The sequence below is a fragment of the Carettochelys insculpta genome, chromosome 1, assembly GCF_033958435.1.
Source record: "Carettochelys insculpta isolate YL-2023 chromosome 1, ASM3395843v1, whole genome shotgun sequence".
Taxonomy (NCBI): domain Eukaryota; kingdom Metazoa; phylum Chordata; order Testudines; family Carettochelyidae; genus Carettochelys; species Carettochelys insculpta.
This window is the reverse complement of record NC_134137.1, coordinates 178,104,498-178,248,676: the sequence shown is the minus strand read 5'-3', so window position 1 is coordinate 178,248,676 and position 144,179 is coordinate 178,104,498. Positions and strand designations below refer to the sequence as shown.

The 144,179-nt window shown below is 42.8% G+C and overlaps 2 protein-coding genes across 2 annotated transcripts; both read left to right on the top strand.

The window, feature by feature from the left end:
• The first annotated feature begins 13,486 nt into the window (after window positions 1–13,486).
• Window positions 13,487–18,254, top strand: LOC142006921 (carbonyl reductase [NADPH] 1-like). Its single transcript, XM_074983430.1, has 4 exons — window positions 13,487–13,547; window positions 13,628–13,941; window positions 16,254–16,361; window positions 17,799–18,254. Exons 2-4 carry the CDS (start codon window positions 13,656–13,658, stop codon window positions 18,233–18,235), a joined length of 831 nt encoding a protein of 276 aa, XP_074839531.1. The 5' UTR covers window positions 13,487–13,547; window positions 13,628–13,655; the 3' UTR covers window positions 18,236–18,254.
• Window positions 18,255–31,766: 13,512 nt separating this feature from the next.
• Window positions 31,767–133,855, top strand: DOP1B (DOP1 leucine zipper like protein B). Its single transcript, XM_074983429.1, has 36 exons — window positions 31,767–31,904; window positions 51,697–51,878; window positions 51,968–52,138; window positions 56,938–57,127; window positions 59,959–60,057; window positions 61,488–61,611; window positions 65,502–65,602; window positions 66,053–66,161; window positions 68,185–68,305; window positions 68,859–68,978; window positions 70,335–70,440; window positions 71,454–71,645; window positions 74,052–74,745; window positions 75,960–76,228; window positions 77,966–78,118; window positions 81,039–81,139; window positions 81,853–82,043; window positions 83,168–84,785; window positions 85,057–85,168; window positions 87,471–87,659; window positions 90,784–90,909; window positions 92,885–93,019; window positions 95,100–95,155; window positions 96,232–96,336; window positions 96,425–96,491; window positions 99,536–99,680; window positions 108,632–108,714; window positions 111,080–111,189; window positions 112,130–112,276; window positions 114,930–114,991; window positions 127,497–127,625; window positions 128,010–128,146; window positions 129,120–129,175; window positions 129,605–129,769; window positions 130,276–130,405; window positions 133,441–133,855. Exons 1-36 carry the CDS (start codon window positions 31,767–31,769, stop codon window positions 133,696–133,698), a joined length of 6,891 nt encoding a protein of 2,296 aa, XP_074839530.1. The 3' UTR covers window positions 133,699–133,855.
• The last annotated feature ends 10,324 nt before the right edge of the window (window positions 133,856–144,179 follow it).

Here is a 144,179-nt window from a genome sequence, read left to right as displayed (position 1 = left end):
TAGTTCTCACTGTTATGCACATTATAAAACTAACAACAGCCTATCTACACAGCAAGTTGCAGCAAGCCAGGATGCAAATCTACTGCGCAGCAAAGTGGTTACACGGTAATGTCCCATGTAGAGGCTGCTACAACACAGTGAATAACCACAAGTGTAGCTTAATGTTGGAGTAGCTTCTGAGACATAATCAAGAGTATATTGGCTTGACTTCAGAGACTTTATCAACTTGCTTTCCTAGAACTTCACTCTACTCCAAACTCATTACTAAGGTTTCTTTATTGGCATACAATCAAACTAGACTGGAGTTGATCAAGCTCAAGGATGAGGAATTCCACCTGTCCAAACCTCCTTCCTTTATGTACATTTACACTTCACCCTGCATTCACTATGCATGTGGGATTCTTTCTTCCAAAATGACCAAGCCAGTCTCTGTACAGGTTGCTCTTTAGCCTATGTCCACATGCTATCCAAGTTCAACTTTACTCCTTACCTCATCTTTACCACTCCCGATTTCTCTTGTCCATTGATATCCTGTTCTTAGTAAATGGGTCCCTGGGTGTTCCCCTGCCTATATTAGCAAACTCACACATGCTATCTTTTAGCTTACTGACTCATTGACTTTCTTTAGCACAGTCATTCCATTCCCAGCCTGCTGATCTAGTTACTTCACTAACCCTGTCTTTCAAAAAATGAAATTTCCTCTATGTTCAGTGATTTGTGGCAAGTCAAGCCTATCTTCCACTGCTTTTCTTTCTTCATATTTTCTATGTAATTCATTTCATTTGCCTTATGTTTATCATCTTGCAACACGTTACCAATAGTTGTAGTTATATGCATTACCATAAATATTAAGCTTGGTGTATAAACCAGTTAAACAGAATTTTTGGATAGGATTTCAAGCTTGGAGGTTTTATTGTGGTTTCGAATGGTCACTGCATCATTTAGAAAAACTCTGTCATGCATAGTTAACAACTTGTGTGGCATTTTTGAACAGGATTTTGATGGTAGGGTTTCACTCCTTGTACGTCTTAATTTTTCAAGCTGTTAGGTTAGTTTCTACTTTTGTAGCACACAGCCACCAGAAGAAGACAACCTATTGTGGGCATTCTTTGGAATCCTTTTTTGATTTTAATTCAATACCATGTTCTGTTTATATGTCCTTTATTGATTTTACTGTACACACTGCATGTGTAATGGCAATGCACACTCCTTTCGTAACTTAATCTCCATTTTTCACTTGCTACAACATTGGGCATATCCTTTTAATTAAACACATATTAGAAGACCTAGCCAGTGTGGACTGGGGATGGAGGGGGAAGGGCTGAGCAGACCACCTAGGGCAGCAGGGGCTGAATAGCTCAGATGTCAGCTGCTTCCTGGGAGCAGCCCAAGACAGCAGGTCCGCACAGCACAGTGGCCCAGGTAGCAGCCAGGAGCTGGTCCACTTGCTGCCCTCTTGTGGTCAGTCATGAATATAACTGTCCCTGCTCTCTCACCCCTCCCTTACCGTTTGATACAAAACAGTCCTATTCCATGCACATCCCATTGTCCTGCCACAACCAAACCCTGACCTTGCTTTAAGTTATGATAAGAGGAACTTGCATACCACATTTGGTAAACCTCTTACTATTTAGGAGCAATTCTTGAACAAACAGACACAAACCATTTAAAATATATAGCAGATTATTTAGGTCTGTTAAGCAATTAAAAATTAATACTGTATTTACATGCTAGATGTACTGTCACACATCAACCACTATCCAGAGTACTTGTCTATGCTGATGATGGAGTCTTAACTATAACAATCCAAATCTCTGAGGACTGAAGCTTGTTTATTTTCATCACCTGATTCAGGTGCCACCAGCAGAACGTTGATTTTCTTTTTGGTGGTACAAGTTCTGAAGTTCCACATCAATGTGGTGTTCTGTTAAGACTTCTAAAAGCAAGTTGCACACCTCATTCCTCTTAGGTTTTGGATGGCATTTCAGATTCTTAAACCTTGCTTCAAGTGCTGCATCTGTATCTTTAGAAATATCACATTGATAACTTTGTGTTTTATCAAATCTGCAGTGAAAGTATTCTTAACATAAACGTGCTGGGTCATCATCTGAGACTGCTATAACATGAAATATATGGCAAAATTTGGGTAAAACGTGGCGCAGGGGATGTACAGTTCTCTGCCAAGTAGTTCAGTCCCAAATTAGTGCCGCCTTTTTTAAAATGAGCATGTGGTGGCCAAAAGGTCATATGGACGTTTAGCACATCCGGCACGTAAGAAGCTTACTATGCCTACTATAGAAGGGGCCTGTGAATGCCTGTCCTCACTTTCAGGTGACATTTTAACTAAGAAGCTGGCAGCATTATCTCCTGCAAATGTTAAAAAAATTGTATCTCTTAGCAACTGGCTGAACAACAAGTAAGTCTGAGTAGACTTGCACGGGCTAAAGTTTTATATCGTTTTGTTATATAACAATCTACATTTGTGCAATGCACTTTCATGATGAAAGAGATCCCACCCAAGTACTTGTATGAGGTAAAATGAAAAATACTATTTCTTTTATCACTCTCACAGTTCAAATATTTGTAATAAAAATATATATAGTGAGCACTGTACACTTTATATTGTGTTTTAATTGAAATCCATATATATGAAAATATAGGAAAACATTCAAAATAGCTATAACACATTTAAATTGGTACGGTGTTCTTCTTTAACAATGTGATTAAAACTAACTAATAGCAACGATATTTTTAATCTCACATTTGTGATTCATTTAATCATTTGACAGCCCTATTTTTGGCGTCAACTTTGGTAACAGCTGTATACTAGCAATGTTTTGTTTTACTGCTGTTTTCATTCTCTTATTTTACTTCTATATCTCAGCTGAGATTTTAGTAAGCTCACTGTTCCACACATTTTTCTGACAGGCAGTTTTAGCTGCTGCTTCATTTATTTTTTCCTTTAACTTAGCAGTACAATTTATTACGTCCCTTTTCTGTGCCCATATTGCATTCCTACTAATACATCTGGAAGCAGTTAAGCCTTTAGTGATTTCAGCTCAATCATCCACAGTAAGCCAATTTCAATCATATTGTCTCTATACCTGCTGCAGCCAACACAAATGATCAAATGATCAGGCACATTCATTGTGAAGGGTGCATTTCCTTCAACATGGGTTTCAAGGCTTCTTGGGTGGGGAGGAGAGAAAGCATGTAGTCACCATGACCTCCCCTTTGCACAGGCTGTGTCTAGACTGCAGGGAACTGTCAGCAAAAGATATGCAAATTGCAGTGTACAATTTGCATATCTTTTGCTGACAGTTCTGTCAGAAAAAGCCCCTCTGTCAAGTTACTGCTTCTTCCTCACGGAACAAGGTGTACAGGGATGTCAACTGACAGCTCCTGACTGGCAGATCTCTTCTGAGAGATCTGCCATCTGTCAACAGAAGCCTGCAGTATAATGAATTCACCAGACATGACTGTATCAGGTTACACTGTCATAATTGGGTTTCTTTCTCAAACCAAGCTAACATTGCCCCAACCCATACTGTTCAATTCCCTTGGAATTCTATGCTGTTAATTTGTGCAAAAGCTCCTTTTAAGTCCTCAGCCTTTTCTCTTAAGTCACTTACTTACTTCCGTAAGGCTGTGTCTACATTACAAAATAACTTTGAAGTTGCTTACTTTGAAGTTGTACTTTGAAGTAAGCAACTTAGACATAGAGCATCTACACACAAAATGCACCCTCCCTTACTTCGAAGTAGGCTTCACACTTCGAAGTTAAACATCTACACACAATTAGCCCCTACTTCAAAGTAAGGGGTCAGGAAATGATGCCGGCGGGGGATCCCATGGCCAACAAGCCCGTCTGGGCTCACAGCCAGCTGACCCCTTAAAGGGCCCCTCCCAAACCCCGACTCTGCACATGCTCAAGTCTGCCAGGCTGCTGACAGCAACAGAGCACATGCTGGGGAGAACAGCTGAGCAACATCGCTGGCACCCTCCCCAGGGGCGAGGTCCTTTCCAGCCTGCCGGCCATGCTGGTCACCCTGATCTTTCAGCGGCATGGCTGAGCCACCTGCATGGGACCCAGCCTGCACGCCCTGGCCACAGCACAGCTGCCCCTCCCCTGAGACCCCCCGATCTAGCGCTGATGGGGCTTTGCCACCACCAGCAAGTGGTGGGACCGGCTGGTGCTGAAGGACTGGGACAATGAGCAGTGGCTGAGGACTTCAGAATGACCCACCAGACATTCAAAGACCTCTGCCACGGGCTCACCCCAGTCCTCCAGCAGCGGGACACATAGATGTGGCCCCCGGTGCGGAAGAGGGTGGCCATCGCCCTGTGGAGGCTAGCCACCCCTGACAGCCTCCGGTCCATCAGCCACCAATTTGACAATGGCAAGGCCACCGTCAGAGTGGTGATAACTGAGGTAAGTCTGGCCCCCACCAAGGACCTACCCTGGGAAGAGGGCTACTGGGCAAGGGGCGGCGGGCCCCTGGTGGGCAGGGAGAAGGATGTCGCTGCCAGGGAGAGAGCAGGGGGAAGGGGACCCTGTTGGGGAGGGGGCCTCCCGGTCATGCATTCATGGACTTGTCTTCCTTCCCCCAACCCCCGCAGGTCATCCAAGCCATCAATAGGGTGCTCCTGCCACAAGTTGTGACCCTGGGGGACCTGGACGCCACCCTCACCAGGTTTGCAGACCTGGGCTTCCCCAATTGTTTTGGAGTTCTGGATGGGGGACACAAGGCAATCCGGGCTCTGGACAACAGCAGGGGCACCTACATTAACGGGAGTGGGTACCACTCAGTGGTACTCCAGGCTCCGGTGTACATGAGGGGCCATTTCCTGGACGTTTGCATCTGTGGCTGGGACGCCAGATGCAGCTGGGGCCTCCCATCTGGGGACATCACAATGCCCCCCTGCATCGTCGCCAACGCTGTGTACCTGCTGCACCCGTGTCTCATACAGCCCCATGCTGGCCCAGGACACCTTTAATGGTTACCTCAGCCGTGCCAGGGGCACAGTCAAGCAGACATTTTAGAGGCTGAAGGGGAGATTTTGCAGCTTCCTCACCAGGCTGGACGTCAGACTTCCAAACATCCCTGCAGTAATCACTGCCTGCTGCGCCCTCCACAACCTTGTGCAGGGATGGTGGGAGCCCTTTACCCAGGGCTGGGCTGCTGACCCGGGGGCTGGCTATGAACAGCCACCCACTGCCCCATGCCACAAGACCCAGAGGGATGGGGTCAGGATCCGGGACGCCATGTACCAGGCCTTCACCCAGGGCCTGCCCTGACCCTCCCAGCTACACTCTGCACCAGGGCTCCCCATTCCTCACGCCCCCCACCACCACCACTCTCCCACCAAGCACCAGGGACATAGGGTTAAGGTGGGAACAAGAAACTTTACTATTGGGGGAATAAACATGTTTGGAAAAACAAAACAGAACAACATGTGAAACTATTTACCATGCACAGGGGGAATGGTCCACAGGACAGAGGCGGGAGGCTATGTGGAGGGACTGAACTGGGAAGCAAGGCTAGGTGGGGGAAGGCTCAGTCACCCAGGGATGTCGGGAGCTGGGTGCCACGGCTGCCCCTACTGCCCTGGATCTGGGGTCCCCTGCCGGGGGGGCAGCTATGAGGGCACTTGCCTCAGCCAGCTCCAGGCAAGCGAACAATGATAGGTCTGCTGGGAGGTCGGCGGCTGCCAGCGGGGAGGCTGTTGGGGGGACAGCTGTGGACAGACTGGCAGCTGGGTGAGGTGGGTGGCTGCCAGAGGGGCACCTATGGGGTGGCTGCTGTAGGCAGGCTGGCAAGGGGGCAGGCAGAAGGGCGTGGTGGGTGGCCAAGGCCTGGGCCACAGCATCCAGGCTGCCGGCCAGCCGCGCCCACATATACTGCTCCATCACCAGCCAGTCCCAGAGCATCCCAGTCATCTCCTGCACGACCACCCGGTTGGCGGCTGCCTCCTCATCCCTCCAACATCATCTGCAGGAGGCCCTGCCACGGCCATGAAGGGATGCAGGCTGAGGTGATGAGGTAGCCTCACAGCCCCCTGTGGCTACAGCCCACTCTGGTGGGCTACGGCGTCTTCCTGATGATGGACCTGTGGAGACAGAAGGGGACAGGGGGATGGCCCGTTAGCAATAGGTCCCAAACCTGGGGAGTCTGGGGCCTCCGCTCTGCTGGCTCCCACACCGCTCCCCTGCTGTCCGATGGCCTGTGAGCCCTATGGGATCCTGTGTGCCCAAAGGTTCCGCTTGTCAAGGGTCAGCCCCTGTTCCCTCCCCCTCCCCCGGCGTGTGGGCTGTGGGGCTGTCCCTGGAGGGGCCCCGTCCCTGTCCCTGACAACATCCTGATCATTCCATACGTACTGGCTGCGACCAGTGAGACTCCAGGGGCTTGGGTGAGACTCAGCTGGAGGAGGTTCAGCTGGGTGTCCCAGAGGGGAGGGCGATGATGAGGGTCCCATTGCTGGAGCCTTTGTCATCATCCTCGGTCTTGGCCAGCCACTCCCCACACAAAGGGCTCGTTGTGCCAGAGGGGCCCGCCTTGTTCTTGCTGTCCACAGCAGGAGGAGCAGCAGTGTCAACCAGATGCTTTGGGGGCTGGGGGGCGGCTTCCTTGGCCCCAGGCATCCGTGCAGCTCCTGGTAGTGAGGGCAGTGAATGGGCCATGCCCCCGACCGGCTGGCAGCATCACGGGCCTTGATGTAAATCTGGCAGAGTGCCTCAACTTTTATCTGCATGCTGCGGACAGGTCGTCTAGGCTGCTGGCCCGCTGGTCAAAGGCCTCTGCATTCGTCTGCCAGGCACCGGTTTGCTGAAGGGCCTCCTCCTCCCACCACAGAACGAGGAGGTCCTTCAGCTCACTTTCTGTCCACCAGGATCCCTTCCTGCCACAGTTCTTCCCCGGGCACTGTGAGCCCTCGGACTCCTCGTCCGGGACTCCCAGGAGGCCAAGAGGGTCCTGGCATGCTGCCATGGTGGCCAGGGGTATGGAAACAGCCTGGTGCTTACCTCCTGGGCTGGCCAGAGTGTCTACGTCCTCTGGGGGGGGCCCCTTCCTTGGTGGACTGCAGAGCGTCTGCACATACTTAACTTAGAAGTTAAACTTTAAAGTGAGCCGCTACTCCATTCCTGGGAATGGAGTGGTGACTTCGAAGTAAGGGAAAGTGTTAGTAGATGCTCTGCATGCTACTTCAACAGAGCAGCTTCCTTTGAAGTTAACTTTGAAGTAAGTTTGTTATGTAGATGCAGCCTAAGTATCATATTTTTCAGCCAAATTCTTTCCCAGGTTCTAAACCTATTGTTTATATTTTGCACTTATTTCTTAATTTACTACACTTTGCCGGCAAAGCTGTACTTACTAAATACAATCTGGAAGGATGGCTGCTTGTTACTTTGAATTTATGCAAATATATAAATTTAAAGTAGCTGCCAGCACCCAAATGAGAAATCCCCTCTTCAGAACCCGGGCAGACACACTTGGGATGTCTCCCTGTGCGGTAACCCCAAGCTCTTAACCCTTCCTTAGGGGACAGCTTGAAAACAAGAGGAAGAAATCTTTTCCATAGGTCTCTGGTTCCTCCTTTACATCTTTCATTTGTTCTTTAGGCTTGTTACATTCATTCCACAAGGTGGCACATTTGGTTTGTAATGGGTTAGCCACCAAAAATAATCATTGTGAAACTACTAATTCAATTTGGGCTTTCTTGACCTTATGATAAAAAATGGATACCATTTTTTTCCATGGCTGCCAATGTGTCCTATTTTTTGAAAATTTCAGTGGCATTCAACAGACCTTTGTTGTGTTCTATCAAGCATTTTTTTTCTCTCTCTCTAATACCACACTCCGGAGTTCCTTTTTCAACCAGTCCCTGTCTCCCCCAACAATTCTCTGAGCAGGATATAGCATTTCTCCAGCAGGGTATTTGAACTCTTAAACCCTTCCAATTTTCCAAACCATTTCTATTAATGCTGGTTACAACCTCATCATGAATGAATGCCTGTAAAAAGAGTTAAACACATAAAGAGTGGGTTCTCCAATGGCAAGCAGTCAGGCAAGCCCATGGGAAGAAAGGGAGATTTTTTTTAAATTGAAGCAGTTACCTGCTTGGGAATATTTCCTTTGGTGTGGTCGGCGGGGAGAGAGACAGAGATCTTTAATCGTGAGCAGACTTAAGGAATTAATTTAATATCCAGGCCTCAAGGAGATCTGGGCATACAGGTATGTAAGTAGAAAGGAAATGTTTAGTCAGACACGATCAACATATTTTTAATTTTGGGTTTGGTGTGGGACGTCTTAGGCTGGCTGATGTTCTCCTCTGTACATTGTGACTTTTAAACTCAGTCCCAGGCAAGTAACTCTCTGTACTTTAATCTACCTTTTTTTTAAGTTGTTCTGTAACACCTACCAAGCAGGTACGCATTGTCACATAAATTTTTTGTTAAGAAATCACCTTTCTTTAAAAAGTGATTGTTTGATTCCAGTGTCCTGGAGAAGGGTCTGTATATGTGCATGCCTAAAACTGAAAGCACAGCTATCAGATTACAGCTTAATTTCTTCCTCTTGTTTTCAAGCTGTCCCCTAAGAAAGGGTTAAGAGCCTGGGGTTACCATACAGGCAGACATCCCAAGTGTGCCTGCCTGGGTTCTAAAGAGTGGATTTCTCATTTGGGTGCTGGCAGCTACTTTCCACCGTCAGGGAATCTGACCTTGGGAAGATTTTAAACAGAAACCTAATGATGCAAGGTATTTTTAAGGGCTCTTGAAGGCCTTGGGCACTCTGAGTGTCAGAGTGAGGAGCAGCCTTGGTAGACCTCCATATGTTACCTGCCTCAGACAGGCAGATCTGAGTTGCTGCACCTGTATGCTGGAGTAGCCACTCTGACTTTATCCACTCAAGAATATTTTTGGGGTAGCTTCTGAGGCCTTATCCACCCCATTCCCAAGAGCTCAGCTCCCCTCCAAACTCATCACTAAGCTTCCTTTACTAGCATTCAGTAAAATTACACTTGAGTTGATCAGGCTCAAGATTAGGGGATGGGTACAGGGTATACCACACATCCAGAATTACATAGAAAACCCCTTCCTTACATACATTTACTCTCACTATACATCACATCCCATGTTTTGAGATTAGCTTGGTTACTATGCAGGACCCAATCACTGTCCACCATGGTTTGGTCCATGCTCATTGGTATCTTGTTCCTAGTAAATGGCTCCATGTGTATTCTCCTCTTATCTTAGTAAACTCAGATGTTCTCTCTTTTAGCTTGCTACTGACCCACTAACGTATCTTAGTACAAACATTGCATTTTCAGCCTGCTGATCTAGTTACTTCCTACGCCTGTCTTCCAAGAAACAAGGTACCCTCTGTTTAATTACTCCTGTCAAACCCGACCTGCAAGCATAGTACACTTTCAAGCGATAGTATGCCAACCTATCCAGCCCTCTCAGAGGCTTTTGAAGACCGTAGATACAATAAAAATAAAATGATGACACATGAAAACTAAATAAGGCACCAAAAAAAAAGTGAGACAGAATTTGAACTTTTTTACTTAACAAATGTGTCTTTTAGCCTTGCTGTGCAACTGCACTAATTGAGGAAAAATCAGATCTCTTATTTGTATAAATGTGCAGCTCTAAGTTGAGAGAGTGCCTCACATTTTGGTCTAATAGGAATGGGCATAAAAACAAGTTGCGAAACTTATCAAATGCAAAAAAAAATTGAGTGACTAAATGTGAGACCCCTTTTAAACTTGAGGACAAGGCCAAACGACCCTCCCTCTCCCCCTACCCCCAGTAGGCCTGCAAACTACACATCAGGACCTTCACTGTGCTGTGCCAATGCCCACAGAGGACATTCCTGGACAGAAAGCTGGTTCCTTGTAGATTCATACCTGGGCTGACTGTGCAGTAATTTGCCACATAGCCAAACACTTCATGAGAGTGGAAAATCCTGTGGACAAGGACTGGGCCTGGCTACACTTTTTTACATTGCCTAGCACAATGGCATCCCACTGCTGATATGGGGCTTTGGTTGCAAATTAAAAATAGTAATTTAAATGTTATACCATCCATCTTTTCTGTTTCCTGGCAGAATTACTGGAATTTCCTCATTTTAATTCCCATTGTGAGCATTGTCCCAGAATATTTTGCAAAATCAGATTGGCCAAGTAGAAAGATGCAGACTACAGTTTATCTTAGTTTCGTAATCATGGCCCTCATTTTGCTTCCTTTGGAATCGATGCCAAAAATGCTCAGAAGCCCTCAGTCAGAACAGGTTTGGCACTTTAAAATGTGGCTTTTCAACCACAAATAAGACTCCGTGACCTCAAGGGAATAAATGACCACACTAAGATCTCCCAGTATCTTTTCCTCAAATCTTCCAAGCATGTTATAGGGTCTCAAGCTGAATTCCTTGTAACCCAAACCTTCCACTGTAGCTGGGCATGGAGAGAATGCAAGGACAGTCCTATGTCAATAAAATCTCTCAGTAAACATTTAACTCTCTCCACTATTTTATTTCTCAAAGGTACCACAATGATGGCATTCCAAAGTGTAATTTATTACAATTAATTCAACCTCTGCTTACAGTTTTTAGCTGACAGAAATGTATGCTGTGCCCTTGTGATTGGTGTAACTGTTTAACAACAATCATCAGAGAGGTAGCCGTGTTAGTCTGTAGCTTAGAGAACAACAAGAAGTCTTGTGGCACCTTATAGACTAACAGATATTTTGCAGCATAAGCTTTTGTGGGCAAAGACCCACTACATACCCACCTAAGGAAGTGAGGATACAGATTCACAGAGCCAGACGGGGACCCAGAAGCCACCTGCTACAAGACAGGCCTCGCAAGGAAAACAAAGAGAACACCACTGACCATCACATACAGCTCCCACGTAAGGCCTCTCCAGCGCCTCATCAGTGATCTGCAACCCATCCTGAACAATGATCTTTCACTCTCACAGACCTTGGGAGGCAGGCCTGTCCTCGCCTACAGACAGCCTGCCAACCTTAAACAAACCAGTGACTCTAGGCCTGGAAGCAGCCCTTGCAATGGTCCTCACTGCCAACTCTGCTCACATATCTGCACCAATGACATCATCACAGGACCTAACATCAACCATACCATCAGGGGCTCCTTTACCTGAACATCTAATATAATATATGCCATCATGTGCCAGCAATGCCCCACTGCAATTTACATTGGCCAAACTGGACAGTCTCTCCGTAAAAGAATAAATGGACATAAATCAGACATCAAGAATGGTAATGTACAGAATGTAACCCTTCTGCGGGAAGGAATTGGCAGCAACCAGGGCTGGGTTCAACATCTAGGGGTTCCTTTTCATCCATCTCACACAGAACCGGCTCAAGTCCCCACTCAGTAGCCTGGGAACATCACACACCCCTGGGCGCCTCGGAGAGGCAATGCTTCCCCACTCACAAGCACAGAGTCTGAGTGTAGAGAAGGACTTTTTTTAATAAAAGAGGCAGAAAAGTCAATTAGCATAAGCTTGGGAAAATTATCACACCCAGAGTTCATAACCAGTTCTCAAGTAACTGTCCCAGCTCAAATGCATTGAGCAATGTCCTTGGCCTCTCAGGCTCACCAGTCCAATACTGTGAACAGCCAATCCACACACCCAACCTTCTCCGCACCCCCCAATTCAAATGCCCCACTTACAACTTGGTCCAGTCCATGCGGGCACTGACACCTCACGCTGATGCATTCCCTCATGGAACCTGAGATAATGCCACCTTTGCACCTTTCTGGCATTGTGCTTGCTCCTACCAGCTGTCTGCTGGTCGTGCTGTCCATCCGTCTGCTGCTCCTCCTACCAGCCACCCACCAGTCGCACTGTCCGTCTGCTGCTCCTCCAACCGGCCGCCTTGTCTTTTCCTCTTTTGATACCTACTCTTGATACTGGGCCATTTCCACCTTGCTGAATAGACCTTGTCAGCTCTGACCCTCCCTTTTTCTGGGACCCCACTCTTTAAATACCCCGCTGAAACCACCACCACCCACTCATACATCCGATGAAGCAGGTCTTTGCCCACGAAAGCTTATGCTCCAAAATATCTGTTACGCTATAAGGTGCCACAAGACTTCTTGTTGTTCTCTGTTTCACAGTTGGCGGCAAGTTGAAGCTGCAAATCAGAACCAAGGCTGAAGTAACTAGATGACGAACAACCTGGAGGTTTGTTTTGCTAATGTAGCATATTTTATATGGGTGACTCTCAAAAAACTGCTTGAGAAAGAGGAACAATGCTGTGAATTTCTACTTCCTGTTGTCATGTCCTCCACATGCCCTTCCTGTTTTTCACCTAACCTTGGTACTGTAATGGTTACTGTAAAATGCTCACTCTTGTGGAATGAGGAAATGTAAGGCTTTATCAGGTTGTCTGAGGCTTATCACAGAGGCAAGGTAGGTGAGGTAATATCTTTTATTTGACCAACTGGTGGTGGTGAGAGAGACGAGATTTTGATGATACACAGAGCCCCTGAGGAAGAATGCTGTGTGAGCTCAAAAGCTGGTCTCTCTCACCAACAGCAGTTGGTTTAACGAAAGATACTACCTCACCCACCTTGTCTTACTGATATCCTGAGACTGACAGGGCTACCACTAGAACTTACCCTTGCTCTGCCCCGACTCCATCCCCATTCCACCTCTTCCCCAAAACATTCAAACCCTCCTTTCCTGAGCAATGCTGGGAGCTGGGGAGGCAGAACAGGGCTGGTCATGCTGCCACTGGTCCCCATGCTACCCAGGCCTTGCATTCCCAGAAGTGCAGGGGGCTCCCAAAATACAACTCCCCTACTCCCCCCAAAGCACAGGGCCCAGAGCAACCACCCCAAACTGTCCAATGAACAGCCAATATAGTGCTGGCTACCACAAAGCTGCATTCTTTCAAGACTCACTTATTTGGAATTCATTTTAACATCTCTCCCTGTGGCAAGGAAGTAAACACCTGGCATATGTTTTGCTGTTGGAAACAGCCCTGCATTTTTGTGCTGCCAGGCAAACCACAACCTATGTGTTAATTTTACTTTATACGTTGCCACTGCTTTGCCACGTTTGCTTGTTCACCTCTTGGTACGGCTTTCGAACACTCTAATCAAAAAATATGGGAGAAACCCAGAGGTGCAAGGGCCGTGGAGGCAAAATGGAGGGGTGCACCGTGAGCAGCGGTGCAATGCTGGGCACCCATCAAGTTGCCAACCAGCAGCATTACTGTGGTTGAAATATGTTATCAGCTAAATTGGTTGCTCCATCCCTAGATATAACCCCACTGTGTCTTGACTCTGTCTATTCCTTTACCCCCAGGGAGTTCTGGAAGGAAGCCAGGAAAAGTGCCTGGACCTGTATACTATGTCTGGCTGGATGCCAAGTAGGAGTTAGTTTCAAACCAGGGGCAGAGCTGGAACACATGACCCAAAGAGGAGGAGTTGGGGTGTGAATGAGAGCTTTGCTAACATCCAGAGTTTTTCTGTTGCTTTCAGCTCCTGGCACCTGTAGGGAGGAATTGCACGGTGAGCTTGGCAGAATGGCTGTATTAATGATCTAATGTGCCAAGTCCATTAATGCAGAACTGGTTTTTTGTCTTTTGCAGGAAATACTCCTGAGTTCCACTGTGGAAGATGTCCAGTACCCCAGTAGCTGTGGTGACTGGGGGCAACAAAGGAATCGGATTCGCTATTGTGCAGGCTCTGTGTAAGCAGTTCACTGGGGATGTGTACCTGACAGCCCGGGATTCAGGACAGGGTCAGGCTGCAGTGGCAAAGCTGCAGGAGGAGGGACTGAGCCCGCTTTTCCACCAGCTGGACATCACTGATCTGCAAAGTATCCGGACTCTGCGGGACTTCCTGAAGGAGAAATACGGAGGGCTGAATGTGCTGGTTAACAACGCAGGGATCGCTTTCAAAGGTAGAATGTTGGCTGCTGGGCAAAGCCTTGATCTGGCCAAAGTAGGGTTTTAAAATGGTTCCACAGACAAAATTAGATTATGTCTACTCCAGGTAGTGACTCGATTCGCTGACACAGCTATTGTTTTGGTGCAGACAGTATTTCGGTGTACATAACATTAGGACAGAAGCACAATATGTGGTTTCAGATGCATTGCTTTATGCTGGCACTTATAATTATTAATAATAATGATTGCTGTATTAACACCAGGGGGCCACAATCAGTATCAGGGCCTATTATAGTATGCAAATTTGTGCACCCACTTTATTAGTTGAATTTGGGCAGAGGCACAAAATGGTAACTTGGTTTGGTTTACTTAAATTTTCCATTTAAACTTCATTATAATTTTAAATTTAAATCACCATAATAACAAATAATATCAAAGAGGGAGCTCGCTGCCTCAATCCAGCTGGCTATTTTAGAAGAAAGTTTGTCTGCTGATAATGCAAAGGCATTAAGTAAAGGCACGTTGTTATGGTGCTGGAAAGCAGAGCTAACACATAGGCAGTGCTGTGGCCCCTACAGGAGATTGCTGGTGCATCTCTTGACCCCAAGATATGCCAGGGACGAAGACACATCCTTGTAAGCATTAAGTGTAATTCAGTGCTAACATTTAAAACATAGAAAAAGAAGTAAACACATATTGTTAAATCAATATTATGCTTTAAAAGTCAAATAATCAGGTTGTGGTTGTTAGGGTTTGGGGTTTTTTTGTTTTTGTTTTTTTTACTTCTGTGATGAAAGAAAAATTAGCAAAGGGACAAAGAGTTTTTTTTTCTTCAGTCATTAAGTAAAGGTACGTTGTTATGGTGCTAGAAAGCAGAGCTAACACATAGGCAGTGCTGTGGTGTAAGAAAAATTAGCAAAGGGACAAAGGGTTTTTTTTCTTCCATTTTTGAACTAAAAAAGAGCATGAAAACTTCTAAACTGTAGTCCTGATCCTGAAAGCTCTCATGACCATGGTTAACTTTATAATTATAGATAGTCCCAAATCAAAGTAAGCCTGTAAGCTGGTGTTTTGAGGAATCGCGTGCGTGGAGAATTCTCCAGAAAGTTCTGAGCACGTAGAAGCAGAGTCATGTGACGAACATGGCATTGCACAGTTAATTATACCGTTCCCTACACATAATACTTCAAGGTTTATTAACCAAGTATCACATTTCAGACTTCAGCTTCTTGCCCAATCAGCATCTGAGAAATTTGAATCAAATCTACCTGAGAAGTTTACTGCTCTGTGACTAAATTGATGCCAATCCCTCCTTTGATTGTCTTTCGTGCAGGTTGCCATCAATAGTCTAAGCTGTTTTGCCATCCTCCAACAGTATTAAGATCCCTATTACATTCTGCAGCGAGGCCAGGGGCATGGTTACAGTGCAACTAGGTCCTGTTTAATGTACGACTATTAGCTGTTTTAACTGGGTCAGTGTACTATCCTAACTGGTAGCTGAGTCACTCGGGGCTGACTTAATTACAACTCAAGAATAAATAATTTGCAGATTAAATACACTGTTGCCCCAAAGACCACTTTCCCTTTCTTTCGCTAAATAGGTCAGATGACTTCCCCAAATTTTTGGATCTGAATTTGCTCCACTGTAGGTGCTGTTCAAAATATGTGGGTTGAATTCTCATCAGCAAGAAGCACACAGCTGGGACAGCTGAGATGTTAAAAAAGTGTCTCTAACCTGCCTTTCCACTAACAGGAGCTTAAGACTGCTGCTGGCTAAAGTGGTCCAAAGGACTCCATGTCCTGCCCTCTCATGCCCCCAAAGGTTCCCTGCATAGGTGTGTGGACAATAGCGTATGGGTTTATGTAACTAACAACAGCATCTACACAGGAAGCCTTAGTTTTTGCACTTCTCAACTTTTGAGCAACTTTAATAATGTTCTTTTAGCTCAGTTTATTTATTTTTTCCTCTTTATGGAACATACTACTCATAATCAAAATTGCAATCCCACAATTCTTAAGTAGCCTTTTGAGACAAAAGAGGAGATACTAAAACTCCCTTCAGAAAGCGTGGGGCAGGGGAATAGAAATGCTTAGCTCCTGTTGTCTGCTACATTCATGTCTCTTAAGGCTAGAACTACTGCATCATGATTCACTGGGAACAGTCACATCCCTCTCCAGATAAATTCTCCTTTTCTAGATAGACAGGGATTAATATGCAGTGTATGTTCCTGTGTGTTAATTTTTACATATAATGGAATTCCATATGTGTTCAGATTTGTGGTTTGACTCTCATGCATTGTTTTGTTTGTTATTTCTGCATAAAAAGTTGATGATCCCACACCCTTTCACATTCAAGCAGAGGCAACAGTGAAAACCAACTTTTTTGGAACCCGAGATGTCTGCAACATGTTACTACCGCTCATAAAACCACACGGTAAATTCATCATACACTTGATATTGCCACAACTTCTTCCACAATTAGATGCTTTGAAGCAGAGGAAACTTAGTATTACAATATTACTATTATATTACTAATCCTATTTACTGCTATAAATATGCATGCTACACTGAAGAGCCCTCCTGGCTGCTGTAGCACTTCCAGTATAGATAGCCCCTTAAGGAGAGAGAAGGAACCATGTACCGTTTTGCTATTTTGTGCTATTTGGAGTGTAAGAACAGTGAAAATTGGACACTTGACCTGGGATGTTTGGATATAAAAATTGTTGGATGCGACAAAAGTGAAAGCTGCAAATCCACAGCACTGTAACAAAATCCCGGGCCTGAGGCACAGCTGCTGGAAGTGTTGTGTGAAGCTGATCCATTCCAACTCAGGATCTGGCCTGCTATATTTGTTACATACACTTGGTCTGAGAAATACGATTGGTTGAGAAAGGGTCAGGTGGCCCATAACAGTTTGAACTGTCCCCTTAGCTGGAAAATAGCTTTTTTAAAGATTCTGATCAGTAACTATCTGAGTCAGGCTCATATACATCCCAGAACCAAGTGAATTTCTCAAGCTCTGTGAGCTCCCTGCGTGAACCACAGGAGAGCAAGGGCAACAACACAGAGACCTTGTGCTGAGTCTGTGAAGGCTCTGGAGAGCTCCAGCCCCATCCTCCTTCACAGCATAGTTCCAGCTATCCTACCAACACTCCTTCTGCTGGTGGCTCCCCCCCCAGCACTCCCTTTAATAGTGCTAGTGGAAGGATGGTGCTTGCCTCACCTAGCCCTGTAGCCAGCTTGCTCCAGACTAACCGCAGTCTGCAATCCTCATCCCGTAGAAAGAGCCCCCGAAAAAGTGCTGGAGTGCTTGTCTCACTCAGGCTGGAACCAATACATATTGTTCCAGCATGACTGGGGACATGTCTCCTTCATTATCTCTCTGTGGTTAGACTGATGGCCCTTGACTAAACCTCATATACTGCGTCTATTCCTTCCTTGGGGGCACTGACAGCTGGAGTAATCTGGAGGTATCTATAGATCTGTAGGTTACTCTAAGTTACACCAGGAACCTGAAACCCAGCAAATACAGGATTGGGCAAAATCAATGGCCACTCTTCCACCCCTTCCAAGCTGAGTGCTCATTGGCCTTTGCTGATGTTCAGTGCCTCCGCCTTTAGCATCTGTAAGCAACTGTATGTACGCATTATGAATTGCTTTTAAACTCTTGTTTGTTATGCACTGTTTGTTTTCTTAGCATTTGTATTAACTATTAGTCCAGAACTCATGTATTTAGTTTTAGACAATGCTGCCTGACCATTTATTTTTAATAAATATTATATCTATTTTTAATAGAAACATTATTTTGCTATCAGTTACTTTCCGTTCTCCTTTGCTTTAATACTTCACTGTGGTATTGTCATGCTTATAGGCAGAGTGGTGAACGTATCCAGTTTCATGAGCGTTATGACACTCACAAAATGTAGCCAGGACCTGCAGCAGAAATTTCGCAGTGACACAATCACCGAGGAGGAGCTAGCAAAGCTCATGATGAAGTTTGTGGAAGACACCAAGAAGGGAGTGCATGAGAAGGAAGGCTGGCCCAACACTGCTTATGGTGTGTCCAAAATCGGAGTCACAGTCTTGTCCAGAATTCAGGCCCGGATGCTGAATGAGAAAAGGAAAGCTGATCGTATTCTTCTGAATGCCTGTTGCCCTGGATGGGTGAGAACCGACATGACAGGTCCCAATGCCACTAAAAGTCCAGATGAAGGAGCTGAGACTCCGGTTTACTTAGCCCTCTTAAGCCCTGATGCTGATGGGCCTCATGGGCAGTTTGTTAGTGAAAAGAAAGTGCAAAATTGGTAAAATAAAATAAAATAAAATAAAAAAGCTGTTCAGACTTGGTGAACAGAAGTTTTTGGGTGTGACTCTCCAAGTGATGAGATTCCGAGGTAGGTGGTGACTGACACTCCATAGATGTTCAAGGGTGAGCTTATAAAGAGTTATCTCCACCTCCTACAGTTGATATGGGGCAGTAACAATCACTGTGATGCTTACAAGCCCAGTACTAATCTGACCTCATCACTGGCACTAGGCATCCTTCACCAAAATGGTCAGTGGAGCTGAACCATATGTAGTATGCGGAGGGAGATACACATCTCATAGAGCTGGAAGGGACTTTGGGAGGTCATGGAGTCCCGTCCCCTGCACTCTTGGCAGGAACAAGCACCATCCCTGACAGATTTTTTTTTTTAATCTATTTGCCCCCAACCCCTAAATGGCCTCCTCAAGGATTGCGCTCACAACCCTGGGTTTTCAGGCTAATGCTCCAACCCCTGTGCTGTAGCCTTTCACAGATTAGTAGAGCTCTTCTGTAAAACTATGATCTTCTGTAAAACTATGTAATCTAGACATATCCTGAAGGAATAGAGCTAAAGGGGCCAACTCAGAGACAATGCACTGGAAGGGTATGTGGGGGTCAAGGGCCTCCTCCCACTTGGCTTACTAGGGAAGGAGTGGGGCTCTGTTCTTTTCAACCAGCATCACCCCCTTCCCTGACACTTTTGGTGTCTCCCCCGACAGCTGGTTGGGCAGAGGGATAAGCCACTTCCACCTGAGAGAGCCTGGCTGGGAGGCAGCGGAGATGCACTCCAGGGAAGGCTCCTGCTCACTCAGCTGAGGGCTTTGCACTTTGCTGGTGAGGCTGCTGCAGATTGGCTTGGTAAGGTCCACACCTGATAGGAAGAAGATGACCTGAATGTGTAGAATTTATTAAGGAGTCCTGAAGAAGAGGGGAATTGAGACAGACTGCTAGGGTGTGTCTACATGTACATCCCTCTTTCGAAAGAGGCATGCAAATGAGGTAAATAAAATGCAAATGAGATATAAATTTGCATATTCAGCACCTCATTTGAATATTGTGATTTTGAAAGAGCTTCTTTTGAAAGAAGAAAGCCAGTGTAGACACTACTCTTTCGAAAGTAAACCCATCTTTGAAAGAATCCTTCTTCCCTTTATTCAATGGGAAAAAGGAGTCTTTCAACGATGGGGTTTACCTTCAAAAGAGCAGCATCTTGACTGGCTTTCTTCTTTCGAAAGAAGCCTTTTGAAATTGGAATATGCAAATGAGGTGCTTAATACGCAAATTTATACCTCATTTGCATTTTTATTTACCTCATTTGCATGCCTCTTTCAAAAGAGGAATGCAAGTGTAGACACATGCCTAGTGTAAGGGGACTGTTAGCCCCTTACTAAAACTCAGCGGGGAGTTTTGGCTGGCTAGCCCCAGTACCAAAAGGAAGAGAGAAGTCCACGAGAAATAGGGACCCTGAGACTAATAATGCCCAGGAAGAACAGGAAGTGGCCAACACCCCAGGTCAGCCTGACTGACAGGGTGTGCAGGCTAATCAGGGAGCCAGGAGGTCAAGGGATTCCCATCCTCCAGGTGAGCTGGATCTGCCTGGATGAGAGTGACTGGGGCTGAGCTAAGGAGACAAGATGTGCTTGAGCTGAGCTGGGAACATGGCTATGCCAGCTACAGAGATTCTGAGATGCAGCCCAGCAGCACAGTCATGCTGGGGAGGAGAGCTGAAGCCAGAGTCCCTGAGCCACAGTGCAGAGGGCCAACCCATTCTGGGAGTGGGGTTGCACCGACAGAACCAGAGGGGTCAGAGAACTAGCCCAGGAGCTAGAGGCAGCGCAGCTGAGAATAGAGCTGGAGCAGAAGCGCACTGGAACTGGATGCAGTGAGAAGCAGGGGGAGCTGTGGGTAGAGCCCCAGCGCAAGGGGGCTCCCCCAGCCAAGAGGCCTTGCAAGACAGACGGGGGAGGGGCTGATGCTAGGGAGAAGGGTCCTGCCACCCAGAGCAAGTTTCTGATCTGCAGCACAGCCATGGCTGGAGAAGGAGGCCTGGGGCCTACAAGGAACAGACTGTGACCTGTCCTGGCATTCCAGAGACACTGTTTGTGAGGTCTCTGTGTCACAGAGCAGAGTCACGTGTTTTCCCTTTAACATTTTTTAACTTCATTTTTTCTGTTCTTTTATATTTAATTTTGCTTAATAAATTGTATTTGCTTTGAACTGTAGGTAGTCAGCAGTGGGTCAGGCAAGCGTTCAATGTGCAGAGAGGACCCCGAGTGGGGACATCCTAGCCTTGCCCTAGGTGACCACAACAAGGTTGGAGTTTTAGCCCCCAGGAATCCTGGTCCCAGCCTTGTTGGTGTTACATTGACTCAGCCACACAGGAGAGTGGGAGGGGAGACATCGTGAGCCAGCAGAGCGCATGGCATGGTGGGCGGATGGCAGGAAGCTGAGGGCCAATGACACATGTGGCAGGGCCAGCAGGTGGCAGGACTCCTAGGGGAGGGAGGTGGAGAACTCACACAGAGCCAACAGGATTCCAGGCAGGGGATGATGCATCCCACAGCAGGGTGTGCAGGACTCCAGGGACAGAAGCAGCAGAGCCCTGGACAGGGCTGGTGAGACCCTGGGAGCTGGTGGAGCCAGCTGTGAGACTAGCCTCCAGGTGCACCCCCATCACCTCTATTTTCTGTGCCTCTGCTGGGCAGAGATGGGCAAGCCTCTGCATCCTGGTGGGAGCAGAGCCAGGGCTGGGGTCATTTGGGCCTGGCAGCCCACCCAGCTCTCCCCTCTCCCCAGCCTCTGGCTACAGCCCTGCCTTCCACACCCAAACTCCCCGTACCAGCCTAGAGCCAGCAGTAGGGTGACTATATTTCCCTATGACGAATATGGGACACCCGGTAAAATTGCTCAAATTCAAGTGAGTTCAGTGGCAATCAATCAGAACTGTGCAGTACCCGCCCCCACCCAGGGCCAATCAGAGGAGGTGGGAGGGCAGAGTCTGGGCTTGCGGGGGGGACACTTCAGGTGACAAGTAGTATGACTTCTGTTCTGGGGCAGGGCCCGGCAGGCTCAAACCAGCTCCATATGGCAGGACCACGGAGGCAGAGCCATTTTCACCCCATTCATGCCAGCAGCCACCCAGCCTGTCTTGGATGTGGTGGGGGGAGGCTCAGCTGAAGAACTTTGAAAACATCTTAGGGTATAGGGCGGAGGAACTCAGGGTGGGGAAAGAGGAGTGGCCAGGGGCTGTGTGCAGGCAGCAACTAGCTAGGGGATGTGTGCAGTCAGCTCGGGGTTCAGGAAAGGATCGCAGGGGGCTGTGTATGTGTAGGCAACTAGCTCAGGGCGCAGGCAGGAGTAGCTTAGGATGCAGGCAGGAGATAGCTCAAGGGACAGGCAGAGGGTAGCTTGTGGCTATATGTGGCAAGGGAACAGAGATCAGGGTGCAGGGAAGGGTAGCTAGAAGCAGCGTGTGGACAAGGGGTAGCACATGGTGCAGAGAAGGGGTAGCTTGGGGCTGTATATAGGCAGGGGGTAGCTCAGAGTGCAGGCAGGAAGTAGCTAGGAGCTGAATGCGGGCGGATGTAGCTAGAGATTGTATGTGGGCAGGGGAATAGCTCAGGGGGCAGGGATGGGGTAACTAGAGTCTGTGTGCCAGGAGGGCTCCACTGCAGCCCCTGCTCTCTGAGGCCTCTATGAGCTATAGAGCCAGGTCCCCCACCCCTGCAGCTCTTCCTGGCTATGTGAGAAAAGAGGGCTGGGAGCTGGCCAAAGGCAGGGAGAGAGGATGAGTGGGTCTGTCCCATGGGACTGCCCTGCACTCTTCCTTAAGTTTGGGGGGCACACAGGGGTTGCCGGGGGTCAGGCATTCAATCCTACAGCTCCCGGCTTTACTGGCCAGAGAGAGGGGAAACAACAGGGATCCAGGCTTCAGCTAGTGGGAGGAGCCTGCTGGGGATTGGGGGTCCAGCCTGGTGGGGTGGGGAGGAATGGTGCACTGGGGAGAAGGTCTTCAGTATGTGGAGATGGGCACACCAGGGATCAGGGCCTCAGCCCTCAGTTCCTGTCCTCAGCCCTGTGGGGTCACCAACTTGGGCATTCAGCTCTGCAACTCCACGCTTCAATGGGAGGCAGGAGAGATGCCAAGGATCATGGCTTCAGCCCCACCACCTGAAAGGGCTGGCAGACTCCATCTCCCCATCAAGAAATGCTGCTTTAGGGTGCACATAGGGAGGCATGACACCCCCCACACACACCCTAACAGCACACGCCACCTCTCCTCCAGCTAGTTTCCTGTCTGTCTGCCTCTGGGCCTGAGAGCACCACCTGCTGGCTGCAGCATGGGTGGCATTTTCCTGGCAGCCACAGACAGGAGGCTGCCCAGCAGGGAAAGCGCTGGAGCAGAACATACAGGACAATTGCCTTTTTTTAATAAAAGGTCAGGACACTTGCCTTACATACAGGACAGTCCTGTTAAAACTGGGACAGATGGTCACCTTAGCCAGCAACCAATTCCCTCCCAGTGCCTGCACCACCCAAATGTTAGGTGGACCATGTCTGTGAGGAGCGGGTTACAAGCACATGTGGGCCAGGCCCAATGACTGTTTAGCACTGGGGTCCAGAATTGCTGTCAGCTGGCCTGAGGGCAGATCACCATCTCATGCTCCACAGCAAACTGTAGTAGTTTCTCACCTCATTCATTTCTTTCTCTGTATCCAAACCTTCCCATGACTCTCTCCCAACCTTTGTTATCTGATCTAACCTTCATGTTCCAATCTCCTCCGATGATCAATACATCTCTCTTCAGTATCTCCTCCAGTGTTCTTGTCAAGTCTATATCGAATAGCTCAATCTCTTCCTCCATGCTATGCAATGTGGGTGCATGCACCTGAACAACCGAGATGTTGAATGGTTTTGCTTTGAATCTCGTTATCATTGTTCTTGCACTTATCAGTTTGTATCCTAACAATGCTCCTCTAGCCCTTCTACTAAGAAGGAATCCAACTCCTGCCTCATGCTTTGTTTCATTCCCTGACCAATTACTTCACAAACACACATCTCCCCCGATGCCATCCAAAGCATCTCCACTAGTCCAAGTATATTTCATTGGTATCTCTCCATCTATAGCATGGAAAGAACGGAAGGCACCTAAGGAATGGACAAGATCCATGCCTAGTGATAACACACAAGAAAGGAAGTGCATTGGAGTGCAAGAACTACAGAATGATTGCCCTACTGAGTCATCTAGACAAGGTACTGATGATGATACTGATGGAGAGACTGAGATTGCAGATAAAAGAACATCTAGTGGATGAGCAAGCGGGATTCAGGAAAGATAGCAGTACCATACTGCAGATATTGGCACTAAGACTGATAGTGGAGAAAACTCGATGAAAGAACAAGAACATCTACAATTGCTTTGTTGATTTTCAGAAGGCATTTGACAGTACAGATCAGAAAATTACTTGGGTGGTGTTGTAGATGTATGGAGTATATAGCAGACTGATACAATTGTTGAAGGATATCAACGACAATGTGAAGGCAGCAGTGAGAACATATGGAGAGGTGAAAAGTTGGTTTAGAATGAGTAACAGCATGAGATGAGGAGATCGGATATCACCGAGTATCTTCATCACACACAGAGAGAGTGATGGACAAGATCAAAGAAGAGGTAGAAGGTACATCAGTGCATGGGATGAAAAGCAACAACTTGAGATACATGGATGATATAATTGTAGCAGATGAAGACAAGCTAGTGAGAACAGTGCAGGTGCTGAATGAGAAAGGGAAGCAGCACGGACTAATTACGAACACTGATAAAACGAAAACAATGGTATTTGGAGTTCAGGAAATAGGAAAGAAGATCAGTGTAGAGGGGATCGAACTGGAGAACATAGAGAAGTTCACGTATCTGGGGAGCAACATGACATATGATCTAGAGCGTAAGAAGCAAATAGCGAAATAGAATAGCGAAAGCTACAGCAACTTTGAAGACGATGGATAAGATCTGGAAAAGCAAAACTATTAGCTTAGGAATGAAGCTGAGCATCTTGAAAATGTGTGTATTCAGCAGCATGTTGTATGGATGTGAGACATGGGTGACAATGAAAGATTCGAAGAGAAGAATATTGGCATTTGAGAGGAGTTGCTATGGAAAGATCCTGAGAATTGGGTGGATGCAGAAGGTCACCAATGAGGAATTACATAGGAAAATACATCCAAAAGAGAACCTACTGCAGAAAGTTATACAATGGAAGTTACAGCTATTGAGGCATATCTGCAGAATGATGAGCAAAAAATCAAGACCCTAGTATTCGGCATAATGGACGATTCGAATAGGAGAGGCAGACCCCACAGAGAATGGGTAGAAGATATAGCAGATAGGTGCGGAGCTAGTCTACAGAAGCTAAGACACTCCGCACGGGACAGGGAAAGATGGAAGGAAATAGTGACAGAGGCATCAGACACCAATGGCCCTGAGCCCATGATTGTTGTTGTTGTTGTTGATGACAATGATGGCCCCAGGGCAGGTCTACGCTGCAGGGGAAGGTTGAATTAAGGTACACACTTTCAGTTACGTTAATTATGTAGAGTCAATGCACCTTAATTCGGGCTTCCATTCTGTCTCCACTAAGGGAGGTTGATGGGAATGCACTTTCCTTACTCTGAACAGGGAGGGCAGGAGTGCCATGGTCCACAAGGGTGCCCTGTAAGTTCGATTTAGCGCATCCCCACTAGACACTCTAAATCAAACTGTGGAAGATCGACCACAGCAGGGTCTATCTTCCCTGTAGTGTAGCTGTACCCAGTCAGTCTCAGTCTGAGTATCAGTGATTCAGAGCAGTGTCTCTCAATGTTCAGTACACGTACCTTTCGGGGTATGCGAGAGAAGTCCAGGGAGTACACACACTGGAGCCATATGCGACTCTTCCTAGCGCTTGGAGGGAGACGCACATGGCAGTGGCGATGGTGGCAGTGGCAGTTCTGGTGAGTCACCGTCATTGGATTACAGCAGGGGGTAGAGATGCCTGGCTCTGGAGGAGGGGGGAGTGGGTTAAAATGGGAGGGGGGGAGGGCTGGGACTGCCTGGCTCTGGAGGTGGGGAGGGGAATTGGGTTAAAGTGGGGAGCTGGAGTGCCTGGCTGGGGAGGTGGGGAGAGGGATTGGGCTGAAATGGGAGGCTAGCAGTGTCTGGCTCTGGAGGGGGGATTGGGTTAAAGTGGGGATCTGGGGTGCCTGGCTCTGGGGTGTTATGCTTGTTATCTGAAGTAAGTGATAAAATGGACCGATTCCTTGTGAAAAGAAAGAATAAAACTGCAGCTCTAGAAGAAGGTGGCACACAGGAAACCATGTCAGAAACACTGATTTAATTGTGGCCCTCAGCAGTTTGAAACCTAGGTTTGAACATCTGATTTCATCCAAACAAGCTCAAATTTCACATTAGTTATCATTTTTCTTGTAATTTCATTGATCACTGTTCATTGATGTTTGCATATGTGTGAACAAAAATTGGACTTATTTTATGTTAATCTGTTTTTTTATCTTCTTTGGACAGTTAAAAGTACAATAGCAAGTTTGTTGCCCATAGGCAATTTCTTCCAACCAACCAGTTACAACTGTTGAAACAAATATGTTGCAATTGTAGGAAAAGTATTGGATGTCTGAAAACTGGGAGTACATTTTTTTAAAGGGCACTACATTATATATATATATATATATATATATATATATATAACGGTTGTGCCTATATATATATATATAAAGGTTGACAAACACTGATTTAGAGGTTGTGCCTAGGGATTCATCCGTCTCCCTGCGCCCCGCTGTCTGGGCAGAAGGGAAGCTCTGGCTCAAACCCTTGCCAGCCCTGCAGGATATACCCGGCCCCTTGGCTTTGCTATGCTGAAGACAGAAGGAAGCAGTAGCGCTCAGGGTTGAAAATGCCCCTCCCGCCCGCCGTCCCGGAATCTACGGGTATCTGCGCCCAGCGATGACTCTTGCAAGGGCAGCCTGGCTGCGCAAGGTGCTGCCGCTCACTGCGTATCACAGGAGCAAAGGGCGGTCCGGGCGCTGCCCCGCCAGATGCATCCCCCATCCAGCGCGGAGAGGGCGGGCGTCGCACAGGCTGGGTCGCAGCCATCCCAACAGCAGGGCGGCTACGCAGCGCTTCTCCTCCCTGGTCGGCAGGTGGCGCTAGATACACACGCCTGGCTGCCGGTACGTACCACCTCACGCTGGCTCACGGGGAGGGGGAGGTAGACACCGCGCAACATAAGCTGCGGAATCCGGGACGTTCCCCACCCCGGACAGCGGGGATGGAGGGCGACGGAAATTGGACCCGACTTCCCCGTCATCGGCGGCTGGGCTGGGAGGCTGGGCCGGGAGGAGAGTCCCCGGGTGTAAGAGCCAGACACCGCCCCGCCCCGCCAGGTTACCATAGAAACCGCCAGACTACCCGCCTTGTTGGCCCCGCCCGGGTAGGGACACGTCACGGGGAAGCTGCAGCTGCGTCCGAGCGCGCTGGGAGCCGCTGCTAGGTGGGTTCCGGGGTCGCTCTGTGCGCGTGTCCCTCCCGTTCCCCGCCAGCCCGCGGGGCGCGCGCGTGCATAGGGTCTGGCGTGCACAGCGGGGGGGGGCATCTGGGTGTGCGCTTAGGAAGCGCTGACTGAGGACGGGGGGCGCCCCCACTCCCTGCGCCTCCAGCTGCTGCGACTGAGCAACAGGGGGTTAAGTTCCTCTGGGGCTCGTGGCGGTGGCCGCTGTGGGCAGCCAGGGGGTTTGAGAAACCTTGGGTATGACCGAGTGTGGCTATGCCTGTGTGTGTTTACCTATGTATGAGAGGGCGGGGGAGTGTGTGAAGGGGGAGGATCTGCATACAGGAGTCTGTGTGTGTCGGGGGGTGTATTTGTGTGTGTGGATATTCTAGTGTAGAAGTGCACACTGCGATGCTGCAGCTCACGCCCTTCCTTGCAGCATCAGCAGGCTCTTGTAACAGCTGTGGTGTTTGCCATCGTGCCTGGTTGTCAGCTCAGGCGGGGGAGGCTGCGTTTGCTGCAGAATTGCGGCAAGATTTCCTCCTTTCGCTGTACCTGCTGGATGTGGGTGAGCATCTACCCAAACTGTAGTATCCAGCGGTGACACCTGGGAGAAAGGATATGTTCCGTGAGCAAACCCACCCCACATCCTGCAGCGTTGCATGGTTGGCACTTGCACTGCATGGCCATGATTGATAGGGGAAATAGAAAGTAAATAAACTTAAATGAAGTTGTGGTGGATTTTAGACAAAAAGCTTATTGTTTATTAAGTAAACATTTATCTGTGGACATCAGCCACAAGTATTAAAGGTACATCTTAGGCAATATTTTAAAACCAAACATTTTCTTGTTTCTGTTTCATCTAAAATAAGCAAAAGTGAGGGGCATCTGAATTACTTTACGTAGTTTATTCTATGTACTTTTTTTCAGTTATCTTCTACAATGAAAACAGCCTAATCGATTTTTGCTTCTGTTCATCCCTGCTGGGACGTTTTTAAAAGCAAGGTTGTGTCATTTAAAGAAATCATGGTGAATTCCATTTGTAATATGATTTTTATTAAATTTAAGCTATTGTGTTGAAGCAGCAGATTATAGAGCAATACAGTGAGATAGTAAAAGAACAAAATTCATAAGGAACTAAAACTAAAGCCTCTGCCTCAGTTTATTACATTCTGAGAAGATAAACTTATTCTGAAAGTAATAAGTATAATAACTTGGATCATTTAATATATTTTCAACAATAGATATAAATGAAACATGGAATGAATGAATGAATGAATAAATATTAAATGAAATGTGCCTTCTTTGTTTTGTACCAAACATACAAGTAAAGTCATCCATTAACATGTTAGTCCAATGATGAACACATCAATGTAGTGATAAACACCACAGCCTATTGTGTCCTCGGGTTGAAGTATAATCCTAAAATGCATCATATTTAATTTTTAATGTTTTAAGGTATGATTTCTAGAGTAAATAGTAATGTATTACTATACAAATTGAAGTGTGGCTTTCTAGCAATGAAATTGTCTTCTGGACTTGGAAGGTGGGCTTTGAGGTCACCAATTAAAAAGTATTATTGAATTGATGCTGTCTGTATTTATGCAAGAAGGTATTCTATCTTGCCTTCATTAAATATTATTTGTCAGTTATTGACAATTGAATGTAAACTTTCAATGTTTGTTGACAGCTAGAGAAACAACTCCAGTTGACTTCAGAAATTCCAAGATGACTAAGAAAATAAGAATGGCCATACTGGGACCATTCCCTTTAGGGCCATTATAGGGTTCAAAAATGTGTCTTGGCTTTCACAACACCCTTAGGGAAAAAGTTCCACAGGTTGCATTGTGTGGAAAAATACTTTCTTTTGTTTAACAGAAAAGTTTTGAGCATGAGCTTTCGTGAGCACAGACTCACTTCATCAGAACATCTGATGAAGTGAGTCTGTGCTCACAAAAGCTCATGCTCAAAACTTTTCTGTCAGTCTATAAGGTGTCACAGGACCCTTCGTTGCTGTTACAGATCCAGACTGACACGGCTACCCCTCCGATAGTTTTCTTTTGTTTGGCAGAGCAATGCAGACACTGGTTAAGCACAGCTCTAGGAAGGTGCAACTATAGGGAACAGCACCTGGGAAATCAACCTCCAGAAGGGATCAAAACCCCCAAATAAATCTGTCTCTGTACAAAAGATTTGCACAGGGAGGGCTCATTAGGTAAGCCTCATTTTATCAGTGGAAGGGAGATATACAGTGGTAGCCCTTTCCAGGTAATAATAATTTCCACTGTGCTTGATTTTAAAAACAAAAGTTTTCATTAAGCATACAGTAGGATTTAAGTGGTTATAAATAACAGGCAGATCAAAGTGAGTTACTAATTTTAAAAAAAGGAAAAAAAATGTATAGCTAATTCTGTTTCACTAAGAATATAGTTACTTGTGAATTCTTACCATAAATAGCTGTCCTTTTATCAAGTGAGAGCTTCAGTTCAGAAAAGATCCTACCCTGACATGGGTCTCCAGAACTCTGTAAAGGTCTTCTAAAACAACAAGGAGTCCTGTGGCACTTTGTAGGCTAACAGATATTTTGGAGCATAAGCTCTTGTGGGCAAAGACCTGCTTTGTCAGATGCCTGAGGTCCTCTGTCTTTCCTTAATGGTTACATCTACACAAGAGAGTTTGTAGACAAAACTCACAGAGCATCTACACACAATGCATTTTGTCAGTAGAAACTGTTGGCAAAAAAAGATGTGTAGACACTCCGGGGGCCCTTTTGCCAACAGATTGGATCAAAAGATCAATCCACTTTTATGTGTAGACGTGATCTGTCAACAGAAGTGTTGTTGGAACATCTCTTCCAACAATAACTTCTGTAGACAGATGCTTCTAGGGTAGACGTAGTCAAGGTGTTTCAGGAAATTCCAAGGCAGGCTGAAAACAAAGAGAAACCCCAGGGCCCTCTTTATACCTTTCCATTGGAGGGGGAATTCCACTGTTCTCTTTGCCTATAAGTATACTTCAAGATGGAGATTGTCACGTGAGTGAATCACTTGTCCCTGTCCTTTTTTAGCTAATCAGCCTTTGCCTACTCGTTAGTTTGGTTATGGAGAACAAAGTTCTTCAGATGTGGATTGGCCCCTGTTTTCAGTTAAATACAGCTAGCCCATGACAAGTCATACCCTCACAATAGGGGTAGCCACACGTCCTGTTGAGATCCTCACAGAGGTAGACCTTTGGAATGTGAATGAGTAGGCCACACTTAATTTTAAACACAAAAATGATATGTACACAAAAATAGGATTCATAGATCCAACAGATTATACCATCAAAAAGAGAGTTTACAGGAGGCATTTTGTCCAAGGCATCTGAGTTATGCATATTTATATTCATAACCTGTTTTCAATAAAACCGGGGGCGTGTCTGGGTCCACGCGAAGAGTTAGTACACAGCACAATGAAGTGCTGTAGAGTCACATCCCAGCTTGCTGTGCAATAAGTATATGTGTGGACATGCCCTTACATACGCTTAGCGTGGATGGGTGGCAGATAATTTTGCTCTTAAACTTCTGAACCTATAGTGAGGTAACATCTTTATTCCCGTTTCCGTAATTGCTCTTTGGGCTTGGAAGATGAAATACAAGTAAGCTATGTGAGCTGAACAAGTATACTTGAAACTCTAATTTGTCACTTTCTAAGGCCATATCTTTGCTGGTGTCAGGAGAGGGGAAGAAAGGGTGTGTTCTTAATGCAAGCTAGCCAGTTCAACATGTAATCTTAGAGAAGACCAAGCAGTTTATCATTTTCATATGAGTTAACAGGTTGGGTTAAAGCTCAGCCAGCTGAGGTAGAGAAAAATCAAACAATCTATTATTTTCACAAAGCACTAATTAAGGGCATACTTTTTAAAAATGTATTGACTGCCAATAAAGTAAACTAACAGTCATGTGCACTTTGACTAACAAAATAATTTATTAGGTGATGAGCTTTTGTGGGGCAGACCCACTTCTTCACATTTAGAAATAAACTTCATTAATGCAGAACTCGGATCTACTGAATGTGCCTTATACCTTTTCAGACTGTTTAATGCACCTATACTTAAAGCTGTGAAAAACAGAAAACTGTTTCAGGCTGGTGGAGGAGCAAGATCTGGGCCTTGGGGGAGCGATGAATAGAACTTGTTCCTTAACTATCAAAATGTTAAAGAAAAAGTTGGTTAGAATTGTTTTCAGATACAGAATTAATTTGATTAAAATAGTAGCCTGTCACTGAACATTTTTCAGTTGATTTCTCAGTATTGCCAATCCCAGCTGTTTGAAATGTGAGTCAGAGGTGTCAAAACCATGAGATAGGTCTAAAAATCATAAGATTCTTGAAAGAAAACTTGCTTCTGCTGTGTAAGCCTTTGGTATGCACTTAGGTAATGTTTTAAGGCTTTGTTCTACAACTGTGATGACTTAAAACTGCTTTTAATAATAGACAACTGATATTCTCACCTTTGTACAATTCCAAGAGCTGGGATTTTAAGAGAAACGCTCAATATTGTGAGACTTGAAGTAAAATGAGAATTTGGACATTGTTAAATATTCATGCAGTTTTTTTATTTTGATTCAGGTAATGCCATAGACTGCTGAAAGAGCAGGAAAAATGTTGTCCTCTGCCTTATTCCTCTTCAGTTTATTTACCTTCCGTATAATGAGTTCTTCTATGTAATCACTCTCCCCTGCTGCTACTCTGTAAAAGACACATTCAGGTATAGGTGAGAGCATTTCTAAAAACAGGAAACTGTGACCAAAAAGCACAAATGCTGGCAATGGGGAATTAGTATGATGCCGTCAATTACTTAAACTCTTACAGTTCTTTTTCAAACCTGTCTGTATACTTACTCCATTTTAACAATCTTAAGAGGTGTAGCCTATGTCAATATTTAATTTTGATTAACTTCTCATAACCGTGTATATTCATTTTAGTTTGCCAGGCAGTTTGTCTTGCTATGAGAACCTACGATGGATCCTGAAGAGCAGGAGCTGTTCAGTGACTACAGATACAGAAACTATTCTTCTGTGATTGAAAAAGCTTTGAGGAACTTTGAATCTTCAAGTGAATGGGCAGATCTCATATCTTCACTTGGAAAACTCAATAAGGTATCGTATCTTGGAAATGTTTTGCCAGGGAGACAGCTTGGTTTTTTGTTTTGTTTTTGTTAAAGTTACCCTTTACTTGCTTTGATATTGGGGCACCTAAAGAATTCCTTAGTAATGAATCCTGGAGAACTATTGTAGGTTTATAGTGTGAAGTTTCTTTGTACGGTTAATACAATTGTTGCTCCTGAGGGGGCATTCTATGCCACTGCATGTGTGCAGTATTCCTGTGCATTGCAGAAATGACTTTCTGATGGGGAAGCAAAGGGAAGGTGCAGGGATGGTTATATGCCCCTGTCTAGCAGGAGGGCACGTCCCTTTGGGTTCCCAGAGCAGCCAATGGAGAGGTAAATCATGGGGAATGGGGGTGAGGGGGAGTGAGAGGACATGTCTGGGGTTGCAGACAGGTCAGATCTATCCCCCATCCACCCAGTCGCTGTACATTTAGGCACCCCCACCAACTCTCACCCTACCACAATTGGTATCTCTCCTCCTCCCCCTCCCCCTACCCCCCCTGCAGCTGAGCCTCTCTCATTCACCTAGCTCCACCTGGGGCTCCTGCACTGCACTGAGCTCAATGAGAGTTCCAGCTGGGCTGGGGGTTGGGGAAGGAATTCATTTTCCCTGCATGGAGCAGCTGGAGGCCAGGTGATACCCATCCCCAGAAATGTCTCCTGGCTCTGCAGCCCACCCACATTGCTTCTCAGCCACGCAGGGAAAAGTCTCTAAACAGGAAACTGCTCCCTTGTTTGCTTGACCCCTTTACCCTGCACCCAAACCCCAACCCTAAGGAGGCCCACCTCCCCTGCATCCAAATTACCCACCCACCCCCTTCGAGCCCCTGCATATAACCAGGTAAGCGTTCCTTCTAATTTTGTGTGTGCCAGTATGGAAAAGATGTGTGACACGTCAGTGCCATATTGGTGTACATGGCAAAATGCATTCTGCACATGGACGGTCTGTGGTGCCAAGGGGGTTGGGGTGTGGGAGCAGGACCTGGGTGGGACTCAGGGTGGAGAAGGGGACTCAGGATTGGGGTGTGGGGATCTAAGGGGGAGGTAGTGTGAAGGAGGGGCCTGGAGTAGGGCAGGGGATTGAGGTGCGGGTGCTTACGTGAGGTGGTTCTCATTTGATGTGGGAGGGAGAAAAAAATGTGGACTCCATGCTGCCTCCACTCACCTGCCTCACTGCCAAGTCTGTGTCCTTGGAGGCAGGCTGAAGAGTGATCTCCTACGCCGTGCAGACAGAGGTCTGTGCCCCTCACGGCTATGCCAGAGCCTCCTTGTTCATGTATTGAAAAAATAATAAAATTTGCAGCTTTTTACTTGGCGTGTGCAGAATCTCCTCAGGAGTGAATTATGGTAGTAATTTCTATATATAAAGGAGGAGGAGGATTTCCTCGGGGGGGTGGGGTGAGAGAGAGAGAGATATATAGGAGGAGAAAATGAGAAATCTGTGTAGCTTATTCCAAGGAATACAGTTAAAGAAGTTGTGAAAACTGCACATCTCCAAGTTCAGATATATCAATAAATGTTCTTAGCGTAGGTGCAGTAATATTAGCAGAACTGTGGGTTTGCCAGTCTAACCTGCTTTGGCTATATTCTATAAACTTTACTAACCGTTCCACAGCTGTGCAAAAGTGGAGACAGTAGGTTCATTAAGTACCTGTAGTGTGTACTTCGAGAACAACAAGAAGTCCTGTGGCACCTTATACACTAACATATTTTGGAGCATAAGCTTTCATGGGCAAAGACCTGCTTCATCAGATGCATGAGTGTGTGGGGGAGGGGGTGTTTCCAGAGGGGTATTTAAAGAGTAGGGTCCCAGTAAAAGGGAGGGCCAGAGCTGACAAGGCTTTTTCAGTCAGGGTGGAAATGGCCTATTATCAGTATAGAGCAGCACACAAGCTGACTTTCGTCAGCAATCAGAATGAGGGCTCAGTCCCACCCCTCCTCCCTCATGCAGCCGAGATTAACAAAAGGCCAGCTAATGCTACCAACCACCACCTAGGGTAAAGCTCTGAATCTTCATTCATTAATGAAGCTGTTGTAAGTAGGATTATTCATGACCTTAAAAAGTATCACCAGCATTCTGACCATAAGTAGAAGTCAAACGGTCAAATTCTGGCACTCCGCCTCAGTAAGGTTGCTGACCCCTGGGCTAGTCCATACAGGCTACATCTACACTAGCACAAATCTTCGAAATGGCCATTTCGAAGATTACTAAGGAGGAGTTAATGCATATTCAGTGCCTCATTAGCATGCCACCGGCCACAGCACTTTGAAATTGCCATGTTTCGCTGCTGCATGGCTTGTCCGGACAGGGGTCCTTTTCCAAACGATGCCGGGAACTTCAAAATCCCCTTATTCCTATCAGCAGATTGGCCGAAATTTGACCTTTTGACTTCTACATATGGTCAGAATGCTAGTGATACTTTTTAAGATCACTAATAATCCTGCTTACAGTGGCTTCATTAATGAGTGAAGATTCAGAGCTCTACCCTTTAGGTGGTGGTTGGTAGCATTAGCTGGCCTTTTGTTAATCCACAGGTAGCAAGGCTTTGAGCAAGCTCCTGGCTGCATGGGGGAGGCGGGGTGGGGCTGAGCTCTCATTCCAAGTGCTGATGAAAGTCGGCTTGTGTGCTGCTCCCTTCCAGACCCTGCAGATCAGCTGGTAGGAATAAGGGGATTTCGAAGTTGCTGGGGTCCTTTTGAAAAGGACCCCCATTTGGATGAGCTGCGCAGCAGTGAAACATAGCAATTTCAAAGAGCTGTGCCTTGCTAATGAGGCACTGAATATGCAGTTCAGCGCCTCATTAGTAATCTTTGAAATGGCCATTTCAAAGATTTGTGCTAGTGTAGATACGGCCACTGTGAGAGAGGTTGTGACTCGAACTTGGGACTTTCAGACTGTTCCACTGATTGAATGGAGGGGGATGATCTCTTATCTTCTGCCTTGTCTAGTCTTGCTCACTGGGGCCAGCTGACATCTACTGGCTGAAGACCCTTGCCCATATGCGTAACTGATGAAACATGGAGGTACTACAGCCATGTGCAGTAACTTTGAGGATTAAGTTGTACTTTGTGTTTTAATGCATGAAGGTGAAATAGCCATTCTATTAACATGGTCTAGACTAGTGTGGGCAGTAATTTTTGATGGGGTTGTCCAACACTGAGTTTTTGTAAGTGCCCAAGGGCTGCACTCTAATGTGATATTACCGGGGGAGGTGCAAGGTCTGGGGTGGAGGTTGAATGAAGAAGGAGCCTGGAGTAAAGGACTGGGGGCAGGCAGGAGTGCGGCGTGTCAGAGGGAGTTTTGGTGAAGAAGGCAGTGGTGACCTGGGATAGGGGCTTGGGGCACAGGAGTGGGTGCAGGGTCTGGGAGGAGGAGGTCTGAGTGCAGGAGAAGATTCTGACCTGGGGAAGGGCTGTAGGGTGGGGGGCAGGGGTACCTGGAGGGAGTGCAGTGGTTTGGGGTTATGGTTTGGGGCAGGGGAGCAGGAAAAGGTTCAGAGGGTTTGAGTTTTGACCATTGGTTCCCTGTAAGCTGTGTCTGTGGGTGGCTGCCAAGGATTTAGGTGCTGCCCAGCTGATTAGCAAAGCACCCATAGGTGCCCACAGTGGGAAGCATGTTTCCATTGGTGGTACTCATCCACATGTGCCTCGGTGCACATAACAACATTTATGCCACCCACGGATGGAAAAAAATAGAGGAAACACTAGTATTGACCTGGGACAGGATGTGGTTATGATCCGCGGCAGGGAATTGTGATACAGGAGAGGATGGAGTGCCAGGTGCAGGCTCTGGCTGGGAGGTGCTCATCTAAGGTGGCGCTCTGCCAGCAGGATCCACAAACAGACTCCCTGCCTCCCATGTCCTCCTCCCCACCACTCAGAGCGGTCAGCTGCTGGGGCCAGTTTGTGCATCTCTGCGCCTCACAGACCCTGGTGGAAGAGAGACTCTGCAAGCTGCTTGCACCTGCAGCCATGGCCCAGACACAGGACCCTGCCCAGAGAAGGGCAGGTGCTCCTGGCTAAAAGTGCAGTTGTGCTGAAATTGTGACAACCCATATTTTTGTAATCAACGCTTAAAGTCAGGGGATATTGGTGATTTATGACCCCATGATTGCCAGGAAAGATTTTTCATTTGTCAGTTTACAAGTGGATTTTTTCAAGCATTACTGTGGAAAATAATTTACCGTATTAAAGACTAATGTATTTCAAATACGTGTAAGTGGAGGGTAGAAATGTGTATCTGGAAGTGCACTGTGTTAATTAACAAAAACAAAGTATTTGCGCATTTTTCTGTGTGTTAAGTGTCTGCTTATGTTTCAAGAGAAACCTATGGAAAACATTTCAATGATTTATGTCCGCATGCAGTAAACTCTTTCATATCCAGCATTCTGTCATCTGTAACTCTCAAATAACCGGCATTTTAACCATAAATAAATGTTAGTTGTTTTAGATAAGTACAGTCTAGTGAAAGTAAATACAAATAAATACAGCAAAATACAGTATACATTTACAGTGTACAATATTGCTGTTGGTAAATAAAGTACTCTACATACTTTTTTTTTTTTAATATCTAATCTTGTTGTGCATTGCTAGGTATACTCTCTATTATCCAGAATGTATGGCAGGTATATGAAAGCGTCTTCAGTATGAAGTGGAATCTTTGTTGCTAAGAATTTCATGTGTTCTTTTTCCTTCTGTATAACTGAAAGACATAATCCTTGTTTGATGTAAGTGCATTTTATGGGATTTAAACAGCTTTACATCTGTTTCCTATACTGTGGATGTACAGTACGATCAGCCTTAAGAGTCAGATTAAATTTGAGAGTTATAAAAGTAAATCCTGTATCCTTATTCTCTTAACTTTGTCACGTTTTTGAAACATAAGCTTTCGTGGGCAAAGACGCGTTTCATCAGATGTAGAAGCGAGTCTTTGCTCACAAAAGCTTATGCTCCAAAATGTGTTAGGCTATATAAGGTGCCACAGGACTTCTTATTGTTTTTTGTAGATACAGACTAGCTCGGCTACCCCTCTGATATTTGTCAGATTTGTAATTTCAAGTGCTCATAGATTGTACAATCAAAATATATAAAGTCTTCTGGAAAGAGATTATTTTGCAGTAGTGATTTTTGGCAAACTGGTCATGTGACTCTTGAACCTTTTTAGTCCATTATATATTTTTTAAATAGTTACCCTTTTCTCATCCCTATTCTTGATTAGTGCTTTTTCCCCTCTACACACGTGTTAACTGCTAGAAAAAACATTGCTGCTAACTAAACAAATGCCAGTATTTAGAACTTTCAGTACAGATTTCATTGTGCAGGAATGGGTCATCTTTTTTTCAATAGTCCTGGTGCCAAAATGTAAGCGTACTATTGCAGATTTTGCCTTGTTTGCTAACAACAGAAGGGAGTGAGGCTCTGTAAAGAAACTGCTGATACAAACTAACAGTAGTTTTTGCCTGAGTGCTTGTAACTGACATGCATATTGTCAAAATACTTTGATAAAAGGATCTAAAACTTTGTTATGCACACTTAGGGTTGCGCAATGATGGCTTGTGTTTTTTCATAAGTGTCAAGTTCAGCCTTCTGAAGATCAGGAGATAAAATCAAGGTAAAATAGCCATGCAATCTTAACTGCCCCCTGGAGCGGGCAAGGGCCACTGGGAACTTATCTGCTTGGATTCCAGCTGTGTTCACTGTGTTAAGTATAGCTGTGCTGAAAGGGGATGGGTGAGGCAGGCTGGTAGAAAAGATTGACATTAAGACATCTGGGATTTACACTCATCCCTCGCTATACGAGCACAATTGGTTCCCCAATTTCTGCTCATAGGCAAAAACGCATAAGACCAATATTAAATTCCCATTAAAATACACGTAAAAGTCTCCAGTTCATTCCAAGTGCTTGTAACTTGACATAAACCAGTTGCATTTAGGTACTCTTCTGAGGTATTTGAATAATGTGGCACCAGAAATAGGATGTAGTGTATGTATGTAGAGCAGGGATTCCCATCCTATGGGTTGGGACCCAAACATGGGTCACCATTAGATTTGCTAAAGGTCGCCAGCTGGGCAGTTCCCAGCTGCATGTGGCTGTTAAAGAAACCAATTGCAGTTTCTTAACACTGCTGCCTCAGGCAGATATCTATCAATAGAGAGAGCTGCCATCTCCAGCAGCTGTTTCCATCACTAGGAATGGCAGTTACCTTATGCCTGGGTGCTGAAACCTTAACATTTGAGTTCATTGGTTTTACCAACTGTTACTTGCTGGGGGAGCTGCCCATCCTAGCAGCCCCAGCGAGGAGGCTCTGGGTGGAGGAGGAGGAATGTCTAAGGCTGGGGCCAGCTAGGGGTGGGGGGGGGTGTCTAAGACTGGGGGAAGTTTGGGGCTGCTGAGGGGCCCTAAGGCTGGGGGTGTTTTGGGACCTTGGGGGAGTGTTAAAGCCTGGCAGAGGGTGAGGTCTATGGGGTGAGTGGGCAGGGGGGATGACTAATACAGTAAACTCTGGAGTTACCCAGGGGTTGTTCCTGCAACCTCTGCATAACTCGAATTTTACTTCAAGGGGAGGGGAGCCAGGACCCACCAGTGCTGGTCAGTTTCCTGGCTCCCAAAGTGGCAGGAGCTGGGAACCAGGGGCAGGCTGGTTCCAGTCTCCCCATGGCTTGTGGGACCTCAAAACTGGTCAGCTCATGGCTGGTCAGTTTCACATTCCCACCAGCGCAGGGGAGGGAACCAGGCTGAGAGCCTTCTCCATCTCTTCCCCCAGCTGCAGGGCTGTCAGACAGCTGCATGTCTGATGGAAGGGAGGGAGAAGGCTCCAGCCACAGGGCTGCAATTCTCCCACCCAGGGACCCCGTGGCATGCTCATATAAGTGGGGGAAGTTCACTCATTTAGTGAACAAAGGTAGGCGTGCGTGTCCCTCATTGTAGCGAGTACTCATAAGCAAAGTACTCATTAAAGGAGGAATGAGTGTACTTTGAAGAGCTTAACAGAGCAGTCATTGACGTGATGTGAGGTGATCTTGGTCTGAACTCTTCCCCGCATGTTTGAGCAAAGGAAAAAGGTTCCAGTCTGCAACATTTCAATGTGGAATTGTGTAGGTTGTGTCAGGAGATGGGCAATGGTGTGATCTTGTTATGAGTATTGTTAGTAGTGATGGGATCTGAGAGCAGTCTATGGGTGTAATTACAGGTTTGGAAAAGCACAGGTCCTTGTGGTATCCTGTGTGCATATGTGAAAGTGGTTATAAATGACAATTTAACAAGTGTGGTATTTTGTCAGAGGATTGGGCTCAGTGTTTGTGTTTCAGGCAGGTGCAGAGAGCGGCTGAAAATGCAGAGTATGAGCATGAGTTAGGGGTATCTGGGGGCATCTCTCAAAGAGGACATTTTTTGTGGCTGTTTCCTTTAAGTCTGTATTTCCTGATTTTCAGAAGTTTGAGTTTTGCTGAACTCTGTGGTCCAAAATGACATGAAGTGTCAGCGAGGGCAACCTTAATTCTGTGTTGTTTTAAAGCTTTTTGCTATTCAGTTTACTAGCGTTTATATTAGCTTCTTTTTTTTAAAGACAAAGAAATATATATTGATATGTTAGTGGCCATTTACATGGTTGTAATTCTCAACTTGGTACACAGTTGATTATGTTTCAGTGCCTAGATAATATTCTAGACATAACTTTTGTACAGTGGTTTTTCATCAATAAATCTCAGAGAATCTCACGTCCATATTCCCAGTTTGTATGTGGAGGAAATAGGTGAAGTGACTTGAACAAAGTCACCCAGTAGGCCAGTGGCAGAGCCAACATTAGTCATCTCCATGTGTGATAGTCTCAGCTGAAGGAGAACACCCTCAAGAAATTAATACAACATGAAATAACCTCTCAGGGGGCTGTGAATTGTTCCACTGAGGTCACTGTGTATTGCTGTTCTGACACCCCTTGCTGGGGAGCCTCTGATGTGGCACACATACCCATTCACAATTTCTCACCCCAGCATTAGCAGTGTATTCTTGGTACATTCTCAAAGAAAGCCTTTTGTCACCTCCTGGTCCAGAAGGATGTTACTTCCCCATATGCTGGCTCCTGTAGGGTTAGAGATCCCCAGACCACATAGTTATAGGGCAGCAATGGGCAACCTAGGCTAATGAACGGGTGACGTGAGTGGCCCTCCTCCCTCTCGGTGTACCACAAGATTATTGAAACTAAGATGGTCTGTCGGGGGTAGGGTAGCTTTGCAAACTGTGCTTGATAGACTAACACTTACTGGAGCATAAGCTTTTGTGGGCAAAGACCCGCTTTGTCAGATGCATTTATCAACGCATCTGACAAAGTGGGTCTTTGCCCACCAAAGCTTATGCTCCAATAAATCTGTTAGTCTGTGAGATGCCACAGGACTTCTTGTTGGGTTTGCGGATAGAGACTAACACAGCTACCCTTCTGATACTAACCGTGCTTGTGTACATAGAATTTACAGGGTGTGCCAATTGAATCCTAGCAGCACTTTGATTGTGTGTAGAAGGAGCACATGGCTCTTGCCATCCGTTTGTATGTAATTCGCACACTTTTTAAGATTTTCTGCTTTTGGCGCATCTTCTTAAAATTGCCTGGTCTACAAATTTTAAATTTGTACCAAGTTGTCCTGAATGAGAGGCGTGGATTGGTGGTGATAAAGTTCAGTAGTAAATGTGCTCAAAGGCTCCATTTGAGGTTGTGCTCCATTATGCCAGATTCTGCACAACGATAATAAAAGAACCCTTGTGCTGAATGATTTGTGGAATTTGCCAAACTGTCTCTTATCCAGCTTGTTCTTCGATTCAATAACTTTTAATAGATCCATTAGGAAAAATGATTTTAGTCTTTGACTGACCTGATGGCTACTGAGTGTGATTGGTAAGGTAGCAGCAGAAACTTCGTAGGAGAGAGGTGACTTCTTGTTCATGTGCATGTTTGAATGAATAAATAAATGGAAATACACATCTCATAGATTTGGAAGGGACTTTGGGAGGTCATTGACTCCAGTCCCCTGCATTCTTGACAGGAACAAGCACCATCCCTGACAGACTGTTTGTTTGTTTGTTTTTTTATTTAATCTATTTGCCCCCAATCCCTAAATGGCCTTCTCAAGGTTTGCGCTGACAACCCTGGGTTTGGCAGGCTAATGCTCCAACCACTGAACTATCCCTTCCCCTGCCACCAGTGAGCTGAAAGCGGCAGACTCTTCAGTTACTGGTGGGAGGTGGAGTGGAGAATTGGGTGAGCACTTGCCCCATCCACCTTCTGGCAGTAGTGCTTTTTTCATTACCAGAGTCTGTGATGTTTGAGCTCTGTTACAAGTATCTCTACCCGTTGTGCAATGCTAGACTGACCTGGCGTTTAGAATGTGCTATCGTGCATAGAACTGATTAAGTTTGGAAGGCAGGGGAACTGTGGCCGCTGATGATGAGCTGTTGGGAGCTAGGCAGGCAGTAAGGCTAGCATAAAATGAGACAAAACATTGGCAAGATAGAAGGCAAACTCTTCAGAAACAAGCTCCTATTCTGTGGCCCTGCAGGATCCTCTCCCACAAGCTTATTCTCTGCACTTCCATGCTGCCCTTCCTTTATTTTTCCTGTAAGCATAACGCTGACTGCAGGCATAAATCTTCCACCCTCCCTGGTTGGATAACTTCTCGGTATGGAAGCACAGGCAAAGTCATCTTTCTCACTTGCTCCCCGGGGGCCTGAGTTTCAGTGTCAACACACTTGGCTCACCTCTTCCTGGTCACACTGTGCACCTTTACGTTCTTCCGTCCTGACTCGCTAAGTTTGCAGTGTTGGTGAGCTGCACCCGCGGCCCTTTTTTGTCCCATCAGGCACTGGGAGCTTAACCGACAGTGCAGCAGGAACTGTGGGATAGGTGGTCGCAGTGCATTGCTGACAAAGTCAAAGCTGCCCACCCTTACGGGAATGCACTCATGGACTCCATGTGCCGGTGGGGAAGTACTCCCTTGACTTTACACAGTCACATGCTACAGCATCGACCTTAGCAAATTCAACCCAATTTCCTGGTGTAGAGATACTCCTTGTCTGTTGATGCTTGGCCTAGGGAAGGGCAGGGAAGCCTATGGCCAGTTTGGCCCCCGGCTTCCCTCGATCAGGCCCTTGAGGCTCCCACCCCCCCAGTGGGGAACTGGTGCTGGTGCTCCAGCCATGCAGGCAGCACCATGGTTGGAGCACCAGCACCAGCTTCCCACAGCAGGGGCGAGTGGAACCCTGAGCCTCACAAGCTCAGTCCAGGCAGCGTGGGGCCAGCTCCGGCTCCCAGGCTCTGCCTGGCATGGCTGGAGGAAGTGACTCTGCATACCCCAGGGAAATGCTCCATGCAGGTGCTGCCCGCAGTTGCTTCCATCAGCTGGGAATTGCGGCCAGTGGGGGATGGTGTCTGCAGAAACCACTTGCCTGCAGAGCCAGGCCAGGACACCTGTGGACCCTCTCTGCCGCCAGCTTTGCCAGGAACACTTGGAACAATCAGCGTTTCTCTTTTTAATTAGATCATGAAACCTGGTGTATTTAAATAGAACATCAGTATTGCCAATCCATGAATGTGGTGTGCAGGGCCAGGTAATGGTGGCCGTAGATGTTTGTTCTGTGCAGCAATAGCCAATACACAGCTTTTGGAAGTGATCTTGAACTCCCATTCCTTGTTTACTCTTTCTCTCACCAGTATCTGGGAAAACCATAGAAACTCTTCTCCACTAAAGGGTCTTTAGTGCTTGTCTTCTCAGGCCACGTGTGGTCTACAGGTGCTACAGCTATGCAATTGGAGCACCACTGCAGTGTAGACCCTTCCTACATATAAGGAAAGGGCTTTTTCTATTAATTGTAGACAATCCACTTCCCCAAGAATTATTCCATGGATTTACCCACACCAATACCGGGGTTAGGCTTAACTCTGACTGTGCTTCCCCGCCACCCCAACACCCCCAAACGCCATAACTATCTCATCGTAATTTAAGAGTAGACTAAGCCTTAATATCCATTGGCAAATCATAAGTTCTTCAAGTTTTAAATTTAGTGCCTTTGTCTCAAACAAGTATGTTAATTGTTAATTGGAGCTAATGCTACAAATTAAAAAGTACGGTCTGTATTATAACAAGGATCCTGATGATCTCCTGCTTGGTTTTTAAATTTCAGCGAAAGCTGGTCACACTGACCTGTGGGAGTGTTGTTTAACAATAGCATGCTTTAGCTCATTGTTGGGTTCAGTACTGTGCAAGAAAGTAATTTGTCCTTCAGAAGAAACATTCTGTTTTGACGTCCTAGGGCAGGGTTCTGCAACCTGCAGCTCTGGAGCCACATGCAGCTCTTTAAGGACTTCATTGTGGCTCCCAACACTACAATTGCATAGTGGTTTTTTTTTTTTTTTTTTAAAGAAAAAGCTCTCTGATTATTTTCCATAAGCGTTGAATGTCTAAACCCCAAAATGAACAACTCACATCTAAATAGCAAATGGCATGTGATCTTGAAACGTTGGATAACACCCCGTAGTGTCCTCCAAAGAGAGAGAGAGAAGGTAGTGGTACAAACACACATGGGAAGTGTGAAGAAATAGAATACCTAAAAAGTTTGTGAGCATCCTGCAGTAAACATGTATCACGTTACAAATCTTTGTCTGCGTGCTGTTCTTAAAGCAGGTTACAAAGTGATGTTATTTATTAAGGTCCATGCCATATTCACATGTATTGTGGCTCTTGAATTATTGAGTTTTTTACTGAATTGGCAAAAATGACTCTTCTTGCTATTTTGATTGCTGACCCCTGTCCTAGAGGAATAAGAACTTTTTGCGTATATAACCTTCTCTGTCAGCTACAAAGGGAAGATGGAACACAGTGGGGATTTGTTTGCAAGAATCCAAACTCTGTATTAGCTAAGTAAATTTGTTTTTGGGAGCAGACTGTTCTCCAAATTAAATAATTGTCTAAGTGTGAAATATCATGATAATAAGGTAATTGTGTTATATTATTGAAGTAAAGGGAAGCCTGAAGACTAGTATAATATGTATTTTTATCTGAGCTGACTTTAAGTGAGTAATACTGATGAGGAAGCACATAGTTGTGTGTGTCGCATTATACAGAAGGAGTATTGAAGAATAGGGAGAGGTACAAAAGACTAAATATTCTCATGAGTTGATAGTACTGGGTAGGTTAAGAAAATGAGATTGAATATGATTAAAAGGTCCTGATTGATTAGGTGACCATCTGTCCTGTATTGGGCGGGATGGTCCCGTATTTGGGATGCCTTGTCTTATTTTTTAAAAGGGGCTTGTTGTTCCATATTTGGGCCCTCTCCACATTTTCTGTCAGCAGCTGCGCAGGCACAGCTGCTGGCGGAAGTCACTTCCCCAAGCCTCGGGGCAGCATGGACAGCTGCCGCTTCCCTGGGGCTCCCAGGGAGCACCGACGGCTGCTGCTTCCTTCCTGGCACTTAACGGAGCTGCGCCTCCCCTCATATCTCCCTGTCCTGTATTTGGGGCATGGAGACATGGTCCCCCTGTGACTGATGTGTATAAAATCTGAGGTAGAAAACTAGTGCTTCTGTGACATCATTTGAGATTTCCTGCCATCAGACTTTAAAATAGGAAAGTGTTAATCCTATCCCTCTGTTTTGAAAGCTTTTAGAACAGGGTTTTGTTCATTGCTGCTGTGTGACGTATGTACTGCTGCAGTTTCTTTACCTTTTATAAATATTGAGAATATCATCTTGTCTGGAGATCCTAAAGGAATGGGAGATCAGGAATAGGAGCCTTCTAAACTTTTAATTGGAAGATCAGGATGATAATACTTTAGCAAAGACCTTTTCTCTGTCTGCATTTCAGACATTTTCTTAAAATACATATTAGCAAACCAGTGTTTCCTTTCTACTCTTTAGATTTCCTTTTCTTCGTGCTTTAGACTTAATTGTAGTAGTCCTCCAATTTCTATACTTTTCTGAGAAAATCAATGTAGACAAGATTTGAATATAAATTGATAATAGTTGAATGTAAGAGATTCCAAAATAAAATATAAAAATACTATATTTCAGAATTCCTTTATGTGCTGCCAAAAAGGGCAGATAGTTTTCAGGTCATCTTCACAGAAACTGAGAAAAAGTTACGTACACTGAGGGCATGTTAATATGTAGAACACATTCTTACAAGCTGCAGTAATTGATTTTTGGCACAGAGGGGTCTCTGAAGAAAAACACACAGTAAAGAGATTGAGCTAAGTAAGCAGAGAGGCTCAATTTTGTTTTTTATGGGCTGGTCGCTGGGGGAAAAACAAAAATTGTAAGCTTGTATAACTAGTTCAGATGTTTTCTAAATTTGTAGAATCAGTAGTTCTGAGTCAGTGCAACATGACTGACGTTTCTTCAGACCCACGGTTGCTCATGCTCATTTAGAATACATTTTTTCCACTTCTTTCTGCTAGTAGGTGGGGGAGTAGGAGAAGAGAGTAGGCAGGATAAGTGTTAAGCAACACCAAGTCCTTATAGTTCAACTGCTCAAATAAAATATTTTATTTACAATTTTTCTAAGCTTACAGTAAACCCTCGATTTAATGGATTAATTGGAGGAAGGGGTGTCCGTTAATGCCAAAGGTCCGTTAAATGTGAATGCTCGTGCTGCATAACGATGCACTGACCTTCCCTGCCCATCACGCACTCCTGTCCTCTGCCCGCCCCTTCCCTTCCTCCATCCTGCCCCATTCTTCGCCTCACACCTCCATCTTCCTCTCCCAGTTACCAGGAGGGGAGCTGCATGCCGGCCTGGTTCCTTCCACCTCCCACGGCTCTTAGTGCGCTCAGTGCTGCAGCTCCTCCAGCCCCCGGCTCCAAGCCGCCCTTGCGAAGGCAGAGTGAGGCTGCCATCCCCAGCCTGCCAGTGGGCTGCGGCCTCTGATGCTTCAGCTGCTGCTCAGCACCATCGCAGCTAGTGGTGGGCAGGCACCAACACACTCTGCACACACAGGGCTTTGGGGGGAGAGCTCCCATGCCCCCTCCCCCATGTGGCTCCAGTGTCCCAAGCTCCTGTAACCCCAGCAGACCCGGCCGCTCCAGTGGCCGCTCTGGTGGATCCAGTATGTTGCTGACATTTATTTGAAGGAGAGGCTGGAGGACAGCATCTGTTATTTCCAAAGCCCATTAAATCGGGGTCTACTAAGTTGTGGGTTTACTGTAATAATTCTAAAAAGTTTTGTTCTTACACTGTGCTGAGAAATCCAAAATTAAAAAAAAAACTTGGTAAATTATATCAAAAAAACTAAAACTAGTGGTGGGGCTATAGTTTACTGCAAATGTTACACTAGGAATCAGGAAGAACTTGTTCAGGGCAGTGATTTGCTGTAGGTAGCTGCTAGACGCGGTGTAAGTTAAAGCAATAGTGCAATGAACCTATAAGCTTCAAGGCCTGTAAGCGAATGTATGACCCAAAGTAATTAAGACACAAGGCCCCAAAATCACCTTAGCATAAGTAGCTAACCAAGACTAACCCTAGATAAAAGATTAAACTGTCGGTAGTCTGACAACTTGGACTGTTTTAGTTAGTTACCACAGCATCCTTATGGTCAGACGTGTCTTGATGTATCTAATTTATATATATGCTAATAAGCTTGAGGTACAAGAATTAATAGCCTATGGGAGAAGGGCATACCAACATTAGTAAGGTAGAGGCCAAAAGTACTATTGAATATGCATTAGAGATGGTGGCTTCAGTATAGCTCGTCATGAAGGTTATATCCCATCCTGTGTCTAGGGAAGGAGGAGGTGTGGCTCTTGGGAGAGGCCAGAATGGTTACCAATGATGACCGTAAGGGGAAAGATGAAACAGGTTGTTTTGCAAGGGATGGTACAAGTGTACAAATGCTCTGGTCATTCTTTGTTACCACTGTCTTGCTGGGTTGGGGATATGTGTGAGAATTTGCTATGTTAATAAAACTGTTATAACCGTAGTCTGATGTGCTAAGTGAGAGAACCTTGCAATGACGCACATGGGGGCACCTGTCCCATCTGAACAGTAATTCTGATAATGCTGGCCTGATCTTGGGACAAGGACCTACCAAATTTCAGAGTGCTAAATGGGGAAAATAAATCAGTAATACAGGCAATGTACAATGCATAAATCAGACTGCACTGTCATTTTACTGCCTGTAGAATGGTGTGAGCACTATCCTAATTTTAGTTAATTCAGTTTTGGCTTTTGGATTAAACGGTGCTGAATACACACGGTTTTCACTGAATTTACTGTGTCATGAGTGCTCAGTGCCTCTGAAAATCAGGGCTTTTTTTCCTCTCTGCTTTCCCTCTCCATCTGCCTTGTGGTTAATTTACATATCTCATTTGCCTATTGTAAGGATGTAGTATGTAATGTTTGTAAAGCACTCTTCATGGTCAAAGTCCCAAGTAATATTAGACAGCCTGGGGTGCATACTGAGAGCCTTCTTTTGTGCCATTAAAATTTTGCAAACCTTACTATTAAGTTTAATAAAATAAATTAACTAAATACTTAATTGTAGTGCCGCTTATTTGTTCTAATTACACACTCCCCCCCACCCCCCTTTGTAAGCCTGCCCCAAAACTGAGTACTGTATTATAATGAAGATGATTATGCTTTGAACCTGGGACCTCCCTATGCTAGCCACTTTAGAAACATAACAGAAACCTCTGCCCCCTCAGCTGTTGACCTGACCTGGCCTATAATCCCTAATTGTAACAGGTAAAATAGGTAGTCGTTCATCTTAACTGTAACAATTCCTGCAAACATTTTTTTATGAATGAGATTTCAAGGTGCTTAAACAAGATGGAAAATGTGAAGAGTCTGCCACATTCCACTTATTTGGGACAAAAAAGCACTGAAAAGGATGTTAAATTTCTTAAATTCCCCAAGGAGGGCTTGCAAGCTTTGGAGGACCATTTTAGAACTTAAAATTACTTTTAGCAAATTGTAAAATTTGGTGTGAAATCAACAAGATGAAATTCAGTATTTTAAAAAAAAAAGTGTAAAGTACTTCACTTAGGCTACATTTACACTACAAAATAAAGTTGAATTTATTGAAGTCGACTTTTTACCACTGAATTTTCTAAAGTCGAAGTTATGTCCACCTGCGCATAGTCGACTTAATGTGTCTCCACTAACTCACCAGAGTTTGACTGTTGCAGCAGTACATTGTGTGCACTTATCACACAGTTCCTTCAGCCCTGTTGCATTCTGTTTTTTTGCTGGTTCATTATGCGGGGGAGAAATGCCCTGCAAGTGGTTGTGGTGTGTGATGATATTTTCCCAGACTGCATTGCCCTCATTTTCCCCCCCGCCCCACCGTTGAAAACAGATGGCCATTTTTCTGAAGTCTCTTTCCACAATGAGAGAAGTAGTTTGTCATCTGCATTACAGAAAAAGACAGCTTTTACCAAAGTTTTTTTTACAAAAGACTTGAACTTTAAATACAATTGAAGAGAGGGAGGGAGGGAGGCTGAAGGAGCCAGATTTGAACCAGCAAGAGAAATTTGTGAGTTGTCACCACAGAGAAGTGAAGAATGGCCATTTTTCAAAGGTCTCTTACCCCACGGAAAATACACCAACCAGGAATGGTTCAAAAGTGGGTCTATGTGACTTAGTGAAAGACGTCATATTATTTGCAAGGAAAGAAGATACAACGAAAAAGTGGTAGTGTATCTGGCTGAAGAAGCCATATTTGAAAGAGAGAGAGAGAAATCTGTGAATTGTCACCACATAGAAGTGCAGAAGGCTCTAGAGAGGCCATTGCACTGACATTTCCAACATGAGGTGAAGAGACCGTTAGAAGTAGTGGGTCCAGGCTCATTATGAATCCCCAAGCCTAAATAGAGAAGGAAGGGATCTCTGAGGGTGTTGGTACCTCGGGGCTGTTGGAAGGAGCCATTACCCCGTCAGAAGTAGTGGCTTGAGAAGAGAAGGAAAAGTTTAAGGCAGCATTAGAAGATGAAGTTGAGGAAAGAGTGAAGGGATTCCCCTGTCTCTTCTGGTAAAGAAGCTCTAGCCCTAGCAACTGCCTGTGTGCGAGAGGGAACGGAGAGAGAGAGATCGCAAGCTCCGTTTCTTCATAGGAAATCTTCCTCTGATCCACATGATTTGCAAAGGGAGAGTACTCTTGTTTCCCAGTCACAGTCTGCTTCTGTCCCAATGAGGGGTAAGCCCGCTCAAATAGTGAAGCCCCCCACAGGACAGGACATGGCGCTGTCTGCAGGCATGGTCCCCGCTACCCAGCCACCATGTGGTGGGGAAGAAGGGTCTAGCCTGCCAGCCACTTGGCACCTGGAGCAGGGGCTGTCCCATAAAATGTGAAGCACAGAAAATAAGTTTCTCGGCCTCTCCTGCTTAAGTCTTGTGCAGGGAAGAAGCCCTCTCAAACACTGAACCCTGCACAGGACAGGGCATGGTCTGCACTGCCCGGCAGCCATGTATGTGGATGTGGTGGGGGAGGTTCTTTTTTTTTTTTTTTAAACCCAACTCTCCTGAGTGTCCCTGGTGTTTACTCAGCACAGATTCATCCACTTACACAGAAATGAAATCCTGGATCTCATGACGGCCCCATGCTGGGGCTCTTTTGCAACCCTGAGAAATCATGGCTAGAAGGGATTGCCATGCTGGCCAGAAAGAAAATGAATTCAAATTGCCGGGCTTCCTGTTACATACTTCCTGAACACCTGGAGATCAGTGACAGTGAAAGCTGCCAGAATAGACACATTCAGGTCATTGTGGGATACCTCTGGTGGCCAATAAAATCAACTTTGAAGTAATGCTATTTCCACACAAGCATTATTTCAACCTTTTAAAATCAAACTTGGTGGTATACTTCCTGAGTGGGGTGAGGAGGTTGACCTTAGCACCTCTTAAAATCCCCCTAATGTTGTTTGCAGTGAAGGCAGTCACATCATAAAATCAAGCTAAGTGCCTTAAAATTGACTTTATGCTCTAGTGTAGATGTAGCCTTAGAAGGAAAAGTCAAACACAATTATAAAATAGCAAATAACTGGTGAGGTGGTAGTACTGTTGTAAAGGATCTGGAAGTTTATTGTAAATTACAAATTGTATGAATCAATGTGACTCTGTTGTAGAAGCATATCCTATGTAAGACATTGGGGACAGGGGGTAGCTGTCCCACTGAACTCTGTACTGGTAATGCCTCAACTGGAGTTCTGTGTCCACTTAAGGGCGCCACACTTTAGGAAGCGTTTCCTGCAAACTTGAGTTCTTGGGCAGCTGTCCAGGAGAGATTCAGGTGCCACCCAGCTGATAGCAGAGCGCCCAAAGCCAGCAGCATGTTTTCTATTGGTGGTGCATGCCTTGGTGCACATAACAAAATTTATTCCGCTCATGAATGGAAAAAGTTTAGAGGGAACACTGGATGAGAGTCCAGAGAAGAGTAACAAAAATTACAAAAGGTTTAGAAAACCTGACCTGTGTGGGGGAAGACCTCTCACAGGTGCTCTGTGATTGAGGAACAGCAGCATAATACGTGGATTTAGGAGAATGTAGACAAGCAGGTCAACTTCGTCCAAATTTCAAAAGACACCAGACCATTAGAGACTTGTTGTTGGACAAGGGAAATAGTTACACATGCTTTCTCCACCAAACTTTTGTTCATGCCAAGAGTATTTTTCCTTTTGTTATTTTCAGGACTTTTTAAGTGTTTTCTTCGGCTTGGGGAATATTACCTGCAGTCTTCACAAAGTAAATTTTATGGAAAAGACACAAACTATATAAGATTACTTTATTTTTGTAATACATCAAGTTGCTTCATGATTTTATTAGATAGTGAATAGTTTCATTCAATAAAGTCAATAAATAACTTGTAATTAAATGATAGATTACTATGGCATTTGTCTTGTTTTGAGTAAGTTAAAGCAAGTATTTACAGCCTACATATTTTCTTTATTTTGATTAGTTAGAACTTTAAAGTATTCTAGTGTATATTTAGTGGGTGTGAAGCATTGTGTTTAGATTGTGAAAGTGTACCAAGCAAAGTCCAACATTCAGGCAATCCTTGTTGCTTGCAGCTGTAGTCATTAATGAAAATCTTAAAATTTAAAGGGGAGCGCCATACTTGTTTGGCCTTAATTTTGCAAAATTTTAGTATGTCTCGAATAGACAAGATAATACTTGCATTTAGATTTGCAACACGTCCTCTACCTAACAGATGTATTTTGTGTGTGTATTTTTTCCCAGCTAAATTGTGTTTAAGTGATTGTTGGTTTTACAGTTGGTTATAACATACCAGTCCTCGTTTTCCCCTTACATGAAGCTACTATGAAAATATTCACTTCTACTGTAGTTTCAGTAAGGCCAAGAGATAGTTATGATTATTGTAGTTGTGTTCTTTAAACGTGGCTGATTTTGTTGCTTAAAAAGTGTAGCAGTCTTTGAAGGTGAAATGAAAGGATAAGAGCTTACAGGTTGTGTGCAAAAAATAAAGATTTTGTTACTACTGGACTCTTCTCTCCTTTTCCAGAGCCTAAATACTGAGAGAAATTCCTCCTTCCATTCAATCCCACTGACATTTATCTCAATCTCTTTACTTCTGTCTTCCATCCTCCAGCAAAGTTCTCCAAGCCTAGTTAATGAAGGATGCATTTGTGGATGAAAACTCTTGAATGCCTTATTTAATTCTACTAAGTAACTTTTCTATCACAACCTTATTTCAGTCAAAATGTTGACTGATGAATGTTGGATATTGAACACTTACAATAACTTTTTGTTTCTTCTTTCCTTCTCCCCCCCTCACTACTGTTTGCACAGGCTCTTCAAAGTAACCTGAAGTACTCCCTCTTGCCAAGACGTCTGATAATCAGTAAGAGATTATCTCAGTGTTTACATCCAGCTTTACCTAGTGGAGTGCATTTAAAAGCATTAGAGACCTATGAAATCATCTTTAAAATTATTGGGACGAAATGGCTTGCCAAAGACTTATTCCTCTACAGGTTAGTCGCTCTTTGAAAATTCAGACTTAACATTTCTTAATCGATTATTATTTTAAATAACTGATTTTGTCTTTTCTTTTCTTTTTAAGCTCTGGCTTGTTTCCCTTACTGGCCAATGCAGCAATGTCAGTGAGGCCTATTCTCCTTGGTCTGTATGAGAAATATTTTCTTCCACTGCAGAAGTCCCTCTTACCAAGTCTTCAAGCCTTTATAATTGGATTGCTGCCTGGATTGGAGGAGGGGTCAGAAATTTATGACAGGTGGAATTTCTTATATTAGTTCAGTAACATAAAATGCAGTACTCAATCACTTCCCTATTCATTGTTGTTTTTTGGCGGGGAGGCAGAAAAAAACCTGTGTCTAAAAATCCTCATCCAGAGGAAGGGTGTCTGATGCAGGGTTTTTAAGGTATACGATGGGAAGTGGAGAAATACAGAAGTTGGAAGGGAATGAAGCAAAGACAGGTACATGAAATGCATGAGGAAATGGGAGAGGTACAAGGGAGACAAAGAAATAAAAGGCTAAAAAGAAACTGAGAAGTTGAACTCGGGGGAAAAGTTGCATCAAGTAAAATTATTGAATAGTTCCCTATATTTAGAAAGAAAACAGCACTCCTTTCAAAATTACTGAATACTTGTTTTTACTATTCAAATCTGTAATGGAGCACTGAGGAAATCTTTTGATAGACTAAACTAAGTCTGTGTTCCTTGCACTCTTTAATTTTTATAAAGGGGAGTTCTTGTGTTCTGTACATACTTATATTGCAAACATATAATGGATGCATTAGTAAAACATATCTGTTCTAACACACACTATCAAAAATACCTTTGTCACCCAAAGCCTCTTACTGCATTATTGGAAAAAGTTGTTCTGGACCACACCAGCTGGTCTTCAAAGTTCAACACACCTTGTAGCAATTTGTGCAGGATACCTAGTAGGTCCTGATGCAGTACACTTAGTCATTAGGCTTTTGGTTATGTAACGATTGTACTTCTGTCAAGTAATAGCTGTAATAAAACTATTTTGCAACAACCTACTGCAGGAATTGCACCACTAGGTAACTTTCATTATATTTCACTGACTACCCCCTCTGTATCAGAGGGGTAGCTGTGTTAGTCTGGATCTGTAACAGCAACGAAGGGTCCTGTGGCACCTTATAGACTAACAGAAAAGTTTTGAGCATGAGCTTTCGTGAGCAAAGACTCACTTCATCAGATGCTGGTCATGGAAATTTGCAGGGTCAGGTATAAGCCTCCTCCTTCCTGACTAAGCTAACCTGTTATCCCCAGCCTTGCTCTGGCTTATTTATACCTGGCCCTGTAGATTTCCATGACCAGCATCTCATGAAGTGAGTCTTTGCTCACGAAAGCTCATGCTCAAAACTTTTCTGTTAGTCTATAAGGTGCCACAGGACCCTTTGTTGCTGTTACAGATCCAGACTAACACGGCTACCCCTCCGATATCTGTGTAGACAGTGACTAATATGTTTCTCCTATGCCATAAATGTGCTTTCCAGCTTGATGCATTCTGTTCTCTTGCCAAGTAACTGTGGAATTGAGTTTAGTTGTAATTCTGTTTTGACAAAAGATGTTGTTCGTTTGTAAAACTGTCTCAAGTCTTGAAATCTTAGACAAAGCTTTATGTTGAAGGTGAGCATTGATTTGTTATGAGCAAACAAGATTAAACTGCATTTGTTAGTGACTGGTACATAGCCTTTAGTTGATGAATTACAGGCTGTTAAATGTAGAAGAGGCAACATACTTATCCCACTGCTGCATGAAAGAGTGAGTATAAGGTGTGTAGGGGGAGTAGGTTGGTTTGATTTTGTACAGTAAAGTATTGATGCAGTTTCTTTATTCAGACCCCAATACAACTTTTGAAACAAAGTTGTCTTCTCATCTGACCTCACCAGAGTCTTTCAAAGATTTTATTTATTTGAAACTGACAAAGAGGGAAGTAAGAGTTAGAATTTTCAGGTAATTCTCTTTATCCCCAAAGTCCCTTGCCAATTTTTGTGCTTTTATAATCATGTTTTCCTTTTAAAAATTGTCTCCTTCTCACTTTTTTAGCTGTGTGTGTGTGTGTGTGTGTTGTGGAAATGGAATAGCTAATCGTGGTGAAGTCTCTTGTAATGAAACACTAACTTTACAAGATGGTGCAAAAAGCACAGACTAAGCAGAATGGGATTTTAGTTTATAAGTTTTACTCTTCTTGCTTGTGTAAGAATCCAGGTAAGCTGCGTAAACTTTACTTCAGCTGTATTTGAAGTATGTCCACAGTGAGCAGGATCTATACAGGGTTAGCTATTTTTGGAGTGAAAATTGTGTGGTCATTAAAGTAAGTGGTAAGTGAGGGAATGGTCCTGCTTTTGTGGAGAACTTTCCTGGCTTCTACACTACCCAGGTTAAATGGGCTCGTCAGTGAAAGGATCTGAGTCCTCACTCCCACTTACTTTACCCGTAGCCCTCCCCTTCCACTCTCCTGTGTGGCATAGCCCTCATAACCCTAGCAAAGCTGAGTCTCGGATTCCTGAGAAGCTTGACCCTTAACCTTGTCGTAGTCGCTTAGGGTAGGGGCTAGGGTGTGCCCACTGTCAGGTGCCCTCTCCTGACTGGATGCTTCCCTGTCCACTTATCATTGCATAGACTTCGAAGCAATGCAAGTTATTAAACAGCAGTCAATCATTTCTGCTGCGTTGTTTTGTTGGAGTACAGACTAACACGACTACCTCTGTTACTGTTCATCCTTTTTTATCAGTTAGGAGATACTGAAGTGCTGGCCTTCTTAGCTTATTTTGCAAGGATCAGTTTAAGCACGTCAAACAGCTCAACCTAATAGTCTGCTCCCAGCATGGATCTCCTCCCTGGATTGCTTATGTGGCTCTCTCTGGACATCCCTTCCCCCCCACAGACTTTTTGACTTCTTCATTAGCTTGCCTGTCCTGTCAGTCAGCCTGTCCGTGTACACTGGCCTATCCCCATCATTGCCAGGGACTGTCAGTCTCAGGGTCCTGATTTCTCATCAACCCTTTTCCATTCCTTTTCCTAGTGGGGTCTAACCAACCAGTGCCCCACGCTGAGTTTTAGTACTGGGCCAGCATTCCCCTTATGTAAATAAGCTAACTGAATGTACACTGGAATCTGCTTTTTTTTCTTTTTTTTTTTTTTAAAAAAAAGGCTTCTCTTTTACATGGCTGCTTTTAGAATAGAAACAAGCTGTACATTTTATATGCAATGTTATTGCAGACAATTGGAATGAGAGATGGAGGAGACTTAACAGAGTGCAGGTCATCTGCACCTTGTAGTCCCCGCCCGACCCCCGTGGTTCTGGAGGGAGTCCCCTTAGACTTTTGGCTTCCCAGCCATTACCTCTAAGACACGCACATCTTTACTTTCTGACTAGGGTAGTTCCACACTTTACAGTCCCCTAACAATACTGTGAAATCTTCCACAAAAGACAGGCTGCCTAAGGAGCCTTGATTCGCTTTGTCTTCAGAGACAATGCACAGTGTACTTGCCACTGGGTGAATGGTTCCATAAAGGCTCTTTCTAATCAAGCAAGTTTTAATCATAAGGTAGAAGCACTGCAGAGGAAATTAATTTTAAAATAATAAAAAAAAACCCTACGTGAATGCTAATAAGCTAACCAGAGATCCATTATCTCACCTCCAACCAGCACAGCGGACTTCAATGTGGCTTCAAGGTCACAACTTCATTTTGCCCAGAACAGGAACCTTTTGAGTTAAGAACCACTTTTATCCCATTGCATGCTGATTAGTAACAGAGAGAAAGCCGTGCTAGTCTATATACTATCAAAACAAAAAAGCAGTCCAGTAGCACTTCAGAGACTAACAAAATAATTTATTGGGTGAGCTTTCGTGGGACAGACTCACTTCTTCAGACCACTGATATGGCTATGGTTGGAAGAAGTGCGTCTGTCCCACAAAAGCTCACCTAATAAATTATTTTGTTAGTCTTTGAAGTTCCACTTGACTGTTTTTTTTGTCTTTTATCCCATTTACTTCTTTAAAGAGATCATGAATAGATAGTGGATTTTTGGTCAAGGCAAAGCTTCAAAAAGATGAACTCAGAGGAACTTGCATTCACCTTACCTCAGATATTTGTGAGTGACGCATCTTGAAGCTTACTTTCCCAAAAGTTAAAGTTCCTGCTACTCCTCAGAGCAAGAGAAATGGCATATAATTCCGGACTAACATATAAACAATTGCATTTTTAATATAATGGTCCATGATGGCATTAAGCTTAATTCAGTGAGAGTTAATTTAATTCAATAAAGGTTATCTTTTTACTCTGTACGGTTTGTACATGATGTTGTCCTATCTGTCACAAGGTTTTCACTTGCTACTTTTTCTCCTCAGGCAAGGGAATGTGATAATCCTGCCCTCTTCTGGGCTAAATGCTGCATGATTATCACTAATATTTTAGATGTTTAAAATTTTAAATTTAGCTAGAATAGATAATGAACCTATCAGCTAACGTATACAAAATATGTCTTCATAACTGATGAAAAGTGAGTTGCAGAGATGAGCGACCCAGCAATCACTGGAAATATAGGCATGCTTTACTGAAACAAAGTGACTTAACAAACGGCAAAAAATCATCATTCTCATTGTTCTGTGCAAATCTTTACATAGTGCACATGAGATTCAGTCCAACTAGTTCAGGAATTAGCAGTGAGGAACTACTGCATTATTTACTGTCAAGTTACTGTTGGTGAGGCATTTATGCAAAATGGGTAGCTGCTAGATCAGTTACCAAATTGGGCAGACAAACATTGCTCCATTGCGTGTGCACATGGTAAAAGACTTGTTATAGCACTTTTCATAATGGCAAAATCATCTCTGAACAGGGACATCAAACATGCAAATAAAGGGAGGGTATTGAAAATGCACATTAAAAAAGCTGCAGCGTGTTTAACAAACTGAAGGTTATTGCTCTTGAATTCTGTGACAGTGTTTGATGGGCTTAACATATGTTACGTGGAAAGGTAAATATGTTGGGTTTTGTTTTGTTTTTGTTGTTGTTTATTTAACACACAGAACAGATGCTTTGCTTGTGAAGCTGTCTCTACTAACAGGCCAAGAGGTGTTCTACAGTGCTCTCTGGGGGAGCGTTCTGGTCAGCCCTTCCATAAGACTGCCTGCTTCTCTACTTGTTGTGGGTCACATCAACAGAGAGTTGCCTGGAAAACAGCAGAAGTACATGTTGGGAACTGATTATAAGCTCACAGTAAGTTTGTTATGATGCTGGTGGGATGTTTTCAATTACCATAATGCTGACACAAACTGGGAAGTGGTATCCTTCTCGATACAAATTAAAGTTCTGAGCTCTTTAAAGTGAATCAGTAAAAGAATGAACGATCTCTGCTTCAACATTTGGTCAATCAGAGTAGCATATGGAGAATCTCAACTGAAAAAAATAATGAAAAGCAACTCATGCAAACTTTGACCTATATGTAGAATGGCAAGTCGGTCCTTTAAAACCCTGGTCAGTGACACACACAAAGAATGGATTGTGTTGCCTTGTTGTATTATAACTGATTTAAATCTGGTGTTTAACTGTATTGCAGTAGTGTTTAAAGTTAACAGTCAGAGTTGAGGCCCTATTTTGTTATGCCTCATATACGAACAGTTCAAAGTCAGTATCCATTTTATACGCTATAATAAAGGGGGTGAGATCCAATGCATTCTTACACTTAGGGTGCATCTACACTAGGAACTAATTTTGAAGTTAGGCACTACTTCGAAGTAGCCAGTAGAGAATCTACACACATTTTACCCTCACATCAAAGTTAACTTCGAAGTCAGAGGGGGCCCAATTTTGAATTCCTTACTCCATTCCCAGGAATGGAGTAGTGCTCTACTTCAAAGTTTAACCTCGAAGTAGGGTATGTGTAAATGTTCAACTTTGAAGTTATACTTTGAAGCAACTTCGAAGTTATATTTGTAGTGTAGACACAGTCTTAGTGAAAAGAATATCCTCTGCAACCACTAGTTTTAGTTGCCTGCCTACTGCATTTGTCAAGAAGTGCTTGGATGAAGAAGAGTCTCACATTTTTCTTGGCTCCGAAAAGTAGGACAAAAATTTGAAAATTAGGAAATTAGTGGCGAACCAGTGCATGGGAGTGTGAACTGCCTCAATCATTTTTTAACCAGACTCCTTTACAACGTTGCCATTTCTTCACTCACCTTGGGCTGATATTCTTTGGTTATAGGACTGTTAAGCACAGCATTAAGGATTTGACTTCATCTAAATTTGAAAAGACAAGACTTGAAAAATAACTGACATTCCCCTCTCTGCTTACCATTTTTTCCTTTAGTAATAGAGTGTCAAACACTGTCATACATCTGGTCTAACATTTTTAATTTTTTTTAAAACATTAATACTGTGTACCTTTTTACATTATTTAAAGTAACATGTAATTAAACCAAAGTAGCAGTAAAGCCATTGGAGAACTCCAGTATCTGTTTCTTTCTTGAAAATGAAAAGTGTTTCATTGGTTTTAAATTACATATCATTTTATCAGAAATGTTGGAATAGCTGTACATATTTTTTTTAATACCTGAATCTTGAATCTTCACATCCTATCTGCTGATCAACGTTATCAATGGCAGGTAGCAGATATTTTAAATTGTGGTTTACCGCAGTATATAGAAATTATAATCATGATACATAAAACTGAATGCATTTGTATGTTTGTCTCTTCATGGAAAGAAAGTACTCTTAAATACGCTGATATCCATGTATTCCAAGTGTCACCGTGTCTTGGTGAGTCACAGCTGAAGATGCAAGAGGCCGGACAAACTGCTGAGAAATTATCTAATAATCATACTGTTACCCGTCCTTTAGTTTATGATATTTAAAGGTTTATTTATGAGAGAAAAGAAAGAGGAGAGATATTTAAAAGAATCAATACATACATGAATTACAAAGTTCTTGGATCATGTCTGAAGCAGTGATGGAATGGGTTGGTGGTTTATAATGTCTCTGGTAACATCCAAAAAATTGAAGTGTCTGCTTGAGTAGAATGCTCCTTTTAGTGTAAGCCCATAGTCCAGGGATCAGAGCTGGAAGCAGGCAAATAGAAGTGCTTTCAGAGCCTTTTATATTCTCTCCAGTGTGGAGGGAAAACACTGGTTTATGCTATTATTGCGCTGTGGACCTTACAGTGGCACAGCTTGTAGAAGTACAGCTGTGCTGTTGCAAAGTTTCCCATGTAGCAGCACTTTACCAAAAAGAGCAATTATGCTCTCCTGCCAGCATAATTAATCCACCTCTGCTCCTGACATGGTGCTGTTCACACCAGCACTTTCCCAGTGAAGTTTGCGTGTGTTGGGTGGGGATGGTTTCTTTTCATACCCCTGAGTGATAAAAGTTTTACCACCAAAAGTGGTAGTGTAGACCAGTGTTTCTTAAACTGTTCCTTGGAATGCTGGTGTGCCACGATCAACTTGCAGGTGTGCCATGAGCTTTTGGAAAAACACATTGATATTTCCTGATAGAGAAAGTCAAGTCACATGAGCAAGTCACATGCTGTTGCATGCAGAGATGGGTCATACAAGGAGCCATTACTCATACTGTGGCTCAAACGTCCTCCAGAAGGCCCATCGGGCTGGCATAAACTTCTTCCATGGCTCATTGGGTGCGCTGATGGGCCATCAACTTGATTAATCCATTCACTCTGTGCTAGCTAGACTAGATGTAAATTAACTTTGTTATCATAGGGACAAACAGACTTGAAATACAAATACATAGTTGATACTCATAACTTCAGATACAAAAATGATGTGTGCATAAAAATAGGATAATTGTATTCAGGAGATCACAACTTTTCCATTGACCCCCTGCATTGTGCTTTGTACAAGATTTGTTGCCGTTGTAGAACAGTGGAAGCAAAAATGATAAACAGGGTTACATTTTAATCCTGTAATGGTTCATCAGGTAAAGGTACTGATGATAAAATAATTTACAATATTTAATAGCTGTCCACAATATTTATATCTTAGGGAATGTTATAAACCTAAGTAAAATGGCTTTTATATTTCTTTCTCACACTACAGGTAAAATCCTTGTGTGTGTCAGTACTGGATTCAAATGTTCTTGTGCAAAGAAACACTTTGGAAGTGCTTCTCTTCTTTTTCCCATTTTATACATGTCTGGTAAGAGTCATGAATGTTATGACTACATTTTATTGGATGAAAGATAAGACTTTACTGAGGGAAGAGTCTTATATGAACCTGAATAATCTAGATAGTCCTGTAAATCCATACCAGTTATTTTCTGTTTCTAAGGATATGTCTGTAGTGATGGAAGAAAACCCAAACGCCCTTCAGATGCAAACTCAGTGCTTTGCAGATTGGAGCTCATGAGACTGTACACTGTAGCTCTTAAAAACAGCTACATAGGGTTGGTCTACACTAGATGTTACAGTGGACTGCAGAGACACAATTCTAGCTATAGCAATTGCATAGCTAGAATCAACGTATCTGCAGTCAACTGTAAGGTCTGTCCTCACTGAGGTATCTCCTGTCAACCTCCCTTACTCTTCACAAGAGGAGTACAGGGGGGGTCGACTGCCAACTCCAGAGAGATCGATTTCGTGCATCTTTATGAGATACATGAAATCGAATTCCAGAAGATTGACCCTGACCAGAACGATTTTTGTTTGCAGCTAGTGTAGACAAGTCCATAGACATTCCAGGTTGGGCTGGACTTTGGGCTCTGAATCCTGGGGTGGGAAATGAGTTTCAGACCCTGAGCTACAGCCCAGTGTGGAACATCTGTGTGGTTTATTTTTGGTGTCATAGCATGAGGTCTGCAAACACAAATATGTAGACCTGGACTCTTAGACTTGCTGCTGCAGGGTTGCGGGGTGGGGGTGTTTTTAATTCCTTTCCTTCCCTATCCCATGCAGACGTACCCTGATGGTCTAATTCTGCACCATTTGCAATACATAGTTAGGCCATCAGCAGGGTCAGATGTCCACTTTGTTTCCCCAAAAGTCCCACGTATTGATTAACATCCCTTAGGTCTGAAACACCAGTGGTGTTTTTAAACATACTCTTAGAGGCTGCTAATGTAAAATGTGAAGTGCTCAGACCTCAGCAGCTGTGTAGGAGGGTGGGGGGAACCCTAACTGTACTTTTATTTTTCCCCAGCTCAGAGTTCTTAAGTGATTGGAGGTGTCTGGAGTAAATTAAAATGTTTACACACTACCTATAAAATCAAATACTCTGTGTCTCATTAAACAGAATTTCTCCCTATTACTTTTTGCTAGTTTGTCTTTTAGCATCAGCCTAGCTGTCAAGATGTCCGCTAACTAAATTGGTTAGTAAGTAACAAAATTATGTGGTTATGCAATAAAAATAAGAAAATGATCACACAGTTTTGAAGGAAGACTTCAATGGATCAGTTTCTTCTGAGAGTTTAAATTGCAGGTTAATTAGTTGTTTGTCTTTAGGTCTCTTTTATAAGGTTACGTGTATTAACAAAGCTTTACCACTGCTATATCTGTTAATGGTACCCGTTAGAAATCAATTGTTGTTTTTACAGTTCACCTACAGTTAAGTTGTCTTTATTCTTTGTCTAGGACTACAGTGAAAGTGCTATTCCGCTTCTCAGGTCTGATATAGTCCACATTCTCTCAGCAGCTACACAGACACTCTTGAGGAGAGACATGTCACTAAATAGAAGATTATATGCGTGGTTGCTAGGTATTGTACCGTATGTGGTGACGTTCAGTTTACATATCATGTTTGTACTTTGTCCACTATATTTGAATATACTCTTCCGAGGATAAATAATTGAAGTCTCTTCATTCTGTTCACAAATAATGTTTTGTTTTTTTCTTTGCAGTTGAGAACTCTATTATGCCAGTATTTCTTCAGCTGATAAATACATTCTGCCTAATTAAACCTTGTTGTCTCTAACAAATCCTCCATATCCTTCTTCACAGTTCAGTCTTGGACTGTCTGTAACAGCTTTGGGGAATAGTGACCGAGAAACAACCGTGTTAGTCTGTATTCTATCAAAACAAAACAAGCAGCCATGTAGCACTTTAAATACTAAAGAAATAATTTTTTAAGTGATGAGCTTTCATGGGAATTCAACACATTAACACGTGTTTTGAACAAGGACAGCCATTACCTGACCCATTATAAGGACTCTTTTATATAACTGGAATGTTTTATCTAACTCTTAACTCTCCCCACCCTGCCGTCCCTCTGCTCTTCTGATTTGCCAACCTTGATAACAATTTTTGGACCTCTCTGCTTTATATATTGAGTCTGTTCTGGTAAGGCTAAGATCTGAAGAAGTGGATCTGTCCCATGAAAGCTCATCACCTAATAAATTATTTTGTTAATCTTTAAAATGCTGCATGACAGCTTTTTTGTTTTGATAGGTTTGGGAAATAACTTAGTCAGAAAGCAAACATCCCTGAATCTGAAGCAGAGATGATTGTTCTTCATAGTCTGCAAATCTTGATGTACATTCTGTAACATTCAAGAGTATCTATAACAGTTTTCTACAGGTATGATTCTTAAACTGTACAGGTTGAACCTCTCTGCTGTGGCACCCTCAGGAGCTGACTGATGCCAAATGAGAGAATTTGCCAGACTACGGAGGGGTCAATATTGCCTAACAGCATTGTCAACACTTCCACTGCTTATTGGGCTCTTAAAAGGCATTTAGGGTAAATTACAGCTAAATAACAGCATAGAACACAAAGAGCCAGAACTGATGGCTGTAAACAAACTTTGTGGGACCACAGGAAACTTGTCCATACCCATGATAAGTGGTTATCTGGCTAACTAAAATCATGCCAGATTACAGATGTTGCTGGACTAGGGAGGTTCAACCTGTAGTATATGAGCCGCCATCAGATAGTACAGGGGTTGGTTTAAAATAGTGAATCGAAATTGAACTTTTATCTCAATTAAAATTACAAAGGTGATCCTTCAGTAACAGCATAGCATAGTTTGAGTAATAGTAACAGAGAGTAAGCCGTGCTAGTCTATACGCTATCAAAACAAAAAGCAGTCAAGTAGCACTTTAAAGACTAGCAAAATAGTTTATTAGGTGAGCTTTCGTGGGACAGACCCACTTCTTCAGACCATAGCCAGACCAGAACAGACTCAATATTTAAGACACAGAGAACCAAAAACAGTAAGCAAGGAGGACAAATCAGAAAAGGAAAATCAAGGTGAGCAAATCAGAGAGTGGAGGGGTGGTGGGGAAGATCAAGAATGAGATTGAGCCAAGTATGCAGATGAGCCCCTATAGTGACTCAGAAAGTTCCCATCACGATTTAAACCATGTGTTAATGTGCCGAATTTGAATATAAATGTCAGCTCATCCACTTCTCTTTCTAAAATGGAGCGATAATTTCTCTTCAGTAACACACATACCTTGAGGTCATCGCCAGAATGCTCCATTCCATTAAAATGTTGACTAACTAGTTTGTGGATCTGGAGTGTTTTGATGTCTGTTTTGTGCCCGTTGACCCTTTGTCTAAGGGAGTTAGAAGTCTGTCCAATATACAAAGCATCTGGGCATTGTTGGCACATGATGGCGTATATGATGTTAGTAGAGGAGCATGAGAAAGTGCCCGTGATTCTGTGAGTAACCTGGTTAGGTCCAGTGATGGCATTTCCAGAGAAGATATGTGGACAAAGGTGGCAGCGGGCTTTGTTGCAGGAAAAGGTTCCAGGACTGGTGTTCCTGAGGTATAGACTGTGGCTGTTTAGTAAGGATCCTCATAGGGTTGGGAGGTTGTCTGTAGGAGAGAACAGGCATGTCACCCAGGGCCTTCTGGAGTGTAGCATCCTGATTAAGAATAGGTTGTAGGTCTTTAATAATTCGTTGCAGTGCAACAAAGCCCGCTGCCACCTTTGTCCACATATCTTCTCTGGAAATGCCATCACTGGACCTAACCAGGTTACTCACAGAATCACGGGCACTTTCTCATGCTCCTCTACTAACATCATATACGCCATCATGTGCCAACAATGCCCAGATGCTTTGTATATTGGACAGACTTCTAACTCCCTTAGACAAAGGGTCAATGGGCACAAAACAGACATCAAAACACTCCAGATCCACAAACCAGTTAGTCAACATTTTAATGGAATGGAGCATTCTGGCGATGACCTCAAGGTATGTGTGTTACTGAAGAGAAATTATCGCTCCATTTTAGAAAGAGAAGTGGATGAGCTGACATTTATATTCAAATTCGGCACATTAACACATGGTTTAAATTGTGATGGGAACTTTCTGAGTCACTATAGGGGCTCGTCTGCATACTTGGCTCAATCTCATTCTTGATCTCTCCCCACCCCTCCACTCTCTGATTTGCTCACCTTGATTCTCTTTTTCTGATTTGTCCTCCTTGCTTACTGTTTTTGGTTCTCTGTGTCTTAAATATTGAGTCTGTTCTGGTCTGGCTATGGTCTGAAGAAGTGGGTCTGTCCCACGAAAGCTCACCTAATAAACTATTTTGCTAGTCTTTAAAGTGCTACTTGACTGCTTTTTGTTTTGATAGTTTGAGTAACAAACTGATAACAGTAATTTCAGAGAGAGAGAATTGAGCAAGAAAACACAAAATGTTATATCTATACTACAGAGCTCTTCAAAAGAAGCCCTTCTGGAAGATCTATTATGAAAAAACTTTTTTCAAAAGAGTGTGTCCACACACAAAAAAAGTGGATCAAAAGAGCGGTCTACTCTTTTGAAATAGAGCGTCCACACAGCTCCTGCTCTTTTGAAAGAATGGGCCACCGATCGAAAAATCAGGCCCCTGGAGGACTGCCCTTTTGGGGAAAAAAAATCCTCCGGAGCATCTACACATTGTTTCTTTTGAAAGAAGCTTTCAAAAAGGCGCGCTCTTCCTGAAATGGGAAAGGAAGAGCAATTTTGAAAGGAGTGCTTCATTCTTTCAGCTTCATTTTGAAAGAATGCTTCGAGGCTGTTAACAAAAGATGAATTCATTAAGTTACATTCATCAAGTTGCAGTTTTGGTGCAAATATATGTTTATCTGTTTTTGTCAGGCCTCAAGAAAGGAGGGAAACCATGTCTATAAATCAGCAAGCATAAAGCCTGCTCTGGCCAGACCCACACCACTATTGTATTGCCTTCCCAATCCCATATTAACTCTTACATCTCCCCAAAGTCGTGATGAAAAGATCCAGCCAGGAAAATTATTGTTGTAGCAATTTTCTAAGTGAATCCAAGTAGGACAAGATTGAATTTGCCCAGGCCAAAGAGAAGAATGTTACAGTAATAGACGTGAGAGCCTGCATGAGAGTTTTACTTAGGTGGATGGATAGGATAGTATTTTAGATGTTATGTGGCAAAATCTGCATGATTCAGTCATAGCCTGTATTAGAGGCCCAAGCTGTAGAAGACGCACAGGGTACTTGGAGTTGGGCTCCGCATAAGCACATACTTTTTGCAGGCATTCAGTCTGAACTTGGAGCATAAATTACATCTTGGGCAACTTCAGGTTAAAAAGGATATAGTTACATCTTCTAGCACTTGTTTTTATGGCATGTATCATGTACATCAGTATTTTCAGTACTCATGATGTTTTTATTTAATTTGTAGGCGCTGATATTAAAGGGGGTACTTTTGCTCCAGATTCTGCAGCTTTTGAAGATCATGCCCTTTATTTTTTTGGAAAATACTCCAAAGATCTTTTAGTTGAGGTTGGTATTTACTCTGCATAACTTTTGCATTCTGTGTTAAATCTCAGGACAAACTGCCTTGTTCATTGTGTTTCCTTCATGCCTTCCCCTCTGGAAACATATCACATAGGAGGAGATCGTTATTTTGTATTCATTTGCTAGGAAGTCTGAGCATATACTGAGCTGTTTGCACGCATTTTATGGCTTGCAGTGTAAATGGAATCTAATGAAAACTGCCAGTCCCGTCTTTGCTAGCCTATCTGAACTAGAAACAAATCCTGTTATCCAAACATTTTCTTGCATGTGTATTAAATGAACTGACAATTTCCTTGATTACCCGAATTAATTTATTTCCCCCCCATTCAGTTTCAATACCTACATTTGGAACCTAGTGCAAGAATCAAGACCTAAAATTTAATAAAGTGAAAATAATCTCTATAGTTGTCACACTTCTGTGTTTCCTTTTAACAGGCTTTGATTGAAATATTACATCAGAAGTTCTCAGAGTCTGACTTAGAAGATCATGCATATCTGAAACCTTTCCGTATTCTAATTAGTCTCCTTGACAAACCTGAAATAGGTAATATGAAATATCACTACTGGCACAGACTGCAAAGAACTGCTATACTCCAGTGATGCATGATGTATAAAAGGCTTTCTTCTAATCGTCTCCAAATGATGCAGTCCCTCCGCTACCCCAGGCTCTAGCCTCCTGTGTCCTATAAGGCAGAGGAGCCACCCATTTCTGCCTCAATATTCTGCTCAACTTCCCACCTGGGAGCTACTTTCTACTAGTCTGTCACTGGTCTTTGGTCTTTGCCTGCTTCTGGTCACAGACCCTTTCTCAGGCTGTATGCTTCTCTCTGGCTGTTAAGAAAGCAACTAGTTCTTACCCTTCCCTTGAGAACTTCTTTATCTCACTAAACTTAGTTTCTTGGGTAAGTCTCCTCTTCCTGTACACTGTCTCTCCCAACCTGTGTCTGTCCCTGGCAAGTTGCCTCCGTAGGTTCCTGTAAAGCAGGGATTCCCAACCTATGGGTCACAACTTGGACATGAGTCACGATTAGATGTGTTAAAGGTCTCCAGCTGGGCAGCTCAGAGCTGCATGTGCCTCTTGAAGAAGCCATTTGCCGTTTCTTAATGCTGCCCCCTCAGGCAACTGTCTGTCAGTAGAGATAGCAATTGGTTTATGCCTAGGTGCTGAAAGCTTAACACGAGCTAATTAGTGCTAACCACTGTTACCTGCTGGGAGCAGGAGGGCTGGGGGAGTCACCCAGCCTAGTAGTCCTGGTGAAGAGGCTGCAGGGGGCAAGGGGGCGGTGTCCAAGGCTGCAAGCTGTTTGGTGGGTGGGTCTAAGGCAGGGGGCGGTTTGGGGCTGCAGGGGACTTTTGGGGGCAGCTGTGGGAAATCTAAGGTTGGGGGTGGGCTGCAAGGGGGTCTGCAGCTGGAGGGAGTTTTAAGGCTGGGGTCAGTTTGGAGCTGCATGGGGTGGGGTCCAAGAATGGGGGCAGTTTGGGGCTGCGGAGGGATTTAAGCGTGGGGGTGGTTTGGGGATCCTCCCTTGTAAAGGGCCTTGAGCTCTATGAATAAAAAGTAGTATATAAGCATTAAGTATTATTCCAATGAATTCTCTTCAGCTTCATGGCTCGGCCCTAGGAATGCTGTTAGCGCTATGGACTTGCTTTTCAGAAGCAGTGAGCATCTACAGGTTCATTCTACACTTAACATCCCCCTCCCGTCATCACCCTTCTTCAGTCCAATGTACTTGATTTATCAGTTTTTATTGCACTTTTTTTTTGGACCTCTGTATTTATAGATGCCAGTCTATATTGGAAATGGTGATGTTCTGAAAAGGTGGGTCTGTCCCATGAAAGCTCATCACCGAATAAATCATTTTGTTAGTCTTTAAAGTGCTACATTTCTGCTGGTTTGTTTTTTTTGTTTTATCTACAATTTCAGTTAATGAGAACTGTAGTTGCCAGTTCTGAAAATCAGGGCCCCCTTAGTTTATTTCTGTTCCTTTTTCCCATGCTCGGCTTTTCCCCTCTGCTCTGGTTAACCTGTGTAATCCTACTGACTTTTCAGACTCTGTCTGCGGAGCTGAAGACTTCATTGCAATGCAAGTGTTTGAAGCTCTCATTGGGAACTTCCTGAATCTGGACTCATGGATTTGACATCACAATTGTCATTTGAGATGTACATGGCTCTGTTTTAAATACAACATTATCCCGTATTTCTATAAATGTCTGAAGTGATGTGAAAACAATAGACATTCATTAAACAACTAATTTTTTGTCTTCTGAAATATGGAGAAAACCAGTCCAACTTCACAAAAAATTGTAAAATTCTGTACATCCCACATTCCATTAAGGTGTACAAAACTAAATTATTTACTACACAAATTTTTGATCTCTCAGTGAATCTGGATAGTATTTTGAAATGTCATCAAAAATTGTCTTGTCCTCTTTCTTTATGTAAATTACCAGGGGATAGGACATTTTCTTTAGTCTGAAACTGAATTTCTGCTTCTAAAAGTTTGTCATTGTTCAATACACTAATCAGTTTGGAGCAATTAATGAATTTATTTTTCCTTTGATTGCAGGGCCGCAAGTTGTTGGGGATTTGTTCCTTGAAGTGATTCGAGCCTTTTATTCTTACTGCAAGGATGTGCTGGGTTCTGATCTTAAACTTAGCTACAGTCAAAGTGGCAATGTACTTACAAGGTATACAATAACCATTTTTCAACTAATAGTTGAATCTGTGTCTTTCATGAGAGAGCTAATTCAGGTAAATTGTTCAATAGTCAGATTGGATAAATCTAACTTGCTCATTAACAAAGTAAGTTCTAACAGTGTGTCTTTGACTTTTTTTTAAACTGAATCATTTATTTTAATCTGTTTAGATTTTACATTATATTTTTCTACATTTTGTTCTCCTTTAGGAATCAAGAGTTGTTCACTGATAAAATCAGATATTTGTATGCAACAGTACATACATAAAAATACATATGCCCACCTCGTCTCTCGAACACCAGATTATTATATAAATGTGTCAACGGAATTCAGCTTCTTAATTCATAAAATCAAATTAAAGATTTCTCTTGTCTTCAGAAGCACTTGCAAAATTCAGCTATTCTGAAATGGTGGCTTTTAATTTTTTTAATTAACGAGCTTTATGCCTGTTCTTTAAACCAACTTTCTAAGAACAGGCGAAATAATAGAAAAATGGATATCCCTGTTGTTTGCTCTTTACTGATTATTTTTGTTGTTCTTATAGTGCTATCAAAGAGAATAAAAGTGCCTCCGAAATTGTAAAAACGGTCAATTTGTTGATCACATCCCTAAGTACAGATTTTCTATGGGATTACATGACCAGATGTTTTGAGGACTGCTTCAGGTACATATATATTATCTGGCATTAATGCAAAAATAAGTTAAGAATTACATGGATAGTATAACAGAGATGTGTCAGTTAGAGTCAAAAGCCAGTGTTATCATCTTAATGAAAAAGAGTGGAGAAATATATATTGGATATTGAATTAACCATCTAATGCAAATAGTTAAATCTGAGGCAGTTGTTTACCTATCTAAATACAAAGTAAATTGCCGTTTGGTTACTGTTCAAAAAGGCAACTTGCAGTTTTTCCTTAGAGAACTATGTTCAAAAGTGGAAAGCACAGAGATCACATAGGATAGGGTAATACCTACGCCAGGATGACTGTTCTTGATCACTTTGTTTTTTCAGCCAGTCACATAAAATACAGCATACAGAAGAATCTGGCCTAGCATGTCATCTCACATGCTAAGTGGAAATGAAATTAATATTGTTTGAGACACACAAAGCATATCTATTAAAAGGCAATCAATATTGTAATGGAAAAATGGTTCCTCCAAAGTGTGAAACTTGAATGTGCGGGTTTTTCATTTTAAATGTAATTAGGTAATTGAAAGGTGTCATGTCAGTCAGCATAGTATTTAAGCACCAGAACTAGTATAGCTAGTGCTTGAAATGAGCCAGTGTTAATTTGTATGGCATAATAGTACTCTTCCTGTACTCTTCTCCTATCTAGGCGAGTATTGTAACATTGTCTTCAGTGTAGGAAATTCCCTGAAAATATCCATTAATATACTAGGCTATTAATGGTTCAGTTCCTCTCTACTGTGGTGAGGAAAGCCCCCAGGATTGATGTATATCTATTATGAACCTTAAAGAACAGAAGAAGATGGTACTTATCTTGGTCAGGATAACACAACGTGGTGTTATACTCAGCCACCACGGGCTCTGGGGCAAGTCGGGTCGGGGTGGAGGGGGGGCGCCAAGGGTTGAAGGGGCTGGGCTTATGGCAATCGTCTCTGGGCTCCTCACACTCTCCTTCAGAGGTACATGCAGCAGCACAATGCTGCCAGAGCATTCAAAGGGACCCAGAGCTTCAGCCATCACTGCACCAGCTGGAACTCTAGGCCCCATTTTAAATGCTGAGCCCTGGGACATCTGTCGCCTTTACCCTCACACCCCACCCCCATTGGCAGGCCTGATTATACATCTGTTAACTACCATATGATACGATTCTAAACTGTACTCATGTTAAGAGCTAGACTTAATAGTGAAGCTGATGGATACAAATCACCCTTCTTGGCTTGTGTGGTTACCACCAATGCCAATGTACAGTACGTTTTAGATTTTTCGAGAAGGGAAAAAAAAACTGCTGCAAATGGTGTATTTTGAAGGACACCTTTTCTCTTTCAATGCCAGGAAGAAATCCATGCAGACAAGATACCCTGCTGGGAATGTCAGTGCTCCTGCTACCATTTCAGAGCTCTGCACACTACTCTTGTTTCTTCTTGATGTGATTCCTTTGGTAAGGCAAGTTTGCTGTAAATTTAATCATTTGGAGCCCTAACTTGCGTGTTTCTTCCCTTTTGTCAGATAAGTTTTAATTACATGGAAGCATCGATTTTTTTTAATTTGGTAGATGCATTTTTAATGGAGACATTACATTTTTCCTTGGAAAAGAAAACAGGTGAATAAATACAGTCATTTCAGCCAAATCCTGCACACTGTTACTTGTGAGAGGCATTTCATTCAAGACCACTAAATGCCGTGTAAACCAACAGGAGAACTCTTGTCTTAGTCTTCTCAGTATATGTATGACTGACATGTTAAAGAGGGGGGTTGCTGTCAGCATTGTATGTAACATACCTTCCTAATGAGACTGGTTTCGGGCTTCTCAGCTAATAGACAAATATCTTTGTGAGGTGGTGTGACAAGTATATAAACTCAGTCTTGGAATACCAACGCTCTGTGGAACATCAATATTTTGATTAAATGACTTGCATACTACTAATGAACCTGTGAAGAGAAAAAACTACTGAAATGTACTGATTGAGTGGATGCTGATAATAAAACAGTAATTTATTGAAATAGAAATCAAAACTGTCATTCATGTTATCAGTCTTGCAAAGTTTCTATATGCCTGCTTGTTTGTGGATGATTACTTTTTCATTTTACTTGCCCGTCCAAAAAAGGTTTAATAGTACCCTGTTTTAAAGGATGTGTAAGTCACGTATTGTCAGGTTTTTTTTTTACCCCCTCTGCTGCTTGGGTGGCTAGATTACTTGGGCTCTTTTGTAAGTCTATTATCAGGAGTCACATTCCCACCAACATTAGGATGTGGTTCTACATTCAGCACTGAGTGGAGTAGTAGCACTATTTAAAGCAACCATATGCAACCTATTTCAGTGGGCACGTCTTTGTCATACTTATGGTCATTGGAGTTAGATGGTATATTAGGCAGCTTGAGAATGGTAAAAATCCATTTCTGTCTGCTAAGCCTTTTAGCATTTAACTGTTTTAAATCCCTGCTTCTTTTAGGAACTTTACTCTGAAGTGCAGACTCAGTATCTCCCACAGATGCTCAGTTATATGGTACAGTCACTCCTGGAAAATGTGGAGACTCTAAGTTTACCAGAACTCTCACATGCTTTAAAGACTTGCTTCAAAGTGCTTAGCAAAGTACAAATGCCTCCTGCCTACTTGGATAATGAGACTGGAAGTAGAAACTCGGTAGGTATTGGTGCAAGGTCTGTTACTTATTTACTGATAAATAATTATTCCTACATCAAAAGTAGTGTACTCCCCATAAGAATTCCCATTACTAACATAAGGCATGCTACTAACCTTTCTATTCTAATTGAAATTGAGGTTACTCATCGCAGCTGTATAAAGTTGCTTGACTTGTATCTACATAGCCTCTTTCACAGGCTCTGAACTACTTTGTGCTAGTCTCATTTTGGGCACCCTGCCCAACCTTAGTTGACTTGTTGTGCAAAAGCAGCCCTCTCTAAGATTAGCAGAGGGTGCAAGCCTTTTCCTATGCAATCCCATCCACCCAAAAGGGCCTTGTATCCTCTGGATGCTACTCAGTGTATGGGTAGGATGCCCAGGAGCATCTGAAATCAAGTGACAAGGTCAAGGCCAACCTTTTCATTGTTAAGATTACTTAGCTAGCTGCCAGATGCAACAGTTAATACAACCAATAAATTATTAAACAAGCTCGTGAGAACATGGCACATAAGTAGAGTGTGATACAGGTAGAACACAAACTACATAGTTGGCTCGTGATGCACAGCAATACAAGGATAGAAGGATGGTTAGAAACAATCAGATTAGCAGTAGCTGCTTTGAGATAATCAGCAGCAGCGTAATAAGGAAAACCTTTCCTTCCACACTTCATCACTTCTTAAATTTCCAGTTGCTGCTATTGCACAGCATTAGCTTGTGAAGGTGCTGAACGTGGCCCAGCGGAGGAGGGGTGAAGAATAGTTTTAAAACAAGTATAATTTTTGTCTTGAAGACAACAGTGCCACTCATCAATAGCAACATCTAACTATTTCTTATCAATAGCTCTCTGCTTGCTTCCATTGCCTAATAAAGAGGTTTATTCATAGATTCATACGGGACCATATTGATCATCTAATCTGGCCTTCTGTATAACACAGGCCATAGGATGTTCCCCAAACAGGGCCATCCCTACCAATACGCAAAATATGCTTCCAGCTATTCCAGCCAGCCCCATCTTCTGGCCACTACCACCTCACAGGCTGTCCCTTGGGTTATGTGGGGCCTGGGACAACCACCCCCTGCTCTGCCCTCACTCTACCCCTTCCTGAGAGTCCCCTCCTCCAAGCAACGCAGCCCAGGGGATTAGTGGCAGGCTTGGTGCCAGCTGCCAGGGTTGGGCCCACTCCCTGCACTCACTGGCAGCAGCAGAAAGCAAAGCAGTTGACCCCAGTCTATTCCACTCCTCTGGCTCCCAGCTGTGCCACTCAGCTTCCTGGTACCACCGGTGAGTGTGGGGAGTAGTTCCACCTCTTCCCCCAACCTCCTCCACCAAGCAACATGGCTTAGGGCTGGGGGAGCAGAATGGGTTGGGCCTGGCTGACTTTGCATTTTGCCGCTGCCAGTGAGTGCCAGGGGATCCGACGCTTGCCCTGTGCCGGCCAACCAGAGCTCCTGTCCCACTCAGCCCTTGTGTGTGTGGGCCCTCTCCCCCTCTTTGTGAGGAATCTCTTCTCCTCCCCTCTTCCTGCCTTCCTAGGGGACTGTATAGGGCATCAAAAGTGCAGGGGATGGTACTGTCTGAAAGAGAGAGAATACAGTAAACCCTCAGTGGAACGGACCCCTATAGAATGGACTTCAGAAATAACAGCTGCTATGCACCAGCCTTCCCCTCCCCCCAAAATCAATGCCAGCGACGCACTAGAGCTGCCGGGGCTGGAGCAAGGGCTGTGATGGAGCACAGAAGCTCTCCTCCCCCAGCCCTGTGTGGGCAGATCGTGTTGGTGCCCAGCCCAACACTGCCTGCCATGGTGCCGAACAGCAGCCACAGTGTCAGAGGCTGCTGCCTGCTGGCAGGCTGGGGGTGGCAGCCTCACTCTGCCTTTGCGCAGGCGGCTCAGAAATGGGGGCTGGAGGAGCCACAGCTCTGAGAGTGCTGAGAGCCGTGGGAGGTGGAAGGAGCCAGGGAGGGGTGGAGCTCCTCTCTAGGTAATTGGGAGAGGGAGATGAAGGTGCGAGGGGAAGATGGGGCAGGAGGGGGGAAGGGAAGAGGCGGGCAGAGGACAGGAGTGAGTGATGGGCTGGGAAGATCTGTGCATTACCATATAGTGTAATCATTCAGATATAACGGACTTTTGTCATTAACAAACACCCCTTCCCTCCATTAGTCCGTTAAGTTGAGGGTTTGCTGTGTTGGCTAAACAACAACCATAAGGAAGACCACGACTCTTACAAGTCTGTTGCTGCCACTGGATACTTTCACAGAGACACTGCACAAGTGATCACAGCAGAAGAGAAAAAGTTTCTTTCCTATTTTCTTCTCCTCTTGCTGCCCTCAGCATGATTTCAATTATTTAAAATAACTCATGAAATATAGTGGACTAACATAGACCCTTACTGCTTCCATTTCAGAGCCCAGTGAAACAAGAAAATGGTGATGTAACTTCAGAAACCAAGTCTGCGCTGCAGGATGAAGAGGACTCTACTTTTGCTCCCCTCAAGTCCGAAGACAGTGGCATAGGTCTAAGTGCCTCATCCCCTGAGCTATCTCAGCATTTACGAATGCCTAGAGTAACTCCTGAGAAGGACGATGTTTGGAAAAATGGTGGGAGCATTCAGAAGACTTTGCACTGCATCCAAGAGTTAGTTGATAAGTTTGCCAGTAAATACATTTTTGGGGTGCATTTACAGGAACCAGGTAACGGCAGAATTTCAATAGCAGCTATGAGCAGAGGAGAGAAGAGAGAAAATAATTACAGCGTCACTGAAAATGCTAGCAAGAAAAAGAACTCCTGGGAAGGAAAGCAAATTACTGTACCTCAATTTAAACAAATGCTTTCAGACTTGTTCACAGTTCGAGGGTCACCATTTAAACAGAGAGGTGTGGAGCCGGTCTCCCCTGCAAACCATGCCCTTGGCAGTCAGAAGGGAAAAGAGGAAGAATGGGACATCGACCAGGTAATGCTTGACTTGGGAGACGTGAAAGAAGACTGCAGAGAGGCCTTTGCTGCTGCTTGTCACCTTCTACTGGATTGTACTACCTTCCCAGTCTACCTTTCTGAGGAAGAAACAGAACAACTGTACTCATCTCTGTTTCAAGTTCCTGGTAAGAAATGTCTCCTCAGACCACTAACTTCAGTATGCCAGCATGTAAATTGTACTGCAAATTAAGTGTACTGTGTAGTAGGTGTGGCCCAAGAATGGGCGCACACAATAACGTGGCAGGGTGTCTGTTAAGAATGCAGTTGTAGTACATGTTTTGCTATTTAGAGGGCTTCGAACAGCAAATTGCTTTCTGTGTCCAAGACATCCCCACATAAGAGCTCCTCTTATGTCTTAGAATTAAGTGTGTTCTGTCAATTTTAAATGTATTTTGTTCTCATTTGAAATACTGTATTACAAGTATTCTTAATGTTCAGAGTGGTTGATCTTTCTTTCTCCCACATCATTGGGAGAGGACTGTTTGGGCTCGAAGTTGGTGATGAGGCATGCACAGTCTTTTTTTTCTCAAATATTCTTGTTCAGAAATTCAGTTTTCCAAAAACAATCTGATCTAATCTTCTGTTGGAAGGGTATAAAGGTGGGAAACTGAGCCACCAATCCACCCAGTTTAGACTTAATCAGTTTTGATCTTTATGTATATGATTTCAGACAAAATTATTGTCACTTATGGTATTTGAACATATATTTATGACAGACAGTAATAACCAACAAGACAATACAAAATTACTCAAGATGGTTAAATCTAAAGCAGACTGCAAAAAGTTACAAAGGGATCTCACTGAAGTGTAGAACTTAGCAACAAAATGGCAGAAGAAATTCAGTGTTAAGTGCAAAATAAACATGCAAACTTGGTGGGATCTAAATTAGCTGTTGCCATTCAAGAATGAGATCTTGTAGCCGTTATGGATGGCTCCCTGAAACATCTTCTCAATTTACAGATTTTTCTTTTTTTTTTAATTGCGGCTGCACATTGACATGACTAAGTACTATCTTCCAAACCATCCCTTCCTCGTGATATAAAAGTGGTAACACTTAATTGCTATTGGCAGTGCCGAATATGCACAGTTTTTATGTATGTGTTCTCTGCTATACTTTTTTATTCTTCTAAATTTGTGTGTGTGTGTGTGAGAGAGAGAGAAAATTAAAAATATAGTACATAACATATTTTAGTTAGTGAAGTCAATGATGCACATTGAAATATAAAAGTTGTCACAAAGCTCATGATTGTAAATTCCATGACATCAGCAGATTTGACAGACACTTGATAAAGTAATCTAATGTTTATTAAAGCACTTCTCCTTTCTGTCTTTTGAGAAGGTTGTGATTCCAGCTTCCCTCCCTGGCTGAAATCCCTAATGACAATATGCTGCTGTGTAAACGACTGCTACATTCAGAATGTGTCGATCTCCACACTGCTTGAAGTAATCAACCATTCCCAGTCCCTGGCCCTTGTGATTGAAGACAGAATGAAGCGCTATAAAATCTCGGGACACAATCCTTTCTTTGGGAGACTGCAGATGGTCACAGTTCCTCCCATTGCTCCTGGTGTTCTAAAGCTGATATCCGAGAAAACAGACTTCTATCAGGTGCCACTCTTTACTGCACAGATATGCTTTAGCTAAAATATATGCTTGTCATCATTAGGAGGATTTTCCTGGGATAGTTCTATGTTAGTGAGACACAACGCTGAAGGTAGTTCTTTGACATCTATTGGAGATTCTCCTGCATAAAGCAGTTATATACACACACAGCCGAGGTCTCTTCTAATGCATTGTGGCCAATTATTTTTAAAAGGCAGTTGTTATTTTTAGAAAACCTTAACTTTTCTTGTGGACAAACATAAACGTCCCTGAATTCTTCAGGGTGGGTGCTCAGCAGTTTTGGAAAATAAAGAGGCAAATGTCCCAAGTGGGCACTGACCATCACTGGTCACTTTTGAAAATCTTGATCCCTGACTTTAAGTATCTTAGTTGAGTTTTTGTTTTGTGAACTTGAAACCTACATTTTGGAAGGATTTTATTCTCTCCGATGAGCTCCCAAATATTGGTTGTGGTGGATAAAATGGGGAGAAATTTCCAGTACACTTTCTCCACCCCGCCCAATGTAGAATAAAACTGTTTCTGAAGGGAGCCCTGTCAATAGCCTTTTGTGGCCCAATAGCTGCTTTGAAATATTTTTTGTAAGTGAGAGTGTTTAAGCAGCTTCCACTAAATCTCTTAGTAATAGAAAGTAAGAATTCAATTGGCTAGTGGCTCTGAATTTATCTTAAAAAAACAAAACTTAGGAGAGCAGGAGAATGTTTGAAATATTTCTTGCGAAGCATAGTAACTGGGGTAGCAGGAATCACTTTCCCTATTATTTTCAACTGAATCCTTCCTTTAAAAATTTCTATACTAGAAATAGGTAGGATGGAGAGTAGTGGAAAAGAGGCTGGATACCACTATTTAAAATTAAATAGTCTGGTAGTGATGTAGAAATGTTACACCTGTGTATCATTCAAGATTTAAACATAATTAGGATGTCTGCATTTGGAATATAGCTTTGGACCATCAGCATTTGTATTATTCATAGATAAAATATCTATCTAAATCCAGTGGGTGCCTCTTGGATCAAGTTCAATAGTCCTTTTTTATTTTGCAATATGTTGTGATATAGCCTGTTGTTGTGAACTATTTCTAAGGACAGCTATAGGGTTATTTTACTATTTCTTTCTGCTTTGTGCAGGGCTAAATCTCAATTGTAACAGCTAAGGAAAAGAGCAGTTAAGAGGCTTAGCTGGAAGAAGTGGTGAATTGAGAAGGGCATGTCTTAGCAGCTGGTTACGTTTTAAAAGAGTGCAGAGGGGCGTCTTCTAAACTCAAATTTTAAGCTACTGTTTAGTCATGTAAGGCTAAGGGGCTCCATCACCGTAACCTCTTCTTTCAATGTTGTTGCTCTTTGCGTGATAAAGTGGTGACGGTATTTTAGTTTTCCGTTTCTGACCTCTGTGCTGCTTTTGTCACGTTATTACTGATATCATATGAATTATTGATGTTTGAGGTGGGGTTCAGAGTTAGAAATAGAAACAGAACTCTGTTTTCCTTACCCATTAGTGCACAGACATGAACGGTTTGGCAACTCCAGGACAGGGCTGTTGTATTCCCTTATTTTTGCATTTACGTTTTCTTCATTGATGTATCAGCCTCTTGCTTTTCCCCTAAACTGAGACTGTGTGGGACAGGGAAATATGTCATATGCTCTCACAAATTCAGAACTCTTCTGTGTCTATACCAAGTTCCTAAAGCAGTGGGGAATGGTACATTTTATGTCATCTGTTCCCCTAGAGAGTCGCTCAAGTGCTTTGGAATCAGCTGAACAAAGAGACAAGGGAGCATCACATTACATGTGTGGAACTATTTTATAGGCTGCATTGCTTGGCTCCATCAGCTAATATTTGTGAAGATATTATTTGTCATTCGCTGTTGGATCATGATAAAGTAAGTCATGTGTTTCCTAAGCTGCCTCATTATTGTAGTGTCTTGCTTGTAGTGTGGGCACCCTTAGCCAAATTTCTGCTTCCCAGCCACACAGCTTCAGAGCTTTTCAACCCATACTTCTCTGGAGACCGCAGTGGAGAGTTAGTGTCACACTTCCCTTTGATGCATTCCTTCAGAGTTTCTTGATGAATCAACATAAGACCCATCTTCATCATTGGACACTATCCACTATTCCTAAAATCACAGATTCTCCCAAATTAGCACTGCTTGACAGAATTTCTAAATATTTTCCAGATCCACTGGTAAGTCTGAAAACATTTGGAGCTGGACCCTGACTTATTATTCCCAACGTTATATTCTGTTTTGAGCTTCGTCTGAACCAGCACTGAATAGCTCCTAGACTGTGGAATACACAGACTGCATTTAAAATAAAAACAGATTTCCTTCAGAACTTTAATTTCCCTATTCTATAGATAGAGCATTCCTTTCATTAACTTACATGTTATCTGTCAGAAAAACTAAGTAAAAGATCACACCCTGATGCTAACCTGCAACTGAGGTTTTAAACTTTCTGTGAGTGACGTGGTGTGTGTCTTCACAGGTGCATGTGCGCACAAAATTCTGAAACTTTATTATATCTCAAGAGTCATAAGCTGGGTCTACAGTACAAAGTTGTGTCAATAAAAGAGGCTTTCTGTCAGCAAAACTAGGGAGTATCCACACTACAAATGTGTTCTGTTGAGAATCTGTCGACAGAGTGCAGCAGTTTTTTCTGGCAGAGTTCTGTCCTGACTGTATGAGGCATATTGCCTCTGTCGACAAAAAATAATGTAGACGCTCCAGGAGGCCCTCTGTCGACAAAGAGGTTCACTGGGCAGCCCTGTTTGCAGAGCTTCCAGTTGGCTGCTCTGTCAACAGAGGGCTGGGCAGTCTGGCCTCTCTCTGTTGACAGAAGGTGTCAACAGGGGGAGCCCCTATTAGGTGTGGATGTGTTCTGTAGATAGAGGCTCTGTCGGGAAATATCTGTCGACAGTGACTTCTGTCAACAGAACTCTCGTGTAGACACAGCTATATGGTGGTTATGGGTATCTGAAAAGACTAATAATAATGGGACTTTTCATCTTAGAAAAGTGGAGACTTAAAGGGATTATGATAGATCTGTAAAGTAAGTACTGGTGTGGAGAAAGTAAATAAGGAAAAGTTAATTTACTTGTTCCCGTAATACAAGAACTAGGGGGTCACCAAATGGAGTGAATAGAAAGCAGGTTTTAAACAAACAAAAAGAAGTATTTCTTGACATGATGCATTCAACCTGTGAAACTCCTTTCCAGAGGATGTTACAAAGACCAGAACTTTACCTGGGTTTGAATTTTTATTTAGCTGTTTTTCATGGAGGATAGATTCATCAATGGTCATTAGCCAGGATGGGCAGGAGTGGTGTCCCTAACCTCTGTTTGTCAGAAGCTGGGAATGGGTGACGTGGGATGGATCACTTTGCCTATGTCTACGCCAGCCCCTGCCTTTCGAAAGAGGATGTTAATGAGACACTTTGGGACATGCTTTCAAATCGCCGTGGCAGGTGTTATGCTAATGAGGCACTGCGTATTTGCAGCAGTGCCTCATTAGCATATCCTGAAGTGTCTCATTAGCATCCCCTTTCGAAAGGCGGGGGCTCGTGTAGAAATAGTCTTTATGATTACCTGTTCTGTTCACTCACTGTGGGGCAACTGGCATTGGCCGCTGTCAGAAGATGAGCTACTGAACTAGATGGTTTGACCCGGTATGGCCATTCTTAACGTTCTTTACTAGTCAAGAATTTGGAAATCTATGGCTACGTCTACACGTGCACGCTACATCGAAATAGCTTATTTCGATGTAGCGACATCGAAATAGTCTATTTCGATGAATAACGTCTACACGTCCTCCAGGGCTGGCAACGTCGACGTTCAACTTCGACGTTGGGCAGCACCACATCGAAATAGGCGCTGTGAGGGAATGTCTACACGCCAAAGTAGCACATATCGAAATAAGAGTGCCAGGAACAGCTGCAGACAGGGTCACAGGGCAGACTCAACAGCAAGCCGCTCCCTTAAAGGGGCCCCTCCCAGACACAGTTGCACTAAACAACACAAGATCCACAGAGCCGACAACTGGTTGCAGACCCTGTGCATGCAGCATGGATCCCCAGCTGCCGCAGCAGCAGCCAGAAGCCCTGAGCTAAGGGCTGCTGCACACGATGACCATAGAGCCCCCCAGGGGCTGGAGAGAGAGCGTCTCTCAACCCCTCAGCTGATGGCCGCCATTGCGGACCCCGCTATTTTGATGGTGCTGGACGCAGATCGTCTACACGTGCCCTACTTCGACGTTCAACTTCGAAGTATGGCGCTATTCCCATCCCCTCATGGGGTTAGCGACTTCGAAGTCTCGTCGCCTAACGTCGATTTCAACTTCGAAATAGTGCCCAACACGTGTAGCCGTGACGGGAGCTATTTCGAAGTTGGCGCCGCTACTTCTAAGTAGCGTGCATGTGTAGACACGGCCTATATTTTAGACTCTTATGCACATTCGTGGGTGATAAATACTCAGTAAGTTCTGCCCATTTTGTTAACAGTTCCTTTGTATTGGCCATCTTTTTCCTCTAACCCAAAATAATTCAGATGATGTAAAATACTGCTAAATGGGAATCCCAAGCATGTCTTTGCTTTGAAATCATCACTTTTTTTTTTTTGTTTGCTCTGGCAAGAAAGGGGCAATTGTATGAAAATCCTACCTAAATATGGAAAGCAGATGTAGAATTCTTATAATTTTAGAAGTCATTTATGCAGTAACCTTTTTTTTTTACTTCGGTCTTTTAAATTCACTAAAGTTACATTTTTCTCATCATCAAATGGTTCCTGATTTTTTTTCTTCTTCTGTTAAGGGGACAAGGCTGGAGTCACTGTTCAGGTTTTCTGTGATATGGCATTTGACCAGGGAGGTTCAAGGCAGCAGAGTTACATCCCACAATCGATCCTTTGACAGGTATTGCTGTACTTCAGATTGCATGCCTCAGTGTTTATGTTCAAACATTTAGTTTAAATTATCCTTATTTTTGCTAAAAAAAAAATTGCAAAGACAGTTGTATCAACCAAAAGCAGGCTGCTGAATATTTGTTTTTAACTTAAAAAATAAACCCTCTTCAAGTTTGTCACCTCGGTGCAAGTGAAAAGTAGTTTGGTTTTGGGGTTGGTTGGCTTGCTCATTGGAGGGTGCCTCAAGGGGAGTAGGAGTTTGGAGTCTCTACTGGGAGTTGCTTTCCATGTTGTCAGCAGAGACAAACAGCTGAGGCTCTACTTCCTGTTGGTCTTGGAAGCCACGTGCTGTAGGAGGTGGGGCAGTTCCTTAGAAAAGGATAAAAGGACCTGGCAAAAGCTCCTGAATTCAAAATATTGTCAAAATAATCCAAGGTTGACATCTTACTCATCATGATCCTCAGTCTTCCGCAATATGAGCCAAAAAGTTTCAAGCCTTATAATGTCTTCTCCTACTTCATAAAGACATTTGATAGTAGCAACTAATAATGTGTTTGCAGAATACATGCATGTGGTATGTTTTACATTGTTCTGCAAACATGCTTGACTTTGAGTTTGAGCTTTGAGCTTAATATAGGCAAGTATTTTTCAGGAGAGGATGTAAACATATGTTGTGCAAAAGGGTTTAGAGTTTTACTTCTCCCTTACAATTTCTCCATTCAGGTCTCTGTTTGTGGTACTGGACAGTCTAAATTGTTCAGATGGGGCAATTGGTGCTGCAGCACAGGGCTGGCTGATACGTGCTCTCTCGCTTAATGATGTTGCGCGTATTCTTGAGCCAGTACTACTGCTTCTCCTTCATCCAAAGACACAGCGCACATCTATCCACTGCATCAAACAGAAGAATACAGCAGGTAAAGCTGCTCTCTGACTGAAAATGTAACAGTTCGAGTAAAGTAAATTAACACTCACTTGCCATACTATTGGATTCCATTTTGAACCAGTCTTTGACCTTTTGCATCAAGCTTTTCAGTTTGAGGGATCTCCATATAAATAGCCGTTTCAGTTGCGTATATCAGTTTTCTGAGTTACACCTCTAATAATGCTTCAGCACAATTCTGAAGCAGGTCACCCATTTGTATCTTATTTTGAATCAGCATTTCTGCAAAAGAAGTTTCTAGGCCTCCTAATAGTTGAATTAATTGCTTTTTAATCAAGTAATCTGCTTGCATGATTGTTTTGCTACTTTACTTGCTATCAAATTGACTTGCTCATCATCATCATAGCTGTTTACGCAAAGGCAGTCTCATGTGCTAGATGATGTGCAGTTGTAGAAGTAGACATAAGCATTGCCTCAAAGAATTTACAGTCTGAGAAGGTTTGCTGAGACTCTCAATGCAATAAACTTTAAATACATCATATATATTGACACGTCTGCTCATCATAAAGTGCATTCTCTTGTGCAGCATATTTTGAGCTAGGTCGATTTTATTAAATGTAAGGATGGTATCCCTGGTTTGTATGATTCCATCAAAAAAACAGAACTGCTCGATTGAATTGATTTACTTTGTCATGAATAAGGTTAATTTTACTGTAAAGTTGGTTACTTGGTCACCATTACATTTTCTCATAGGCCGTGTATGCACATGCCCCTCCCTTTCAGAAGGGGCATGTTAACGAGGCACTTTGGAACAGGTTAATGAGGCGCTGACATGCATATTCCGAAAACTAATTGGGAATAAGGGAATTTCTAATTGTGGGGCTTATTTCAAAGTGCCCGCATCTATACAACCAGTCTGTTTCAAAAGCAGCACTTGTGAATCACAATTGGCTGCCATTATGCTAATGAGGTGCTGAATATGCATACCAGTGCCTCATTAACCTGTTCCAAAGTGCCTCATTAGTATGCCCCTTCCAGAAGGGAGGGGCATGTGTAGAGAACGGCCTTACAGATTCTTTCAGTATAAGGGCTATTGAATGTATTAATCAATTACAGCTGCCGTAACAGATTTTTTTGAAGTCTTTGTACTTTTTTCAGAAGACTTACATCATTGGCTTAATAAGAGAAGTGCCGCTTGCAAACAGTCATTTGAAGCGTCTGAGCTACATGAAAGCAGGTCTGAAGAAAACCTACCACTGAGCCAATTTACAACTGTGGACAGGGAAGCTATTTGGGCTGAAGTGGAAATAGATCCAGAGAAGTCTCATCTAAAAAAGGGACAATCTGAAAATGAACCCTCTCACTGTACAGAACCTCCAGAGGATATCAGTGGTGATCAGGATAACAGTGAACACACAGAATCAGCAGATACCAGCACAGGACAAATTGATAGTGAAAATACATCATCTTTTTCTCCTTCTCTGGATCCACAAGAAATGAGCAACGAGGAGAATGGCAGAGCTACAATTGACTACAGAGAAAACATGAAGCATGGTAGTTCACGTAATGCTTTTCCTTCTCCTGGTTCTAAGTCCAGCACGATGTTAAATCTTGTGCGTGCAGACTCTGAGAAAACTCAAGCATCAGAATCGCTGTCAAGTGACGAGGAGGTGGACTTGGAACTCCAAGCAATTAAAACTTCTAGGCTGCTCAAGCAACGGAAGGAAAAACAAGAGATGATGGAGGCTTTATTTAAACACATTCTCTTGTATTTTCAGCCTTATGATTCCAAGAGGGTTTTGTATGCATTTTCTGTACTAGAGGCAGTACTCAAAACAAACCCTAAAGAATTTATTGAAGCTGTAGCCAGTACTAGCATGGACACGAGCTCCACAGCTCACCTGAATCTCATCTATAATCTCCTAGCCCGGCACCAGGAAGCTCTTGTGGGACAGAGCTTTTATGGTAAGCTTCAGACTCAGTCACCAACCATGTGTCCTCATTCTTTGTTAATAGAATTGCTGACGTACCTCTGTTTGAGTTTTCTGCGCTCTTACTATCCATGTTACTTGAAGGTGACTCACAAAGATGTGCTCGGCAACAGAGATGTCCAAGTCAAAAGTGTAGAAGTCTTGATCAGAGTGATGACTGAGCTGGCCACAATGGCGAAGTCCGCAGAGAACAAGAATATTGAGTTTATACGCAACTTGCTTGCAAGATGCAAAATTCAAGAGTTTGTTCTTCTTTCTTTGTCTGCGTCTATGTATACAAGTCAAAAACGGTATGAACTGATAACATCTGATAACATTAATAATGTCATTGAAGAGAGCTTCTTTGAAGAAAGCCTGATCAATTTTGGGCAAGATCAGATATGGAGTGAACACCCCCTTCAAATTGAGCTGCTGAAGCTTTTGCAAATATTGATTGTCTTGGAGCACCATCTGGGACAGACTCAAGAGGAGCAGGAGAACCAGCCAGACCTATCTAAGGAGTGGCAACGGGCTCTTAATTTCCAGCAAGCTATTAGTGCTATGCAGTATGTGCATCCACACCCAATAACTTCACAAGGATTGTTTGTCTCTGCTGTAGTTAGAGGTTTGCAGCCTGAGTATGGCTATGGGATGCATCCATCTTGGGTAGGGTTAGTCACGCATTCTTTGCCATACTTTGGGAAATCTTTAGGCTGGACTGTGGCACCGTTTATCATACAGATATGTAAAAACCTGGATGAACTTGTTAAACAGTACGAAAATGAAAGTGTGAAGATGTCTGCGAGGTAAGATTCATTAATGCAGATTTTTTTTAGGTTGATTTATCTATTCAGTACAAAGTACTAATGAGCTTATTTTTCTCAAACCTTATACTGTTATCTGAAGTATTCTAAAGTTTTGTTTTTTTTTTGTCTAAGCAAAGTTTCTAAAATAACTCATCTTTCTGGAATTTCAGCGTTCAGAACGTAGAATTGAATGCTCTTTTGACCATAGTTGTCATGTTAAGAATGAAAATATCCACTTGTACAGTCAATAACTTTTGTGTTTTCTCCAAAGCATAACTTCTAAAAGGGAGAACATTACACCAGATTATCCTCTGACGCTTTTGGAAGGCTTAACAACCATTGGTCACTTTTGCCTTTTGGATCATCCCAATCAAGCCAAAAAGGTAGCAAACTGCTTCTTCTTACTTAAGTAGATGTCAGTCTCCAAATGCCAGCCGTGCGTTTTACAGGTCAGCTTCAATTCAGCAAAGTAGTTAAGTTCTTGGCTCAATCATGGCCATAAATGTTTATTATTATGGGCCTAGAAATGAGAAGCTTTTACCACAGAGGTAGCAGTCGCCCTTTCTATGTTGGAAGAGGAGCAGGCTCGTGTAGAGGAGAATCGTCTGTGAGCAGAGGACAAGGTAACTGTTTTCTCAGCCCAGCCCCATGTGTGCTGGTAATGTGTGTATTTGGACTATTGCCCACTACTCGTTCGTGGGGAAAGTATAGTGTACTCAAATTATTCTGAAGTAATGTGTACGTATGGAGAGGAAAAAAAGATTGTAAGTGTAATGCTGTCAAAAAAAAAAAAAAAAGCTGTAAAGGATCGTTTCATTGCAAAGCTTTTCTGTGATGTAAATTTTATATTTATAAACACAAACATATTTGGTGTTGTGTTGAAGGAAATTTGTGAGTAAACAAAATGGGTACGTTTTAAAAAAGTAACTTCAGGAAACTCTGTCTGTTTTTTTTTTCCTTGTATTGCAAAACCAGAACAAATTTTAATTTGGTTTTCCTCACCCAATTATTCATGCCTTTTATGGTTCTTTTCCCCCAGTTACTCGCCTTCATTGTTTAACTGGAAAATTTCCATAGAATAAATAATCAGGAGATGATTAGTGGCATGTATTGTAAATAAGAATGCATTTCACACTTTTTTTTTGTTGCAAAAATGATGTGAAAATGGTGTTATGCTTATATGAAGGACAGGAGATCTTTTTAGTGGGAAAGGCAACACTCTGTGTTTGTTCAGAATGAAAAGCACATACATGAACGTGCATGTCCTGTTGAAGTTATGGTTACCAGTCTGTTTGCCTTCTCAACCTACTGGCCAGCTTCATTGAATGTGAGGGAGGAGCCAGGCTACTGCCAATCTGAACCAAGGCTGCATACAATGAACCATACAAGATACCTCATCTTTTATTGGAATCCAGTCTCATGCAAATCTGAATTTTGCTGCATCATGTTGTAATCAGTCAACTTACCACATTATGTTTATGTGGAGATTGTTTTCATTGTTGTTTAATATCAGTCTGCTGGCGACTTTTCTGAGTGTTGCTCTGCTCTCTTTCTGATGGGATTTGCTATTTTCACGCAATGGGAGTGCTTGCTTCTAACTTCAGGGTCACCAATCTGCCCTCCTCAGTCATCAAACACAATGGGTACATTTTGATAGTTGCTCGGTGTTCCTGGGATTCCGGCCCCGCCTCTGACCATCTAGGTGCAGTGTTGGCCTTCAGACTTGTCTCTGGTCAAACACTCACATTCTTCACTCACACAAACAAAAATTACGTAGCAGTTGCTTCACGAGCAAGGATTGCAAAGGAGCTTTTATAAAAACAGATCTGCTGCGAAATATTCTAAGATTAAAATAACGACTGCTATTGAATAGTCTTCCATAATATCAAAACGTTTTTATTCGTTTAAATTAAAGAAAGCAGCGGAAAGGCATGGCAGTGGTGAGTCACATGGACCCTTCTGGTCTGTTCCCAGCATAACACTAGTAAGAAACATAAACAGTTTGCTTCATGTATCTTTACCAACAGCACTGGGCTGTTCCTTTCTGCTCGTTGGAAAGGGTGGCTGGCAGGGTACACTGAGGCACAGGCCTGCTGATGGTGAGGCCCTGGGCCCCTTTGAAATGCTGTGGCAGTGCTGCTGCGTGCAGCTGTAAGGGGGTGGGGGTGGGTAAGTGCTACAGTCTGAGCGGCACTAAGGGCTGGTTGTTCTAAACCCTGCCCCTTCCGCCCTTGGCCTTGTCCCTTTTGGGGCACAGAGCTGGGCTCTCCCCACCTTTCTTTGGGGCCTGCGGTGGCTGTCGGCTCCACTGCTGAGGCTCATTACATTACATAAGGCTACATTTTAGCTAAATGGCTAAAATTAACTTACATAGTTTGCACAATGGATTGGAACAAGATATAGCCTGATGTAGACAAATTAACTCTTTAAATGAAAGCAAAATCATGAGACTGTTGTACTCTAGTTAAACACACTTGTCCCTTCTGTAAGTGATGATGAAGTTGACAAAGAGAACAGCTGTATGATCAGGTGTTTAGTAAAATTATTATTCCAAAAGATTTCTTGGTGGAAAGCAGATGGCCTCACTAAAGATTGTGTAACAATATTAAGAATAATACCTCTGAATAGACTTGCATGTTTGTCCAAAGAGTATGTTGTTTAATATAAGTATTTCTATTTTCTTAGGCATCCCCCACGTCTGACCCTACCAACCTGAGAAATGCCAGAAATGCCATTTTGGAAGAATTGCCTCGGATTGTTAACACAATGGCCCTTCTCTGGAGTGTTATAAAAAAGGAAGAATCTCAGAAAAGACCAACTGACTTTCTTGGAGCAACCAAAGGCTCCTCTTCAGTTTACTTTAAGGCAACCAAAGTAGGAATCCTTTCCAAGCACTCTTTCTCCCCTGCAACCCCAATACCTTTTGTGTAAAGTTCTCAAACTAGCAAAGTAGTTTTAAAGTTTCTGACAAGTATAGAGTTCAGAGAGGCTGCATCTACACTAATAAATTCTTTCCAAAAATCTTTCAAAAGAAGGGGCTCTTTTGAAAGATCCCACGGAACACCTACACTCAAAGGCTGTGTGGAAGAATACTAATGAGGCGCTGAACTGAATATTCAGCGCCTCATTAACATTAGGACGCTTCTGGCCGTGGTGCTTCAAAAGCGCTGCTTTTGAATGCCCGTGGCTCAGCGCAGCTACATGGGGGTCCTTTTCGAAAGGATCCCACACATTTCGAAATCACCTCATTCTGCTCAGCTGAGCAGAATAAGGGGATTTTGAAATGTGCAGGGTCCTTTTGAAAAGGACCCCTGTGCAGCCACGCCGAACGCTTTCGAAGCACCGCAGCTGGAAGCATCCTAATGCTAATGAGGCGCTGAATATTCAATTCAGCGCCTCATTAGTATTCTTCGAAATGGCCATTAGCATGGCCATTTTGAGTTTTGTCTTAGTGTAGATACAGCCAAAGTGTTCTTCAAAAGTAAATAAAAAGAATGTGACACTCCTTTCGAAGGTGCTCTTCCACTCCCGTTTCAGGAAGAACACCTTCTTTCGTAAGATGCTTTCAAAGGCAAATGCGTGTCGATGCTCCGTGGGCCCTTTTTTCGATAGAGCAGTCCTCATGGCGCCTGATTATTTTTTTTTTTTTTAAATCCCTGCCCCATTCTTTTGAAAGAGCAGAGGCTGTGTGGATGCTCTTTCGAAAGAGCAGATCACTCTTTTGATCTGCTTTTTTTGTGTGTGTGGAGGCACTTTTTCGAAGTAAGTTCTTTTGAAAGATCTCTGTAGTGTAGATGTAGCCAAAATGTTCCTGGTCAAAGTTACAGAATTCCTCATACAAAAAGGTTGCCACCTTTTGTCTAAGTCAGTTGCAAAATGCCAGATTTTCGAACCTAAACTGATGCCTTGTTTGTGAAATAATTTGCCTTGTGGTGATTTTTTCCTGCTCCCTTTTCCTCATACATATGCTTTTTGCCCCTCCATTAAATCTGGTCCTTGGGGTTTTTTTCTCCACTCTTTCAAAAACAAAACAAAAACACTACAGCTCAGAAGTGAGCCTTCTATTGTGTTGAGTGTGAGAGAGGACCTCGTGGAAGGTCACAGTTTCTGGCTCGTCTGGGGTGAACCTGAGCAATGCTTTACTTAGCTACTTAGAATTCATTCTGCTTTCATTATGAACTATAACGAGATTTTGCCATATAAATCTACGTGTGAGTTTTGAAGCTGATGACAACACAAATGTAATGTCACAGAATGCATATATTTCCCTTAACTTCTGTTTTACACTGAGGTTTGGATAACTGATAGTGGTGAGATAAATAGTGCAAGCGAGAAGCAGAGTTTGTACAGAGGTATCTTAATGCTGGTCTTTATTTTTCTTAACAAGCTGTGAATTTTATGCAGTGAAGACAGTCTAGATTTTCACCTTGTCAGCCTTTAACTGCCAGCTTACCGGTTCTTTTGTGTTCAGAAGAATATGACAGCTTGCCATAGATATTATTTAAATTTATTTTAGGAAATATTGGAGTGTGAATGAGAAGTTTGTGTGACAACTGTATTGTGGTTGGGCAATTACACATTTTGGGTGGACTTGTTGAAGCTCTCCATTAGACGTTCATGTCCACCCCTGGGGTGAGGGGTAGCAGGGAAGGGCCTGGCAAATTGCTAAAAACCAACTTTGTGGTTTTTCTTTTTGAATATATTGCCATAGTGAAAGTTAAGGGGGAGATGGTGACTTTTTTGTTTTTAGTGGAGCATATAACTGAACAGATAGACAGCCACTTTCTTGGATGCTTGTTTAGAATTAGTACAAATAAGATTGTCATATTTGAAGTCAGAAAAAAGCACACCTCGAGAGGCAGGGAATCCGTATCAGTATCTACCAACTCACCTTGTATTAATGTACTATATATACTATAACACATTTGTATTAATGTATTATAGTGTGTATATATAGTATGTAAATACAAGGTGAGTTGGTAGATACTGATACAGATTCACTCCCTCTCAGGGGTGTCCTCTTTTTTGACTGTTCAGGTACGGTAACCCTAGATGGTTGGTTTGTTTTGTTTACTGTCTTCGTTCAGTGAACTAGCTGGTGAATTGATATTAAATTAATAATTGTAACTCATTTATTTATTTTCAGAAAGTTGTGGTAATTGATCATTTGTTTAGAATGTATTATAATCCTTTGTTTTGTTTTCTTCATTTTTGCTTATCTGTTGGTTTTGATAACACAAAAATAATACTGAAACATTTTTATTTCAATGAGCCACTCAGGTCAAAACATTTGGGAATCTGTGTGAAACATCTGGGTTACTGAAGCACTTTTTTTCTCTTTAACCTCTTTGGCCTTAACAGGAAGGGGCAGAGTCCATTGAAACAAATGAGAAAATATAAAATTAGGGTTCCAGTTGTCACCTCAGCATAGTGCTTAGTCTCCTAAAATTGTGTTTTATCACTCATCTTGCAGTAGCTTCAAGCTGATCCTACCACTCTTCCAGTGTCCTTCAAATCTTTTCATCCCTCCTTGAAAACTCACTTTTTCATTAATTTTATATTGCCTTCCTCACTAACTTCCTCATCCCATGCTCCTTAACTAAATTGTCATCCATTGCTTTACTCTTTCTAAAACATGTATGTTTGTCATTCTGTGTATAAAATATTATATACTATTAGTTTCCTCCTCCCTCTTCTTTTACTGACATTGGTTAAAATAATGTGGAGGGTCTATGTGTGAAAAATGATTGAGCAGAGAATATACATGATGAAAAGTAGATTTTTTTGTTATTAGCTTTCCAGGATTTGAAATAATCACACTTTTTGTAAGGGGGAAAAGGAACCCATGTGTAATAAGTTAAATTAGTCTAAATCAAAAGTATACGGTGTACCTTCTGAATACCTGATTAAAAAGCAAAAGAATCTCCTCATAAACAGTGAAAATTGGTCTTGAACAATTTGTCAATGTTTAGCAATAACATATTCATCTTTTTCATAGACCATAAAAAATAAAATTTTAGATTTCTTGAATCCGCTGACACCACAACTTGGAGTCCAGTTAATATCAGCAGTAGCAGCAGTGTGGAACAGCAAAAAAGCTCATAAGAATCGAAGTAAAGTAAAGGTGAAGTTAAAGAAATATTAATTCATACGATAGTTTCTTTTCTAATATAAAACCAAACTTTGTTCCTAAGTTCACTGTGAAGATCCTCAAGTTCACTGTGAAGATCCTCATGTTATTTTGGTTTGGGTTTGTTTTATAAGCGGCAAAGACAAGCCATTAGATAAGAACTTGAGGCCAATGTAGTGGTTAAAATTGAGAATGTGAAGATTATAAGTAAATGGAACAAATATAATCAAATAGGAGAAATTAAGATTGTAATATGTTTGCATGTTGAAGAAGAAAAAATGCTGAAAGAAGAGAATATTTTACTTAGGATACGTCTACACAGCAAAGATATTTTGAAATAACTGACATTATTTTGAAATAACTATCCTAGCATATATACAACACAACTGCTATTTCGAAATAACTGTTGGCTTGTTTTGAAATAGGTAAACCTCATTCTACGAGGAATAGAGCCTATTTCGACATAAGCCATAGTGTGTCCAATGGCTCTATCTTGAAATAGGCTCTGTTATGTGTAGACACTGTATTTTTAAATAGGGAAGTGCTATTTTGAAATGCATTTTGTTGTAGCACTGTTATGTCAAAATAAGTTATTCTGGTGTAACTCTTACGGAATAGCTTATTGTGGAATAACACTGCTGTGTAGACATACCCCAAGAAATTGTCCTATGACTTGTTAGGAGCTTTTTCATTGCTTGGGGGATAGAGGGAGGGAATTGTGGTCTCTGTCTTGCTGCTGAGCAAGACTCTTCAGTGAATTTGTGTGCATTTGAATCTGTATATGCAGAGTTATGTTTTTTTTCAATATCTTAATTAAATATTAAATCCCTTAAACCATTTTTATAGTAAGGTAAATTCTTTATCTTTCTTACAATAAATTTCCCATGACCAAAAATAATCTTATTGGTTTCTACTTTTCTGGGAAAAGAGTCAATTTTCGTAAAATATTAGAAATTATTTACAATGGTCAAATACTTGGTATTGGAATTGGAAATACAGAAGTTATTAAAAACAGTAGCATTTGCATATAAAATTAAACTAAAATGAGACTCTCATTCTATCCATTATTACAGTTTATTTTAAAATGTCATTCCAAAGTGAAATAACTGTAGCTGTCCAGAGAGTGACGAGTGTGTGTGTGTGTGTGTGAGAGAGAGAGAGAGAGAGAGAGAGAGAGACTACTTTCAAGATTTAAAATCTGTTCTCGTTCCACGCTGGAACAAAAGTACAACTTCTTGAACATTTTTGCAAAATGGAATTGTCAAAATAGCTCTACTCAGTTTAAAAAGATCAGCTTTTCAGTTCTCTCTCTGTCTCGTCAGACGTGAAGAAAGAGCACACAAGAATCACAAAACCCTTTCCAGCAAGCACACAATTTGAAACTATAAACCTCCATGAAATATTTTTGGCTCTGAAAAAGCATGTTTTGACAAAATTTCATTTAACTGAAAATGTTCTCAGCAGCTTTAAAAACAACTTCAAAAAAAAAAAAAACCCGAAAAGGAAAAAGGTTCCTGGATATCAAGGTGAAGAGCTCCACTTATATCCATAAATGCAGAGAACAATTATCAGTAAGCATTGCGTACCAAGCCAAATCCCGCACTTCAATACCAACCCCAGCAGATTCCAGTTTCCTCCATTGTGTCCAAAGCTCCAAGTCAGAAACATTTGTGAGGGTAGAGAGTCAGAGGTAGCTTCCTCTGGAGTGAAAGAACGCAGTTAATAAGTACAAGCCCTTTTCCTAATCTGCCTTTACTTTGAGTGCATTGCCTCATTGTGCTCCCAGAGACAGCGTGAGGGAGACCCAAACTCTGATCTCTTTGTGGGTCCCTTTATGACCACGTGTTGCATAGTTTGTAAACCACATTTGTGTTTCATATATATGTTTGCACATGGTTAATAGTGTGAAATGCTGTTTTCCTCCGTCATTCCTTGGTACAATGAACTTAGCAATGTATGTGTCGTTTAGATTCTTCCCGTGGCCAGTGCATCTCAGCTGATTCTTGTGGACTTAGTGTGTGCACTTAGCACTCTGAAGACTGACACAATATTACAGCTGGTAAAAGAAGTTGTCAAGAAACCATCCCAAATAAAAGGCGAAGAGGTAAAGTCTAAAATAGTATTCAGCTTCACTAGGTCTTCATTCTTCCAAAGGGTCCCTGAAAAACATCTTTGCTAACCTTATTAGATTAGAAAGGTTTTCAACATTTATCACTTTTTGATTACTCATAATTATTTCCAGAATTTGTTTACTCATCTCATTCTGTACCTGATTAAAGGTGTACTCCGTGTGCATATCGTTTCTGATTTGCATTTTAGAAGAGTAGCTGTTGGTTGCTTTGTGTCACTTTGATAGCAAAAAGCCAGTGTAACCAGTTTCTTGTGCATTCCCCCAGCATCGAGAAATCTCTAGATTCCATAAGCCAGTTGTAGTGATTTCAGCCCCTTTGTGTGTTTTCAAGAGAGCGTGGACAGGGACTCATTTTGTTTGATCACCAGCTGCAATAACAGCCCCACGAGCAACTCAGTGCAACTTACACCAGCCCTGAGGCTTTTTCTAGGGCCTTTCCGATGCAAAAAACACCTTTGCCTTAATCCGTCCTGGAATACAGAAGGGCAACTCACAAGGATCTGGCTCCATCTATTTTAAATTTATTGCTCAGATGATCAAAAGTGAAATTGCTGTCAAGCACCTAGCTTATTTTTCTCCACTTAATGATATTGCATTTCTTACATTTCACTCTGCTTGGATATTTTAAATATTAAGTTTTCCCTTCGAGGTCATCAAACATTCGCCAAGCACTTTGAGAAAGAAAAGAGATGGTAAAGATCTCTGCAAGAGCTAGGTATTTTGGTTAGTACCTAGTCAGTGTCACTTTCTGGTTCTGAGGCAGTACAATGCTACTCTACCTAGGCTTCCTTCTGGACAATGTTGAAACTGAAATTTATTTTAGATTTTCATTGAAATCTTAACAAACATGAAAACGTTTCTCTTCATACAAGGTATGGTAAATACCTTTACATTTGAGACCTAAGCTATGATCCAGTACTCCATTAAGCCATTGCAACATTAGAGCAAGCAAAGGAAACAAAATTTACGAAGAAGTTGCCAAAATTCTTCAGTTTTTATAGTGGTCCTGTTTCCCTTCAAATTGAGTAACTTGCATAAAATAAACACTAGAAACTGTATGTGTATCTTAAGGTACTATTTTGCGTGTGTATCTATGTAATTCAGTGTAACAGAAATAGATATTTAACATTAGTATAATCGTCCCACCTTTCAAATAAAAAAACAAGCTGTAAACAAAATCCAATGTGAGTGAGTGTTTTAAACTCATTGGCTGTGTCTACACTACCACCTCCCTTCGAAGGAAGGATGGTAATTAGGGTGTTGAGAGTTTACTAATGAAGTGCTGCCGTGCATAGGCAGCACTTCATTAAGCAAATCCCACCCCCGTGGCAACTTCCAAGTCCCCTTACTCCTCAAAAATCTTAGAAGTTGCCACGGGGGGGATTTGCTTAATGAAGTGTTGCCTACGCACGGCAGCACTTCATTAGTAAACTCCCAGCACCCTAATTACCATCCTTCCGTGGAAGGAAGGTGGTAGTGTAGACTAGCCCATTAAGTAGTAGTTTCATTAGTAAAGCTTTTTGACAGATTTTTTTTTATTAAATAAAACTTTTAAAATTCTTAGCATAACCTACCATAACCTTTGCATCTGGTTCAGTTAGCCAGGAAATGTAGCTCTCAGAGATTTTTACAAAATTTCACTTCCCAGATTCATGACTGCTGTGCCAAACTATTATGACTTTCAGTAAACTGAATGACTTTGCTTCTGTGGTGATTCTGCTGTTTAATAGAGCTTGCTTTGAAGGAAGCCAGACTTTTTACCATGCAGAGGGGTACATTTATAAGTGTTTCTAGAGTTTTGGAAGAATGTGTGTGGTGGATTGAAAGCATGTGTCTTGTTTTGTACCAGACCTCACTAGCAAAAGCTCTGAACTACCTATTGTGTCTACACAGACGAGCTACAGCCGATCTGTCTCAAACTGGGACACATATTGCTCTTGGAGGGGAAAGTGGGCGGAAGAGAAGCAAGTGTCCCATTAAATAATGTGTTCCCTACTAGCTTAAATTTCATTTTTTTATAAAACAAGAACATAATTCCGAGTTTTATTTTCAGAAAACTTCTCTAGTGGATATCCCAGTGCTGAAATTCACCTATGCTTTCATTCAAAGGTAACTAGATTGTTATGTAAAGTGATTTTCCATTTAGCTACAAATGCTCTTCCAGTAACTTAACAGCCAGAATTACTACTTTAGTTTTACTTTGACTTTCATAGCTGCTTGGCATGAGAAACCTCTGCATTGTCAGTGCTTGCTGAAGGAGAACTGGACAGACGCTGCGTTGTCAAATGGCAGACAGGCATAAGATTACTGTGCAGCATGGTGTTCTGTGATTGCATTAATGTAGTGGTGTCTGTGTCATCATGACACATGGTCATAGTGTACTGGCACAGCAGTATGCTGTAAGCTTCTCGTGTTATCAGGACATGCTGCTGAATTTTTTGTATGACCTTTTTCTGTTCCTCACTTCTGGAAGAGTATATGAAGGATATTTCTCCATAATGCACCTTCTGGACTTTCTTAGAGAGGGCTCCTTCGCTGCATCTACATGTGCCACTTCTTCTGGAAGCAGCATGGTAATGAGCAGTCAGGAAGATGCTAATGAGGCACGATGTAAATTTCCTGCACCTCGTTAGCATATGGCCACCTGATTTGGAGTCCAAAAGACTCCAAAATACATGTGCGAACATGCGGCACATGGGGATCTCCTGGAAGGAAGCCCTCCTTCTGGAAGCCCCCTTTCCCTCAAAATTTTGTTTTTCCAATTTATATTCTGCATTCAAAATGGTAGACATCATGGGAGTGATCAAAACTCTTCTGAGCACACACTGCTATGAAAGCATGGAATTCCTTGGGATATTTAGTGTGCAAAGCCGCCTCATTCTAGCACTCCTAAAGACCATCTTCTTTCACAGCACTGGCGCATTCTGTATGCTCCAAGTCTAGCTTTAGTTTGAATGACAGCTAGCATTCTGAGTTAATTCTGCTTATTATTTTGACTTTTGTCCATCAGTATGTTGATGTAATATGTCATCATGCATTGACAGGACATCCTGGTGCTTAGATTCAAATACGGCGGTTAGTAGTTAATTAGACTAAAAGACTGAAGTTGTTGTGGAGCTCCTAGAGCCAGCACTGTGTGTGTGTGTCTATCTGGTATTGTTTGACTTGCATATTGTTTTTGGCAGACTTCCTGTCTCCACCCTTCAGGAGAACTTTCAGTCATTGTTAGGAGTGCTGAAGGAATCTGTACAACTGAACTTGGCTCCCCCTGGATATTTCCTGCTTCTGAGGTATAGCAAATAACAGGGTGCCTTGATTTTATTTAAGTGAGTAAAACTGTCCATATTGCTAACTTAGGGTGAATTATTTTTCCCACAGTACTCTGAATGACTTTGTGACCAGAACTCCTAATTTGGAAAATAAAAAGGATCAGAAAGAGCTGCAGGTACTGTGTAGACATGTTTTTAATTCACAAACCTGGCACTGCACTCTTCTTTGCAACTAGAAATTAGCCCAAGCTATATCTGACCTGCTACCTACCCCAAGAAAGTTTGGGTATGGTATAAGACAGTAAATGTCAGAGAATGCATAAAACATAATTTTCAAACAAACAAATGATACTGTATATTTTTGATAAAATTCTAATCTGAGTTGGGATGCTGAATGGCCAAAATTATATTTTCATTGGGTATCTTGTGATGTCATCCTCCCAGGTTTAAATTCATAACGCAACTAGATGTCACCAGATGTTTGCACTGTCACTGAAATTTTCAAAAACCCCTAGAAAAATTGAGTGCAATTATTTCCATTGAAGTCTATGGGAGTTATATAGTTACATCTCCTAGCTGGCTTTGGCATTCTCAACAACTGTTTTATCCATTCACATATTGTGTAAATGAGGTGAGGATTTGAGCAGGATTCTTTCCTTCCACTGTTTCTGCTTTTGCCAAGTTAGGTGAAGCATCACAGCCTTATCAGAGTCATTTCTGACTTGGGTTTGAGTTGAAATCTTTGATTTTGAGATGGAATATTGAAAAGTGAACCTTCTAATAGCTGTGCTAATGGTGCTCATGCAGCCCAGAAGATATAGTAGACATGTGAGTGACATCAGTTCTGCTCCATAAACTGGTGAGCAAGATAATTTGTGTAGTGAATGCCTTGCCTCTTCAGCACTATCAAGAAATGATCTGATTATTTTGGTAGCCTTGAAAGGGAAACCTGAAGTTTCCAAACCAGAGTCTCCATTCTATGGTGAACAGCTCTGCTGCTCAAAGATAAGGCTGTGAGTAGGATTTGGCCCCACCCTAAAACAGGAGGATTTAAACATGGTCAGATAAAGTGGCAAAAGAATAAAACTTCATTGTTAAATCACTCACTTAAAAATAACTTACATCCCATCTAATTTAATGCTATATGGAAACCCTGTAGCTGAAGGAAAAAGAAGAGCAGACAGTTTTTTTCAGACCATACAGTTCAGAACCTCAAGAACAATAATGGGTATTGGTGCAATTCTTTCCTGAAATGTGAAGAACAAATTCAGATCAAACAAATCTTTGAGAGAGGATGGCTAATTAATGCAGCATAGTGGATACTTTGCAATCTTCATTTGAGACCATTGCATGATTGCTCCACTAGAACTGAAAAATATATTGATGAGATAGATTGTATAGCTCCCCAGGGAGACAAAGTTAACAAAGTCTCTTCTTTTAATCATAGTAACATGGCAGGCCACAGACTGGGACTGTGGAAATCTAGCTAAATGTGAACAGTGTGAACTGTCAGGGAAACATGCAGTGAGCTGAAACCTGTGAATTTGTCATTTATCATAAGAATGAGTCCCCAGTGTGTTTCAAGTTTGTGACTTCAACCAGGTGGCCATCAGAGTGTACAGAAACCAACATCACACTTAACATTTTGAATTCCTTGGGGTTCAAATCTTCTGTCCATCACTGGCTTGTGTGGACCCTGATTATCACATTAATATCACTATTTCATTCCTATTGGATGCTTCAATTGTGCAGACTTATGCTGTTGACCATAGAAGCAGTGGGAGATAAGATGCCTAAAGAATAAACTCATCATTGTAGCCTGACTCAAGGTAGACAAAAGAAACTTGTCGGAGGGATTAATGGTAACGAGAGTAATTCCCAACCAATCTGAAAAAATATTGAGGCCTCTCAACAAGATCATCTTCTGTGACGTGGATTCTACTAAACTGCTGATGTAAACCATTAAAATTTTAAACATCCAGAAAGCAAACGAGGAAGTTTTAAAGAATGAAGGCATTCCAAACAGACTTGGGGTGCTCTGTGCCAGTCAACACGGGAGGTGAAAAATTGAAGTGGGTTGCTTGTTTCTCCTTTTTTTAATCTTTGATTCTGCTATTCTCTATGCAGAGCTTAACTTTTATACCACAGTTGAAGAGAATACTTGTCAAAAGGGAAAAATTCTCCCTTCCTATTGTGATTATAAGGATAGTTGTCAAGAGCAGTTTAATTATAGCGTGGGATGATTTTTTTTTTTTTGTTACAGATAATTTTTGAACTAGTGTTTTATCCCAGATACATACGTGTGTGTGTGTGTGTGTGCGCGCGCGTGCTTCTGTGTGGAAAGGCATTATGCAGACTGATACCTGAATCTGCTCAGACCCAGAGCTTTTCTTTCTCTTATATTGTTCATGCCTGTTGCCCACTAACAGCAGGACTGCACCTGTTGCATGCCCTGAGACAAGGTGGCAGGGAGGGGGTCTGGTTCCGTGCCATTGGAAGGGGTGGAGCCAAGGGCAGAAGGGGCAGGCAGAGCAGCACTGCTGTGGCATTTCAAAGGGATCTGAAGCTCCGGCCCTTGGCACTGCCACGGTAGCAGCGGTTGGAGCTCTGGGCCCCTTTGAAATGTTGAGCCCAGGTGAAACTGTCACTTTTGTCTCCCACCCCCCCGCACACACACACTCCTGGCGGTGAGCCTGCCAACTGAAGGGAGTGATTCCTTCTGCAGAAGGCTGATAAATGCTTCTCTCTTCTGTTTGTTGTTACCTCCCATGTGCTCATAGGTATTATACAGGTTGAGCCTCTCTAATCCGGAGCGCTCTCATCCAGCAACATCTGCAATCTGGCATGATTTTAGTTAGCTGGATGACCACTTATCTTGGGTGTGGCCACGTTTCTCGTGGTCCCATAAGGTTTGTTTCCAGGCACCAGCTGTGGCTCTGTGTCTTGTGCTGTTATTTAGTTTCAGTTTACCCCTTAATGTCTTCTCAGAGCCCAGTAAGCGGTGGAAGTGTTGAGAATGTGCTAGGCAATATTGACCTCCAGAGGTCTGGCAAATTACTTAATTTGGCATCGGTCAGGTCCCAAAGGTGCCGGATGAGAGAGGTTCAACCTGCACAAGGTACAAAACACTGTTCCGTTTTCTAAATAAAACACGTTTCCTTGGGCTGGGCCTATCCCAGCAGCTTTCATCTGATACCGCATTGCACTGATTACTTGTCAGGAGGTGACCCAAAAAATCTTGGAAGCTGTGGGGAACGTGGCTGGTTCCTCCCTGGAACAAACTAGCTGGCTGAGCAGGAACTTGGAAGTGAAAGCGCAGCCTCAGGTATCCTTAGCTGACTCCTGTGCTGAAGAAGAGTTGTATGGTAAGTCGTTTCTTAAGAATCCAGTATTACTTCTGACCTTCTTGCCACTTGTCTGTACCATTTTAATATAAAGTTTAGTGACGGTCTGGCTTTGTTTATGTCAAAATAATTTTTATCATACAACAAATTTCTCAAGAGAATGAACTGGTATTTAAAAATAGAAAAGCTGATGTACACCCGAAGAGCGTGTTATTTTCTCATTTAAGTGGATATTCAATTATCTTAAATGGCATTGAGTCAGAATCTGTACATTACATGCACTATACTAAAGAGTACATTCTATTCTGTCCATCTAAATAAAAGTTCACAGAGGGCATAGAAACCACTTTTGTAATGATAAAATATGTTACTAATTATTAAATATAATCTGTATGCTTTCTGATTTGAGAGAAGCTGATCCTTTTTTTTCTTGCATACTTAGATACTGAAATTCAGTTGTTTTGTCTGATCTCATCTAAGAGAACATATTTCTAGCATGGTCTAAGGACAAGTCTGAAAACCAGTAATTGATGAGTTTTAATTGCAGCTCTGCAAGTCACTTAGTCTAAGGAGGCAAACATATCATTTTACCTCTTCGCTTCCTTCGGTGGTTGTTGTAAAATGCCTTTGGTGTATCTACTTCGTGGGGCAAAAGTTGTGAGAATTGGTTGGTTCATGCAGCACCTGGGGGGAGTGAAAGAGAAGTTAAAATGCTGTGTGGTCAGGCCAGCATTTTTAGACTTGGGTATTTAAGAGTCAGTACAGTAAATCCTCGAGTTATGCGGCAGTTGCATTTCTGCAGCACCCCCCATAACTCAAATTTTCGTGCAAGTCGAGGGGAGTTGGGAACCAGGCTGCAGCCTGGCTCCCCTCCACTTTCAGAGCGGGGGAAACTGAACAGGGCAGCGGCTCTGTTCAGTTTCCTATCTCCAGCCAGTCGGGGGGCGCTGAGAAGCAGGGGCAGCCTGGCTTCTGGCTCCCCTCTGCTCCTTGGAGCTAGGAAACTAACCAGGGCTGCTGTCCTGCTCAGTTTCCCCTCTCAGCAAATGGTGGGGAGCCAGGAGCCAGGATGCTGCCTGGTTCCCAGCTCCCCACCACACCGGGGACTGCGAAACCGTTCCTCTCAGGGGCAGCAGTCTGATTCGCAGCTGCTGCCCCTGACAGGAGCAGTTTCCCGTTGGGATTGCAGCCTGACTTGTGGCTGCTGACACTGCCAGGAGAGGTTTCCTGCTCCTGTCAGGGGCATCAGTCACATTAACCCGAGACACACGCAATTTGACTGTGCGTATCACGAGGGTTTATTGTATAAGCTTAGGGTGATTGGCACCTTTGAAAATTGAAACATTTTTTCTTGTGGATTTAGGCACCAAATGGGAAGCACCTTGGTTTGAGACATTAAACTTCAATATTTTTTATATAGTTGCTACTTACTGAGATTTATTATTATACCAATTTTTAAAATAACTATCTAAGGGTGATGTTAATAGAATATGACCTGATATGCCTGGAGGAATCAGCTGTGCTAGTTATTCATAGCTGTGGTAAAATGTGCACAGTGTTTTTTTTTTTCCCCTAAAGTTTCTGATGCCTCCCCGGCCAGAATAATTGTATGTTTCATCCTGTCAGCTTGGTACGATCTTCCAGCTGGGCATCAATGTGCCCTTCTCAAGGATTTGTTGTAAAATTACCCATCCTAAATTCACAGTCCCCTCAAACCCAGTAGTCACCACGCAGGGCCTGCCTCCATATCCTTAGGATCCCACCCCGGCCATAGTGATCTCCATAGTTTTAGTCCGTGGACTACAAGTATCAAGGAGTGCATTCCATGAACTTCACTTCCTAGAGCGGAATCTCAGCCCCTCCTCTACTCCTCTCTCCCTCCACCCCCCTTTTTATTCAGAGCTGTGCATTCAGGCTGCTTTCACCAAAGTGTCTTTTCGTTCAGTGAGCTCACGGTCTGTGATGCGGAACACTTCTGCGAGACCCTTCTCAGTGAGACTTTGAGTTACCCTCTGTGAATTCCCATAGGGGTTAGCACTTGCCTTCTGGCCACTGGAGTTCTTGGAGATGTGTGATCCCTATGAGTAGTCCATGAGCACCCCTCTTTCCTTTTCTTCTGGGAGCTTCAGCTGATTTATAGAGTGGGAAAAGGCAAGGAGGTCAGTGCTTGTTGCCTCTCACTGCCTCAGTTCACAGCATGAGGAGGCATAGGACCCTGGCATGAGCCAGTGGACACTGCTGTGGAAGTCTCAGGTTCAAGGAGCTGATGTGTGGCCATGGTGAATTCCCATAATGACCACACATCTCAAGGAACTCCAGTTAGTATAAGGTTAAATAACCTTCCCTGCTTAAACAAACCAAAACACCAGAAGGTTTTTTGGCTGCTCAATCACTCACCCAAACAATAACACCCCGTTCTTCATTTAAATCAGCTGTGAAAAGTTACACCCCTTTTTGACTAAGGAACTTTACTGAATGAGTGTTCTTCTTCGAGTGGTCCCCGTGGGTGCTCCAGAATAGGTGTCGGGCTCGCCCGGCGCCGCAGATCGGAAATCTTCCAGCAGTTTCTCCTGGATCACGCATGCGCCGGCGCGCGCCGCCCCCCTGCACACCCTCGGCCATGTGCACGATCCGGTCCCCACCAGTTCCTTCTCAACCGCCATCGGCTGCAGACGGAATCCACTCAGGCTAAGGCCAGAGTCAGATTACTTAGTGTTTTTTTTTTTTCCACGTGTAATTTGTTGTTTTGGTTATTAAACAAAAAAAAAAAAAAGAGAGAAAGGAAAGACAAAGAATATCAGCAAAAAAAAAAGAAAAAAGAGAGGAGCGGAGAAGAGAAGAGCGGACGTGAAGGCCATTTAGGTCGCCCGCTGCCCCGCAGGCCGGTGATCATTATTTGGGGTGGAAAGGCACAAATTAAGTGCAAAGTGCCCTATTAACAATAAAGGACTCGCCGCAATGGCCTCTTCAGGTTTTAAAAAGCGGGAGTCATGCCGTGAAGCTATGCCGCCCTCCGTGGGGCATAGCGAAGGCATCTGACACCTGGGGGAATTACAGCTACCCAGACGCGTTCTCACTGTGCTGAGCTCACAGCCAGGGCCAAGAAGGACAGAGCGATGAGGCGTAAAATTCTCTTGTTGATAAGGCTCTCCAGCCGGACTTGCCGGAGAAGCCTCACCCAGAAGGGCCCTCTGGGTTGCATAAGAGGAGGGCAGTTTTTCTCTCTCACCCCCTCAGCACAGAAACAAAGGAAACTCTCCCTGGCTTGATCTTTGCCGTGCGTTTGCAGTGAGCAGAACGAGTGGAGCACACAGCCACCAGCTGCATACTTGGGCAAGCGGCAGCGCGGCAGCACACGTGGCAGAGGCTGAGCCTCCGATTATTCAACAGCCAGCACGCGCGGCGCCTAGAGCATGAGCCAGGCAAGCACCGGAACCGGCGGCACAGACCTCCGTGGCACCAGCAGTGCAGGGCTGCCAGGCACGGAGCCTGCAGGCACCGGAGGGGGATACCCGCACGGCACCGCAGCTGACGGTGCCGAGCGCAGTGCTGACAGCGGGGCCGAGATCCCCGGCACAGAAGGGGGCGGTGCCAGCCCCGCAGCGGAGGGGCAAGGCAACATCAAAAACCCGGCACCGCAGTCCATCTCTGGACAGGGCTGCGTGGCTGTTAGCACCAAGCCCTCCCCCTGTGATACACATGCCGCACCGAAGGCCTGTGTCTCCACCGGCCCATCCGAAAAAAAAAAACAAAAAACAACTCCTTCTCCGTTCCTCCAACCAATGTCACCATGGCTTGGGCCACCTTCACCATTTCTGGGATTGGATCCCCTGGCGTACTATCACAAGCCAGTTTCACCTCTATCTGTGTCGTCGCGGAGGTCTCGCTCTCCCAGACATCGGGGGTACACACCCCACAAGTGGTCTAGGTCTCCATCCCCAGACCCTTGCCCATGCTGCCATGGTTGTCCTTATCAGGCTGGACACAGACACACCACAGGCCTACACCCAGGGGCAGGTGTCCCCCCCCCCCCCCGGCCGCTCAATACCCCCGTGGGCACTCCCGATCGGGGACGGAAACACAGTTGTCTAAAGGGGAGTTAATTTTAGAACCCCGAGACTTTTCTTCACGATCCTCCGGCGACCAAGTGTATCATTGACCGCAGGAACCCGAGGTTTCGAGGGAGGTTTACCTTAGTGGTTCCTCCTCATCCTCCCCAGATGAGGCCATGGCCCCTGGGGATGTCTCTCCCCCGGATGACCTTAAACAGTTTCAGGAGCTGTTTAGAAGGGTGGCTTTCACGCAAGACATTCAAACGGTAGAGGTGCAGGAGAAACATCACAAACTCCTGAAAAATTTGAGACCCCCGGCTTCATTCAAAATTGCTATTCCACTGGACGAAGCCATTCTGGAGTCAGCCACTACTACATGGCAGACTCCGGCCTCTGTTCCGCCTACGAACAAGAGAGCGGATAAGAAATACTTCGTCCCGGCAAAGGGCATGGAGTTCCTCTTCAGTCACCCACAACCAAATTCTTTGGTGGTCGGGTCGTCCCAGCAGAGGTCAAAGGCTTCTCAGTACAAATCGGGGGATCAGACAAAGATGCTAAGAAGCTAGAGCTGTTTGGCAGGAAGGTATATTCCTCTCCTATCCTGCTATTGAGAGTGACAAATTATGGGCACACCTAGCAAACCATAATTTTGATAATTACTCCTGGCTTACTTCCCTCATGGATTCACTTCCGGAACATAAAAAGCCGGTGTTGAAGGCGATTGTTCAAGAGGGCTACGCAGCATCGCGGACGGGAGTCTAGATTGCCCTGGACGTGGCGGGCACGGCGGCATGTTCAACGGCTACAACAGTGGTCATGCATAGAGAATCCTGGCCCCAGACGTCGGGTATCTTGAGGGACCTACAGGCGAAGATCATGGACCTTCCCTTTGATACACAGAAGCTGTTTGCGGACTCAACCGACTCAGTCCCTCACCCCAGTAAGGACTCGAGAGCTACACTTAGAACCTCGGGCATTTATACTCCCCCATGCAGGAAGGAAAACTTTTACCCTCAGCAAAGACGCTACGCTTATAACCACAGCGTGCTCAATATCAATGAGGCTATGACCAAGAGCGCTATCAATAGCGGCAACAGTACAGAACTCCTAGATGACGTTCTTAACAAAGCCGTACACCGTCGGGTCAGGCCTAAAGGCAACAAGTTTGATGGGTAGGTCGGGGGCTGCACTATCAATACCCTCGCTCAATGCCACTCTCATTTCATGTTCCATCATCACCTCAGACCGTTCCACTCCCAATGGCAAAAGATCATCACAGACATATGGGTGCTGGAGATCATAGCCACGGGTTGCGCGATCCCCTCCCAGTCACTTCCACCGACGAAGCCTCCCACCAGTCCTCACCTCAGGGATGCTGCCACGAGGCGAGGCTCAAGCAGAAGGTGACTCACCTTATGTTCATAAGGGCGGTGGAAAGAGTACCGGAATAATTCCAGGGGAAGGTTTTTATTCACACTACTTCCTACCAGAGAACAAAACAGGACACTGGAGGCCATCTTAGATCTTCGGGGCCTCAACAGTTACTTGCATAAGCAACGGTTTTGGATGATCACAGTTGCCTTGATACTCACGGCACTGGACGATGGAGACTGGGTTGCAGCACTCGATTTACGAGATGCTTACTTTCATATAACAATCCACCCGGCACACAGACGCTTCCTCTGCTTCACGGTCGGCCAGGAGCGCTTCCAGCACAGGGTTCTTCTGTTTGGTCTCTCCTCGGCCCCCAGAGTCTTTACCAAAACCCTGGCAGTGGTATCAGCCTACCTGCACAGACAGTGGGTGTTTATTTTTCCCATATCTGGGCGACTGCCTGCTAAAAGGGACCTCGAAGGCAGAGGTCTCACGCATGAGACGCGTCACAGCGGACACGTTTCTTCGCTGGGCCTAGTCATCAACCTCGCAAAGTCAAAGTCCGAACCCACACAACATATAGAGTTCATAGGGGCACGCATAAACTCTATCACAGCAAGGGTGTACCTACCCGATGCCCACTTCCACGCAGTCAGTTCGCCGGTGCAAGTCATTACATACAGCCCCACGGCGCCGGTCTTAACGTGCCTACAGTTGCTGGGCCATATGGCGGCAGCAACATTTGTGGTACAGAATGCCAGGTTGCACATGTCAAGCCTGTAGCATTGGCTGGGCAGCATTTACAAACCGGTATCCCACACTGTCCACAGGGTGGTGTCGCCCACAACAGAGGTGTGCAGATCCCTGGCGTGGTGGGAAAACCCCGAGAATCTGCTAGTGGGGGTGCCTTTTCACCAACCACAAATTTCTATTTTTTTCTTACTACCGACACCTCCCACATAGGATGGGGAGCGCACATCGGCAACAAGGTAACGCAAGGGCTATGGTTCCCTGTGGAACAGACACTGCACATAACCATGCCGGAGCTCAGAGCAGTGTTCAACGCCTGCAAACATTTTCCAGATTACCTACGTGGCAAAGTAGTCGGGATTCAATACCGACAATACCTCCACTATGTTTTACATCAATCGACAAGGAGGAGCACGATCCCATGCCCTATGTGTGGAAGCAGTCCAATTGTAGAATTGGTGCATCGCCAACAACATAACGTTGAAAGCCTTGTATTTGCCGGGCACTCACACCATGAAAGCAGATCAGCTGAGCAGGCGCTTTGCAATCACACACGAATGGCAGATCCGTTCCGATCTGCTACGGCGCATTTTTCGTACGTGGGGGTTTCCACAGATCAATCTGTTTGCCACAAGGTCTTGCACAAAGCCAGAAGGGAGAGAGCTCGCATGATACTCATAGTCCTGCTTGGGATCGGCAGCAATGGCTTCCCTTGCTTTTACGCATGTCGGACCACCCACCGTTCCCTCTACCAGTGGCACCGGACTTACTCACGCAGGCTCAGGGGTCCTTAGTGCACCTGCACCCTCAGGGTCTGCACCTACAAGCATGGCTAATCCATGGCTCAGCTCTTTTAAAGAGCACGTGTACAGAGGGAGTACAACAAGTCCTGGAATGTAGCCGAAGGACCTCCACCAGGAGGACTTACAAGCAGAAATGGACTTGATTCACAGCCTGGTGTTCTGCCAAGCAGTTAGCTCCCCTTGACGTTCCTATACCTGTAATACTAGAATACTTATTGGACCTCGAGAGGCGAGTTTTCTCTATCCTCGCTAAATGTCCACCTCGCCGCTATATCAGCCTTTTGGCATACAGAGGAAGGGCCCATGGTATTCGCCCATCCTATTGTTACCAGGTTCTAGAAGGGGCTGGTAAACCTGTACCCCCCTCGGAAACCGCTTCCACCATCGTGGAATTTGGACTTGGTGCTCAGCACGCTATCGGGTCCACCTTTTGAACCATTAGCCACAGTTCCCATACGTCTCCTTATGATAAAAAAAAAAAAAAAGCCAACCTTTCTCCTTGCTACTGCGTCAGCCCGCAGGGTGAGTGAGCTCGCGGCAGTGATGGCAACGCCGCACTGCACAGTATTCTCAAAGGAGGCGGTAACCTTAAGGCTGCACCCAGCCTTTGTTCCAAAAGTCTCTTCGGAGTCCAATCTTAACGAGCCAGTCGTTTTACCCGAAGCCTCACAGCTCCGGCACGGAGGCATGCCTGCATCTCCTGGATGTGAGGAGGGCGTTGGCCTTCTACATAGACAGAACTAAGTCCTTCCGGAAAACGGACAGGCTCCTAGTCTCTCTCTCTCCCAGGTCAAAAGGAGGAGGTCTCTCTTCACACAGAATCTCTAAGCACATTGTGTCCTGTATAAAAATGTGTTACAAGCTTCAAACTGCTCCTTTGCTGGCCCCACCCAGAGCTCACTCCACCAGGGCGGTGGCGGCGTCAACAGCCTTCTTCAAGGGCATCGCGTTAAAAGGCATCTGTAGAGCGGCGACCTGGTCTTCCTACGACACCTTCGCCGAGCATTATGCCCTGCCTCGGGTATTCGAAGAGGATACCTGTCTGTCGACAGCAGTCCTCTCGGGGTCAAGCTGCACATCAACCAATTACCCACCTCCTTACTTGGGTTACTGCTGGGTAGTCACCTATTGTGGAGCACCCACGGGGACCACTCGAAGAAGAAAAAGAAGTTACTCACCTGTAGTAACGATGGTTCTTCGAGATGTGTCCCCGTTGGTGCTCCACCACCCGCCCATCCTCCCTGCTTCGGATCTCTGTCTAGTGTTTTTCAGGAGCATCCGAGGCGGTTGGTCAAGGAACTGGTGGGGACCAGATCGTGCACGTAGCTGGGGGCGCACAGGGGGGTGGTGCGTGCCGGCGCATGCGCGATCCAGGAGAAACTGCTGGAAGATTTCCGATCTGCGGCGCCGGGTGAGCCCGACACCTACTGTGGAGCACCCACGGGGACACATCTCGAAGAACCATCGTTACTACTGGTGAGTAACTTCTCTTTCTCTAGTCTTTCCCCTCCCCCATTTTTCCTAAGGTCTTTGCCAGAAGTAAAGCACTGAGATAGACGCTGTAAAATTTTCAAATTTATACTTCCACAATGTGCATGTGTAATCATAGTAAATGGGACCTGACAGTGCATTAGTTTCATGAATGCCTATGTCCAATAACTGAGCATTCACTCTTTTTCAAATACTATAACTTAGAGATCTGAGGCTAGAAGCTTGTATCCACAGGCATGTTAGCTCTCTTAACACCTGTTTACTGGAAACTGGCATATGTTAGTGGCTTTAAAGACGTCTAAAACGATACAGTGTACAGTCCCTGTAAAATCAAGGGTGGGTGGCATGCATATGGGAAGCTGGCAGGGTTTACAGCAGGACTTCACTGCAATTCAGTATGCAAGGTGTAACTCAGATGGGGACCAAAGAAATCCTGAAACATTTGGGTTTGCAATAAGTTCTTCAAATCAAAATACAAATTAAAAATTTTGTTCTTTTTCAGATCCTACCCTAATGCCATCCTCAATGGTGTCTGCCTCTGCTCCCTCAATATACAGTGTTCAAGCTCTCTCTCTTCTCGCAGAAGTAAGATATAAAGTTCCTACACATCTTCATAAGACAAAATTGTAAGGATTCAGTATGTATCACTGATCAACAAGACATGAAACAAAGCTCAATCAATTTATTAATTAAAGACTGCATCTGAGATTAATCAAGATGATAGGGAACACAAGCAAAGATAGGTACTTTACACTTCCTGGGGGTGACTTTGCAGCTGGGTTTGGTTCCAGTTTGTTGCAATTCTCTGACATTTTTGTACCCTAGCTGTTCCTGTGTTTATATTTTGTAGTTTCCTATGTAACACTTTCTAATTGATTACTTCACTTTGCCCTTGGCAATTAGTTACATACATATATTATCCAATTGTAATCACAAGTTTGATATTAAGGTAATATTTCCTATACACAAGCAAGATGATTCATGCCCCTCATATGTTCTATTTTCCAATACAGAATTCACTTATGAGCAATTTTCCATTTTTTTAACCTATGCAAAGCTTCATGCTTAGTACTGAATTTATTTCTTTCAATTATGTTTGTCTGTCCACTTATAATTTTCTTGTAATTTAAGTTACTATTTCATAAACTGTCATTCAAGCACTGAAATCAAGCATGTTTGCTGCATTTACTTGCACCTATGCAGTGCCTTCTGCACCTGTAAAAATAGATTATGAAGACTGGTCTTGCAAAGATACATATCCATTGCTTTTTGTGCACACTTATGTAAGTGTAATGCTTAGTTAGGTTTACCCTTTAGTTCCCTTAACAGAATGTAGAAGGATGCTGTGAGTCCTGGGCCTATATGACAAACATCCCTTAAGACAACTTTGCAAAGCTTTACTGGAGTCAGGCATATGAGCTAACGAGATACACATTTGCCATTCTTCTACATGTGTAGCAATTTAACAAGTGATACAGTAAATTGAGATGTTGGATTTATTCTGGTGTTTGATAATGACAGTGAGACAATTTTTCTTTTTTGTCTTTCCCTGAGGTTTAACATTCCTCCCTTTCCAAAAGTGCCTATTCCGGCTTAATATAGTATGACATTGCAGGATTCAATCTACCTGCAAATTTGGGCAACTACTAATGCTTTACTCCTACTGCGCTACTTACAAATAGGCTGTTACAGGCTGCAAGGCTATCAGTCACACACTGGCTTCCACCAGCTTTGATTGCCACTTGTTAGGGTGACCCCACCACATTTCCAATGCTGGATTTTTCCCCCCAAAAGTGTGTGTTCTGCTCTGTAGAGCCCCCGGGTGGCAGTTCATATATTAAGTCCATTGCCTCTTGCAGGGCGTTTAAGATACAGTACAACAGTCTGCTACCAAACGTGGAGTTACCCACACAATCAACAATCCCAATTAGTTTTAATTAAAGAATAAGACAGGTTTATTTGCCTACAAAGAGAGAGATCTTGAGAAATCTTAAAGTACATGTAAAAGTCAGAAATAGATGAACAGAAATAAAACACACCCTCCTTGCTAAAATTTAGCAGACTAGACTTGGTCCAAGATAAAATTCTTACCTTATCACATTATCCAAGTAACATAGCTGACTAAATTTTCAGGCCAGGATCTGTCCTCAAAGTCCAAAAGCTGTTTCTTTTGTAATGTTGGGTGAAAGCAGGAGAGGTGGATAGCCTGAGAACTTGTGGTGGTTTGCCCCTCGCTTTCAGGGTTCATCTACACTAGGAACTAACTCTGAAGTCAGGCACTACATCGAAGTAGCCAGCAGGGAGTCCACACATATTTTCCCTTACTTCGAAGTTAACTTCAAACTAGGGAGCCCAACTTCGAAGTCCTTACTCCATTCCCGGGAATGGAGTAGTGTCCTACTTCGAAGTTTAACCTCAGAGTAGAGTTCGTGTAGACTCTCAACTTCGAAGCTGCTTACTTCACAGTTGTACTTTGAAGTAAGCAACTTAGGAGTTATTTTTGTAGTGTAGACACAGCCTTATTGTTCAGTTACCCCTTTTAATGCATTTTTCTGTGTTACTCCCAGCTAACATTCAGTCTGGCTGTGTGAACAAAGACGAGTCTGGTGGTGAAAGAGGTTCCATGTTAGTTGTTAAGATGCAAATCTGTTTGTCCCTGCCTCATTTCTTTGCCAAATTACCCCTGTATAAAGCTATCAGCTTGTCCTGTGTCGTTGAGAAATGGATTTACCCACTCCCCAAACTTGTCAGGTAAACGCACTTCAGCCATGATTTCATCTTACATATATAATTCTACATTTAATGTTAGTTACATATATTTCACAATTACTATCAGCAGGCTACCAGTTTTACTTTACAAGGCATATTTTGTGCAAAGATTATTATAATGTTGTGTAGGATATGAATAAGGGGTGCATTTGATCTCAGGTGGAATTTTGGTTTTCTGAAGGTTCTTGCCTCTCTCCTGGACATGGTTTACCGTAGCGATGAAAAAGAGAAAGCCGTGCCATTAATCTCACGCCTGCTGTATTACGTATTTCCATATCTACGCAATCACAGGTAATAGCCCTGGGGTTTTATAGGTGTGTGTTCCTTAAAGCATCCTAATTGTTAATCTGATCCTCAGGACTTGTTGCAAGGCTCAACTTTATTCCCCAGGCATTTCTGGGATATGGATGAAAGGGTAACTAGAATGGGTGAGGACCAGTTTGAGGTGGAAGATTTGTTGTGGATTGCTTTAAATTAAGGATGGTATCTTTAACATGTATGAAGCATGCCTTCAGCATATGAACAAGACATGCACCCTGTTTAGCATTTTTAGGACTGAATAATAAAGGTCACTTTTTTCTTAAAATATAACTTAATCATGATCATCACAAAACACAGGCAAGCAGGTGAACTTTGATAACAAGCTTTGCAAGGCTACTTGGTTGGTAGTCTTAGTGGATCTGTGCCAGTGCAGGAGTCCTGCAGATGAGGTGTTGGCCATCCACGAGTAGCAGGATAGCACGTACCTTCCATTTTTCTTATTCCTGATCTTTCCTAATGATTATATTTTTTTTTTCTACCTGCTAATAATAGCAAACCATTTCTCTGAGTGGAATCTGTAGAAATGGCCTAACGTCCTGCATAACTGCACACTGAATTTTTTCTGACCAGGGCACCAATGAGGCCCTAAAGTGATTGTTCAAGTGCGTAAACTCAGTCCTTCTATTTAGAATAAGGACTGGAAACTTGAATAATCTTAACTTTTGCTGAAGGTGTGAAGGTCATCTGAAAAGAACTGAGATAGGATTTTGCTGTATAATGGTTCATTCCAGTTCATTTGTATAGTTGAAGAGCCACTCATCTCCTCAGTGCCAGAAAAAAACAAACCCTCTTATATTTCTAGCAAACAGGACTTGGGTAAATTAGGACTCGGACTGAAGTTCTGGGGAGTAAAGCACTCAATTGGTGGGCATAAATACCATGAATATTTATATTTGAGCTTTATTTGCAGTGCCTACAATGCTCCTAGCTTCCGGGCTGGTGCTCAGTTGCTTAGCTCCCTAAGTGGATATGCCTACACTAAACGAGCCTGGAAAAAAGAAGTCCTGGAGTTGTTTGTGGACCCAGCTTTCTTCCAGATGGACACTTCATGCACTAAGTAAGAAATGATATTGTGGTAATCTCTAATTGTGGTGGAAATTTCCAGAGACATTAAGGAGAAGCCTGCTGACATTGAAAAGAAGCCTTGTCTTGAATTTCACTATGGACTATGTTAACATTGAAATGCATGCCAAATAGCTAAGGAACAGATTTTCAGTAATGTGCAGAGGCAGGATAAATTCTCTTTGCATCATGTAAATGCATATTCTCCACATTAACCTGGGGATCCTCACTTAATTGAGTTCAGGAACAAAACATAACTGTGTTTGGCATTTCAAACACAATTCAGAAGTGAAACGGTACAGTGTAGGGCTGTTGATCTAATCGCTGTTAACTCATGTGATTGACTCAAAACTTAATAGACTACCAGTTGAAATATATTAATTATTTTGGATTTTTTTCTACATTTTCAGTATTGATTTCAATTACAACAGAGAATAAAAGTGTATTATGCACATCTTGTTTTATTTTTATTACAAATATTTTAGTCTAAAAATGATAAAAGAAATCGTATTTTTCCATTTGCCTCATAAAAGGTCAGATGTGCAATCTCTATAGTGTAAAAATGTAACTTACAAATGCAGATTTTTTTTGATTTACATAACTGCACTCAAAGCAAAAAAATTAAAACTTCAGAAGAAGTCTACACAGTCCTATTTCTTGTTCTGCCAATTTCTAAGACGGACAAATTTGTTTACATTAATGGGAGGTAATGCTGCATGCTTCTCATTTAAGTTACCATAAAGTGAGAACAGTTTTTCACACAACTCTTTTGTAGTTGGCATTGCAAGGTATTTACTGCCAGACAAACTAAACAGTGGTATCCGTCTTTGTGCTTCACCCAGCATCCCAGAGGATGCACTTCCGTACAGATGATGCTCATTTAAAAAAAAAAAAAAAGTGGGTTAAATAAATTTCGATGCCGAACTCCTTGGGGTAGAATTGTATGTAATGAGCTCTGGATTACCTGCATTTTACCATATATTTCGTGTTATAGCAGTTTTGGATGGTGACCCAGTATTTATTTATTTTTAAGAACACTTTCACAGCAGATTTGACAAAGCACAAAGAAGGTACCAATGTGAGATTTGTAAAAATAGCTACCGCACTCAACCCAAGGTTTAAGAATCTGAGTTGCCATCCAAAATCTGAGAGTGAGGAAGTGTAGAGCATGCTTTCAGACATCTTAAAAGAACACCATTGTAATGCAGAAACTACAGAAACCAAAATATCAAGAAACAAAATCAACCTTCTACTAGTGGCATCTGCCTCAGTCTGCACGGCATGGTGTCATTGTCAAGCAGAAGCCATCATCAGCATGGAAGTGTGTCCTTTTGGAATAGTAGTTGAAGCAGGAAGAAAAATATGAATCTGAAGTGCATCTGACACACAAATACCTTGCAACGCCAGCTGCAATTCCTGTTCCCACTTTCAGGTAACATTGCAAACAAGAAGAGTGGTAGTTGAGAAGTCACAGGTGTGGTATTCTGACTATCTCCTGCTCCATCAATGATAATCATTGGGCTGTGTGCACATGCTCCAACTGTAGCCCTGTACAGGTGGCTATGTGGTAGGTTCCAAGAGAGTCCCCAAAGGCCACAAAATCAAGAAAGAGTTGAAGGTTTATTGTAAAGGAAGCGCAGTAATAGCTTTCCCAGATCACATGCCTGCAGGTAGGCTAAGAATTTGTGCCCATGAAGTGGACATGACTCAGTCAGTGACATAGGGTCCGTCACTGTCCCGGACAATGAATTAAGTCAATACCCCAACATTAATAGACTGAAACAATCGATCTGTGATGCACACCTTATGTATCATCTTGCACATTAACGACATGTTTGTTACTTCCCCTTGTACTGTCCTGACATTTCAGACAAAGCATTCCTATTCACCGCTTGGTGTGCTTTCACTCCTGATGTTTCAGACACAGTATCACTATTTATCACTTATGAGAAACTATTTTATCTTGTGCTAGGTTAGGTTGTCCTTGTACTGTCCTGGTGGAATGTATTTACGTGTTCTGTATGTTTTAGCAGTGCTAGTGCTGAGTTCATGTCCCAGACACTGGCTTGTAGGCAAACTTCTGCTTTTTGACAGGGTCTGCCAGTTACTCAGTGTGCTTACTTCAGGCCTTGCACCCAGGCCCATGCTTCAGGCACTTCCTTTATCCTATAAGAAGTAGGGAGCTTTACCTCATGAAAGTTGTAAACAAACTTGTATAAGTGATAGGTGCATACGAAGTAGGGCCAAGCGGACTTATAGGTTCTAAAGTTTTACATTGTTTTGTTTTTTGAGTGCATTTATTTTTCGTACATAATTCTATATGTGTAAGTTCAGCTTTCATGATAGAGACCACAATACAGTAGTTATATACTGTGAATTGTAAAAACTATTTTTTTCTGTGTAATCAAAAATATAAAGTGAGCACTGTGCACTTTGTATTCAGTTGTAATTGAAGTCAATAAATTTGAAAATGTAGAAAACATCCAAGATATTTAAAATAAATGGTCTTCTATTACTGTTTAATAGCAAGATTAATTTTAATAGTTTGACAACCATAGTAAAATGTTCCCTTTTTTGCATGAAATGTTATCCAAGGGTTGCTTTGCTATGATTTGTGTTTATTTTATTTTTTTGTATGTTTTATTCAGTTGGAGGTCCATTATAGATCATCTTCTAACACATGAGAAAACTATGTTTAAAGATTTGATGAGTAAGTATTCTTTACTGATGATTTATTATGGCAATAATTTGAAATCCATATTTGGGCGAGCTGTCAAATATACATTTTGTCTTATAATAAATTAAGAAGGTGGTATATTAACTTCAGCGTACAGTCATAGTTCAGAATATTACCAATAATTTACTCATGGAAATCCTAGTATACTCAAAAGGGTAGAGAGTGGTAACCGTGTTCAGAAGGCATTCTAAAACTTCTCTTTACAGAAATGGAGATAATTTTTATAATAAGCTTGGATTTCTACAGGCAGACTTAATCAGAAGTATTGTCACCTGTACATGTCACTTACAGATGCTCTTGTTGCTAGGGAGTTTAAAGCCCTACAATAGCAGTTTCTGCCTATCTAGCTCAGCAAATAGATTCCTCTTTCTGTAGTTTTGTATGAGTCTGTCGGTAGGATAGCAAGGAGCTGAGTGCAAGGCAGAGCACTATCATAAGCAGTGCCCTACCAAATTCACAGTCCATTTTCATAAATTTTGTAGTCATCGCCTTTTTAAAATCTTGAATTTCAGAGTTTCAGATATTTACATTTTAAATGTTGTGGTGTTGTAACGAAACAGGAATACACATTTAAAAATGGCAAACTTTCAACACATAAAGCCCTTTAGACTCAGCATTTCTCAAAGTGGGGATTCTGACCCAAAAGGGGGGAGTTACAAGGCTGTTGTAGGGGGTCACTGTTTTGTTACTCTTACTGGGCAGCTAAAGAGCAGCAGCTCCTGATGGGGTGCCCAGCTCTGAAGGCAGTGCTGTGTACTTTTGTGTATTTTTACCGTGTGATGTAGTGTGTTTTTTGGAACTATAGGACAGCCCGGGGCTGCCGCCCTGAACCCTGTGCTTTGGGAAGCCCCATGGCAGCTGCCCCAACCATCCTATGGAAGGGACAGTCCTTCATATTGATGTTAGCACACAGGGCCCAGATTTCATGGTCTGCAACGTTTTTCATGGCTGTGATTCTATGGCAATCAAAAAATTTTTTGTGTAATCGAAAATAAAAAGGGAGTACTGTGCTTTTGGCCATAAAATCAGTGTGTGAGTAGCTTCTGTATTCTTTTGACACCTCCCCACGACCACAAGCACTGGCTTTTCAAAGTGCCAGGGGGTGCTCAGCCCCCAGTTCTGCCCCCAACCCAATCTTGACTCCAGCCCTTCCCCAAGGCTTTACCTAGCCTCTTCCTGCCCATTTCTGTCCCCTTATGCATCCCAGGCGCACCACATCCCTGCTTCTCCCCATCTCTCCCCGTCTCCCCAGATGCAGTCAAACAGCTGTTTGTGGTGGATGGGGGGCACAGTGAGGATACTGATCCAGGCAGCACTGGGGGTGGAGAGGGTGGGGGTGCTACCAGTGGGTGCTCAGCACCCACCGTTTTTTCCATGTAGGTGCTCCAGCCCCAGAGTTTGGCACCTATGCCCCTCACACTCCAAAACCTCATCCTCCAGGCAGCTCAAGTATGGGACTCTGATCCAAGTGCAGTCTTAAACTTCAACTCTCGCTGCCTGAGGGAGGAGAGGAGAAAATCCCTACAACACACCTAAAAATTGAGGAGAAGGATACTGGTTTCTCTCTTCCACGGTGCCTTTTTTTTGTTTTTAAAGTTTAAAAAAGAAAAAAAAGCCGGTACTTAGCTGGCTCCCCATCCTTCCCCGCAACCAGTCCCATGGCTGGGGCGGCCAAGGTACTCCATACTGGCAAGTACCAGCACAAAAAACCACTGGTCTTCCATTTACCCTTTTATACCATTTTAAAATGTTTTTTTTAAAAGAATAAGATATAAAATGTGATTGACTGAGGCCCCTTTTGGTGCTGTCTGAGTCTGTTTTCCCTGCCAGCTTGGGCCCTCATTATCCTTGTGTTGCTGAGCCAGACATATTCACTTGCCACAACACACAGGGTCCAGACATCCCCAGCAGAACTGCAGACTTTAACTGAAAGCAGCACAGTGAGATATTTGTCTCTAGCATTCATACCCAGCCCCTCTAGAGGACAAATCCCCAGAAAAATCCGTCTTATGTTGTGTAGAGATGTGTACAACATAAGCTTGTGAAATTTGAAGTATAAAAGGTTTGATTAAAGTGCTCATAAGAGAGGCCTGCCAGTGGGATTGGGGAAAGAAAAGGGGCAGCTGCCCTGGAGCTCAGTGATTTCAAAGGTCCTGGGACTCCCAGCCACTGCTGCTACAGCAACAATGGCAATGGCCAGAGCCCTATTGCCACCAGAGCTCCAGGTGGTGTGCGCCAAGCAGTGTGGAAGAGCTTGCTGGAGGAGGCTAGTCCCCAGCCCTGCCCCTTCTCCTCAAAGCCTCACCTCTTCCAGGGACTCAGAGGTACTCCCTTCCCCCCTACCACCCATAGCCTTGTTCAGGGCCCAGCAAACTGTAAGTTTTCCTAAGAGAGCCCACAGAGCAGTGGAGGTTACTAAACAAAATAAAAATTAATACATAAGCTAAGATTAATACACTACAGACACTGGTTACGTGTAATATCTCACCCTCAAACTTGTTCTAAGAAGTTTCTTTCACTGGAAAGCTGCCTAGCCTGGGCCCAATCCTTCCCCCTTTCAGTCTTAGGTGTCTTAGCAGTCATCTTGGGAAGAGCAGCCAGGAAGAACCGATGAACAAGATTACCTCATTTAAATAGATCTTGCATAAGGCAGAAATCCATTGCGTTCAGTCCAAACTAGCATTTCCCAAACTAATTTGATAACTGAACACTTTGGGGCTTGGAATACATTGATGGAAAACATGTCCTAGTCCAGAGGGTGTGCAGGGTTGAAGGGTTTCATACCAAAAAATTGCCGCATATAATGCTCAAAAGTTGATTTAAAATTGTTAGGTTTTTTTAGTTGTATTTTACAAAAAAAAAAAAGAAAGAAAATCATTCAAATGAACAGCTAATGTCCTTCTGAAAGAAGAATTGTTAGCAACCCCATAATTAAGTATATAAATTAAAAAGTAAATACAAACCCAAAACAAAATATTAATCTAACAGCCAAAGAAGGATGGCTAGTGTTATTCTTTTGCACAAAAATAGAAAGTAAAATATTGTTTTAAAAAAAAAATTGTCCTTCCTTAATGCTTAAAAAAAATTTATGAAAAAGAAATGAAAAACAAATTAGGTATGAAAAATATTTTTACATTTTGTGTTTTTATAAATTTATTTTTACAGAAAACTATCAAAATAAAAATAACATTTGACCTTTTTTTAATGGGAAGAGGGTTTTTTGCATCCTTTGATCACAAATCCACTTCATACTAGAAATGATACTGGAGAGATGGATCCTCATATGAGGTGGGATATCATGTGATTTCTCTGAACATGACTCATTCCGAAACAATCTGAATTGACTGTGATTTGTTTTGGCACAAGTCGCGTAATTTTATACAGTGTGTGTGTGTGTGTGTGTAAATGTTATAAATATTAATGTACCTACAATCTAAATATTATTAAAATACCTTAGTATTTTTGATACACATATAGTTTATTGTTTAATATTTTAAAGGGAAAAATATCACTAGCCTCAAAAATTTTTTTCATGGAACACCTAGTCACATCACACGGAACCCAGTGTTCCGCAGAATCCAGTTTGGGAAATGCTGGTCTAAATGTTCTCTCTGCTCTTGTGAAAATAAATGATATCCACAGTGAATCCCAGCATGGTCTCTTGTCTCTTCAAGGCCTCTGTCTCTTCATGGACTGATCCCAAAAAGGTTAAGCCCTATTGTCTTTTGCAGATAAGCTATTAGCTTCTTTATTGTTGTACCTGATGGGCTGTGAACAGGCTTTTCATAGTCAGTAGTCCCATCTTCAGATATAGACATGCTTTCAAAACAAAAAAGCAGTCCAGCAGCACTTTAAAGACTAATAAAATTTATTAGGTGGTGAGCTTTCGAGGGACAGACCCACTTCTTCAGACCATAGCCATACCAGAACACACTCAATAATTAAGGCACCAAGAACCAAAAATAGTTATCAAGGTTGACAAATCAGAAAAATGTAATCAAGGTGGGCAAATCAGAAGAGCAGAAGTGGGGTTGTGGGGGGGAGTCAAGAGTCAGATAAAACAAAGTATGTAAAAGAGTCCATATAATGACCCGGGTAACTGGCATCCCGGTTCAAACCACCTGTTAATGTGTCGACTTTGAATATAAAAGAGAGCTCAGGGCCCTCTCTCTTTACAGTCAATTCTTAGAGTTCCTTTTCAGTAAAACACAGACTTTCAGGTCATTAACAGAATGGTCTACTCCATTGAAGTGCTGGCTGACAGGCTTGTGAGTTAAGAGCTTTTTGATGTCTGTGTTGTGTCCATTCATTCTTTGTTGAAGCATGTTTACAGTTTGTCCTATATACGAAGTATGTGGGCATTGTTGGCACATGATGGCATATATAATGTTAGTTGAGGAACGTGAGAATGTGCCCGTGATTCTGTGAATAACCTGGTTCTCTGTGCCTTAAATATTGAGTCTGTTCTGGTCTGGCTATGGTCTGAAGAAGTGGGTCTGTCCCACGAAAGCTCACCTAATAAACTATTTTGCTAGTATTTAAAGTGCTACTTGACTGCTTTTTGTTCTGGTTAGGTCCAGTGATGGTATCTCCAGAATAGATATGCGGACAAAGTTGGCAAAGGGGCTTGTTGCAAGGAAAAGTTCCAGGATTGGTGGTATTGTGGTAAAGCCTGTGATTGTTGGTGAGAATCCTCATAAGGTTGGGAGGTTGTCTGTAGGAGAGAACAGGCCTGTCACCTAGGGCCTTCTGGAGTGTGGCATCCTGATTAAGGCTAGGTTGTATGTCTTTAATGATGAGTTGCAGTGGTTTGAGTTGGGGGCTGTAGGTAATGACCAGTGGTGTTCTGTTGTTGGTTTTTATGGGCCTATCTTGAAGTAGCTGGTTTCTGGATATTTGTCTGGCCCTGTCGATTTGGTTTTTTACTTCTCCTGGTGGGTAATTCAGGTTTATGAGTATTTTGTAGAAATCTTGTAGTTTTTGGCAATATGTTGCCTGAAAGTTAGGACACACAGGATACAAAATGTCAACTTCAACTGAACCAATCTTCTCATTAACTGAGGTAGGCGTTACTGAATTGGACCTGGTTAAGTTACTGCTGGAATGGCTAGGAATAGAAGAACGAGACCATCTTTGAATACTGAGTGCCTTAGGAATTCTTCAGTCTAACTTAGCTGAGGCATTTGCTCGTGTGGAGGAGCAAGGATGGTTAATTGATGAGGCACAGCACTGGCGGAGTGTCACTTTGCTTGTTAGGCTCGGTAGGCACTGCCAAGTAATTGCTAATTGATTATGTAGAATATCTATGGGCCAAGAAAAGAATATCTATGGGTGGGAGTTCTCATGTCCCTAGATAGGCTATCAGCAAAATGAAATAAGCACAATACGCCAATAAGCTGAAAGGTTACATAGTGGCTCCGCCCATAGCTCACATAACATTTTATCCAGTAAGAAGGTAATATTTCTGAACGGTTTAATTAAACTATGCATGCAGGGAATTTCGGTCCAGATAGGTAAGATCCAGGGGTACACATCTAAGGGATTTAAAGCAAAAGAGTAAAGGTAAAGGGCATGAGAGTGCAGGCTGGCAACAGTGGGAGGTGTTGGTAGAAAGAGAGCAAGGAGAATCTTCTGTCTCATCAGTAATAGCCTGAGCTTTAGTTCTCAGGCCTTGGAATATGGCTGTTGCTGTGGTAGTTACCTCTTTCCCAGACTTTAAGGCACCGTTTCTGTCTATGGCCTTGCCTAGGCTGTAATGTAAGAGAAAAGGCAGGGACAGTAGTTTTCACCTAACATTGCTAGCTAACTAACTGCTTTATGAACCGTGTTCGGCATGGCCTTATACCGGACTATAAAATTTGGGCCTAATGGCAAAGGGGTCTTAACATGAACCATTGGGAATTTGAATTTTTACCCTACAATGGTATTTAATGGTTCCTGAAAATTTCTTGCTTGAAGAGACACGTAAAGCTGCAAACCCAGTGTCTGCCTTTCCTTCCACATAAAAGCTACTTCCATCCACCACTCAGATTTCTCTGTGATTTATTTTGGCTAATTCATAATTGTTTTTCAATTTGAAGGTAGATATAATCTCAGGAACACTAACAGTAAGGGATAATTGTGATCTGAAATGGACATCATGTTACACAAAATTGTTGGTGTAATTTGGAGATTTAATCTTTTCTATCTGCATATCTTTATTCATGGGCTCAGTGGACATGGGCACTAATCTGGGGTTGCTGACCCAGCCATCATTAGCCTTTTCTGAAATAATGTATTTAATCAGAGTGTGAGCCATTTTCAGAACTACTGTTGCAATCAGAATCAAGTACTCCCAATGTTATAGAGCCCATACTAATGCAAGCACTTCTGTTTCACAACTTGAGAACTGCTTTTCATATTCGGATAATGTCCTAGATCCATTTGCAGTTGGCTTTACTGATGATCCATAAAGTTGTAAAAGGATTGCACTAGTGTTAGAGTCTCCCGTTGCTAATTGTAGATAAAAAAGCTGTGATGTTTAGGAAGAGATCTCCTGCTCCATAGCAGGAGCCTTCATTGATGCGTCTTTGAAGCTCACCATAGCTTGCTGTTCTTCCAATTCCCACTTCCGTTTCTGATTTCTTTTTTTTTTTCCTGAATAACTTGTACAAAAGTTTTGCCTTTTTGCTGAAATTTACAGTGAAGTCCCTGGAGAAGCCCACCAATCCTAGAAATTATCTCAGACTGCTGACATCTTTAGGTGCTAGTATTTTTTATATCAGCTCTATTCGATCTTGATCGGGCTTCCTGCCTATAGTCCCAGATGAACTTCTAGATAGGTTACTTTTTGTTGTACTAGTTGGGCCTTCACAGGGTTAATCGGAATCCAGCTTCTTTTAATGTGGTTAATACCTCTTCTAATGATGCCAAGTTGCTTTCCCTGTCAGCAGTAGCAATCGGAATATTATCTACATAACTCATTATAGCATCAGCGTGCTTCAGCTCCTTCCACAATTGTGCTACCGGCCAATGACATATGCTAGGAGCATTGTGGAAACCTTGTGTCACACGCATGAATGTGAGTTGCTTATCTTCATAGGTAAAGACAAACTTGTACTATGAGGTAGGATGCAGAGGAATTGAAAAGAAAGCATTTGACATGTCTAGAACCGAAAACCAGCATGCTCCAGCTGCAGTAGCTGCCATCACCTCAGGAAACTGCAGCATTACAGGTGCCATTCTCAGTGTTACACAGTTCAGGCTTCTGTAGTCCACTGAGAGTCTTCAGGTTTGCTGATCCTCCTTCCTTACTGACCAAATGGGTGAGTTTCATGGGCTTTCACAAGGAACAAGTACCTCATCTTCTAGCCATGCTTCTGCTGTAGGTCACATTTCCCTCTTTTGCTTCCACTGGAAACTTAAATTGTCTCTTTGGTTTTGGGGACTAGACCCTCTGCCTTTATTGAAGCTGGTAGAAGCAAATACAGGCACATGTTTATCAGTGATGATCTTAACATCCTCTTCCTGCTCAGGTGTGTCCAATTTCTGAAGGGTCTTTACTGTGCCAGTTCTGTGGCAGCAGGGATAAGAACTCCTACTTTAGTTTTGTCACCTTCCCAGATTACGTGATTAGGTAGATCCACTATTAATTTTAATGTGTTTTAACAAATAAATTCCTAAAACACCAGTTCCACCCAGATCTCACATTCCTAGTGGAACCTGCGTGGTTAAATGTCCAATTGAACAGCGAATGTTACTCACAAAAGGTGTCACTATCCTTTTCATTATATGATCGGAGAACTCTAAATTCACTAGCTGGTGTATTCCAACAGAAGGTGGATATTGGGGCATCTGCCAAGCCTGATCTGCACAAAATCCTGTCCTGAAGCAAAAAGATTACAAACGTGCCTTGATCTGTTACATTGATGATTGGTCTACCCCAATGATCTTGTAAAATCAGGGTGAAAATTCTTTGGGGCTGGGAAGCTTGGCCTCCCCTGTGGATGTTGCTGGTTGAGGCACCTTCCGTCACACCCTGCTGTTTTCCCTTTCACCCTTTGCTAGCCACTGAAACAATTCCTCTGGATCAATATATTTAATTTGATCCCATGTTTCATATTTTGATAGTCTGCTAACAATCATCTTTTTCCTAATTTTAATCTTGTCTGATATTCCCACAAATAGGTGATTATCTTGTTCAAATCCAGATGGCAACTTTCCACGTATCTCTTTTAACTTAGTCTTGTTTTCAGAATAAAATGCAGCTATTTTGCTCTTTACATGTAACCTAGGATAGGTTAGCTGCTGTAAATTATATACCTCTGAAACCAAAGTTTCCAGTGCCAATAGTGGAGTGTTTCTCAGGTCTTCTGGCCCTATTCCTAATTTTATGCCAGGAGATAAACCTTGAAAATAAAGGTCTCTCAGCTCAGAGGTATCATAGTGAATTGCGCCATCCCTCAGTCCACCAATCCCTCTAGCCAAAACAATAACTTTTTCCTCATGAAAAAGTCTCTGGCCATTCAGTATCTTTTTGCCTTTCAGCATACATTTTGCCAACAATATTCTTGTGCAAAAAATACATTTTAAATACACATGTATGGAAATCAAATTGGATAGTTAGAGGATCTGTTAGAACACAATAAGGGCGTGCCTTGAAATCTTCACCCGACATACATTCTCTAAAAAGGGCTATTACATCCTCTTGTCTTAGATTAAGGGCGATACACAATCTAGCCATCCAGTTAAGTACTGTTTCATTTGAGCATGGACCCATCTGCTTCCCCATTGCCCTGGTTTGTTCTGAGGTCAGTGTTTTACTTTCCTGCTTTAACTACTAGAGGGTGGTTACTGCCATAAGAGGTTATGGTAGTAACAACTGGGGCCCTTGGGCCTCATCCCACCACCACTCCTTCATCCCCTTCAGTAGCAGATGGCTGCAGTGGGTCCTTTTCTGAATAAGGGAGCAATGGATTTCCCCCAAAATTCATATCAAATTCCCCAATGTCATAAGATGCTAATGGATTGGTTTGGATAGCAGCTACCATTCCACTGGTTGTCTGAAGCTGCTGCTTTAATTTATTTGTCATTGACAGGCAGTATGATTTACTTCTGCCCTAGAGACGCCAACCTCCTTCATTAGCTGTCTCACTGCAGCTTGAGATTCAGCCAATTGATGTTCCCTTAAACTGGCACCTTTCTCAGCCTCTGATACCTGTAATTGGAAGTCCCGCAGTTGTTGTTGTTCGAGCTGTGACACTTGCAGCGTTAGGCTGGTTTCCATTGTAGGCTCTGTTTGATTTTCTACTGTCTGCTGCTGGAGTTTTGCTTCCAGCTCCCGCTTTTGTCCACGGGCCATTTCCATTTGGGTTTTAGGCTGGCCCACTTGGGAGTTCAGTTCCAAGCTAAATATATGGCCAAGCCATAAATCAAGGCACTCTTCTTTGCCTTTTTACTAGAAGCTGGTTTAGCATTGATATACCGTGCCCAAAGTACAGTAAGTTTACTTAAGGAGTCCTCCCCACTTAAGGGACTCTGATGTCCAAGGATTCTTTCCCTTCCCAAAATGATCAACCCTGAATTCAGCTGAGATTTTATTGCCCCTGCAAGTCCACCCCGGGAGGCTAAATGCATCTTTCACCATTGACGCTATGGTTCCTTATCAATCAACCCAGAAAGGAAAGAGGATTAAATCAAATAAGGTTATGGATCCACATTCTGTGAGATTGTTGGCCTGCTAATTGAGAACCTGCTTCACTGTGTAATCCACCCTTAAAATTAAATAAGAAGGAACCAGATCCCACCACCTGGGGTTAAGTAGTTTACCAATCCAGTTGCACTGGTGGGGGTTAAACAAAATGAGATCCATTATCCACGGGAGATCCTCGGCCTGCCCGTGCAGAATCTGCTTCCCAAGTGTGACCTACTAAAAATAGCCCGTATTAGCACTGAACAGTGCCGTGACCACAATCTGGGCGTGGCAATCTCCACTTCCTAGTAACAGGTGGTTCCAGGAGTAAATGCCACAGGTTATTGGAACAGCTGCTAAACAAATCACAAAAAGCTGTCTGGGTCTGTTTCCAAGGAAAGGAGATAAATACCTCCCTGTGCCTAATCAAGGATGCACAGCTTAGGTGGGGATGCACTGTCTGTTACCCAAGTGTCAGTGGAGTGCCAGCATGTCCCCTGGATAGCTACCACTCTACACTTACAGATTTACTTTAAAGTGTGAGGTGTCAGGGAATGCCACACACAAACAATGAGTTCACTAACAAAGGGAGATCCTCTGCCTGCCAATGCAGAATCTCCTTCCGGAACATAACCAACTAAAAACAGGCAGCCCACCTTCAGGTGAATTCCAGTTAGATGTTGCGGATCGATAAGGGTAACCCACCCCAAGTCATGGGACCATTTGTTCTGGTACGGATAAACAAAATTAGACATCAGGATGCTGTGCTGGACCTAATTAGGGGCAGTTAATCTTCCTGACCAGGTCCTGTTGTGATTGCCAATTCTTTTACCTCAGGAACTAAGAGAACTACCAAATTAAGCTAACCCAGAATCTGTGAAGAGTGTGCTTTTGTATGGATGCGAGACCTGGTATACTAAAAACTGTTCAAATCATAAGCTTACAGACATCCATAAACAGATGCCTCAGGTACATCCTTCACATCAAATGGCAAGGTTTTGTCACAAATGAGGAGCTCTGGAACAGAGCAGAACAGGAACGACTGAGTGTTCAACTCAAGAGAAGGAAGTGGGGATGGCTAGGCCACACTCTCAGAAAACCATCATCTAGCATAGTCCATCAAGCTCTCACATGGAACCCACGAGGAAAACACAAAAGAGGAAGCCCTCAGACAACATGGCAGAGATCTGCTGAGATTGAAGGACAACAACTGGGGTACTCCTGAGTCAGCTAGAAGTTTTGTCCCAAGACAGGGTGAAGTGGAGGAGACTTGTAGAGGACCTGTGCTCCACTTGGAGGACAGGAGGGTCTCAATATTCACAAACCTAAGGTTCGCAAATTCAAGTATTTGTGAGCAGCTGCTTCCCAGGACTCTGGGCAGGGAGCCCCAGCAGCCGCAGCTTCCCCTGAGGCTCCCGGGCAGAAGTGCCAGCAGCCCCACTTCCCCTGGGCTCTGGGTAGGAGCCCCAGCAGCTGGGCTCCAGGCAGGAGCGGCTGCCATACAGTATTCATGAAATTCAGCATTCGCAAGCGTTCTAAACACGGAACCCTCGCAAATGTTGAGACCCTACTGTATAAGGGTTTAAGTCAAGTAAGTCAAGAATCTGGGTTGTCCCTATCTCAGAAGTGCAAGCCTCCTGGCTGGTGCCGTATCTATCACTGGCAAGGATCTTACCCAATTAAAATAGATTAAAAAGAAAACGGACGCTAAAATAAGTTCATACATGTATTAAGGGATAAATTTACAATAAGTAGGAAAAGGGAAAAATGATTCTAATAATTAAACAACCTCCATAACATGTTACTGTAATTTTAGAACACAGTAACTGTACCTCTTAATTTGGCATGAAGTCTAGGACATAAAATATCCATCTGGAAACAAAAAGAAAGAGAAGAATGAAGGGCAGACCCGGGAGAATATGGATGGTAGTGTTACAGAGCTAACGTACTAAAGTGCAGCGTGAAGCCTGGGACCTTCAACCCTTGTACTAATTGGAAGCTCTTTGGGAGGAACAGCAGGGAGATCCCAGTGAAGGAGATGGACAGCTGTGGATCTGCTTTTCCATCTACTAAAACACTGTTAGATGCCTCAGTGCTAGAGGTCTGGACTGCCTTAGGAGTCGCACTCTCTTCACTCTGCTCTGACTCTCGGCCAACGGCTGGAACTCTCTGGGACTCTGATGGAACTGGCCCTGATTGACAGGTGTAGGGTTTTTATCGACTCAGTGGCATGTAGCTTTTCAGGTACAAAGGGTCATAAAATCCAGTTGGAACGGGCTTGACCCAGCTCTGCCCACGCTGGTGTCATCAGGCAGCTTACAAAATGGAGTTTGTCCGTACAAAATGGAGTCTTCCAGCAACTAATATACATATTACAACATTACTATTTAAAAAATCACTCACAACACCGGGTTAACACCTGCTATTAACAGACAGCATTTGTTTTCTAGTGTATTAACTGCATACATGTTAATTGGGAGGGAAGCATGGAGGGTAGGCGGGTGTTGAAGCAGCTTCAGCTTCTAGGCAGTATGAGAGCTGGAGTCCTGAGAGCAGCTGATGCTCTGCAGCCCATGAGGGGCTGAAGCACAGACCCCCCGACCTTGGCCCTATTTTTGAAAAATAAAGAAAATTCCTTCAAAAATCTGTACATGGTATTCTAATATTATTTAACACGGCAATTAAAACTGAGAGATTAAAATGATTGTAATTAATAATGATTATTCATTTGATGGTCCTAGTTTGCATTTTGACATAAAGATAGAGCTCTTAAAATGTGTACGTAGTTATTATGGTCCTTTTTTGTAGGTCTGCAGAGCAGTTCTTTAAAACTGTTCCCGAGTTTTCAGCAAAAAGCTATGTTGTTGAAGCGTCAAGCTTTTGCTGTCTTTAGTGGAGAAATTGATCAGTATCACCTTTACCTTCCATTAATACAAGGTAAGAGTGTATTTGTATCTATGCAAACAAGGCCCATGTTAGAGTCGTCTTATAATTTACATATTTTTGTTGCATTACCTATTTCTCTACCACCTCTTAATTTTTGCTTGGTTCAGAGGGGGAAAAAAGTCTAAAATATCTGATCTCTAACAAAACTAGTTTTTATAAGGAAAAAAAAAAAAAGGTAATCCGGCTCCAAATTATTGTCATGTTTGAGAGAGTTTTCTGAAATTTTGACACTTACTTTCAGGGAGCAAAAAGAAGGGCCAGTCAAAACTGAATGATATAATCAAAGCAAATTAAATTTTTCCCTGTATTTATAGTTTATCAAAATTAACTTTTATGTACATGAAAAATTATAAGTTCTTTGAAAATGTGTTTCAGAACGTCTGACAGATAACCTCCGTGTTGGACAGACCTCTGTAGTTGCTGCCCAGATGTTTCTCTTTTTCAGAGTTCTCTTGCTCAGAATTTCTCCTCAGCATCTAACCTCTCTGTGGCCAATCATGGTGACTGAACTGGTAAGCAATGAAACAGGGATGGGGAACGCCTGCCCCAGGGGCCAGATCTGGGCAGCCCCCCGCCCCCACCAACTTTAAACCAGCCCACAGAGGGCCCCATGGCTATGTAGTGCCAATCACACCCCACTCACCAGATGCTTCAAGCTCCTCGTCTTGCATGTAGACAAGGAGGCACATGCAGTTGAGGTGGCTGGACAGGCCAGAGCCGCTTCCCGCTTGTGCCAGGTGACCAGATGGCAATGGGGAAAGGCAGGAGCCCTTGCGCAGTAGAGTGCTTGCTGCCAGTAGGCAGCAGGGAAGGGCTGCCCCAGCCAGAATTCACCAGCAGCTCCTCCTCCAGAAAGCAGGTAACAAGGGAAAGGAAGCGCTTTGTGACATCATGGGGGATGGGGAGACCCTTCCCAACATGTGCTGGGAAAAGGGAGGAAGGGGCAGCCACAGTTGAGCAAGTCCCAAACCCCTTCCCAGCATGAGATGCTGGGAGAAGGGCTAAAAGGGTTTTTTGTGGGGTTATGTCTGTGAGTGTTCATGCTTCTCAGTTCGGGACTTTTTTTTTTCCTCACTTCTGTGTGGCCCCCAACTGATTTCCCCCCCTCACCCCCGGTGTGTTAGTGGCCCCTGGGCCAAAAAACTTTCCCAACCCCTGCAAATAACACCAACCTTTCCCTTTCTTCCAAACACACCTCCATCTTTGCAACTGGTTTATGATGATGCATCTTAGTTTTCAATTAAATAATTTGGGGGAAGTGTTGTGGTTTTAAAATATATTTTACTTTCCATTTAATAATTTTGTTAGGTAGACAGAGGGGATTTTTAAGTGACAAAATTAAAACAAAACCTTCCCGTGTTTCCTAATATCATCTGAAGTACACTTTTCTATGCTTGAGCTGTGTATGCATGTTAACTATTTACAACTTTCCAAAAGGGGAAAGCAAATTTATTTTATGTGCTTATTAATTTATTTATATTTAAGATTCAGGCATTTATACAGCTGGAGGAAGACTTAGCTGAGGAAGATGAGCCGTCAAAGTAAGAATTGTTTGTTTCACATAAAACAAAGAAATTGATAGAACATGTCCAAGAAATTTAAACATGGATCAAAGATCTGTGTGAAGAGTTGTGGTTGCTCTAAGACTGAAATTTCTGAAAATCACTTTAGCATTTGCAGCTTGCAAGCTAAGTTGCATATGAAAGTCTGGCAGTGACGTACAGCAAATGCTGTCATTATGCAGCTGATGAGGCAAATATGTTTTAGAAACGGGCTACTTACAGGAAAAAATGGGTCAAGAGATTAATCAGTTTTTGACTCTTTTACCAAGCGACCTTTTTTTTCCCTAAAAGATTGAAGATAAAATGTATGGTAAAAATGAACCTTTATAGGCGATTGTAATCCTTTCGCAGATGGAAGTATTTAGTGGGGGGTTTTAATAGTGCTTTCTTTCCTGGCAAATCACACAGGAGCAACAGCAGAGTGAGCAGACAGAAAGCTTCCGCTTTAAGTGATGGCAATGGCCCCTTGCTTTCAGACATACAAAAGAATGAGCTGGCCTTGTATTTATCAGCTTGTAAGTTCCTGGACACAGCACTTTCTTTTCCACCTGATAAGATGCAGTTATTTCAAATGTAAGTCCTCCAGTTACATTTTTTTTTAAATTTATAACTATGTGGCATCTAGAATTGTAAGTAACCTACTGTTTGTACACCATTTAAAATTATGTAAACATACCCTAAAACTCTTGGTTTTTCCTCTGTAGTTAGTAAAACTGCTGTCTGACATCAATATTTTTCTCACCCGCTAGTTTTTACATAGGAATGGGCATAACTTGTTGCATGTCTGACAAATGCTTAGCTAACAGACCTTGAGAAGATTTTGTAGTTTCTAACACTGGGAGAATTGTTGGGAGAGGGGAAGGTCTGTTTTATTTTTATTTGTATCAACATGGGGACATCCTTTTGATACCTAAACAGGCCATAAAACGCAGCTTCGGTAACAGAGCCTGGGGGAGGATGGTCAGGACTATCTTAAAACAGTGGAATAAGAAGCTCAGTGATGGTGTTATGAGTGTTTTTCAGTTATTTCTAGGAAAGGGCTTGAATGGTTTCTGATCTGTACAATACTTTGGTTTCAGGTACAAGTGGGCCTTTGTTCCAGAAGTAGACACACAGACTTGTATGATGAGCTCTCATCTAATGGAAAATCATCAGGAATGTAAACCACATGTCCTTAGAATCATGGACTTGTTGAAGCTGAAATATGGGGTAAACAGAATGTTTCGTCAGAAACCTCTTTTCTGTTAATATTAAATCTGATAACCTTAAAATACCATTTTTATTCATTTAGAAAAGTCAGGTGGGCGGTAATATTGTTTCCATATGAAATGGTACATTGGCTTTAAAATTGATCTGTCTGACAATAGTCTTAGGCTGTGTCTACACTAGAAGCATCTGACTGCAGAAGTTACTGTTGGAAGAGCTGTCCCGACAACACTTCTGTCAATAGATTGCATCTACACGTAAAAACAGATTGTCTTTTGACCCACCCTGTGGACAAAAAGGCACTCGGAGTGACTACACAGCTTTTTTGTCAACAGCTTCTGTTAACAAAACATGTTGGCCGTTTCTACACAGGCCACTTTCTTCAAAAGTGGCATGGTAATACACCTCATTAGCATACCGTCACGTGTATGCCTCATTAGCATACAGTCACGTGATTTGGAGTCCGGAAGACCGTTCTTCCGGACTCCAAAATGCCATGTAGAAGCGTGGCCCTGGGGGAGCTTCCGGTAGGAAGTCCTTCTTCCGGAGGCCCCTTCTTCTTGAAAATTTTTGGGAAGAAGGGGCTTCCAGAAGAAGCATGTCCTTCTGGAAGCTCGTCTGGGGCCGTGCTTCTACACAACGTTTTGGAGCCTGGAAGAATGGTCTTCCAGATTCCAAATCAAGTGATGTTATGCAAATGAGGTGTGGGGAATTTGCATCCATGTCTCATTAGCATATTTCTGGCTGCGTGTTACCATGCCACTTTCGAAGAAAGTGGCCTGTGTAGAAACGGCCATTGTGTGTAGATGCTCCACAAGTTTTGTTGACAAACCCCAGATTTGTCTACAAAAATCTTCAGTGTAACCTTAGCATATTGCATGTAGCCATATTTTTGAATTTGCAGCAAGGAGTAATAAGTTCAGGTGATTCCGTATTTTCTGACAAGGGTCAGGCTTGGGGGAAGAAAATCACAGCTCTGGTAACGGAGCATGGGGGGAGAACAGTCAGAACAAAACCTTCTGACAAAGGTCAGAATAGGGTTGAAACAATCACTGTGCTATCCCAAATTCCATCCTCTCTCCATCCCCAATGAGAAATTAATCACACAAGATTGGGCATGTCTTCATAATCGCACATGTTCAGATTTAATAAGGTCTGTTGTCAAATTAACAAACTCAGGTGAAGTTTTATTTAAGTAAGAGAAGCAATCAGTACTTAATACATCACTATATAGCAATGAAAATATACATATCAGTCTGCGACTGGAGAAGTTTGGCAGCTCATTTTACTGTCCTCCTTCCCCCACCCCTTACTCCCAAATATCCCCCTTATAGACTGGTTTAAATCAAAGAAAATCCATCACATTTTAGCTTTCCCAGGGCTAGCCCTGCTGTAATATCCTTTCTCATACCTTAATTTGTATATTATGATCTTACATAAGTAAATTACATTAGTAATTGATTTACTACTGAGACCAGTTGTGACCGTCGTTAGCTCTAGTAATAGTATGATTTTTACATGCTTTTATCAAAAATTAAATAGTTTATAAGCATCTTGGCATTCTAAATGTTTGGGTTTAAGCATCCGGTATCCCATAGGATGAATGGAGGTCCTCATGATGCTCAGAGCTATTGTTTCTGTTTGTCTGCGGAATCCTGCAAAAGTGCCATCACTTTCTATCCAGATCTCACATTGCAGGTATAAGGGCTAATTTTTAACCCGAAGGCTGAAATTCTGCAGTATGGAACGAATTCTAGGGGAACTTGCTAAACTTCTGCAAACCTGCTCATTTCATTCCTGGTCATAAGAGCAACTTCAGCTGTTTAAAACAAAAAAGCAGTCATGTAAGGCTAACAAAGCTTTCGTGGGACAGACCCACTTCTTCCGATCATCAGAAGTGGGTCTGTCCCATGAAAGGTCATCACCTAATCAATTATTTTGTTAGTCTTTAAACAGCTACATGACTCTCTCTTTTTGTAGAATACAGATTAGCAGGGCTATCTCTCTGTCAGTATTTAGGTCATCTGGTTAGCTGTTGGAGGAGAAGATCTCCATGTATATCTTGCACTCTGAATTGATAACTTTTAAGAAAAATTGCTTTTCTTTTAATACAAGAAATTTTTCAAATCTTAAATAAGACTAAAATGTTACCTCAAATCTGCAGTTGTCATACATGTAATTTAACTTATCATTAGCGTCCTACTAGATTCACAGCCAAAAAAATGCATTCACAGACCATGAAATCTGATTTCTCATGTGCTTTTACGTTATGCTATGCAGACTGCACGGGAGAGATCAACATTTCTCAAATTGGGGGCCCTGACCAAGGGGGATTATTTGGGGAAGTGGGGAGAGAATATAGAATAACATTATACCATTGTTACACATTCACCTTTTAAGGTAAAACTTCATTTTAAGGTAACAGCTGTACAAATCATCTTGACTACATCTACACCAGAGGGTTTTTCTGGCAAAACTGGGCTTTTGTCAGAAAAACCTGCAGCACATCTACGCACAAGATGTGCTTTGTCGACAATTTTTCGACAAAACTCAGCACATCTGCTGGCAGCATTATACCTCCCCACATTCAGGTATAGTGCCTTTTGAGCACTTTCCTGTCAATAAAACAGCCATGTAGACACTCTGAGGCCCTTTTGTCAACAGACAGAACTTTGGTTTCACTGCACAGTCCTGTTTGTTGAGCTTCTTTTCAGCCATTCTGTTGAGAGAAGGCTGGGCAATCTGGCTGCTCTCCGTCAACAGAGCAGATGTCTCTTTTCATCAGCTTGTATGTGTAGATGAAATCTGTCGACAGAAGTTTTGCCAGGAAAACCCTTCCAGCAGTCACTTCTGTCGACACATGCTTCTTGTGTAGACATAGCTGATGCTAGATATACCTAGTATAGCTTGCTGCACATCTCATATTAATTGAAAAATAGTATCTTGTGTAGGTTTCAGCCAAGTTATGTCAGAGAAAAAATAGATTAATGTTCTGCATAATACTCAGAGATTATTCTGGTTTGTGTGTTTGTTTGCAGGAAACAAACGATGATGAGAGATCTTCAGAGAAATGTGAATACCCACTTTTGAACCTTCGTTCTATATCCAGCATCACACAGTTAATTCCTTTCTTCAGGACCCTGAGCTGTGTTTTTAAGGCACAAGGTAACAGGTCCCAAAATGCAAAGAGTTCAGTATCTCTTTCGGTGGACTATCCTGTTGGCAACAGCATAAGGATCTTGAAACAACTAGAAGAAAGTGTTGAATGTGACTTCTTGGAAAACCTGGAAGCTTAAGACAATTAAAAGACAATTCTGTTATGTTGGTATAAATAGTGAAACCAAACTTCAACCTCATTGTCAAAGAGATTTGTTGCTGATTATTTTATTATTCTATCACACACAGGCCGTGTCTACACTAGCCCCAAACTTCAAAATGGCCATCCAAATGGCCATTTCGAAGTTTACTAATGAAGCGCTGAAATAACATATTCAGCGCCTCATTGGCATGCGGGCGGCCGCAGCACTTCGAAATTGATGCGGCTCGTCCCAATGGGGCTCCTTTTCGAAAGGACCCCACCTACTTCGAAGTCCCCTTATTCTCATCTGCTCATAGGAATAAGGGGACTTCAAAGTAGGTGGGGTCCTTTCTAAAAGGAGACCTGATGGGACGAGCTGCGTGGCGGCGAGCCGCATCAATTTCGAAGTGCCGCGGCCGCCTGCATGCCAATGAGGCGCTGAATATGTATTTCAGCGCTTCATTAGTAAACTTCGAAATGGCCATTTCGAAGTTTTGGGCTAGTGTAGACACAGCCACACTGTTTCAAAACTGCAGCTCAGCTCTTTTTTCTTTTCTTTTTTCCCACCCCCCCACCTACCCCCAGTGCTGGCATATAGTACACCTCCCTGAATCTTGTTTCTTCCTTTTGAGTTGACCAGTGAAGGTTTTTGCTCAGCTTCTGTGAAGGAGGAAGCTAACATAACAAATTTTTATAGTCTTCCTCATAATGAGAACATGAAGAGAATTGAAGAAAACTAATGATAATTTAAAGCAGAAATATTTTGGTTTACTAAGGAAGGCAACAAATTTACTAATTAACAGATTAGCAAATTAATCTGATTTGGAGAAACTTTCTTTCAAAAGTAAAAAGAAACGAAGGTAATGTTCCAAAAACTGTGTGTCCATGTAGTCAGCTTGCATATACAGGTACTTTCCTGAAGCTGTGTAAATTCCAGCTTTTCCCTTAACAGTTGCCCAAACATTTATCTACGAAACTTCTAGAGAAGTAAACTAAATTACCAACAGGTATATTTTATCAGCATTAAGATGTCATAAGGAATGTGCAGTTACTGCCTTTGTGTTCTCAAATCTGTATTATAATGATATATTCTGGAAAATGAGTGACTATTTAATTTGGAAGATAGATCTGTTCAGTAACATTTATTCTGATTTGTGTAGCTGAATTAAATTATTCCTATAATTCATAAATGGGCACATTGCTAAAATGAAAGCTGTGTTCAGAAACTGTTTTTTCAGGGATTAAAATCACTTTACAGCTTTTGAATAGCAATTTAATTAAGTAACCCTGTAAAAATGTAAACTATTGTATATAAAAAAACTTAGAGCCTGAAATGTACATGCATTATTTCCTTCATTGCGACGTCACTTTCAGAGGCAATCAAAAGCAAAACCTTTAACTGTTTTTAAAGACTTTTTGTACAGGTAAATAAATGTGCTGCTTTAGGTGCCACAAGAAATAGGAGGAGACAATTCACAGGGCTATGACTGAAAAGTTCCACAGCAACCTCTGATTCCTGGTGACAAAACAGTATGGAGGGATTTAGGTGACAAGAATTGACTGACTTACTCTCCCACAGTACCGTGAGGCCAAATGTTGGAACTATCTAAGATGCCATGTGTTTGATCATGGCCTCATAGTGAGCATCCTAGCAGTGACCTGCAGGAGAAGGATTACAAGATTTTTTTTTTTAATTGAGAAAGTAAATTTTCCTGAATTTTCAAACAGCCTAGTAATCAAATAAGAACATAAGAATGGCCATACTGGGTCAGACCAAAGGTCCATCAAGCCCAGCATCCCATCTGCCGACGGTGGCCAATGCCAGGTGCCCCAGAGAAGGAGAACAGAAGACAATGATCAAGTGATTTATCTCCTGCCATCCATCTCCTGCCCTTGTTATGAAGGCTAGGGCACCATACTTTATCCCTGGCTAATAGCCATTTATGGACCTAACCTGCAAAAATTTATCAAGCTCTTTTTTAAACCCTAATAGAGTCCTGGCCTTCACAGCCTCCTCGGGCAAGGAGTTCCACAGGTTGACTGTGCGCTGTGTGAAGAAAAATTTCCTTTTATTAGTTTTGAACCTACTACCCATCAATTTCATTTGGTGTCCCCTAGTTCTTGTATTATGGGAAAAGGTAAATAATTTTTCTATATTCACTTTCTCCACACCATTTATGATTTTATATACCTCTATCATATCGCCCCTCAATCGCCTTTTTTCCAAACTGAAAAGTCCCAGTCTCTCTAGCCTCTCCCCATATGGGACCCTTTCCAAGCCCCTAATCATCTTAGTCGCCCTTTTCTGAACCTTTTCTAATGCCAATATATCTTTTTTGAGGTGAGGAGACCACATCTGCACGCAGTACTCGAGATGTGGGCGTACCATAGTTTTATATAGGGGAAGTATGATATCTTTTGTCTTATTATCGATCCCTTTTTTAATAATTCCTAACATCCTATTTGCCTTACTAACTGCCGCTGCACACTGCGTGGATGTCTTCAGAGAACTATCCACTATAACTCCAAGATCCCTTTCCTGATCTGTCGTAGCTAAATTTGACCCCATCATGTAGTACGTGTAATTTGGGTTATTTTTTCCAACATGCATTACCTTACACTTACCCACATTAAATTTCATTTGCCATTTTGCTGCCCAATCACTCAGTTTGCTGAGATCTTTTTGTAGTTCTTCACAATCCCCTTTGCTTTTGAAGTATAAATCATTAAGATCAACAAATAAGATGAAAAATTATGAAGGTATAATTATTTTGGGGCATTTTACTTTTTATGTTTATCAGGGAAAAGAACTTTGTTCTGTTCTGTTCTAGTACTGTTATCTCTAAAAAGCCTTGATTTTGTGCAATATTGTTGAACAGTTGACCACTGCTACTAGTGTTAATCGGAAACCCCAATGCCAAGCTAGAGATGCCAGGATTTCTGATTTCAAACATATTGTTGCACTTGTCTGAAAAAAGACTTCTTAAAGTCTTAGTAAACAGTAAAGGCAATGCATACAGATTTTTTTCTCCCAAGATTTCCAGAGAAACATAGGAGGTATACTCTGCAATCTCCATTGGCTTCCAGAAAAATTTAAGTTTTTGATCTGTTTTGGTACAAAATAAAATGGTAAAATATACACAACATGATTTAGTGTAATTCTACTATACCATTGACCAATTAATAGTTGTTTACTCATAGTCTCATGTTGTACTTTAATCATTTGAAAACTTCAGTACAATTAAATGTCCTATTGTTTACTCAGTATAAATGTGAATTATCAGACTTCTTTCTGAGTGTAACTCACTGACAAATTAGATCTGTGAAAGCTGTTGGCTTAATCCAGGATACTAAGATGTAGTATCTCTTCTGAAGCGTACATCACTATCAAACTGGAAAAGAACATTTATTAAAGTTAAGTATGTATGTTACTTCTAAAATGTTTTAATTCAATGTAGTTAGCAAATAAGGCTATAGTCGGTATTTTGATGGTTTTATTTATAAGTCAAATTTTGTAACAAGGGGCACCCTTTGTTTTCAATTAGCGATTCTTCTTCTGTTTAATCCTGCTGTAGTGCTGATGTCAAGAGGACTTTCCAGGATGATTCTCTCTCAGTCCCAGTCCTTAGTTCAGTTATAGATCTAAGCAGCTTATCCTCCCACACCTGTCAGAATAGCTTCCTTTTGTACTTACAGGACCAGTATTATTCATGTGCTGGACCAATCTCTCTGGACTTTTCCTTATTCTGTTGTTCACCTTTCTGCTGAGAGACCGGGAGTATCACTGTTCACTGCCCAAGCTTCAGTTGTCAGGAGTATCAGAGTTTGGTCACTTTCAAAAAGGTTTCCCCACATATAGCAGTCAGATATCATTAACCACAACACAGGTTCTCTTGCATACTTGATTTTTGCAGATGGCTTTGTAGAGACAAAGCTCTATCACTTAGCTCTCAATCCCCGCAACTTCCATGGGGTTTACTGCTTGTTTACATTGTCCTAAGGACCTCTAGAGAAGTGTCTGGGGCCACAGATCCATAGCTGTAAAATGATTTCACTATAGCATGAGCTGGCTTTTAAGAATAAAATGTATTTATATTTTAAACATCTAAGGCCTATTTGTGGCCTTACCCCAGGATAGAGTCTGCACTAATGAACAGTTGAGTCCCCTCAGCCCATACAGCCTCCAACATGTAAATCACTCCCAGCTGTACTGTGTGGCCGCATCTACATGTAACAAGGGCTTGAAAGAGCAAGCCACTCTGTCAACACAGAGCAGCCAGACTGCCCATCTCTCAGCAGAATGGCTGATCAGAAGCTCTGCAAACAGGGCTGCCTGGAAAATAGGAAACCCTGTCTATCAACAGAAGGGCCCAAGCATCTACACAGGCATTCTGTTGGCAAAACACTGTCGACAGAGGTGTTATACCTGACTGGGGAGAGGTATAACTCTGCCAGCTGAGCGGCTGAGTTTCATCAACAAGTTCCCAACACAGCACTTCAACCGTGTAGATGTTCCGCGGGTTTTGGTGACAGAGGCTGCCCGTGTTGACAGAGCCTATGACTGCTATGGTCCAACACCCATGAATTGTGCTACAGCAACACCAGCAAACTCCCAGTTCCAGATTTTCCCTCAGAAGTTTGCATCTTGAACACCTACAAGCTGATAAAGTCCATTTCATTCATAGAAAATATGTACAAATCTTATTCTAACAAATGGACTTTCCCAAACATGTCAGTCCAAACATACTGGTGTTAGGGAAAACCATAAAACAAGTTTTTAAATTAAAAAAGACAGATTTTTAAGGGAGAACAAGCAATTAGGCATGAAAGTTAGATTTGGTTGTAAAGAAAGAAAGGGAAAATGCAAACTAACACACTACTCAAACAATGCAAACTTAAGCTAATTAAATATAAGTAGCAGTGTCTCTCACCACATACATTAGCAGTCTTACTGGCTCAAATTTTTTTCAGCTGGTATCCTCACCCCAGTTCAGTGGTGATTTCCTTGTGTGTTAGGCGCTGTGAGTAGACATGAGGAAAACGTTATGGGACCTCTGTTCCCTGTTACAGCTGTGTCTTTTTGAAAATCATTTCCAGCCATGATCCTGGAGACAGCAAGTCTGCAGAGATGGGAACCTCCAGCTGTTTTGTTGCCAAGGTGTAAATTTTCTACCCACACCCTTTGTCCAGCCAAAGAATGGCTGTTTAACCCAGTGATAGTACATTTGATTTCATTGATACTTGGCTGAAGCAGACACACCTTGCCTTGTGTCTTTGCAGAACCTGATTGTTTCTGTTTTTTCTAAACTGTTATACAGTGGAATCTTAGTTTTTATATACAATGTTGCCACACCTCTTACCAGGACAAAAAAGCTCAGTAAATATGAATTTTCAAATGATATCTTACGAGGTATACTTTATACAAACGCCATTTAGAATTTTCCAAAAGGGTAAGTTTAGGAATACAGACTGTCACACTGGCCATGTCTACATGGGCAGCCTCTGTCGACAGAGGGCATTGTCAACAGAAAGTCCTTGGCAGTACTTCTACTGAGAGAGAGCATCCACACACAAAAGCAGATCGAAAGAGCAAGCCGCTCTGTTGACAGAGAGCAGCCAGACTGCCCTGCCCTGCCCTCTCTCAACAGAACGGCTGAGTGGAAGCGCTGCAAACAGGGCTGCCGGGGGAGCCAGAAGCCCTCTCTGTTGACAGAAGTGTCTACACAGGCACTCTGACAAAACACTGTCGACGGGCGATGCACCTGATCAGGAACAGGAATAACACTGTCAACTGAACAGGTGAGTTTTGTCGACAAACAGTTGACAGAAGCTGCCCGTGTAGACGCGGACACTTTGTCTATGTCCTATTTGGGATGGTCTTGGGCTTTTTACTGAAATAGTTAACACTGTGCAGCCACAAAAGCTGTGAGGGCAGCTTTCTTGGTATAAGCACCTTTATACCAGCATAACTTATTCCTCTTTCTATATGGGAATAGTTGTATCGATTTTAATGTGCTCTTAGAGTTTGCCTACATACAGTATGCAGCAATATACACTGGGTGTGTGACTTCTTAAGTTCATTAATGTGTTGCATGCTACCTTGGCAAGTGAGTGGGCCATATGCGTGGCCCTCCTTCATCTCAATGGGCTGCAAGATTTCCGTTATCAAGATGATTTCGCAGGTCACCTACTGGTTCTCCTTAGTGACAGGTAACCCCCCCCCCACACACTTTTTTTCCTTCCTATCCCCTCTCCCCTGCTATATAAACCCTGTGTTCTATTTGTCTACTCCAGTCATCTGAAGAAGTGGGTCGTACCCACGAAAACAACTGACCTAATAAATGTGTTCGTGTTTAAGGTGCTACAGGATTGCTTGTTATCCCAGGATGGGGTAGTTTTGCTAACTGCACTTGCATACCTAGAATTTGTGGGGTGTGCTAATCACACCGTAGCATCGCTGTGATTGGATGCAGAAGGAGTGGCTGGCTCTCACAGTCCATGTCTGCAATTAGCAGGTACCTGATTTGCTCTTGCTTTAGGGGTGTGTTTTTTAGTAATACTGGTAGGAAAAAAAAACCACACATTGAAACTAGTGCAATCTGGCAATCCAGCACTTGGGAAATGGTAAATGAAATATCTCGTGGGCCACATAATGGGCTGCAAGTTGCCCGCCACTAGCATAGACTCTGCTGGTGCAGACTATGAAGTTCCTTAATGTGCTGTTGCACTGTTCAGATGCACTTAGGGAACTTTTACTGCACGCCCAACAGGGTCTGTACGTGTCAGTCCACAAAAAGTTGGTACGCGTGAGAAATTAAGTCCCCTAGTGCACATTGCTGTTCTGTGTCAATCTGATGTGTAGATTGTATTGAGGAATGCAGCCATACTAGGGAGATTATACCATTTTAGCTGTATTACTAAAGATAATTCCGTGTATAACTTTTGTGTAGACAGTCCCTAAGAAACTTTAGCATAAAGCCTAATGTTAGGAACAGAAGAAAGAATACTTTTGCTTAGTATCGGTCTGGTAATGATAATTTCTTGACAAAGTTAATGAGGAAAAGCAGAACCACTAGTTGAGTTGTTTTGAAATTCCAGTCTCTATAGAAATTGCATCCTTAAAGCTTATTTCCAGGAAAAAGTTGATCATATTTACAACAGAGATTACCGTCAAAGAACAGCAAAAGTTGAAATGTTATTTGAAATAAAGGCCTTAATTGTATTCAGTTATCTTTTTGAATGTACTACTTCTATTAAATGTTATTTTGTAATACTACTTCAAATTGAATTTTAATTTTCTCACTATTCATATCTGACAGGCTCCTCACAGATTTTTTTTTTCCTTAACACTCAAAAGTCTCTTTAGAATTTCATTTCAATATAGGAAGTCCAAATACACAGCTCTATATACCAACAGGCATAGACAACTTTTTTTTATTCAATAAACAGCAAAAGAGGCTTTGTCTAAAGCTCCTTAGGGTGTATTCACCAAAATTCTACCCCCACATAGTTTTAAAATTCAAAGATAATAGACATTGTTCAAATGATTCTGCTGCTGCTCAGAACTGAAAGCCACTGTACCAATGTTTCTATTCTTTCTTTCTCTACCTTGCTTGCACACCTTTGTTGTACACTAATTTCAGTTGGCCACTGCAGAAGAAGCTTGGGTTCAGGTGTGCTCTAATGTGTGGAAAATTCTTCTGAATAATAGGTACTGTATATATTTTAAGATATATTACAGCATGCACAGTTGGGTGGTGGCTTTAGTAGGAAGTTTCAGAGGAAACTGATTTACCCATTTAACCAGCATTCTTCATTAGTGTAATATCAACATGTGTCAGGGCCTGACTCCCCATCCCCCACCCCCAGATGCTGAACAACCAAAACTCCCTTGATGTCAGCTGCAGATGCTTAGCAAATCTAAAATTCAGGTTCTAAGGCCTGAGTCCTTCAACTAGGTCTGCAAAGAGCCCCCCAGATGGAGACACATGTTTTAACCAGGTTAAACAGATTCATTACTAAATTCTGAATACTTGTCCTTAGAACCCTGAATCTTCCCAAAAATTCCTTAGCCCCGTCCACCCCACACACACTTTAAATGCTGCCACAAATGCAGAGTAGCAACAGCTCAGCCTTTCAAGAGATGTACGCATCTTATTATGGAGAGCAGGAAAAGCTGGGGGGCGGGGGGTCCCTGTCAAATTAGCTGCATGCTGAAATCCTGAAGGGTCCTGATACTGGGTAAGGTGTGTCTGTCTGGTGGGGTGGGGTGGAGTGAAGTAGAATGGCTGTTGTGCAAGCTGTCATGGAGCTTCCAGGCTGAAAAATATACATAAAATCATCAGATTTTTAACAGGCCCAAAGAAAAGGAAACTTATGCACAAATAAGTGTTAGGGTGAGTTGGGATGAATAAATATAGGTGTTGTGTAATGAATAAAAAAACATGGTAGTTTTTGTGAACACTCAGAGCAGGGGCAGCCTTAATGTACAGTACCTCATACAATGGCGTGCTAGTGTGACAGGCCCTAACTAGTGCAGAGGAGCACGTGGATCGGACAGAAACTCCTCTTAGAGGAGAATCCATCAATAGAGACACTCTAGGCTTTAGTAAAAAAGAGAGGAGGGCAGATATCAAACAATGGCTCAGATCAGACAATCACGTATAAAAGAATCTAATACATCTGGGATGGGAAGACAAATAAGCAAAGGCAAATCTTTAAAATGCTTCTACACAAATGCTGGAAGTCTGACTAATAAGATGGGTGAACTAGAGTACCTTGTATTAAAGGAGGAAATTGACATAATAGGCATCATGGAAGCCTGGTAGAATGAAGACAACATATGGGACACAATCATACCAGGATATAAAATAGACGGGAAGGATGGAATGGGCCAGGTGGGTGGTGGAGTGGCACTGTATGTGAAAGATAACATAGAATCAAATGAAATAAGAATTTTAAATGAATCAAAATGTTCCCTAGAATCACTATGGATAGTAATTCCAAGTTCTACAAAGAATATAGCAGTAGGGATATATTATCAACCGCCTGACCAGGACAGTGATAGTGATGTTGAAATGCTAAGGGAGTTTAGGGAGGCTACCAAAATAAAACACTCAATAGTAATGGGGGATTTCAATTATCCCCATACTGACTGGGTACATGTCACATCAGGACGAGATGCAGAAATATAAGATTTCTCGATGCCATTAATGACTGCTTCTTGGAGCAGCTGGTACGGGAACCCACAAGGCGAGGGGCAATTCTCGATTTAGTACTGAGTGGAGAACAGGATCTGGTCCACGAGGTCACTATTACAGGACTGCTTGGGAATAGTGATCATAATGTAATAACATTTAATATTCCTGTGGTGGGAAGAACATCTCAGCAGTCCAACACTCCAGCATTTAATTTCAAAAGGAGGAATTATGCAAAAATGAGGAGGTTAGTTAAACAGAAATTAAAAGCCAGAGTGACTAGAACAAAAATCCTGCAAGCTGCATGGAAGCTTCTCAAAGACACTATAATAGAGGCCAAATTTAAATGTATACCCCAAATTAAAAAACATACTAAGAGACCGAAAAAAGAGCCACCATGGGTTAATACCCATGTGAAACAAGCAGTGAGGGATAAAAAGGCATCTTTCAAAAGGTGGAAGGCAAATCCTAGTGAGGTAAATAGAAAAGAACATAAACACTAGCAAATTAAGTGTAAAACTGCAATAAGGAAAACCAAAAAAGATTTTGAGGAACAGCTAGCCAGAAGCTCAAAAAGTAATTACAAAATGTTTTTTATATACATTAGAAGCAGGAAGCCTGCTTAAAAAAAATTGTGGGTCCCCTAAATGATACAAATACAAAAGGAGCAATCAAGGATGATAAAGCCATTCTGGAGAGACTAAATGATTTCTTTGCTTCAGTTTTCACGGCTGAGGATTTTGGGGAGATTCCCAAACCTGCACCATTTTTTGTGGGAAATGAAACTGAGGAACTGTCCTAGACTGAAGTGTCATTAGAGGAGGTTTTGGAACAAACAGATGCATTTAATGTTAACAAATCACCGGTTCCAGATGGCATTCATCCAAGGGTTCTGAAAGAATTCAAATGGGAAATCACAGAACTATTAACACTAGTTTGTAACCTGTTCTTTGGATCAGCTTCCGTACCTAATGACTGGAAAATAGGTAATGTGACACCAATATTTTAAAAGGGCTCTAGAGGTAACCCTGGCAATTACAGACCGGTAAGTTTAACGTCTGTTCCGGGCAAATTAGTTGAAACAATAGTAAAGAAATAAAATTGTCAGGCTCATAGAAGAACATAATTTGATGGGCAAAAAGTCAACATGGTTTCTGCAGAGGGAAATCATGTCTTACTAATCTGTTAGAGTTCTTTGAAGGGGTTAACAAACATGCAGACAGGGGAGATCCCGTGGATACAGTACACTTAGATTTCCAGAAAGCCTTTGACAAGGTACCTC

What these genes read in the sequence shown, in the direction of transcription:
- LOC142006921 (XM_074983430.1), top strand. Translation starts at nt 13,656, where the DNA reads ATGTCCAGTACCCCAGTAGCTGTGGTGACTGGGGGCAACAAAGGAATC. An exon ending in CGCAGGGATCGCTTTCAAAG is followed by an intron (nt 13,942 to 16,253) that starts GTAGAATGTTGG and finishes CTGCATAAAAAG; the next exon opens with TTGATGATCCCACACCCTTT. An exon ending in ACCGCTCATAAAACCACACG is followed by an intron (nt 16,362 to 17,798) that starts GTAAATTCATCA and finishes TCATGCTTATAG; the next exon opens with GCAGAGTGGTGAACGTATCC.
- DOP1B (XM_074983429.1), top strand. Translation starts at nt 31,767, where the DNA reads ATGGATCCTGAAGAGCAGGAGCTGTTCAGTGACTACAGATACAGAAAC. An exon ending in CACTTGGAAAACTCAATAAG is followed by an intron (nt 31,905 to 51,696) that starts GTATCGTATCTT and finishes CTGTTTGCACAG; the next exon opens with GCTCTTCAAAGTAACCTGAA. An exon ending in CGCTGTTGGATCATGATAAA is followed by an intron (nt 78,119 to 81,038) that starts GTAAGTCATGTG and finishes TCTTCTGTTAAG; the next exon opens with GGGACAAGGCTGGAGTCACT.